The 137,445-nt window shown below is 24.3% G+C and overlaps 21 protein-coding genes and 1 non-coding gene across 25 annotated transcripts; 11 read left to right on the forward strand and 11 right to left on the reverse strand.

Annotated features, from left to right (window-relative positions):
• Positions 1 to 1,068: 1,068 nt before the first annotated feature.
• Bm18075 (Uncharacterized protein) lies at positions 1,069 to 6,133 on the forward strand (the record flags this gene model as incomplete). 2 transcript variants are annotated; one of them, XM_043075911.1, is made up of 7 exons in its annotated part: positions 1,069 to 1,080; positions 1,394 to 1,555; positions 3,640 to 3,756; positions 4,073 to 4,168; positions 4,979 to 5,116; positions 5,620 to 5,732; positions 6,007 to 6,133. In XM_043075911.1, 7 exons carry the CDS (start codon positions 1,069 to 1,071, stop codon positions 6,131 to 6,133), a joined length of 765 nt encoding a protein of 254 aa, XP_042931845.1. The 2 variants fall into 2 exon arrangements, with proteins under 2 accessions (XP_042931845.1, XP_042931846.1); XM_043075912.1 differs by having other exon boundaries at positions 1,394 to 1,474; positions 5,620 to 5,726; position 6,007.
• A 1,136-nt stretch (positions 6,134 to 7,269) lies between these two features.
• Bma-acox-3 (conserved hypothetical protein,hypothetical protein) lies at positions 7,270 to 12,769 on the reverse strand (the record flags this gene model as incomplete). Its single annotated transcript, XM_043075913.1, has 11 exons — positions 7,270 to 7,532; positions 7,886 to 8,158; positions 8,520 to 8,740; positions 9,106 to 9,215; positions 9,561 to 9,715; positions 10,401 to 10,554; positions 10,699 to 10,970; positions 11,460 to 11,601; positions 11,846 to 12,010; positions 12,168 to 12,305; positions 12,629 to 12,769. The coding sequence occupies 11 exons, from the start codon at positions 12,767 to 12,769 to the stop codon at positions 7,270 to 7,272; spliced, it is 2,034 nt and encodes a 677-aa protein (XP_042931847.1).
• A 1,370-nt stretch (positions 12,770 to 14,139) lies between these two features.
• Positions 14,140 to 16,513, forward strand: Bma-cdk-9 (cyclin-dependent kinase 9, putative; the record flags this gene model as incomplete). The annotated part of the gene is made up of 10 exons (XM_043075914.1): positions 14,140 to 14,268; positions 14,388 to 14,491; positions 14,558 to 14,639; positions 14,756 to 14,846; positions 14,936 to 15,123; positions 15,297 to 15,381; positions 15,548 to 15,702; positions 15,852 to 16,013; positions 16,109 to 16,255; positions 16,382 to 16,513. The coding sequence occupies 10 exons, from the start codon at positions 14,140 to 14,142 to the stop codon at positions 16,511 to 16,513; spliced, it is 1,275 nt and encodes a 424-aa protein (XP_042931848.1).
• Positions 16,514 to 17,861: 1,348 nt separating this feature from the next.
• Bm3305 (LP01162p, putative) lies at positions 17,862 to 20,318 on the reverse strand (the record flags this gene model as incomplete). Its single annotated transcript, XM_043075915.1, has 7 exons — positions 17,862 to 17,968; positions 18,192 to 18,312; positions 18,443 to 18,649; positions 18,887 to 19,004; positions 19,237 to 19,354; positions 19,641 to 19,811; positions 20,177 to 20,318. 7 exons carry the CDS (start codon positions 20,316 to 20,318, stop codon positions 17,862 to 17,864), a joined length of 984 nt encoding a protein of 327 aa, XP_042931849.1.
• Positions 20,319 to 21,552: 1,234 nt separating this feature from the next.
• On the reverse strand, positions 21,553 to 23,395 carry Bma-rpn-11 (26S proteasome regulatory subunit rpn11, putative; the record flags this gene model as incomplete). The annotated part of the gene is made up of 7 exons (XM_001895540.2): positions 21,553 to 21,714; positions 21,796 to 21,921; positions 22,049 to 22,231; positions 22,337 to 22,558; positions 22,698 to 22,781; positions 22,867 to 22,983; positions 23,345 to 23,395. 7 exons carry the CDS (start codon positions 23,393 to 23,395, stop codon positions 21,553 to 21,555), a joined length of 945 nt encoding a protein of 314 aa, XP_001895575.1.
• A 2,644-nt stretch (positions 23,396 to 26,039) lies between these two features.
• On the forward strand, positions 26,040 to 38,684 carry Bma-folt-1.2 (Uncharacterized protein; the record flags this gene model as incomplete). Its single annotated transcript, XM_043075916.1, has 14 exons — positions 26,040 to 26,228; positions 26,473 to 26,611; positions 27,892 to 28,073; positions 28,558 to 28,733; positions 30,259 to 30,409; positions 30,541 to 30,631; positions 30,896 to 31,088; positions 31,449 to 31,590; positions 36,180 to 36,338; positions 36,655 to 36,802; positions 37,146 to 37,260; positions 37,483 to 37,608; positions 37,876 to 38,085; positions 38,531 to 38,684. 14 exons carry the CDS (start codon positions 26,040 to 26,042, stop codon positions 38,682 to 38,684), a joined length of 2,175 nt encoding a protein of 724 aa, XP_042931850.1.
• Positions 38,685 to 39,986: 1,302 nt separating this feature from the next.
• Bm944 (Hsp20/alpha crystallin family protein) lies at positions 39,987 to 41,375 on the forward strand (the record flags this gene model as incomplete). The annotated part of the gene is made up of 3 exons (XM_001892203.2): positions 39,987 to 40,205; positions 40,479 to 40,692; positions 41,215 to 41,375. The coding sequence occupies 3 exons, from the start codon at positions 39,987 to 39,989 to the stop codon at positions 41,373 to 41,375; spliced, it is 594 nt and encodes a 197-aa protein (XP_001892238.1).
• A 1,437-nt stretch (positions 41,376 to 42,812) lies between these two features.
• Bma-nas-37 (Thrombospondin type 1 domain containing protein) lies at positions 42,813 to 53,163 on the reverse strand (the record flags this gene model as incomplete). Its single annotated transcript, XM_043075917.1, has 19 exons — positions 42,813 to 42,951; positions 43,329 to 43,425; positions 43,847 to 43,974; positions 44,364 to 44,475; positions 44,808 to 44,916; positions 45,233 to 45,279; positions 45,784 to 45,915; positions 46,184 to 46,289; positions 47,077 to 47,177; positions 48,463 to 48,582; positions 49,154 to 49,257; positions 49,941 to 50,059; positions 50,259 to 50,366; positions 50,658 to 50,771; positions 51,296 to 51,363; positions 51,538 to 51,618; positions 52,291 to 52,453; positions 52,656 to 52,766; positions 53,119 to 53,163. 19 exons carry the CDS (start codon positions 53,161 to 53,163, stop codon positions 42,813 to 42,815), a joined length of 2,004 nt encoding a protein of 667 aa, XP_042931851.1.
• Positions 53,164 to 55,729: 2,566 nt separating this feature from the next.
• Bm4602 (RAMP4-2, putative) lies at positions 55,730 to 56,919 on the reverse strand (the record flags this gene model as incomplete). The annotated part of the gene is made up of 3 exons (XM_001891580.2): positions 55,730 to 55,770; positions 56,396 to 56,468; positions 56,836 to 56,919. 3 exons carry the CDS (start codon positions 56,917 to 56,919, stop codon positions 55,730 to 55,732), a joined length of 198 nt encoding a protein of 65 aa, XP_001891615.2.
• Positions 56,920 to 60,333: 3,414 nt separating this feature from the next.
• On the forward strand, positions 60,334 to 63,799 carry Bma-fog-1 (cytoplasmic polyadenylation element binding protein CPEB2, putative; the record flags this gene model as incomplete). The annotated part of the gene is made up of 9 exons (XM_001902660.2): positions 60,334 to 60,385; positions 60,609 to 60,686; positions 61,023 to 61,172; positions 61,324 to 61,413; positions 61,944 to 62,062; positions 62,165 to 62,279; positions 62,639 to 62,820; positions 63,093 to 63,393; positions 63,708 to 63,799. 9 exons carry the CDS (start codon positions 60,334 to 60,336, stop codon positions 63,797 to 63,799), a joined length of 1,179 nt encoding a protein of 392 aa, XP_001902695.2.
• Positions 63,800 to 67,832: 4,033 nt separating this feature from the next.
• Bm4282 (DNL zinc finger family protein) lies at positions 67,833 to 68,520 on the forward strand (the record flags this gene model as incomplete). The annotated part of the gene is made up of 2 exons (XM_043075918.1): positions 67,833 to 67,964; positions 68,320 to 68,520. The coding sequence occupies 2 exons, from the start codon at positions 67,833 to 67,835 to the stop codon at positions 68,518 to 68,520; spliced, it is 333 nt and encodes a 110-aa protein (XP_042931852.1).
• A 351-nt stretch (positions 68,521 to 68,871) lies between these two features.
• Positions 68,872 to 70,478, forward strand: Bma-coq-4 (Ubiquinone biosynthesis protein COQ4 homolog, putative; the record flags this gene model as incomplete). Its single annotated transcript, XM_043075919.1, has 5 exons — positions 68,872 to 68,971; positions 69,112 to 69,211; positions 69,405 to 69,540; positions 69,872 to 69,973; positions 70,386 to 70,478. The coding sequence occupies 5 exons, from the start codon at positions 68,872 to 68,874 to the stop codon at positions 70,476 to 70,478; spliced, it is 531 nt and encodes a 176-aa protein (XP_042931853.1).
• A 1,359-nt stretch (positions 70,479 to 71,837) lies between these two features.
• On the forward strand, positions 71,838 to 72,083 carry Bm9081 (Uncharacterized protein; the record flags this gene model as incomplete). The annotated part of the gene is made up of 1 exon (XM_001902110.2): positions 71,838 to 72,083. One exon carries the CDS (start codon positions 71,838 to 71,840, stop codon positions 72,081 to 72,083), a length of 246 nt encoding a protein of 81 aa, XP_001902145.1.
• A 570-nt stretch (positions 72,084 to 72,653) lies between these two features.
• On the reverse strand, positions 72,654 to 72,734 carry Bma-mir-36a.1. Its single transcript, XR_006228192.1, has one exon. It is a non-coding gene; the product is annotated as a pre-microRNA Bma-mir-36a.1 (primary transcript).
• Positions 72,735 to 76,475: 3,741 nt separating this feature from the next.
• Positions 76,476 to 77,853, reverse strand: Bm1199 (Uncharacterized protein; the record flags this gene model as incomplete). The annotated part of the gene is made up of 3 exons (XM_043075920.1): positions 76,476 to 76,553; positions 77,567 to 77,716; positions 77,851 to 77,853. 3 exons carry the CDS (start codon positions 77,851 to 77,853, stop codon positions 76,476 to 76,478), a joined length of 231 nt encoding a protein of 76 aa, XP_042931854.1.
• A 5,930-nt stretch (positions 77,854 to 83,783) lies between these two features.
• Bm18077 (Uncharacterized protein) lies at positions 83,784 to 84,284 on the forward strand (the record flags this gene model as incomplete). Its single annotated transcript, XM_001893952.2, has 2 exons — positions 83,784 to 83,942; positions 84,099 to 84,284. The coding sequence occupies 2 exons, from the start codon at positions 83,784 to 83,786 to the stop codon at positions 84,282 to 84,284; spliced, it is 345 nt and encodes a 114-aa protein (XP_001893987.1).
• A 996-nt stretch (positions 84,285 to 85,280) lies between these two features.
• Positions 85,281 to 87,721, reverse strand: Bma-ebp-2 (microtubule binding protein, putative; the record flags this gene model as incomplete). Its single annotated transcript, XM_043075921.1, has 7 exons — positions 85,281 to 85,382; positions 85,620 to 85,772; positions 85,989 to 86,068; positions 86,180 to 86,273; positions 86,389 to 86,520; positions 87,154 to 87,333; positions 87,635 to 87,721. 7 exons carry the CDS (start codon positions 87,719 to 87,721, stop codon positions 85,281 to 85,283), a joined length of 828 nt encoding a protein of 275 aa, XP_042931855.1.
• A 1,840-nt stretch (positions 87,722 to 89,561) lies between these two features.
• Positions 89,562 to 90,061, reverse strand: Bm9080 (small heat shock protein 12.6, putative; the record flags this gene model as incomplete). The annotated part of the gene is made up of 2 exons (XM_043075922.1): positions 89,562 to 89,747; positions 89,903 to 90,061. 2 exons carry the CDS (start codon positions 90,059 to 90,061, stop codon positions 89,562 to 89,564), a joined length of 345 nt encoding a protein of 114 aa, XP_042931856.1.
• A 2,437-nt stretch (positions 90,062 to 92,498) lies between these two features.
• Positions 92,499 to 93,337, reverse strand: Bm9078 (Uncharacterized protein; the record flags this gene model as incomplete). The annotated part of the gene is made up of 2 exons (XM_001893953.2): positions 92,499 to 92,579; positions 93,224 to 93,337. The coding sequence occupies 2 exons, from the start codon at positions 93,335 to 93,337 to the stop codon at positions 92,499 to 92,501; spliced, it is 195 nt and encodes a 64-aa protein (XP_001893988.2).
• A 5,365-nt stretch (positions 93,338 to 98,702) lies between these two features.
• On the reverse strand, positions 98,703 to 101,233 carry Bma-sft-1.2 (SURF1 family protein; the record flags this gene model as incomplete). Its single annotated transcript, XM_043075923.1, has 9 exons — positions 98,703 to 98,745; positions 98,823 to 98,904; positions 99,032 to 99,146; positions 99,370 to 99,490; positions 99,748 to 99,838; positions 99,902 to 100,005; positions 100,194 to 100,318; positions 100,475 to 100,549; positions 101,120 to 101,233. 9 exons carry the CDS (start codon positions 101,231 to 101,233, stop codon positions 98,703 to 98,705), a joined length of 870 nt encoding a protein of 289 aa, XP_042931857.1.
• Positions 101,234 to 102,361: 1,128 nt separating this feature from the next.
• On the forward strand, positions 102,362 to 105,972 carry Bma-dpff-1 (Zinc finger, C2H2 type family protein; the record flags this gene model as incomplete). 3 transcript variants are annotated; one of them, XM_043075924.1, is made up of 8 exons in its annotated part: positions 102,362 to 102,544; positions 103,355 to 103,490; positions 103,647 to 103,726; positions 103,958 to 104,180; positions 104,365 to 104,466; positions 105,076 to 105,195; positions 105,536 to 105,648; positions 105,814 to 105,972. In XM_043075924.1, the coding sequence occupies 8 exons, from the start codon at positions 102,362 to 102,364 to the stop codon at positions 105,970 to 105,972; spliced, it is 1,116 nt and encodes a 371-aa protein (XP_042931858.1). The 3 variants fall into 3 exon arrangements, with proteins under 3 accessions (XP_042931858.1, XP_001902317.1, XP_001902318.2); XM_001902282.2 differs by lacking the exons at positions 105,076 to 105,195; positions 105,536 to 105,648; positions 105,814 to 105,972 and having other exon boundaries at positions 104,365 to 104,477; XM_001902283.2 differs by lacking the exons at positions 102,362 to 102,544; positions 103,355 to 103,490; positions 103,647 to 103,726; positions 103,958 to 104,180; positions 104,365 to 104,466 and having other exon boundaries at positions 105,150 to 105,195.
• Positions 105,973 to 123,753: 17,781 nt separating this feature from the next.
• Bma-sto-2 (Stomatin protein 2, putative) lies at positions 123,754 to 134,477 on the forward strand (the record flags this gene model as incomplete). The annotated part of the gene is made up of 9 exons (XM_043075925.1): positions 123,754 to 123,910; positions 129,499 to 129,605; positions 129,878 to 129,950; positions 130,112 to 130,194; positions 131,245 to 131,448; positions 132,408 to 132,463; positions 133,057 to 133,135; positions 133,693 to 133,811; positions 134,411 to 134,477. 9 exons carry the CDS (start codon positions 123,754 to 123,756, stop codon positions 134,475 to 134,477), a joined length of 945 nt encoding a protein of 314 aa, XP_042931859.1.
• Positions 134,478 to 137,445: the final 2,968 nt, after the last annotated feature.

Below are 137,445 nucleotides of genomic sequence, written 5' to 3' on the forward strand. Positions count from 1 at the left end.
TTTTAATTCTGTAACTTCATTAATAATTCAAATAATCATATTTTAATTAATTTCACTTGATTAAATAGCAAAAGCAATAACTTTTGATGCATAATCTTTGGATACTGAATGTCAAAAAAAAAAAAAAATTCAATAATAATTAAATATTTGTTATTAAAATTCAAATCGATTAATGGAGCAAAATATTCATTTACACTGTGCTATCAATTTTACATTGTGAATTTCTGAATTCAATGCGAGAAATTCACTGTTATCAGACTGAAAAATAGATCTGATAAGCGATTATGTTATCATAAAATTTGTTTCTGATAATATTCAAATTTTTATTAAATGAAAAAACATTAAAAAGCTTATTGATATCTCAGGAATTTACGTATGAATGTAATTTTAAATTTTATCTTTGCTAGAATAGAAATTAAAAATACTAAGTAACAGTAATAATTAAATCATAGATAAAGAATTTATAAGAATATGAATCAGATGTGCAAAATTATTAGTTATTCTATTTGTAATGATGAGAGTTTGAAAAGAAAATTAATTTGAATTTAAATATTAAGTACGAAATGCAAATATGACAAAAAAAAAAATAAGTAATGAATAAATTCATGAAAAATAATTTTATAATTTCAATATAAATAATTCAAAAATAAATATTATTTCGAATTTCGGAATTAAATTTCAAAAATATTATTGGAAATGAATTTATCAATGAAATGAGAAACATATTGATTCTGTGAAATAATTTAGCTAAGAAAATAAAAAAAAATGATATATTTACCAAATATAATAAAAATATATGTATATATACAATAAAAAAATAAATATAATAAAAAAAAATATAATAAAAAATAAATAAATACATACACAATTCTTATTAATATCTTTTGTTTATAAATTTCATTTTTGATATTTCATATTTAAAAAACAACAAAATTAAAAAAAAAAAAATGACAAAAAAATATTTATCAAATAGATATTTATCATTTTGTTAAATTAGCTTATCATTTATCATTTTACTAACTGAATGCATCATTGTTTGTTGTAAACAACAAGGAATCTGGTCGAAATATGGCTTTCATTGTAATTTTTATTTTTTTTTTTCTCGAGTTAACTGATATGAAATGTTATATAATTTACATTTCAACTATAAATTAGTGATAACACAGTGATAATTTATAATTTTTATCAGTTATATTTGATAATATTGCAATCTTATCATTTTAATCATTATATCTTATCATATCTTTTCTTTTTTAATATAATAAAATTTTAGCATAATTTTTAAATTTTTCTTTTCTTGAAAATTGTTACAAATCTTTTCAATTATTAAAAATAAACGAAATATTTTAGATGCATATTTGAATTTTATCATATTTTTTTTTTTTTTTTTTAGAAAACCAAATCAACATCATCTCGACGTAGTCGACAAGAACGCTTTTTACGCTATATTTTACGTCGTAAACAATGTTATATTGTACTTTTGTTCGAATTTCTTACTCTCATCAGTCTTATTTTAATATTACTTCTATTCTTTTGGCTTTCTCGAAATGAAATAGTTCGTTTATTTATTTATTTATTTGTTTATTTTTTTAATAAATCTGAAATTACAATTAGTAACTTTTTGTTTTTTAATAATGTGTGACTTATATATCATACAGATAAAGCAATATTGATGGAAAAATCAATCGAAAATCGATTAAAATCAATTAAAAACTAATTAAGAAGTTTTAATTAGTTTTGAATTTAATTTAGTTCAGTTTAATTAGTTTTGAATTTAATTTAGTTCAGTTAATTTAGTTCAGTTTAAGTAGTTTTGAATTTAATTTAGTTCACAAATTCTTATTTGTTGAATATATGGAAACTGCATTGAATTATCTAACAAACTGTTTTAAATTATGCTTATTTTGATCTTATTATAGCTTTTTTTTTTCAGCCACTAATTTATTTTGTACTTATTTTTTTCTTGTAATTAACTTAACAATAAGAAATTTGCGCCATATAAAACTTACGTGCAATGAGACATTTGCGCCATATAGAACTTAAACACAATAAGAAATTTGCACCATATAAAACTTATGCGCAATGAGAAATTTGCGCCATATAGAACTTAGGCTTTATTCATTTTATGTGTCCTTTCTTTTTTTATGAAATTTTTTTTATGAAATTTATTTTTATGAAAAAAATTAATTTATTAATTTGTTAATACACTGATGCAAATGATTTTTCCTGTTAAAAGTTGCATTAGTCCCATCTGATCTTTCATATATTGTAATTTAGTAAAAATTCATCGTTGATAAAATATCAAAAGAAATTCTTAAATAATAAATAATACTTGAAATATTAAAAGTATAATATATTAATTAAAAATATTATTGACAAAATTATAGTTACTAATAATGCAACGAAATATTTTAGTTTTTCTTTATCAAACTTTATTTCTTATTTAAATTATTTGAGTAATCATTTTAATTAATAATGTTTTTTCCGTAAAATATTCACGTATGTTGCGAAAAAAAAAAAAAAAAACTGAAACGTGAACTTTTATATATTATACCATAAGCATTTTCTCTTATTAAATAAACAATTAATATTATTTACAAATTATTTTTATGCTAAAATACTTTGCTGTTCAGTTTAAAGCATAGAATTTGAAGTAAATTAACTTTATGATGCTGTATGCATAATAAGTTTGATATTTATAGGTAAGTGATTAATTTATAGGTAAATTTATAGATTACAATTAGTTTACTTAGTCAAAATCAAGAAATTAGTAAGATCAGTTATTAGTTTTTATATTTATAGATTTCAAGAAAAAATAAACAAATAAATAAACTAATTTATGATAAATAAGTGAGAAAGATATTGGGAATAAGTTATAGAAGGAATGCATATACGTAAATATAGACGTATATACGTGAATAAAGACGCATATATACGTGAGCAGATTTATCAGATATAGGTGGAACAATAGATACTGGTAGATATTACGTCTCAATCCTCATTCATATATCACAATTCTTTAATTTAAAAAAAAAAGAAATCAAAAATTCGAATTTATAAAATTAAAATTCAAATTGACATTTAGTTTAACAATAAATAACTTTTTCAAATTTAATTAGCTTTGAAAAAAAAATCGTTTCTTCTTTTAATAATTATCTAATATCTAATTAATATTTGTAATTATTTTAATTATCAGTAATTTTTCATTAAAACAAAAAATAGTTAAAATATTTATTACATTACTATCATTCATATTTGATCAAATATATCAACAAAATTTAATAATTCTCAATTTATCTTCCAACTTTATATTTCAATAATCTGATAATCTAATAATCTTCTATGATCTAATTAAAATCTTTTAAATTATTTTTAATTAAAAATTATTTAATCTAATAATCTTCTATGATCTATCTAAAATCTTTTAAATTATTTCTCGATCTAATTAAAATCTTTTAAATTATTTCTATCTTCTGCGATCTAATTAAAATCTTTTAAATTATTTCTGATTGAAAATTATTTAATATGATAATTTTCTGTGATCTAATTAAAACTTTTTAAATTATTTCTAATTAAAAATTATTTACCTAAATTTTAATAATATAAATTTATTAAAGTTTTATTTTGAAATAATTGCAGAAAGAAATGGAAATAGCAAAAATTGAAAATAATTGGAAAAGAAGTGAGCAACACAAATTGAACTTTTACACATGCGATTATGAACCTATTTGGGAGAAACCAGAACAAATGAACTATGTAATTAGCATAAAAATTAATTAAATTAATTAAAAAGATCAAATTATGATTAAAAGAAAAAGTTAAAATTTAAAAAATTAGAAATTAAAAAATTGAAATTAAGATAGAATTTAATATTTAGTATTTTTATCTAGTATTATAATATAAATTTAAAATTGAGATGAAATTAATTAATAATTAATATTAAATTGCTTCAATTTCTGGCAATTAATACTTAATTAAATGTTAATTTTTGTATTTATAATAATTAATTATTATGCTAAAATGAATGTTAGAAAAAAAAAGTTTAAAATAATAATTTATTATTTTATTTTAGGATTTATGTAATAATCATTACGGTAAAGGTGCACAAATATGGACAATGCAAAAAACATTAACAAATTCAACAAGATGTGTTCATAAAATACATATGGTATAAAAGTATTTTAATAATTAAATTTGATATTTTTTTTTGATTAATTAATTATTGAATTTAATTCTAATTCTTTCATATTCTTTTAATTTCTTTTTTTTTTTTTTTGCACCACTTCATATTTTTATTAATTAAAAGTTTGATTGTGATAAAATGTTTAGTTTTAATTTAATAATAAATTAAATAAAAGCGTAAATTTGATTTTAATTAATAAATATGAATAAATATATTGATTTTTTGATTAATTAAATATGTCAATTTAATTTTTAATTCTTTCATATTTTTTTTATTTTTCTTTGCTCTACTTAACATTTTTTATTAATAAAAAATTTTATTGTGATAAAATGTTTGATTTTTGAAAGAATTAAAAATTAATCAAAAAAAAAATTTAATAATAAGCTAAATAAAAGCATAAATTTTGATTTTAATTAATAAAATAAATTTGATTTTACTTAATAAACTAAATATATATATATAATGATTTTTTGATTAATTAAATATGCCAATTTAATTTTAATTCTTTCATTTTCTTTTACTTTTTTTTTTCACTACTTTATATTTTTTATAATAAAAAATTTTGTTGTGACAAAATGTTTAATTATAATTTAATAACAAACTAAAATTTGATTTCAATTAATAAACTAAATATATATATATATATTGATAATTTAAATTTTTTTAACCTTTTCCTTTTTTTTTTTTTTTTTTTTTTGGGTTTTTGTATATTTTTTATATTATTATTTTAAAAATTTTACAATAAAGATTTGATAATTTTAAATTAACTTTAATTAATTCCAATTAATTATTTAGTTACCGTGTCATAAATCATTATTGGAAGGTGCACCATCAAAAATTTATGATAACGAGCGCATATCACCGGCAAGTTGTGGTGGCTTATTTGGTGCACCAATGCCTTATGAATATATTACATCTGAAACAACTATTCGTGTTAGTTTATCATTTCTGATTAAAATATTCTATTATTCATTTCTGATTAAATATTCTATTATTCATTTTCAAATAATATTTGTAAATGAAATTATTTGTTTTTTAGGTAAATATGAATTTAAGAAAGCAGTTAAGAAGTCATTTGTAGATTGATTTAAAATTATTTTTTTATCTCAAAAAAATTTTTTTTTTTAATTTATTACTTTTTATCTGAGATTACATTTAAAAAAGAAAGAAAAAATTAATAATAATAATAATAATAAATTTGTTTAAGTTACAGAAAAAGAAAAAATCAATTTATGAGTTTATATTTGATTACAATCATTTTTCTTCATTTCCTTTTAATTAAATTAAGTAATTAAGTTAAGCGTATATGGTTTAATTATTCTAATTCAATGCAAAATTAATTTCATCTAATTTTTTAAAAACTAGCAGTTTAGCCTTAAAAAAAAAAAAAAAAAGGAGAAAAAATTTGATTTAAATTTAAAAAATTAATTTTTAAGGCACCTCAAGTAACAAATGAAATGCTTGCAAGGTATTACATAAATCAAACTATCCTCTCAACTGCTTTACATGTCAAATGTCCACGATGTCTTGTTAAGAGCAGTTGGTATGCGTAAGTTTTACGTCATAAACGTAAGCGTAAACGTGAACATAAACATATATTTGTCGTGGATATACCATTAGCAAATGTGAAAAATAAAGAGATTTATAACTTTTTTTATAACGTTTTATCAAATATTTTAATTTATATTAAATTAATAAAGCATAATTAATTAATCTCAACAATTTTATCATTGAAATTAAAGTTGGAATTGAAATTAAAATAAATTAAGTATATAATTAATTGATTACACAATTTAGTGTAATTATACTATATTTTATTACAGATCAACGATACCATTGCACTGTCGTCGACAATTAACTACGATAGAATTAGGTTGGCCTTACATTGCTAAATATTGCGATTTGGAAGAAGAAAAAGAGATGAATCTTGAAAAAATGATTTACTGCTAAATTATTTATTTATTTATTCAAAAGAAATATTAATTAAATTACATAATTGAATTGTTATATAATATTTAAAAGAAGCAAAAGTGATGAATGAATCTTTGAAAAAATGATTTACTGCTAAATTATTTATTTAATATAATATTTTATGCAAAAGAAATATTAATTAAATTATATAATTGAATTGTAATATAATATTTAAAAGAAGCAAAAGTGATGAATGAATCTTTGAAAAAATGATTTACTGCTAAATTATTTATTTAATATAATATTTTATGTAATAGAAAATTAATTAAATTAGATAATTGAATTGTAATATAATATCTAATTTTATGCTTACATTCTTTGAATCAAATACTTTTCATGCAATAATATTTCCTTACAATTGCATTCATTAATAATTTCAAATTCCATCATCAATTAAAATTTAAGAAAATTTTGAGTTTAATAAAATTTAAAAATTACAATAAAAATTAGTTTTTGTCATTGAATTAATCATTTCATTATATTATGCTTAGCATAATTTATTCGCATATATTTTGTTAATTACTATTAATTATTATTATATTAGTTATTATTATTATTCGTATATATTTTGTTAATTACTATTAATTATTATTATATTAGTTATTATTATTATTCGTATATATTTTGTTAATTACTATTAATTATTATTATATTAGTTATTATTATTATTCGTATATATTTTGTTAATTACTATTAATTATTATATTATTATTATTATTATTCTATATATTTTGTTAATTACTATTAATTATTATTATTAGTTATTATTATTATTCTATATTTTGTTAATTACTATTAATTATTATTATTTTATTATTATTATTCGTATATATTTGTTAATTACTATTAATTATTATTATATTAGTTATTATTATTATTCGTATATATTTTGTTAATTACTATTAATTATTATTATATTAGTTATTATTATTATTCTATATATTTTGTTAATTACTATTAATTATTATTATATTAGTTATTATTATTATTCGTATATATTTTGTTAATTACTATTAATTATTATTATATTATTAATTATGTTAGTTATTATTATTAATTATTATTGTATCATTAATTATGTTAATTATTAATACTAATTATTATTATATTATTAGTTATTGATTATTAATATTGTTATTATTATCATTATTATCACTATTATTGCTATCAATTGATGATTCAATAGGAAATTGCATGAAATATTGGATAAGATTTTGGTAAATTTGCCCATCACTTAAACCTAATACGGAATGTAAAAAGAAATCCGGCAGAGACAAAGCATCACATATTGTAATAACATCAGGAAGAATCATTGCTTCTAATTTACGAAAACGTTTTTTTATCGTATTACCCCATTGTCCATTATTACAATAACCACCTGAAAATTTAATTTATTATCATTTGATTAATTTTCCTAAAAATTTCAAATTAATTAATATGGAATGTAAAAATATACTCGTTTACTTTCTACCTTGTTTACTTTTTATATAATTTATTTTCTTATCTTGTTTAATTTTTATATAATTTACTTTTTACTTGATTTAATTTTTATATAGTTTATTTTCTTATCTTGTTTACTTTTTATATAATTTACTTTTTACTTGATTTACTTTTTATATAGTTTATTTTCTTATCTTGTTTACTTTTTATATAATTTATTTTTTACCTTGTTTACTTTTTATATTGTTTACTATTTGCTAATCAATAATTATTAACTCTTTGATAACTAACCAATGTAAAACGTTGCGATATGCTTATCAATGGAGCTATAAGCGTACAGAAGAGCACAACGATGTAAAACTTCTCGGATAGATTCCGGAGCTTTTTGTAAAGAATTCCGGAAATCATTCAGTATGGTTAGTTCACAATAAGCATATGTGATCATTTTGTATTGTTCACTCTGTGCTTGTCGCTTATCAATGCCTTGGTTAATTTTATCACTGATATCATCTTTAACCTTTGATATGAGAAAGTGTAACAGCCAAACATACGCATTTGCAATATCTGTAAATTATAAAGAAAAGATAATATATTGATAACATTTTATCTTATCATTAAATGCCAAATATAGTATTAACAGTTATATCATAATGATAAGTTGCTGTTAAACTTTTTAATAAAGTAATTAAAACAAAGAATTAAAATAAATTGGAAAAAAAAAACTCTAAATAGAAATCGAAATATTTCAAATCATATCATTTATTTATAAAATTCAGAAGCTGATACTATTAATAATTCGTTAAGTATTTGTCACCAAATAATTTTGTCACCTTAAGAAATTTTGAAAGAACTTTATTTTTTCAAATTTTCCTTTTTTTTTTTTTTTTTCTTTTTTAAAGTGAAAAATAGTGTAAAAAGAAAAAACCTTCTAAGGCATCATCATTCCAGGTTGAGAATTTTTTCGGCTTCATTGCTAAAAAAGTCAAACTTCGAAGAGGCGAATCATTCCAATTATATGACTTTTCGTCATACAATGAAATTAATGCATAAGTTACTTGTTGCATTAAAATATTATTGTCACCTTCAAAAGTTCGTGCTGGATCAAAAGCATTGCGAAGATCGTTCAATCTTGAACTTTTCAAAAATCTTAAAAAAATTAAAAAATTAAACTTTCATTGGTTGATTAATAATTGAAGGTATTCTTCTAAAATTCAAAATAATGAAACAATACTTTGCTTTGTATTAAAATATGGAATATTTTTTGAAATTTTAAAATTACTTAATGACTAGAAATTAAAGTATAATATTAACTAAATCTTATTGTAACTCTTTGATTAAATTTTAAGATTAATTTTTTTTTAAGTCAAAAAAAAAAAAAAAAAATGCATCTAACTGATAAAAATTATCCAATCAAATTATAATATCTAATAATTTAACTAATTCGGTTTTTTTTTTTTTTTTTTTTTTTTTTTAAATTAAAATTTTAAAAATAAAATAAAATATTAGCAAACCCATATGCACCACAAGCAAGACGAGCATCATCTAAAGCATTAACACCTTCTTCTGTTGATAATACTTTTGCTGCACAACTAAGAATTTGTATTTCTCGTGATAACATCAACTATAAAATTTCAATTATTAAATTTTTCCTTTTTTAATTTCTCTATTTTAGAATATATTTTACAAAAACGCTAAATCATTTTTATATTTTCAATTTTCTTTTTTTTTAATAACTATATGAATAAATTATTATAAAATAAGCCTAACAATAATGATAGCAATAATAAATAAAATAATAAAGCAACATTTATTGCTATATTATCTTTGTTATAAATAAAATGATTAATGAAAGAAAATTTTTTATAAAAAAAATTTAAATTTGAAAAAATTTTTTATTTAATGGAAATTATAAAATAAACAGTAATTTAAAAAACAAACAAACAAACAAATAAACAAACAAACAAACATCATATGGAAGTTTTTCATTTTTTGTACAATAAATAAAATGCTTATAACAAATTGAAATAAATTTGCGATAAAAAATTGTCAAAGCTATTGATGTCGCAATATGTGGAAAAATTCGGCGCTGTTGCATCGGATATTCAATAATTGATTGCTCTTCTATAAGATCATAAAATATCAATCAGATAGTATGGCACTAGTAATAATGAAAAAATAAATAAATAAATAAATAATATACAAGAAGAGATAAATTATCTATTTTAAATTTTTAAATTTAAATAAGCAAATTAAGCAAAAAATTTAAAATTATTTAAAAATTAAAATCGATAAAATATCAATCAGATAGTACGATACTAGTAATAATGAAAAAAATGTATACAAGAAGAAATAAATTATCTATTAAATTTTGAATTTTTAAATTTAAATAAGCAAATTAAGCAAAAAATTTAAAATTATTTAAAAATTAAAATCGATAAAATATCAATCAAATAGTATGATACTAGTAATAATGGAAAAAAAGTGATATATAAGAAGAGACAAATTATCTATTAAATTTTGAATTTTTAAATTTAAATGGCAGATTAAGTAAAAAATTTAAAATTATATGAATCAAAATAGTTGAAATAGTATATGAATGATATGTAATTAGTTAAATTCTACAATCAAATGGTAAAAAATATACGTTAAAATTTATTAAAATATTCAATGAAAGAAATTTTTATGAAGCATTATTTAAATTAATTATTATCAAAAGTTTTTTTTTTTTTTTTATTTCAATTTTAATTTTTTAAATTTTCAAATGCTATAAAGGAGTAAATTTGTTGTTATTGTTGTTGCTAATAACCTGTTTGATTAGCCATACGAAATTGTTTTCGAATAGCTGAATAACGTGTTGCTATGATTACAGCAAGTCGATTTGCCATTATGCCTTTTCCGACGACAGTTGCGCGTCCAATAGATAGAATTGATAGATTTGCTAATTGTTGCTCTTTGATAGTCTGTTGACAAAAAAAAAAATGAGAAGAAGAAAGATGAAAAAAATTTTTTCCTTACAAAAAATTGATAATAAATAAATATTATATTTAAATATAAAAATGAAATTTTTTTTTTTTTGTAATTGAAAAATAAACAAATTTATTTACCTTAAAAATTGATTGATAAGTACCATTCGGATGAACGGTTGCAAATCGATTTAATAATGCATTCAAATGAAAGCGATGTTTGTTAAATTTAATCCAACCATTATCAATACTATTCCAATCACCAATCTTCTCACCCATATCACCTATTGTGATACCTTTCAAAGGTTTCATCGTTTTAAAATGACGAATTTGCATGCAAAATGCATGCAAACCATAGCATGCATGATTGATGTAAAGTTGTGCAAAAATAATTGCATGCGTTGCATTCATAGCTATAAAATTAAAAAATAAAAAATTTAATTAAAAAAATTTTTTAAATTTTTAAAATGAAAGATTTAATTAAAATGAAAGGTTTAATTAAAAGATTCAAAAATTAATGAAAAAAAAAAAAAAAAAAGAAAGATTAATTGAAAGATTTAATTTCGAACAAAAAAAAAAAAATAAATAAATAAAAATGAAAAATTAGAAAATTGAAAAAAGAAGAGGAGAAAAAAATTATCAAAAATAATGATTATTACTGATAATCTTATTATCACTAATGCAATGATTATTTATATTACCAGGAGATTATTGATTAGGAAATAAGCAATAAAAGTAAGTAATGAATATTATCTTATTGCTATAAAGTATGATAAGTGATAAATGATAACTGATAATAATATATAATTAATTGGTAGTGGAAATTTTCTTTTTTGTTATTCGTATTCTTTCACAAATAATAATAATAATAATAATAATAATAATAATGACAGAAGATGAACCTAAATTTCCGGCCCAGCATTTCATTGCTTCATCATCCGGTGTGTGCATTACGAATTGACCTTTGTCATAATGACATTCAGTACGGATTGAATTTACATCTGAGCCATGCGACAATTCCGTTAAACAAAAACAACCAACAATCTTTAATTTATTGCTTTCACAAATATCAATAATGTTAATTTCAGTTTTATTTCATTATAAATTGTTTTAATTCTTTATTTCAGTACAAATTCAAAATCAAAATAATAAATAGCATAGATAATTGTGTAAATATATTTGCCATTTACAATAATTTTATGAATGATAACGCATTTAAATGAATTTGAACCAAAAAAAAAATTTGTTTTGTAAACAAAATATGATGAATTGAAAGAGATGTAAAGACCTCATTATTCATGCATTTCTCGAGAATTTGTTGATGACGATTTGTTCCCATTGATAAAACTGTGATATAAAAGATTGCATTGATATAAAATTTTGTTGCTAAACTTTGATCATAGCTTTCTAGCACTTCCGTAAAATCCACAAATCTTTCAGGATTTGTTTTAAGCTAAAATATCATTTTAATACAATGAATAGAAGAAAATGAGAATTTAAAAATAAAATATTTTATATTATTAGGGAAAATAATTTAATATACATAAGAATGTTTCAAAATCTTTTAATAAATTAAAAGTAATGTGAGAAAAATAGATTAATCCACAAACCCCATCAAATTTGATAAAATTATAATTTAAAAGTTGTTTCCATCGTTGATTACATATTTGACGGCTTTCATTCATTGTTAATATACGCCAATCACGAACAAAAACATTATCATTACGAAGTATTTCAAACATTTTATTCTAAATTATGCCCAAAAATAAAATATTAGTGAATTTGAAATTGAATAATTTATAAAAGTTAAAATTTAATATCAAATCAGTATATACACAGAAATTTGCAAAGGAAACTTCAATTTAAATTTACTACAATTAAGTAATTTTAATTAAAATAATACGCATTTTCGATTATGTCTCTTTTTTTTTTTTTTCAAATTGCACAAAGAGTGAAATTTAGGAGAGAAATTAAATTCCTACTTGAATAGAATAATCATTGACAACTAAATAAAATCAACTGATAATGATCAAACTGATAAAGTTTTTGTAATTAGGAACCAATTAGTTACCTTAAATTGAATACTCTCCGAACCATACAGCCATTCCTGTAGATCACAGCAAGAGAATTTCGCCATTTGTTGATATTTCAATAAATTGCTATTTATTTCAAGAGAAGCAGTTAACTGATATGATGGCATCATGAAAATCATCGCCAATTTATTTAGAAATTTCTGAGCGATGAATTTGCTAAAATTCTAAAATTATTGTTCAACATTAGAATTAATCGTTTAAATCCAATTTCATTTGTTTTATCTTAATTAAATGCTTGAAAATACGGCTATCAATTCTGAGAGAAAATAAAATCCCTTGGAGAAATACACAAAATTGACCAATCATAAAATTACATCACAGGTTCTGGCCAAAGCTCAACAAATCACTGATATGTAATATCGCCACAAGCAATTGAGAGATAATTGTCTCTCTTCCTCCACCTTAAATTAGACTCAATTTGTAGCACATCTCCAATAAGATATTCTATTCAACAGAGTGAAATGTCACCTAAAAATGACATTACAATCAGTCCTCTAAAACATTTGTCCAATTCGGTCTTTTTCTTGCAATATATTTCCAATAATTTCAGATTGCTTTATTCTGATTAATTCAATTGTACAGGAAATATAATTAAGTAATGCAAACAAAAGAAGACAACAATTAATCGATTAAGAATTATAGGCAATATAATATGAAATAATGAAAGATAATTTCCATTTCTCAACACATCAAATTGTATTTAGAACAGCAAATGAAAACAGCACAAAGAATGAAGTATTTAATTACTTTGTAGCATCATAAATACAAGTCTAAACAATTCCAATTTAAGTAATTCAATCCGCTCGAAACATGTTACCATTTGGTCACAAATTACAAAAAAAAAAACACAGTGTCCATACATGCATACAATTACCGCTCTATTTAATTTCCATTTATTAAAAATGACCTGAATTTAAGTATTCTAATTTAGATATCGTGAAAAATGAGCTGAATTTAAGTATTCTAATTTAGAAATCGTAAAAAATGAGCTGAATTTAAGTATTCTAATTTAGAAATCGTATCTCGAAATTGTAAAAAAAAAAAAAAAAAAAAAGAAATTGAAATTGAGAAATGTACTGTTCCTTTGATGCTGTTTTGATGGATAAATGAGGAATATTGAGGATATTAAAATATTTTTGATAATTTTTTACATCAATCACTAAGCATTATAAATTAATTATTGAATTATTGAATTTGTATTATTATAAAATTGAATTATTATAAATTAATTATTGAATTAATCATTGATTAATTAAATATTGAGAGACGACAATTTTCAATGTGAGTTCTGTATTATTGGATTTTAAGGTTTGATAGCCATTGATCCGCTGATAGTCGATAAAGAAGGAAGGATTGATGATTGTTGGTTAAGCGTTGGTATGTTTCGTACTCAAGGTGATACGGACGTTGTCACGTCATACACGTGACTTTCAAAAATGACTTATCAAATAATAAGTCATCCATAGCATTTCAGTTTATTTAGGCTGAAATGCAAAACAATCATCTTCCTCAGCAGTCTCATTCATTTGGCGCAAATGCCAGTACATCATCGATTCCAGTCACGTCATCAATGTTACATCCATCAAAAGAAGATCTCGCATTAATGGATCGACAAAAGGTTATTTTTATTTATTCACATATAATAAAATTATATTGTTGCATTCAATGTAGAATAGGTTAAGTTGCACTATGGAACAGAGTTTATGAATAAATTAATTTGATGCTATTTGATTTTAGGTGACACCTGAATTGATGAGATATACGGAAAGATTTGAATTTCCATACATCACTGATGTTACTAACTATGAAAAGTTGGCAAAAATTGGTCAAGGGACATTCGGGTAACTTTTTTTCGAGCAAAACAGTCAAGTTCATGAAAATTTGACGATTGTACTTATTACTTGAAGGGAAGTATTCAAAGCGCGTTGTAAACGTACGGGTCGAATCGTTGCTCTGAAGAAGATTTTAATGGAGAATGAGAAGGAAGGAGTATGTTTTTTTTTTTTAGTTTATTTGCTTGCTAACCACTTTTGTATCGTTATAATGTAAGTTAGAACTTTGAATTTTTTTAGAGGAGATGTTAGTGATTTTTTGTACTGTTGCAGTTTCCAATAACAGCCTTACGAGAAGTGAAAATGTTGCAGAAACTAAAGCATAAACATATTACTGAATTGATAGAGATATGCAGTAGCAGAGGTATATTGTTCATAAATTTTCACTTGAAGGTTTTTATCATATTGTCACTTAAAATTTCAGCAATTTTATGTTTTATGTTTTCACTTCAGCATCAGTACATAATCGAGAGCGTAGTACCTTTTATTTGGTATTTTCCTTCTGTGAGCATGATCTTGCTGGTCTTTTGTCAAATACCAGTGTTCGTCTTTCTTTGGTACATATCAAAACATTGATGAAACATTTGTTAGAGGGTCTTTATCAGATACATTTTGCAAAAATATTGCATCGCGATATGAAGGTATGTTATATTTCTCTACACATCGTACGCAACTTTATCTATTCGACTGCTCAAGTTAAACATATCTGCGTCAACAACACTTCATATTTTTACGAGACAGAAGCTGGCAAGGACATTCTGTGAATTTAAATTAGTGAATATTGACTTCGGTTGAAATTTTATCCATGTTTTAGGCTGCAAATGTTTTAATTACAAAAGATGGCATATTGAAGTTAGCGGACTTTGGTCTGGCGCGACCTCTCTTTTCAAAATTACCTGGTATTTCATATTGTGTTGTTGCGGTTGATCATCGCTATCACAATGAGCAATTAGTTATACAACAGCACATTTTGATTGCTGTGTAACTTTTTGATAGTGTTAAAGCCTCTGCAATCATGGTTACTTGATAAGAGTTGTTGAATATAGCTTTCTATTTTGTTTTCAGGTCAACCAGAGCACTGTTATACGAATCGTGTTGTGACTTTGTGGTACCGTCCTCCTGAATTGCTTCTTGGTGAGCGTCATTATGGTCCACAAATCGATATGTGGGGTGCGGGTTGTATAATGGCTGAATTATGGACACGTACCCCTATTCTGCAAGTATGTTATCGGAATTACAGCGTTTTGGAGCAGTCACTTGAAGTCATATCGTAATTCCTAAAACCAAATGTTGAACTGTGTCTTTATTCATTAGTTTTTGGATCCAAATTTATCTTGAAGTAGTTCTGAAACTGGAGAATGAATTTCAGGGTGAAAGTGAACAAAAGCAGTTGTCGTTGATATCCAATCTTTGTGGAAGTATCAACCCGCAAACCTGGAGAGGTGTCGAAAACTTACCGCTTTATAGCAAAATGGAGCTTCAACAGAATCTAAATCGTCGTGTGGTTGAACGCTTGGAAGCCTATGTTAGAGTAGGTCTTGAATTTTTATATAAAATGCAGCATATCTCAGATTTGAACATTATAAATAATGGAACCCGTGAGTTAGCCATTTTTTTCTTTTCAAGGATCGAAATGCCTTGAATTTGATCGATAGTCTCCTGGTTCTGGATCCATCCCTGCGTCTTGACGCTGAACAGGCTCTCGATCATTTGTTTTTCTTCACACAGCCTCATCCGGCAGCTGATGTTAAAGACTTAATGAGCACAATCTCGGTTTGTTATTTTATTGGTTTATTTTATACCATTCTTCGATCAATAAAACTTCGAATTTTTGATTTCGAACTTATTCTTATACTGACTATTTCAATTCTTTTGAATTTTTTTTTTTTTTTTTTTCAGACAAGTTTGTTTGAATATACAGCTGGAAGAGGCGCTCATAGTGGAAGAGGTCGTGGTGTACATCATCAAAATCGTCAGAACATTCGTCCGTCAATGGCATCACAGGGACAGTACGTTGATATGGTGTTCTGAGTAAATTTAGGTATTTGGTATTTTTGAATTGTTATTAGTTTCTCAATTTGAATTTTTCGAGGTAGGATTTCTAGATTAGTGTACTCAAATTCAGATCAATTTTAATAAAGTTATTGTTTAAGTTGTAAATTCCCTGTGTATGTTTTGTTTACAATCTATACACCATTTTCTACCCTATCCATGGGTAATATTTATAATTAGATGCATTGTAAGAACCGAAAGCATGTTAACAGTGAGCTCATTTCACGGTGAAAGAATGAAATGGAACAATTTTTATATGTAATTGTCACTGTGATGGAAATTAAATAGAGCGGTAATTGTATGCATGTATGGACACTACAATATGTTGTTTTTTTGTAATTTGTGACCAAATGGTAACATGTTTCGAGCGGATTGAATTACTTAAATTGGAATTGTTTAGACTTGTATTTATGATGCTACAAAGTAATTAAATACTTCATTCTTTGTGCTGTTTTCATTTGCTGTTCTAAATACAATTTGATGTGTTGAGAAATGGAAATTATCTTTCATTATTTCATATTATATTGCCTATAATTCTTAATCGATTAATTGTTGTCTTCTTTTGTTTGCATTACTTAATTATATTTCCTGTACAATTGAATTAATCAGAATAAAGCAATCTGAAATTATTGGAAATATATTGCAAGAAAAAGACCAAATTGGACAAATGTTTTAGAGGACTGATTGTAATGTCATTTTTAGGTGACATTTCACTCTGTTGAATGGAATATTTTATTGGAGATGTGCTACAAATTGAGTCTAATTTAAGATGGAGGAAGAGAGACAATTATCTCTCAATTGCTTGTGGCGATATTACATATCAGTGATTTGTTGAGCTTTGGCCAGAACTTGTGATGTAATTTTATGATTGGTCAATTTTGTGTATTTCTCCAAGGGATTTTATTTTCTCTCAGAATTGATAGCCGTATTTTCAAGCATTTAATTAAGATAAAACAAATGAAATTGGATTTAAACGATTAATTCTAATGTTGAACAATAATTTTAGATTTTAAAATTTTAGCAAATTCATCGCTCAGAAATTTCCAAATAAATTGGCGATGATTTTCATGATGCCATCATATCAGTTAACTGCTTCTCTTGAAATAAATAGCAATTTATTGAAATATCAACAAATGGCGAAATTCTCTTGCTGTGATCTACAGGAATGGCTGTATGGTTCGGAGAGTATTCAATTTAAGGTAATTAATAGGGAATTCCCTAAGTGAAAAATTTTGGTACATATTCAGCCATTATTACAAGACCTAACAAAATAAAAAATTCATTAAAATATTTAGAAATCAAACATAATTTGAGTTCAAATATAAATTTAGTCATAACATTCAGTAATCCATTTTACAACTTCATTGGCGACCAATTCTCCGTGATTTAACACGAAAGCATGCTCGCATTTTTTGTCGTCAATTATAACTAGATCTAAAAATCATACAAAAATTTGAATGATTTATAAAATTTTGGATGATTTTGGTTATTTGAAATTTCGGCGATAATCAAGACTAATTTGAAGCATGAAATATTTATATCCTAATCAGTTTTTCAGGCTGTGAAAATTTTCAGCATTATGCGCACTAATACTATCATTTTTTTTTTTTTTTTTAATGTAAATAATGAAACTTCAAATAGTTAATTATAAAAATACCATTTCCAAGCCTTTTTTGCATTTCTAAAGCATAACGCAACGGACACCATTGATCCACAGTTCCATACAAGAAACGACAACGATTACTGTGGTACAGAAGGGATTCATCCAAGTTTGAAACCTAAATTGAATACATTTTTCATTTGAAATTAAAGTTAAAATTGAAGTTTAAAGTTGAAGCTAAAATTTAAGCTATAAACATGTGTTAATTTCAAATATGAATCAGAAAATAAATAAATAAATAAATGAACCGTAATTAATTCATCCACTGCCATAAAAATAATATTTCGAATAACGTTTACATCGATAATCTCAATGGCACTTTGTAGTATGCAAGGTGGAAAATACCTACAACCATTTCCCATAAGAAAAGTACAGATGCGCTCTTTTACAGAATTAGGCAAATATCGCAGACAGGAGAGCATCATCTGTACAGTACCATCCCAATTACGACATTTCTATAACATATTCGAATTGTTGCATTTTTTTTTTTTTTTTTTAAATATTTTGAGTGAAATCAATAAAAATTATCACTACGAATAATAAATTCATTTTCAACAAAGCAACGACTGAAAAAAACAAAATTTTTTTTAAAATCATAAAAAATAAAATTACTCAAAAAACCAAAATTAATAATGAAATTTCTTCCTATTCTTCGAATAATAAATTCAGGTATTAATTTTATACGAATTAACCTTTAGCCATGGTAAAAGACGTTTACCATTTGGTGATTCTGCCATATGTTCAATGGTAGGAAATAAAGCTATACAACGAATAACATTGAACTTATGCTTCAGCAAATCAGGTAATATCCTGAAATTTGTAATTTTTCCAGTTTCTAATGATGACAGTATTAAATTCTAGACCAATGTTAATAAAAATTTTTTTAATAGATTATCCTAATAACTGATAGAATCTACCAAAATTGCATAGTATTCCATAAATTATTTGAGTGTTTCACGAAGAACTACTATAAAGCTCATTAAATCATATCAAATATGTTTTGAATTTGATCAAAAATAAGTGCAAAAGATAAAATGCCAACCTTAACATTAGATAAGAACCAATAGAATGTCCAATGAGAATGAATTTTGCTGTTTTAGGTAAATATTGAATGCAAAAATTGAATTTATATTCAATTTGATCAACTAATGAGACACGATCTAAAGAAAGAATAAAGACAAAATGAATAAAAAAAAAAAGATGAATTACTATTTACAAACTTATCACTTTGTTAAATAAACGTTTCATAGTAAAATTTGATTTCTAAAAATTTTTCTAGCAATTATAAATCCTAACAATAATTATTACACTTAATGATCTTTAAACAGAGTAAATGCTTTATTATTACTCTAATACGTTGTTGTACTACTGGAAATATATCTAATGTTATTAAAAGTTCAAATTGTAATTAATTATCATAAAAAAAAAAATAATAGAAAACAGTACCAGCGTAGCTGTAAATGCTTAATTCCGAGTACTTTTCAGGTAAAGGAACATGATTCAGGTGAGATATTGTACAAAACAGAGAATTTTCCCTCGATATTTGCATAATTCTTGAGATTTTGCTCAAAATGGTTTGCCCAAAATGCGCATAGAATTGTTCATTTCCAGGATTACCTGCATAATGATTAGTTAAAGATATTTTTGCAATTAGAAATGTAACATAAGTTATTCTACACATAGAATATATTTAAATATAAAAAAAAATTATGATATGTAATATTACTAGGAAATATTAGAAAAGAATATCTCGCAATAAGGAAAAAAGAAATATAAATTCTCTGTTTAACTCTAATTATACTCAAATATTTTTACTTATGAATTATACAAATTGGTCAATTCAATTTGATCACATCACTTTGTCAATTCAAATTGAACCAGTATTACTTACTTACATGGAATTAAATAAAAAAAAAAGATTGCAAATTCTTCACAAGTAATATTATTAATTAATCCACTAACCAACGAAAAAATAAACAAACCTGGGATCATCAATATAATCAAACCAGTAAAACCGGATAATAACGTTGTCGGATCATCCGTTAATCCAGTACCCATAAATGAAACACGAGTAAATCTTCCTAAAACTGGTAGCCAAGTGACCATTCTTTTAATCTCCTCCATTTAGGCTTGCAAATTGAGTTGAAAACTAAATTTATGCTATTATAAATTTTTGTGCTTTAATTAACAGAGAAAAAAAAAAAAAGAAAGTTAGATCTTCTATCAAAATAATTAGAATCGAAATTTGAATCTTTTTAACATAATAAAAGAGTATTTCTTCTTCATACAACATAGAAATATATTTTTGATTACTTTCATCACTGCAAATGTTTGATTTTTTGACACAGTTTGATTCTCTTGAAAATATTTATAAAATATTTCTTTTAATACCCACAATTATCTTAACCAAATGTAGATGTAGTGTAAAAGTAATGATAAAAATTGACAAATGCTATAGAATAAGGGAAGAACAATTCGTAGGTCCAAAAGAAAGAAACTCTCAAAAATCGGAAAAATGCAAAAGGAATGAAAAACCGGACAATCTCAATGCACAATTAACGAATTTTACCAATATATGATTTCATGGAGATAGATTTAGCTTTTCCCGAAAACAACCGGAATGTTCGATCTGTTCAAGTAAATAATCTATCTCTGAAATCCCGAATAATTAAAGCTATTTACTCACGTAATTGTTCCGCTAGATTTCACTATAATTTTTAGATTTAATCATAATTGACGATAAGCGTATTCTTATGTCAAAGAACAGAGAAATAGAACAGTTTTATTGATTCAAAAGAAAAAAAAAAAAAGAAAAATTGGTAAAATGGAAACAGTTTTAAAATAAAACATTGCGCAAATAGAAAACAGAATTTAAAAAATGCCATACTGGATACATGGCTTTGTAACAAATGGGCATAAACTGTTTCCATATCTTATTAAACTTCATAGCTTTAACATGTACCTATGCAGAAAATCTTTAGACTTGTTCAATTTTTTAGGTTATTCAGCTATTCAAAGCTCTATCGTTACACTTTTGACATTTATCAAGTATTTGAGGTCAAAAATTTCAGCAACAACAACAACCAGTACAATGAAAATCAACAATAAGATTTCCTGATTTTCGGAAGGAAATCGGAAAATCTATTATTAGTACTACTTTAAATGTTAAGTGAGCATTGAGCCTCAATAACCTAATTATCTCGAAAAAAAGGTAAATGTTGAAAGAGTAATATTATTGGTTTTTTACTCCCAGTTTTTTGAGAATAGTAAGAAAAAGGTATCAAGCAAAACAAATATTAGTTTTTAATCTGCTCACAATGACCATTTTGGCACTTCTGCAAGGAATATAGCACCAGCATCATTGGAAAGACGATGTATCAAGCATGGAAGCAAGACTTTGCACAATATTGTCAGCAAGCATTTCGTTCACTGTTTCACCTAAATGCCTCTTCGGATCCTGTTTACCCACATTTTTAACAGCAAGCTGTTCTTCTGTCATTTTTTCCTGTTCTTCGAGATCCTGAAACGAGAAGATTCATGGTAGATTAAATAAGCAAAGAAAAATTGGAAAGTGAAAATATAAATAATGATAAAAACAAACTTTTCTGTAAAGCTTCGCCAATTTTAACATTTTTTGCATGGATGCTTGATTTTTTTCACAGTGATCAGAGAAATGTTCCAAGCCAAGTGAATCCATCCAAGTTTGTTTATTTAGATTCAATAACATCTAAAAGAAAAACAATTTACTGAGAGCTTATACTTGATGCAGCAACATACAATTTCATAAACATGCTGTGCAAAAAAGGCACTTATGCTTAACAACAGTGAACTCCATTAAATTATAAATAATATACTTTTTGCTCAAGTTCATGGGTTCGGTAATTGATTGGTATTGAATAGTAGTGCCGATTGAGACCATGAATTAATGCTTGAATAGAAGGTTTTTGTAAATGTCCAAGATTTGACGTGGTTTGACGCGGTTCTTGATTAAGTGCTATAGATTGTGGGTTAATCGTTCGAAATGCATCAATTACTACCTGAATATCACTGATATTAATACAATTGACAGTTCAAATGGTTATCAAAGAATGCGAATACAATTCTCAAAATGAATTAATCATATATGTGTAAACTGAACAAACCTTTCCTTTTACAGACTGAATTGGATCGACTACCACAGCAACTGCTCTGTCTGAAAGAGCTTCAAAGCTTTGTTGCGTATTAATATCAACACCTGATAACCAACAGCCGAATCCTGGATGTGAATGGTACCATCCAACGACCATTTCTGGTCGTCCTGTTTGTTTCAGCATGTCTAACATTTTAGCTTGAAAAACTGGATCCACTGCTTCTACTGACACTCCCTATAATTATTGACAACAGTCATATGCTAATACAAAGCAAAAAAAAAAAGAAAAAGAAGAAGGGAAAATTAAGCGCTCGATTGATTCTGACTCATGGGAAAACCTCCATTATTACGAAAATAAGACTTAAATAAGTTACCGTGCCAGACTGTGGCATTGCAAACACATCGATAACGTTTACTGTATATTCATCCACAAATTCTCCTAGCATTAAACCCATAACCTGAAAATTTTCATTATTAATAATAATGCTCCATATCCTTTCATATTGATTTACTCAAAAAAATGGAAAAATGTACAATGATTACCTCCATAGGTACACCTGCACGACCATGTTTCAACATTTTGAGTAAAGCCAATGATGATATATAGACTGTTTCAGATGTATCTACTTGATTACTGTCCACCGGACTGGCACTTCCAAACTAAAAACCATATTATTACATATAACAGCTTACTACTTGGGAAGAATACTAGCTTACTATTGCGAGAACGATTTAATCATCTTTTCTCAATATTACGAAAATGCCAGTTCCTCTTGCATTTTTCCTTCTTCTGCTACTTTTACCAAATACTTTTTTCTCCCTTTTTTCTTTAAAAATGTTTTCATCAAATTAATTAACAAGTCAATTTACGTACGAATATCTCAGTCTGATCTAATTGACAATTTACTCTCCACATATAGCATACATATAAAGAAACTGGAAATTTCAGTTAGATTAAACCTATCGATTGATATAATTGATTTCATTATTAAATCTATAAAATGCAACTAAAAGCAGCAACCTGTGAACCGCTGAGACCACCAAGACCACCGAGTCGTAAAAACCGTTCCATTACAGCTGCTGGTTTCTGTAATTAATAAATAATAAAGATATTTTACTACACATAATATACATAAATTATCACACACATACACACGTAACATGAAACCATCAAGGTAATAAAAATGAAAGGTAAATGAACATCAATTTCATGCTTGATGCGAAATCGTGATAATCAAAAAGCTATTATAATTATTTATATATGTCATCTTTTAAACATGTATTTTAATCTCAATAATAAAAATTACTATTAAATATTTAACTATAAAAGGTAAAAAAGATTGAAAAAGAAAGAGAATAAATGCAAAGACTAAAGAATAACATGGAAGAGGGTAGAAAGAGGAAAAAAAAGAGAAATAAAGAGAGAGAGAGAGGGACAGAGAGGGAGAGAGAGACTACCCCTTCCCTCTTAGACAATATTTGACTTTGCACATTCCTCTTTTTATGGAAGAAAGCGTATTTGGTTATTTCACTGTGATAAACTACAACGATCGAACCATTGTGAAAACCACGTGGATCAACCCTGTTCGTATTACGTGATTATACGTAGGGATTCTTTCAAAGTTACGTTATAATAAAGATTATAATATAATATTGATTTACAAATTATACTTTAACTTTTTCAAGAAATTTTTTTTTCTATAAATTAGTTTTATAGGATGAAATAAGAAGTAATAAATGTAATATGTAATTATTAATGTCTAACGTAAATACGTGAATTAAACGAAATACGTAAAGATAATCACATATTTTGTTATTAATTAATACTGGTAATGGATAATTAGTAAAAAAAAATGAGAGAATGCTTTTACTTACTTATTATTTATTGATTTTACTTACTTATTATTATTACCTACAGCAATATTGATTCATAAATTACACTTTAACTTTTCCAAAAAAGAAACTTTTTTTTATGTTTTATTCTTCTGTATGCATTTCAATCATTTATCTTATCATTTGATGATGAATTTAATTGTTGACTTTAAACAAAAAGAAGAGAAAACTTTCAAGAAATTGTAATGTGAGCAAACTTGTAGAAAATAGTTTAAAAAAAAATTTCTAATATTGCATTTCATATTACTGATAAGATAATAGTGATAAGAATTTCATAAGAATTATAAATTTAATCAAACTAATAAACTTAATTCCTATTTATATCGTAAATATTGTATGTTTACAAATTTTTTAACTAATTGTTGTATTTGTCAAATTTTTATGAAAAATTTTTCACCATTTTATAAATTAACATAAATTAATAATTATGCTTGATATTATTATCAATAATCATCTATGTACTTATATATTAGTTTTATTAAATAATATATAAATTATGAATTAATTATATTTATATATTAAAAAAAAAAAAACAAAATCTAAAAATAAATTGAAAACATCTTTTCTTTACATTTTACATTTCACTCTGTTTTTGTTTTTTTTTTTTCGCTTTTTTTTTTTTGTAAACAACATTTACTGAAAATTACACCTCAACAAAACTGTCTGTCATCATCAAATCATCAAAAAGTAAAATAGTCCATCCATTGTTAATAATAATCTTTTAAAATTCTTGTTTTGATATATTATAATAGTTCTCTCTCTCTCTCCCTCTCTCCCTCTCTCTCTCTCTTTTTCTTCATTCTCGCATTACATTTCCTCTTTCTAATTTTTCATCAATTCTTTGCTGTCTCTTCACTAATATATCATTATTTTTTAATTCTTTCTGATGTATACTTACTTACTAACTAACTAACTTCATTCTGTTTAGAGAATAACTTGTAAACAACATTTATTGTTATTATTACTTGTTGGAACATTTTTATCACTTGGCTTTTTTCTTTTTTTTTCATGAAAATTTAAATTAGGTATGGCTATTGGAAAATTTCTACTTGGCTTTTTTTTCATGAAATTAGATGTGGCTAAGCGCAGTTTGTTATATTAGATATGGCCAAGCGCAGTTTTTTTGTATTTGATATGGCCAAGTGCGGTATGTTATACTGAATATGGCCAAGCGTGGTATGTTATTTTGGTTATGGCCAAGCGTAGTATGTTGTATTTGATATAGCCAAGCTTAGTATGTTATATTAGATATAGCCAAGCGTCATATGTTATATTAGATATAGCCAAGCGTAGTATGTTATATTTGATATGGCCATGCGTAGTTTTTCGTATTAGATATGGCCAAGCGTGGTATGTTATTTTGGTTATGGCCAAGCGTAGTATGCTATATTGGATATAGCCAAAGTATGGTATAATTGTAATTTATTGTTAAAGAGAAAAATATCGGTTGTTGTTATATTATGTGATGTTATCAGAATTGAATTCGATCATATTCAGACTATCAAATTGTCTTCTCACTAAGTTAGCTTTATCTCTTCTAAATTTAGCCTTCTTTCTTACTCGAATATCTTACTTAAACTTCATTTTGTATTGTTTGACTAACTTGATTATTACATCGTTGTCAAAGAACCAATCAATCAATCAATCTTTGTTTTTTTTCCTTTTCTTATCTCTTTCTGTTTTTGTTTTTTAACTAATTTCTCAAAACTTTGTTTTTTTTCTTTTTTTTTTTTGAATTAAATAAAGATATGATAAATGATTTTATAAACATTTTGCTGTTTAATTATTTGATATTCTAATTTTTCAGATTTATTATCGGTTGAATGATAATGAATGAAATGCATTGGAAAGCTACAACAATTCTTATATGTGCATATGGAATAGTGAAAGAATTTCGGCCAGCAACACCTTTCCTTACACCGTACCTCGTTTCATCTTTCAAAAATTTCACTGATGTTGAATTGTACAGTGAAATTTATCCATTCTGGACATATTCATATTTATTTTTTTTAGTATGTTTTCTTTTTTTTTTTTTTTTCAACAATTTCTAAGTCTTTCAAATTTGAATTGATTGAATTATTATTATTATTATTATTATTATTATTATTTCATTCTAAATTTAAATTCTTTTCCTTTCAGTTATTATGATTAGCATCCAACATTAATAATTCAATGTGTATAATTCAACATTCAAAAAGAAAAAAAAAAGTGTAAAATGTAGAAGAAAGAAATGCTTTAATATTTGTTATTTTACAGGTGCCAATATTTTTTTTAACTGATATTTTACGATATAAACCGATTATTGTATTAGAAGCTCTTAGCTTGTTTGGTACTTGGGCGCTACTTTTATGGGGTAAAACGATATGGCATATGCAAATTATGCAAATCTTATTCGGTATATTATTTTTACAATTGTATTAAATATAATTGAATTAACAATTTGTTTCTTTCAATTAATTTATTGGAAAATTTCAAGACAGGATGACTCGATTAATGACATTTGTTTGTCTTCTTCTTAATATTCTCATCTTTCTTATTTGTTTGCTCTCATAACTTTACTAAATAATTTAGCTTCATTGATAACATTGCCACGAATGAAGTCGTTTAATAAATGAAAATTTTAGCAGTATTTACAAAAAAAACATAGAAATCTAGAAACATTGAAATAAAGAATCTAATTATTGCTATATCTAGTTGCTACTATATTCGTAAGTTTAATTGCTACTGTATTCGTAAGTCTAATTGCTACTGTATTCGTAAGTCCAATTGCTACAGTATTCGTAAGTCTAGTTACTACTGTATTCATATGTCTAATTACCATTGTATTCGTAAGTCTAATTGCTACTGTATTCGTAAGTCTAGTTGCTACTGTGTTCGTAAGTCTAGTTACCGCTGTATTGCTACTGTATTCGTAAGTCTAATTGCTACTGTATTCGTAAGTCTAGTTGCTACTGTGTTCGTAAGTCTAGTTACCGCTGTATTCATATGTCTAATTACCATTGTATTCGTAAGTCTAATTGCTACAGTATTCGTAAGTCTAGTTGCTACTGTATTCGTATGTCTAATTGCTACTGTATTCGTAAGTCTAGTTGCTATGTTTTCGTATGTCTAATTGCTACTGTATTCGTAAGTCTAATTACTACTGTATCCGTAGAGCGATTGGACTGCCATTGTGACCTTATTCAATTGGTCCACCACCTGCTGAGATATAATTCTTAATTTTATGGCTGACTGTATTCAATAAATCGCTGATTTATTTGTACCATTTGTTGATGGACATATAACAGTTCATAAATTAACCGTACTATAATAACTGATCCAAAAAAAAAAAGAAAATCTTTCTGAAATAATCATTTACTGCGTAAATAAATAAAAATAATATAAATTAATTAAATAGTAAAATATAAAAAAAAAAAAAACATTCAATTTACATCATCCGATAAATATTTCTAAGCTGAAAAATTCATCTGAAGCAAAATTTTATCTTTTATTTAATGATCATTCATTTATCCATAAATCAGATCATAAATACATTTATTTAAAAAACCTTAATTATTCTCTTATGCATTCTTATTTCTTTTATTACTTAAAATACCATTTCCATTATAAGCTTATTATATGCAGCAAATATTATTTCCAATTATCAAAAATTAGAATTCATTCTTTTATTTATAGGTTTATCATCAGCTGCTGAAATAGCTTATTATTCGTATATGTATGCTGTAGTTAATCAAAAATATTATAAACTTATCACATCATATATACGAGCTGCTGCTTTGGTTGGCAAATTTTTTGCTTTTGGTTTTGCTCAATTTCTTATATCATTTGAATATGGTTCATATCTTCTTTTAAATCAGGTGAATAATTAATTCCCTTTAATTTACTGTTTAATTCTTTCTCTTATACATTCTCATTTTTTTTTTTTTTTTTTTTTTTTTTTTCATTAAAAAATTTATCTTTTCCATTTTTTAAGGTGTAAAACTTCAGCATTTTGTGTATAAGTATTTCTAATTTAACATGATTTTAATTTTGCTTTAAACTTAATATTATTTTTTTTTTATTATTACTAAATCTTTTACTTAGAATCTTTTGCATTATTTCGAATACACAAAAAGAAAAAAAAAATGTAACAAATTAAAATACGAAGTAGTATTCAATTATGAAAATCATAATTTATGTTACTGAATTTAGATATATCTCCTACTGCATACGACACTTATGAGATATTAAATTTAGATGGAAAATTTGAATTATCTCATTTATTCTTGAAATATTTTAAGATAAGTTGTTGTTAGATAAAAGTATATGTATTTTTGATCAATTAAATAATTAATTTTACAGATATCATTTGGTGCAGTTTGTATAGTTCTTGGAATTGCTGCTATTCTACCATCAATACCATCTAAGATAGCTAATAATAAAGTTGTTGAAAGTGTTGACGATACACCTAAACTTTCTCATATTCCAACAAATTATGAAGAAGGATCACGAAATGATCAACGAAATTTTGAAGAGAGGTAATAGCATTGAGAAGATTTACCCATCATTTTACACATCATATTGAAGAAAGGTAATAACATTAAGAAGATTTACCCATCATTTTACATATCATATTGAAGAAAGGTAATAACATTAAGAAGATTTACCCATCATTTTACATATCATATTGAAGAAAGGTAATAGCATTGAGAAGATTTACCCATCATTTTACATATCATATTGAAGAAAGGTAATAACATTAAGAAGATTTACCCATCATTTTACATATCATATTGAAGAAAGGTAATAGCATTGAGAAGATTTACCCATCATTTTACACATCATATTGAAGAAAGGTAATAACATTAAGAAGATTTACCCATCATTTTACATATCATATTGAAGAAAGGTAATAGCATTGAGAAGATTTACCCATCATTTTACACATCATATTGAAGAAAGGTAATAACATTAAGAAGATTTACCCATCATTTTACATATCATATTGAAGAAAGGTAATAGCATTGAGAAGATTTACCCATCATTTTACACATCATATTGAAGAAAGGTAATAACATTAAGAAGATTTACCCATCATTTTACATATCATATTGAAGAAAGGTAATAGCATTGAGAAGATTTACCCATCATTTTACACATCATATTGAAGAAAGGTAATAACATTAAGAAGATTTACCCATCATTTTACATATCATATTGAAGAAAGGTAATAGCATTGAGAAGATTTACCCATCATTTTACACATCATATTGAAGAAAGGTAATAACATTAAGAAGATTTACCCATCATTTTACATATCATATTGAAGAAAGGTAATAGCATTGAGAAGATTTACCCATCATTTTACATATCATATTGAAGAAAGGTAATAACATTAAGAAGATTTACCCATCATTTTACATATCATATTGAAGAAAGGTAATAGCATTGAGAAGATTTACCCATCATTTTACACATCATATTGAAGAAAGGTAATAACATTAAGAAGATTTACCCATCATTTTACATATCATATTGAAGAAAGGTAATAGCATTGAGAAGATTTACCCATCATTTTACACATCATATTGAAGAAAGGTAATAGCATTGAGAAGATTTACCCATCATTTTACACATCATATTGAAGAAAGGTAATAACATTAAGAAGATTTACCCATCATTTTACATATCATATTGAAGAAAGGTAATAGCATTGAGAAGATTTACCCATCATTTTACACATCATATTGAAGAAAGGTAATAACATTAAGAAGATTTACCCATCATTTTACATATCATATTGAAGAAAGGTAATAGCATTGAGAAGATTTACCCATCATTTTACACATCATATTGAAGAAAGGTAATAACATTAAGAAGATTTACCCATCATTTTACATATCATAATTTATCTTACCTTTTTGCTACTTAACTTTTACTTATTTTTAGTCTAATATTTTTTCTTTTTATAGCTAATTTTAATAGTATTTCGAAAATTGTTTCTTCTTTTTTTTTTTTTTTTTAGGTATTCTTTTTTTATTCATTTTATTTGAATTCTTTCAGAACAGCTTTAAGTACTAATGCACCAAATGTTGATCATGGAATAGTTGCCTATTTTCGCTCCATTTGGTATCATTTTAAAATTTTCAAACGAGATAAGATTGTCCTAAAATGGAGCATTTGGTGGGCATTAACTAGCTGTGGTGTTTTTCAGGTTATTTTCTTTTTGTTGTTTTTGTTTATTTATTTGTTTGTTTGTTTGTTATTTTATTGTATTCATTGTTTTAGAAAGAGTCGAAATACTTTTTTTTTTTTTTTTGAATTTTGTTGAAATTTTAATTTAAGGTTATGAACTATGTACAAACATTATGGGCTACAATGCAAACATCTTCTGATATTTATAATGGTATTACTGAATGTGCTAATACTTTTATTGGTATATTTTAAAAAAAAAATTTTTTTTAATCTTTTATTCATACTTTCTCTATTGGTAATTCATTAGAGTAAATTAGACTGTTTAGCTATTGGATGATAATAATAAGCCAGAAGGAAAATTTAACTTTTTTATCAGGATAGATTAGTTTAACCGTTTTTTTTTTTTTTTTTTTTATATATTATTTGCAAAAAAAAAAAAAATTTTTTTTTCTAGATTTATTGAAAAATTTTAAATAATTTTCAATTTATTGAATTTTATTGATAGGAGCATTTATAAGTTTTTTGGTACAATATATGAACGTGAATTGGTCAAAACGAGGTGAACACGTACTGCTAATAACGTCAGCGTTTATTGCTATTCTACTTATTATTATGTCTCAAATAGAAATTGTCTACGTAACTTACGTGTTATATGTTATTGTGATAACCATTTATAATTTACTGATAACGGTTGCAAGGTTAATTTTTATTACTTTATCATTATGAAGAAATTGATAATATCAATTATTAAATTTAATCTTCTTTACCTCTAGATAAATCACAAAATATTTGCTTTAATTTGTTATTTATTAAATTATGCATCATAATTTATTTTCAGGTAGATTTATTTAAACTTTCGATCATATATGTATCAAACTTATATTACACTTATCATTTTCAGTTAACAATTTGATTAATTTGATAAAATAAAAAAATATTCGAAGCCAGATTATAGTTCAGAATTTTCCAAAATTGCTTTAATTTCAAAATTGCTTCAAATGTAATTTTATAAATATGTTTAAATCACACATTTATTTTTTTTTTTTTTTTGAATTTAGTGTGAATATAGCAATGCAATTAGATTCTGCAAGTTATGGTTTAGTATTTGGTTGGAATACATTTTTAGCATTATTATTACAAACTATTCTTACATTTGCAGTAGCGGATAAACATGGTTTCTCGTTATCAATTCGAACTCAGGTTTATTTTTTATTTTAATTAAATTTTTAATTTCATTATTGATTAATAGCATGACAATCAACAATTCTAATATTAATTAATCCAGTCAAAAAGTTTTCTAATATGTTAATTAATCAAAAAAAAAAACAAAAAAGTAAATTAATTTAATCAAAAATAGTTAGAATATTCTTTAGTTGTGAATAAGAGAACAAAGATATTATTTAAGGAATGAAAACTTTTGAATTCTTTTTCTTTTTGAAATGAATACAAAATAGATAAGTAATAAAGTGGAATAAATTAATTTATTTGTTATAAAAATAAGCTTTTTTTTTTAATATTTAATTAATTTAATTATTAAATTATAACAAATATATGAAATTTATTGCAGTTTTTTGTTTATGGTTATTATTTTGCTCTGGTTTCTATTATGTTTGCTGTGATACTTGGCTACAAATTTATGAATTATTTATTTTGTCATCATCGTTCAATGTCTGAACCAATATCCACCACTACTGCTCATCATCATCATCATACAACTACTCTCTAATATTTATTTTATTCATTTTAAAAAGTATGTAAAATTTTTCTCTTAAATAGATTATAAGTTGAAAAATGAGAAGAAGAAGAAGAGGAAGAGAAAGAGAAAAAGAAAAAATTGTAAATTATTAATAGATGAAGAAATTATACTCTCTAATATTTATTTTATTCATTTTAAAAAGTATGTAAAATTTTTCTCTTAAATAGATTATAAGTTGAAAAATGAGAAGAAGAAGAAGAGGAAGAGGAAGAGAAAAGAAAAATTGTAAATTATTAATAGATGAAGAAATTATACTCTCTAATATTTATTTTATTCATTTTAAAAAGTATGTAAAATTTTTCTCTTAAATAGATTATAAGTTGAAAAATGAGAAGAAGAAGAAGAGGAAGAGAAAGAGAAAAAGAAAAAATTGTAAATTATTAATAGATGAAGAAATTATACTCTCTAATATTTATTTTATTCATTTTAAAAAGTATGTAAAATTTTTCTCTTAAATAGATTATAAGTTGAAAAATGAGAAGAAGAAGAAGAGGAAGAGAAAGAGAAAAAGAAAAAATTATAAATTATTAATAGATGAAGAAATTATACTCTCTAATATTTATTTTATTCATTTTAAAAAGTATGTAAAATTTTTCTCTTAAATAGATTATAAGTTGAAAAATGAGAAGAAGAAGAAGAGGAAGAGGAAGAGAAAAAGAAAAAATTGTAAATTATTGATAGATGAAGAAATTATATTTGTAAATATTAATATGATTCTAGTTAATTACTAATCAAACATTTGTTTGTTGTAAAATTGTGATATGTTGATTAGAAGAATTGATTTAAATGATAATTTTAGTCATATGAATAAGGTGTACAGGGATTATTTGATGTATAATTTTGATTAAATAAAATGGAAAATTATATGTTAGATTAAACTTCAACAAAAAAAAAAAAAAAAAAAACATTAGCAAGATTGCTTCTATTTTTAGTAATGTTTAATTATTAGATTTAAAATTTATATTGATAAGAAACGAAAGTGATGAATGAATATTTCTGATTGTTTTTGCTAATTTTAATATTCTTGCATGATTAATATTTTAAAGTATTTTGAAGTAAAAATATTTTAAAGTATATCTCGAGTAAATCCTGAATACCTCATTTCTGTTGTGGTTATTTAATAATGTTTAAAATTGCAATAATACTTTTTTTGTTAAATGTAGAATTTTGTATTTATCATTTATTTGCTATTCTTTAGTAAGTTTGATAATGTAAAATTGTTTACAAATGTTGCCAGTATTGTTAATAGCAATAAAAATAATATTTGATCAAATCAATTTCACATTCGCATATATATTATTCTAAATTAAGGACTTAATTTTTGATTAACCAAGATTTTTGATAATGATAATATAATAGTGATAATAATGATAATAATAATGTATTTTTGTTTTTTGTTTTTTTTTTTTTTTTAAAAAAAATTTTTTTTACAGTATTTATTTATTTTATTGTAGAAGTAAATCATTTCTTATATTCATTTTAAACTTACTTGTGCATCTTATTATCGTAATAAATTAATATTTTAAAGGATTTAATGTCTAGAGGGAAGTTATTTCAAGTTTTTTAACTATTTTCTATTTTACAAAAATTACAAGACAAGAAAAACTATTTTGCAAAAAAGAAATATCCTTTATAGTAATCATCAGAAGAGAGAATTGCATAATTCTCAAGGAAATGATAAATTAAATCAATAAAATGATAAATTAAATCAAGAAAATGATAAATTAAATCAAGAAAATGATAAATTAAATCAAGAAAATGATAAATTAAATCAATAAAATGATAAAATAAATCAGGAAATGATAAATTAAATCAAGAAAGTGGTAAATTAAATTGAATTATCTTTTACACACATAGTACAAATTGCTTTGAAATTACTGATAGATTGAACTAAAGTTAGTTTATTTTTTTTTTTATAAATATTACCAAATCCCAATATCATTATCATCCATTGCTTTCTTCCCGGCATTTATCATTTTTATTTCTCTTCAAATGATAAATTGATGATAAGAAATGATAACTTTTCAAAGTCTGAAATTCTCGCCAAGTTTGGAGGAACAAAAAAAGCATTTTTGAAATAATTCTTTTTTTTTTTTGTTGAAATTTCAATATTTCAATTTCACTAATATCAATGAATAAGTAATTAATAATTTTTAATCCAATCAAAATTTCAATTTCACCATAAAATGATAATAACAAATAAATTTACAGCGTTACTTTTAATTACTGATAACAGTTACTGATAACATCAACTCAAATTTTATTGTTTATAATATGACCTTAATGCCAAGTATATAGCATATCAGTTCGAGCATATATATCATTGCTTTTAATTACTGATAACATCAACACAAATTTTATTGTTTATAATTTGACCTTAATTCTGAGTATATGGTTAAATTAATGACCTTGATAAATTCCTATCTAATCATTCGTTGAAACTATCAATGAAATTTACACTTCCTTTTCGAGTGATAAAGTGTAAATTTAATAGGATAAAAGATATGAAATATTTTCCTCGAAATTGAATGAATATTTTTTCAATTTTTTCTAATTTTACAATTTTATATAAAATATAAACGAATGAGAATTAATCAATCAATTATAAACAATTACAATTATTTTTAAATTTGAAAATTTTCAAATTTAAAAAGAAAAACAAAAATATTTTATCCAATCATAAATATTTTTATTATTTCTTTATAAATATTATAATATTAGATGCAATCGTCTTATTTCATTTTTTTTTTTTTTGAATTCTTTTTTGTTTCTAAATTGAAATTTGAAAATTTTTTTCTTCTGAAATTTCTATACAATTTTTGAATAATATTCAATTGTTAAAAAAAAAAAAAAAGTTAATATAATAATGAATTCAAAATGAATTATTTTATTTATTGCACAATTTTTGATAAAATTTATTCAATAATTACAGATAAAAATGATTGCAATAATGAAATTGTTAAAATTTAAATGGTATTATATTCTTTATTACTTTATTTTATGTCTTTTACATGATAAATATTTATTAAGTTATAATGGATTATTTGGCATAAATAAATATAAGGGAGCATTTGATACAAATACTTTTCGTTATAATTACATTTTAAAACGCGTAAGTTTCATTTTTTTTTCTCTCTCTCTCTTTTTTTTTACTTTTTACTTTTAATTAATCGATTAAAAATTAATAATTAATACTTAATGTTTTACTTTTTACTTTTAATTAGTCAATCAAAAATTAATAATTAACATCTAATGTTTTCTTTCTTACTGTTAATTAATCGATTGAAAATTAATAATTAACATTTAATGTTTTATTTCTTACTCTTAATTAATCGTTTGAAAATTAGTAATTAACATTTAATGTTTTATTTCTTACTCTTAATTATTCGATTGAAAATTGATGATTAACACCTAATGATAGTTAGAATAAGAAATGATTAGGCTGAATAAAGTTGAATAAATGAATTAAATTAATTAACAATTAGATGATAAGAGGACAAACATATTGATTTTGCTAGAAATTATCAAAAACTTTTTCATTAGTCAACGAGAAGGTTAGATAAATTTGATTGAAATTTCAAATGATGTCACAGATATATTTTCTAGTAATAATACATGTGACATGCGACATGTTTGAATTAAACATAAAAGTGTTTGCAATTAAAAATAAAAATATGAAATATAGATAGCACTTATAAACTATAAAATTATTGATAAGATTGATAAGTTAAGCAAATTGTTAAATAATTTTTAAAAAATTTGCTTAATATCAGAGAATTTCTTTTAATTGATTTTATTTCAGTTTTTATCAGAAATTGATGATATTCCTGCAATTTTAATGTTTAATATCGTAAGTATCATTTATTGTATAATAAATTAGGAGTAATATTTTATAATATATTTTATAATTTAGTAATAATATTTTATAATAAATTTGCTTGTATATAATAATTATAATTAGTAATAATAATAATAATACTAATGATAATCGTAATAATAATAATGATGATTGATTATTAATTAATTCGTTTAGCATTCATTAAATTTAACTTTAAATTGGTTATGCAATGTGGCCAATTTTCCAAATGTTCATCGAAGGCTTCTAATATTTGCATTTGATCGTTTAACTTATAGCACAATTCGGACAATATGGCCAGAAATTAAAGTTATCTTTTGGCCATTACCACAAATGGTAAAGTATATTTGGCAAACATTTATTATTCATTGGTTTATATTTTTAATTTACCATAATTTTTTATTACTTTTTTTTTAAAAAAATTTCAAAAAAAAAAAAAAAAAAAAAAAAAAAAAAAATTTTTTAAAAAAAAAAAAAAAAAAAAAATTTGATTGTACAGAAAAATTGAAAATTAAATGATTAATTAAGAAGAAAAAAAAAAGGTAAAATTGAGGAATTTTGAAATAAAAAATAAAAAAAAGATTGTGAAAATTTATTTTACATTATCCGGTGCTATCCGGTGTTATCCGGTTTTTCTTTTTTTCGTTTTTAGCATTTACCATTTCAAAAAGGCAATGATCGTTATCAAATGTTACAATATTTTCGTGCAAAATTATGCACATATTTGGCTAGCATTAATCGTGATTTCTGGATGATTCAAGCAGATACTTATTGGCGTAAAAATTTATTCGAAATTATAAGTATGTTAAAGTTAATCTATTATTATAGATAATAATAAAAAGTAATTTCTATATATGATAATTAATAATAATAGATGTGACATAATTTTCTATTAATTTTATTAATCTAAATTTTAAATCAAAAATAATTTTCTATTGTTTTGATTAATTCTTAATTTTAATGAGTGAAAATAAAAAAATTAAACTTTGAAATAAGATTGAATTGGTATTTATGATAGGTTTTTTTTTTAATTTTACAATAATAATTAGCATAAGTAATTAATAAATGATTTTATCAAATAGTTAGAAAAATTAAATTGATAAAATTTTTATTCATTTTTATTTCTTCTTCATTTCAAAACAGATACACGTCAGATGTTAGATTTAAATGGAAATTTACTTTTTGATCAGGAAGGTGACAGAGGATTATTGGCTAAAATGATTGCTGGTGGTTATTTTTTTGTTAAAGCAGGCATCAAGTTAGCTTTTATTTATTTATTTATTTGTTTATTTCTTTTTTTTTTAAATACAAAAATAGATTTATGTATTACTATTCAATTCATTGCTATTACTAATATATGAGTGTTTGAAATTGAATTTAAATGAAATATTTGAAATGTTAAAAGAAATAAGTTTAAATTTGAGAAATTTCTAACCAAAATAAAAACAAAAATAAAACGAATAATTCATTATCATTTAAGATCAGAATGCTTTTTTAAAGAACTTTCAAGACAATTGGAAAATTATTATGCTACAGATAATAATATTATGGGAGCATTGTGTTTTACAAAATATTGTAGTAATCAATGTGCATTCATACCTTACAGGTAAATAAATTTTTTAAATGAATAAGATTAACAATCATCTCTTAGTTGAAATTTGATTTACAAAATTATTAATTTTTAGAAATACATCTCAAAGATATATTATTTGATCGCAATTTCTAGCATAATTTAACTTTTCTAAACTTATTTTTTTTACTAATTTTTTATTTTTTATAAATTTTTATAAAACTTATAACTTTTCTTTTTAAATTTATGATTAGAAAAAAACTTTTTTATGATAATATTCCAATTTTTTTTCTTTTTTTTCAGTTTAATTAGTAACTGGCGATGGCATTGGAGTAACAAAACATATATTCCAGCATTACTCCAATTTGATGGTGGTTCAAGTTCAAAACAAAAACTTGATAATATGAAAAATCTTGGAGCAGAATTTGTTAATATTACCAAAATTAGGCAATATTATCAAGCAAAATGCTTTATGCATAAGATAATAACACCAGAAAATGCCATACCGGAATGGTCAATCTTTTTTGTTTTTTACTTTTGGTTTTCTTTTTTCCATAATTTAAATTTTAATATTACTCTTCAAAAAAAAAAATTTTTTTTCATGAATTAAATTTTGTGCCAATAGCAAGAGAAGACAACCAGCCAGAATGATGTGTTATATTTAATATACTATAATGATGTAGTTGAAAAAAGCTAGAAAGAAATATTAAACAATAATTGTAAATGAGTACTGTAAAAGTACTGTAGAATTTTTATATTGCTGTAGAAAAGGGTACTGTATTTTTTACTAGTACTGTAAAATTTTTAATTCCATTTTCATGCCATTAAGTTTCATTCTACAAAATGGCTATTCCTTTTATAAAATTTGACATGCATATATAAATCGTTGAAAAAAAAAAATGATATGAATTAAATTATATTAAATTATTTATTTATTTTTTTTATTAAAAATTTGCAGGCGTTTGAAAGCAGAAGAAACTGATATCACGAAAAAACAACAATTAATCGTTTTTATTCATCAAATTTGTGAATGGTTAAATGAAAAAATACCAAAATTTGATTATATTTTACATGTGTACATATTTCCTTACTATTCTTACTATATTTTATAAAAGATTTTTTTTTTTAATAAATAAAAAATTAAGCTCTTAAAGATTTAAATGATATATAATGTTTACCATTAAATCATTTATTGCATTAATTAACAATTCCGGAGAAAGAGAAGATATTTTTAAAGATTAAAGTTTTTTCTCTAATTCAATTTGATCTTAAACCTCTGATCTTTACCGTATTTTTCTTTTGTGTACTGATGAATTAGCCGAAAGATATGAATGAAATGCTTTTTATTTTATAAATAAATTTTTTTTTTCTTTAATTGAAAATATTGAAATTAATTTTCAGTATTATAATTTAAAAAGATTATCTAATTAACAACTGGAATAAATGCAAGAGGATCGTATCACATTCAAATCTTCATTCATAATTTTGAAATTTTATTTTTATTATGCTAAAAAAGAAAAATGACATGCAATTTATAAATTATAAATGATAAAAAAATATTTTCTCTTCCTAAATAAACCGTTAAATTAACATTTTCTCTCTTTAACAATTTGTTAATAAAATGAAGTGATTTAATTTATGAAATGATTCATATTATTAAATGAAATGATCCGTTTTCGAGATCGTCACTAATTTATCAAATCATCCATATTCGAGATCGTAGCCAACTTGTGCTTTATGCTCTTTGGTTTCCTATAATAAAATTATACTTAGTTTGTGCTTAACAATTGCTTTTTTTATAAATAAAGAAACTGGACATTTACAATAATTTCATTGAGTTTGTTTTAAAAATTCAGGATGAAATACATTAATGTAACTAATTGCATCTTTCAGCTTTTCACAGAGTTTAAACTTTATAAAAAAAAAAAAAGAAAAAAATATGCATAATTTAGTTATCAGATATGAATATAAATGAAATTTACTGTTATAGCATTCATTTGTTAATATTATTTCAAGTTGAGTGGTTACCTTAAGTAATAATTAAGTAATAATTAACTAAAAGGTAAATTATTAAAATGGAATGGTAAAAATCGTAATCCAAGAAGAGTTGTCATCAAATTCATTCCATTGCAATTTATAATTTGTGAAAATTGTTTTCAAAATAAAAAATCATATGAGCAAATTAGATGATAATTGACAAGAAAGAAGCATGTTTCCAGAAATAAATGATGAATATTTATTTTTTTTTAAAAAAAAAAAAGGTGAATTGATTGTTAATGGAAGGATCTTAAAATTGATAAAATTAGTTCTTAGAATTTATTATTGCATAACAATTTTTTTTTTCTGGAATTAATTTATAAAATTATTTAGCTTACTGTAGGTTAATTGGAAACCTGAATAACTATTAACAACTGATGAATCCACCGGAACAGCACCGCGATATTCAGCCTTCCGGTCATCGGTCATGTTTCTATGATGGCGATTTCATGTCATTTAATGAAACTGTCAGACGAATGTTTGAAAGCTTATTTCATGGCTTAGAGCAACATTACCGCCAACTTGGAATAGGCTGGAGCGGTTCACCGACAAATGCGACATCATATCAATGCAATCTTGACGGTTCACTTAGACAGGTTTGCATTCTTAGAATTTAAATCAGATTAATAAGAAATTGTTTACTTTTTTAATTTTAGAATTGTTTCAATTCTTTTTGCAATTTTCAAGTTTCCATTTAGCGCTCGAAATTAAAAGACAAAGTTTTTCAATGAAGAAATTTCAGCATTGTGTATTTTTTTGTTTTTATTAATAACTTTTACATTAAATTATTTCAAGTAAGATTAAAATTTGATGAATAAATAGAAATGAATTTATATTTACAAAAATTTCAAATATTCCTTTCATCTTAGATTGCAAACGATGCGGAAAATTATGTTATGGAAATGGATGTGTCACAATTTCATCCGAGCGAATTAAAAGTTAATCTACATCAAGGTGAACTATCAATTGAAGGACATCAAAAGCAGCAACGTGATCAGCATGGTTTCATTGAACGACACTTCGTTCGTCGATTCACGCTGCCTGGTGATATCGATAAAACCACTTTAACTTCTCACTTGAAAGGTTATTTTTGAAATTTGATAGAAATTTAAATCTATTGAATTTCAATTCAAAATCACTAAAACTTATTAAAGAGCGAAATAGTTATTTAGTTGAAATGTTTCTTTATAAAAGTAAAGCAAAAAGGAAAAACGACTACTTTTGATATGGTAAACAGATATATTAATCAGACTTACGGTAAGCAGATATACGGTAATCAAGCATATAAATGGTAATCAGATACATCAATCATACATACTGTAAGCTAGTATATGACACGGTAACCAAATATATTAATCAAAATACGGTAGTCGGGTATGTAATACGGTATCCAGACACATTGATCAAGAATACGGTAATCGGATATTTAGTACGGTAGTCAGATAATTAATCAAGCATACGGTACATAATATGGTATTGAGATATACTGGTTTCTTGTTTTTGTTTGATAAGAATTGCATACACTTACTGTGACATAACTAAAGACTGTCACATTCAATCAAAAATAATTAGCTGCAAAAATCATTGAAGATTATAAATTTTCAGAAAATGGTATTCTAGAAATAAAAGCTCGGAAGAAGAATGTTCCACCAGTAACTCCGACACGAAATATTCCAATTCAAATGAATACTGTCGATCAACAACACTCCAAAAATGCAAAAGGTAGCAATGCAAGCTCAAGTCGAACAGGAACTACTGATCATTGATTGAACACAATACATTCTTAACATAATATTTTATCACTGCTAGTCTAAAATATTAAACAAACAGATCAATAACATTTTATCACTGCTATTTTGATATCAATGCTATTCTGGAAATATTAAATAAACTGATCAGTCACATTTTACCATTGTTATTGCAAAATATCGAATAAATAGATCAATAACATTCTATCAATGCTATTCTGGAAATATTAAACAAACAAATCAATAACATTTTATCACTGCTATTTTGATATTAATACTATTCTGGAAATATTAAATAAACTGATCAGTCACATTTTATCATTGTTATTGCAAAATATCGAATAAATAGATCAATGACATTCTATCAATGCTAATCTGAAAATATTAAACAAACAGATCAATAACATCTTATCACTGCTATTTTGATATCAATGCTATTCTGGAAATATTAAATAAACTGATCAGTCACATTTTATCATTGTTATTGCAAAATATCGAATAAATAGATCAATGACATTCTATCAATGCTAATCTGAAAATATTAAACAAACAGATCAATAACATTTTATCACTGCTATTTTGATATCAATGCTATTCTGGAAATATTAAATAAACTGATCAGTCACATTTTATCATTGTTATTGCAAAATATCGAATAAATAGATCAATAACATTCTATCAATGCTATTCTGGAAATATTAAATAAACTGATCAATAACATTTTATCACTGCTATTTTGGAAATATTAAATAAACCGGTCAATAACATTTTATCATTGTTATTCCAAAATATCGAATAAATAGATCAATGACATTCTATCAATGCTAATCTGAAAATATTAAACAAACAAATCAATAACATTTTATCACTGCTATTTTGATATTAATACTATTCTGGAAATATTAAATAAACTGATCAGTCACATTTTATCATTGTTATTGCAAAATATCGAATAAATAGATCAATGACATTTTATCACTGCTAGTCTAAAATATTAAACAAACAGATCAATAACATCTTATCACTGCTATTTTGATATCAATGCTATTCTGGAAATATCAAATAAACTGATCAACATTAACAATTTTCTTCCTAGGAGAAAAATCTTTCCTGCAAAGTTCATACTTTTGAAACAAAAATTGGCTAATATAACAGAAATCAACTTGCTTATTCATAAAAAATGTTTTATATTCTCAAATAGATTTTTTTATCAATCCTAAAACATTGATTTTTTTACATAAACGATGATAACAATGTTATAATGGAAACAAAAAAAAAATTTTTTTTATAACAGATTCTAACTAATTTGGATTAAAATTCATCTTTTTAATTAATTTAAAGTCAATTTACAGTTTTATACGTCAAAATTGTTGCTATAGCATATTAAAAAGTTAACAATAATTTCAAAAAATGATATAGTGATAAGAAGTTTAGTGATAAGAAGGCAATAAATAATCAATCTGGAATGCAAACAGTTCCATTATAATGATATCCGCTACAACATCCTCGTCTATCCAATTTCAACCAATCATTTCCACTTTTCCAGCCCAAATAAACAGTAAACGTTGACATTGAACATAAATGATAAAAATATCTTAAAAAAAATAAAATTCATTCATTTCAACCTTAAAAAATAAAATTTGTATTACATTAATTTATTTCAGGAAAAAAAAAAACGAAACTAAAGTTAAAAACAAAAATTAAAGGTAAACTAAAGTAAATTCAACATCAAATAGCATGTAAACATTTGATAAAAATTTTTAATTTCAAACATAACAATAAGTGGTAAAAATATAATTATTGTTTTTTTTTACCTTAGTTTAATTCTTTTTCCCAAATGAATTAATATTTTCATTGTTAAAATTTTAAATTTTTAAAAAATTTTAAATTTAAAAATAATTAATTTTGCTCTGATCATTTATTCGTCTCATCCTTTTCTTTGACAAATAATATAAAACAATACAAATGTACTTTTCGCAAAGTCGTTCACCAGAAAATGCTGATCTAACATATTGTTTATATTTGTATTGATCCACGTTTAACTTGTCATCAGGTGGCATATAAACATCTGTTAATTTTAAAATTTTAAATTTAAAACATATTTATGCAAAGAAAGGAAATAAAAATTTATTTAATCTGTAGTTTTTTGTTTTTACAAATTTTTTGTCGCACTGAAAAGATTGCTATTGTATGCAAAATTTCAAATAATTTACCTGCAAACTTTTATTTAGATTTTTTGTATTATATCAATTTAAGAATTCAAAAAATTATAAATTGAAAAATAAGACAAAATCTGTGTCAAAGATAAATAAACAAACCTTAATTTTTGAGTTTTTATGTATTTTTTTTAAAAACAAATGTCTATGATATATTCAATTTTTTTTTTTTTTTTCATCTTAAATGAACTAACTAATTTCAAATATAGTATTTTATTTGAAAGTATTAATATTTAAATTTTTATGCATTTTATTTTATTTTTAATTTTTCACCTTTATCTGTAGCAAATTGTAAATTCTTGTACAGACTACATGGTACAACTAATCGTCCAACACAATTAAAATTTTGCCAAATTGGACATCGCTTTTCGCCACATTTTTTCATATCTTCTTTTGGTCCACTAAAACTCATATCTTATTGATTGATCGATTGATTGATTGATTGATTGGACTGATTGATATTAACCATTTTAAATGTTTAACCATTCAATTCTCAATTATTACATAAAAATGTTTCTATTACTTCAAAAATAATCCATTATTAATATTATGCAAAAAAAATTTTTTTTTTTTAAATTAGTTAATATTTTCAAACTTAGAGTAATCTAGTAATCGTTAAAAAATTTCTTAATTTTTTTTTTTTTTTTTTTTTTTAAATAAAACTTATAAAATCATTTAAGTACTGATATAATTAATGATAATTGCTGAACTTTTAGATGGAAATAAAATTCAAAATAATTTTCGAATTCTAAATTTTGTAAAAAAAAGTGAAAAAAAAAGGAAACCTTACGGACAATACTGATTTTTGCCATAACATGCACGAATACGACGTTGTTTACCACAACCGCCACATGTTACCGAACATGCGCTCCATTTGCCCCAATTGCTCCAAGCTGATGTTGCTAAATAATTTAATTCATTTTATTATAATTTATTAATTTTTTGAAAATTAAATTTTCCTTACTCTTTTATATTTTACAAAAAAAGAGAAAAATTTCTTTTAACAATTTTTTTAATAGTTCAATAATAATAATAATAATAATAATATAATAATAATAATAATAATAATAATAATAATAATAATAATAATAATAATAATATAACAAAACAATTCATAATTTACCTATAATTATGCATTATTTTAGAAAACACTTCAGAAATTTCATTTTTTGCCCAAAAAATAGTGAAAAAATTAGTTTTTATAAAATTTAAAATTTTTTAAAATGAAATATACCTGTTGTTATAGATGTAGTAGTAGTAGGAGTAGTAGTAGTAGCAGTAGTAGATCTTGTTCTTGTTGTTATTGTTGTTGCTGTTGTTGTTGTTGTTGTTGTTGTCATAATCTATTTATTTTTGTTTTTATTTATTTTTAATTTACAGAAATTATGATTCTATGCAATTTGTATGAAATAAATTAAAAAGCTAAAAATTATAAAAAAAGTTTCTACAAATTATGACAATGCTATTTGTAGAAACTTTCTTTGAAAACAGTAATGTCCTTTCTGCAAATTGACATCAAAAAATTGAATCCAATCACAAAAGGTAGTATTTTTTCTAATTTCTCTGCATCAATTAAAATTTAATTCTTCAAATTTTTTCAAAAAAAAAAAAAAAATCAAATATTCTAGAAATAATATATGGTCAAAGTTGCAGACTTACTAATTTCTTATGTGGCAGAAATTTTGATGCTGAACCGTCCAAATCATCTGAATTATTCATCATTTCTGATTTAATTAATTATTATTTAATTAATTATTTATTTTACAACAAGATAATTTTCTTTTTTCTTTAGCAAAAAGATAATCATATCATTTCTTTTTTCTTTAGCTTTCTTTTCTTCACTTTTCTTCTTATAAGTAATATGCGTGACTCATTACGTGATCTACGTTATATGCAGATGTAGACAGCATCGACGTGATGGCATATCATTTCACGTGTATGTGAACCGGGCGTTTCTCATTTCCTATATTTATTTATTTGTTTTTTCTTGAAAACTTAGTATTAATTAGTGATTACGTCTATTTGATTTTTTAATAAGTGCTTTCTTGGATTTCTACGTACAAATCATATTTATGTTGAACGATGGTATACGCTTTACTTCTATTTACTTACTTTTTTACGTCATTCACGTATTAGTATTAGAGCTAATTTTTTTTTTTTTTTGTGACTTTTATTTTTTATTTCTCTTCCATTAAAAATTTAAAACTTACATAGCTTGTAACGCAATTTGAATCCCCATGTACCGAAACCATCGGTGAGAACATTTGCTGTATAAATAATAACGAAAGTATTACTTTCACTTGCTATCCATGCATTTGGTGGTTCACAACAATGCCTTGAACCTTAATTAATTGCTTACTGTTTTGTTTATACCCTTAATTGTTTACAATGTATCTTTGAAAAGATTTTTTCTTTAAAATAAGAATGAAAACTTTAAAAATTATAATTCTAAGTCAATTTTTGAAAAAAAAAAGTTTCAAAACTCTTTTCTTTGTAATGATTAAACGAAATTCTAAGTGTAATTGTGAAATGAATTGAGATGAGATAAGAATAATCAGAAATTTTCTCCTCAATATATAATATTTACAATACTAGCTGAATAAAACTAACCAGTTGAAATCATATCTGTTTTAAATTTCAGTTCTAAATAACTAGTACATGTTGCTTTGCAAGGTAATTGTAATTCATCAACGTATACGAGCACTTGCGCATTGGACTGCAATTTATGATGAAGTGTTGTGGGGGTAAATGTTCAAAAAGAATTAAAAATGAACTGACAAAAAGCATTTAATAAAAAGGAATAGTTAATGTGATGATGATAAAAGATGGGTTGAAATGATTTAATGAGTTATGGTACTATAGAAATCAGACAAAAATGATATAATGGTATATTTGAAATTGCTTACAAAATCTTTCAAAAATTGTTCTCTGAATAAGGTTACAGAAAAGAAAGTAACTGGAAAAGATTTCGATTAAAATGTTGTTATTAAATCAGAATAAAAAAAGACTTAAATTTAAGGAATATAATTAATTTTTGAAATGTTTCACTAGCATTTATTTCATTGCTTAGAGAATAATGATAATACTGATAACGATTAAAATTGAATGATATTGCGTAAAACAAATTAAAATGAAATAAGAATAAAGCTTAATAATGATTGCAAAGTGTAACTGAATGCCTAACAATTTTTTGCTTACGGTAGCAGTGCTACAGTAATTACGCTATTACCGTAGCAGACTAATGTTACAGTAATCATTATTATTAAACTACAGTATGCATTTTTTGACATTTTTTTTTCATTCAGACTATTGAAAAAAACATTAAACCATATTATAAGAGTATATAATGAATAATAGTGAGTTTTTTTCTTTTTTTCACCAAATATTTTTGTGATAGCTTATTAACTCATTAAGTGCATATATTTGTAAAATAATTTATTTTGATAAAAAAAAAAAAAAAATTTATTATTTAAATCCATCTTGCAGTTTTCTTCAAAACTTACCCTAATCCTCCAGACGCAATGAACATTACCATTTTGGGCAGTAATTGTAATGTTTTGATAATCATAACCAGCCAACAAATCACCACCACATTTAGGTGTTTCTAAAAATTATAATTAACTTTTTTAAAGTTACAATACAATAAACCTCTTTGTTTTTAATTTTATCTTTTAGTAAGATAAAAAAATGAGAGAAAAAAGAACCACAATTAAAAATTAAAATTCTACAAGCGTTAATTTCTTTTTTCACCTGGCAATTTTTGAAACTTGTTGGAAAAAATTAAAATATATTATGTTGAAATAATTTTCTATTAAATGCATAAGATAGTTTTATCCCTAAAACTATTTTAGTTTTATATCTCAAATGAGTGAAATTATTTATTCAACAAATATTTTCCAATTATAGCTATGCCTATGTAAAATATTTTGTTATAATATGTTGTAAATTGCTTTCAATCTTACTGTTAACATCTTTTAGAGTAATAAACAACTTTAAATTCAATGGTAAGAATTTGTTGTAAGCTCGTTGTTCAATTAGCTTTCATAAAAGTTAATTGTAATTAAAATATCGAAATATTATTTAGATCATCCATTTTGATAGTTATTACCACAGGAAATTGACTTAATACAATTTTCTGCGTCAATCAAAAGTGAAATTAATTCTTTTTTAATTTTTTTTTTCAAATCACTATAATTATGCACTTTGTTTGTAGACCAACGCCTATTATGTAAAAAATTAAAGTTATTGTTTGCGGTTAGTTTTTTTCGATATAGCAAAATTCGATTTTCGGATTGTCGCAGCATTCAGTCAGTCACTCAATTCATTTTCAGCAAACGATGACATAGCAGCAGCAATGACAATAATGGAAGAATAGAATGACAATTAGAAAGCAAAAAGTGCGACAATTGCGCTTAGTGAACAATTTAATATTTACTTTGTTCATTTCTTTCATATAATTGCATAAGCGTTATACTGGATGGTATTGCTGGTACAGTAATAACATATAATAAAAGAAATCTTCTGATATGCCTAATTTTAGGTAATTTAGCCAGTCAGATAGAAATTTATCAGAAATGAAAATTCTAAAAATAAATTATGTATATATACTCGATGCTAAGTTTCTTTCTATGAGCATACAAATTGCCCATTTAAGTGATTTCTAAAAATTTTAATACATCACTATGATCTACTAGCCATTTTTGCTTGCTATAAACAATCGATCAATTTCTAATTGAATTTATCAACTGATCATATCGATCGAACAATCTCGACACTTTCATTTGAAATATATTTTGGTATTGCTAATGATTTAAATTAAAATGATATAAATCAAAAATGTCTTTTCTTTTATAAAAATTGAAAATTTTGTTAAAAATTAAAAAACTTACTACTTTTTTCCACTGATAAACAATTTCGTCCACCTAATCCAGTCGGACATTTGCACTCATAACAATTATTTGGATTTGTATATCCACCATTATAACAGTTCATTCGATATCTACAAGTATCTGAAATAAACCATAGAAAAATTTTTTTTGATTTTAAATTCGATTTCTCATTTCAGTAAAATATTCTTAATTTTTTTTTTTTTTAAAAATAATTCTCGTAAAACCTAAATTATTTCGTTCTATTTTTTTTTTTTTTTTTGTTTTGAAATATTTCAAAAATTTATGCACCGATTAGCTAATTTTTTTGCTTAGCATTATTATGAACTTGTTGATTTAATTAAAACTTGAAATGTTAATTCTTAATTTGATTCGAAATTTTCAGAAATTTTATCACTTTTGGATTAAATAGGAAAACGGAAACTAAAACGCATAAATTATAAATATTAGTGCAATAAATTTTAATTGATAATTAATAAACATAAATATAATTGATAATTAATAAACATAAATATTAGTGCAATAAATTTTAATTGATAATTAATAAACATAAATATTAGTGCAATAAATTTTAATTGATAATTAATAAACATAAATATAATTGATAATTAATAAACATAAATATAATTGATAATTAATAAACATAAATAATACTGCAGTAAATTTTAATTGAATTTATTCTGTGAAAATTTACCATTGCAATAGCGTAAATTAATCATTTTTGCATCCTTGAATGAAAGTGCTTGTCGTTGTCCGATCGTTTGCTGATACCGACGATCGCGTGTCTCAATCGTATACCTTTAAATAATTTACTAATAATGTTTACTTAACAATTCATTAAAAATCTTACCTTATGTAAAATTTAATTCAATTAAAAATCTTATATTACGTTATATAATATTTAATTAATACAAATATTATCTTCTGCATAATTTAATTCAATAAAAATCTCATATTATGTTATATAAAATTTAATTCAATTAAAAATCTTATATTACCTTGTATAATATTTAATTCAGTACAAATATTACCTTATGTATAATTTAATTCAATAAAAATCTCATATTATCTTATATAAAATTTAATTCAATTAAAAATCTTATATTACCTTGTATAATATTTAATTCAGTACAAATATTACCTTCTGTAAAATTTAATTCAAATCAAATTTTATATTATCTTATGTAGTATAATTTTATGTTCCATAAATTTTTTTTACCAACAAAATAAAAAAGTATATATTTATAAAGAAAATCGATTAATTAATTTTAAACGATATTATCTTTTAGAAAAAAAATTATATACAGAAATCATCGTTGTATAAGCAATTTATAATCACTATATCATAATGTATCAACATTTTAATAACATTATCACAAGTATATAATATTTTAATAACATTATTATATACTTATGATAATGTTATTTTATTTTAATAATACAATAATTATATTAAAATTTTATAATGCAATAATTTAAACCTATCAAAACTAATTGTAAATGCTTTAGAACCATAATGCATCAGTGAACCATAATCATATGATAATCCCATATTATCAGTATTTAGTGTTGTTCGTTTTTCAAAATTTCCTTGAGTACCCTAAAATTAATCATAATTAAATGGATGAATGAGTGAATTAAAAAAAAAAATAAGTAATCATTAAATAAATTTCACAAAATTTATAAAAGATATAATTTTTTTTTTTTTTTTTTTGGAACAAAAGATTTAAAAATAATGAATTTATTAAATATATCAAAGTTCGGATTAAATTTTAATTTAATTATCAATAATTTATTACTGGATAAATATTCATATGATTAATCCAAATATTACTATCACGATCGCTACGTGATTGCTCATGCCATAAGCCAAGTGCATGTAATACTTCATGTGCAACTATACCCATCTAAATTAATTTAAATTAATTAAATTAAATTAATTAAACTAAATTTAATTTAAATTAAGCAAATACTTTTCATTGTTACAATAGCAATTTTTTTTTTTTTTTTTGCATATATACAATATTTATAAATGTTAAAATGTCAAAAAAAAAAAAAAAAATAAAATTTATCATTATTTAAATATATGTCAAATTTAATTAAAAGTAATAATTAAAATTGAAAAAAGGCATAATTTTTATTTAAATTATAATTAATTATAGAAATGGAAAAATTTTTTAATTTCAAAAAAACATTACTGATTCACATCCAAGTCCAATGGATATTATTTGTCGACCACCAATTTTACCAACATTACTCCAACAACCTCGTCCTCGTGTGAAATATATATAATTCTTATTGCTACCATTCTCCTATAAAATACTTTTTAAAATATTAAATTAATTTTGTATGAGTATGAATTACTATTCAAAATATTAAATTAATTTTGTATGTGTATGGATTACTATTTAAAATATTAAATTAATTAATATTGTAGTTTTCAAATCTAAAATTGATCAAATTATTCCGTTGAATTTTTTGTTTAAGTATAAAATATATAATAATTCTTATTACTAACATTCACCTCAAAATTTCTTTCATTTCTTTTTTTCCATTTAATTCTAGAAAAATTTTAAAAAAAAATTTTAGAAAAAAAAGTTTTTTAATTTCATAAAATATTCTAATTAAATTTCAATTCTTTGGAATAATTGTAACAAACATAAGAATTTATTATATAAATTAAGTATGAATTACTATTTCAAATATTAAATTAATTAATATTGTAATTTTCAAAACTAATTTTAATCAAATAATTTCGTTGAATTGTTTATTTAAATTTGTTTACATTAGTTTTTTTCTCTTTTTTTATTTATTTTTATTTTTGTTTGTTACTGACCTTGAAGCGAATGCATGTTTCTGCTTCGATATGATGTAATGCGGTACGAATTAAATTTTGCCATTTAACTGTAAATTAATCATTTCTGTTTTGTTAACATTTCATTTTATTATTTAATTTCTAATTTAAATTAAAATTTTTTTTGAACTTTTAATTTATGTTTTTTTTTTTTTTTTTTTATGCAAATAACATTGAAATGAATTAATTTTACAAAATTAAATTTTTTTTTTTTTTAAGTTCACCATCCAAATTGCTAAAATAATATGATATTGGCATATTCATCCAATTGTATTGCTCTCCTCGAATTGCTTGTCGACTATTTCCTTAAATTAATAATAATAATAATTAAATATAAGTACAATAATAATAATTAATAATAATAATTAAAAATAATAATTAATAATAATAATTAATAATAATAATTAAAAAATACAAATTTAAAATTTGTCTATTTTTTTTTGATAAACAATAGTATTTAATTAGAAACACTAAATTCATAATGATTGAAGTTTTATTCTAAATTGTTTTTTTTAAAGGAATTATATTTTTTAATTTCGAAGATACAAATTTTTTTTTTTTTTTTGCATAATATTTAATTTTAGCAAAAAAATGGAATAAAATTTATTTGCTAGTCGAATGGTGATTAGCTAACTAAATATTGAAATTTTTACGATTTATCAAATGCATTTGTAATTTTTCCATTAAATTATAAAAACTAATTTGGAACAAATTTTTAGTTTTTATTTATTTATTAAAACAATTTTTCTAATTATTTTATATGTTGTAAAAAATCACAAAAAAAATAATATAACAGTTTTGCAAAGTAACAAAATAATTTAGCTTTTATAATGTTTCGAATAAATTTTATCAAAATTTTGATCCTACCAAAATAAAATTTTAATCATTTACTAAAAAATTTGAATAAATTAAAAAAGATAAAATTTTACTTTTAAAGTAATAACTTACTAAATTTTACTTCTAAAGTAATAACTTACTATTTTTGATATCTTCATTGAGTAAAGCTTTAATTTGTGGTAATGTTAATAAGATATCATTCTCGAATAAATCACCCACAACACCTTCCTTACGATTAATACTTGCTTCGGTACCATCATCAGCCGGAATATCTCTTAAGTCTTTGCTAACTTTTTTAGAATCCTTCAAAAATTTAAACTTAAAATTTTTTAATTAAAATTGAAATATGCAAAATACAAAAATTTATTTTAGAATAAAAATTACAAATAAAATTAATTAATAATTTATATTACTTCGTTCTTTTTTTCTTTTTCCACCTTATTGGACACAAGTGCTACTTTTTTTCCGTGAGTTCATTTACGGATAATAACGTCAAAACACTTACGTAATCATGATATGTACCATACTTCCGTGCTGTAATTTTATAATATTGATCTAATAGCACGCGAACTTCTGCATAATCATTTGAAATTATATTATTATTTTGTGCGTTTACCTAAAATTAAACTTTTATATTACTGTAATTTTATGATTAAACTATCTAAAAAAGAAATATGGAAAAGTAATTATTTACTAAATTTAATTTATTTGCGAGCAAAATTAATAAATGATAATTAATTAACAAACTATATTATCACATAATACTATTATTATGATAACAAAAAAAAGTTTTTTACTAAAATACATTAATTGATATATAATTGATAATTTTTTTTCCTATCAATTTATCATTTTTAAATAATTCTAAACAATCATTTTGAATTAAAACCTTGTAAACATATTTATTTACTTATTTACTTGTTTATTTATTTATTCATTTATTTTTGCTTTCTTCAATCAAACCTTACAATTACATAACATAAATATGCAATCACTCGTAATAATACCATCATTTTGTCCTTCCAAAATGTGCTGCAAATTTTAACTGTAAAAAAAAAAAATTTTTAAATTTAAAATGATAGCAAATAAATACAAAAATAATTTATCAATTATAATCATTTCAATAATTTCCTGCGATAGTGTAAACATTGAAAATAATTGATCATTATTTTATCAATATATTTCAATTAATCTATCATAATATTTCATATTTTTAAATTTTTAAAATATGAAAAAATTTCTTTTTCATCAATTATTTAGCTTAAAAAAAAAAAAAAAAATTTATAAAAGCGATTTTTTTTTTGCAATTAAAATATGTTAGTATCATTAAGCATAATCAATTACTACTATCCTAAATAAAGTAATGAATTAATTACTAATTACTACTATCCTAAATAGAGTAATGAATTAATTACTAATTACTACTATCCTAAATAAAGTAATGAATTAATTACAGATTACTACTATCCTAAATTGAGTAATGAATTAATTATAGTGTCACTACTATCCTAAATAAAGTAATGAATTAATTACTATTATCTTAAATAAAGTAATGAATTAATTACAGATTACTACTATCGTAAATAAAGTAATGAATTAATTACAGATATTAATTAATTAATTAATTAATTAGCAATGAATAGTTACTTACGACAGTCACGGTAGTCACACTTATGCGCAATAAAAAAAAAAGTTTTTTTTTTTGAAAATGCTTGTCAATTCTAATGTTTCGATTGATGATGATTTTAAATCCATTTTGTTGACCTTGACATTTGTTGGATGTCATTTCAGCTCGTCACATTATTATTCATTTTCAAAAGTACGATTAATTTCAAATTTCAACTACAATCTAATCTTAGATCAATCAATTCATATTTAGAAAAAATTCGTTTTTAAATTGAATTAAATCGTTAATGCAAATATGATTAGTTGATTGAATTAATTTTCACATCCATTTGTAATGGAGTAAAATTAAATTCTTTTGTCAAAAAAAAAAAAAAATTACTCATGCATATCAGATAATAAGATTTATCAAATTTATGAAAAATTTTTTAGATTAGTTACTTAACAAAAATATTTGTCTAATTTGGGTACACAAAAATTTTAAAAGCAAAACAGAGAGAAAGAGAGAGAGAGAGAGAGGGAAGAAAAATTATCTTTAATCAGTATAAATCCAATAGCATATTTTGATAAAAATTAAATAAAAAATAAAAAAAAAAAAACAAAGAGAGTCGAGACATTTAATATAATTTTAATACTATTTTTTTTATTTTGGCAATATTGTTAATTAGAACAGAAAATATAGTACTGTTTGTCAATGTAAATAGGTCAATTAAATAAGAAAATTCGATTAGTTTATTTAATGTATTTAAATTAAGCATCGCAATTTGCTATTTATTATTTCATTTTCAAATTTTCAATTTGAAATTTTTTTTTTTTTTTTTTGGTATTTCACTATTGATGAAAATTGCTTTTGACATTTTTTTGTACGATTGCAATTGCGTGTACGTGTATCTTATGTTTCTTCATTTTAAGTAAATGATAATTCTTTGTTAAAAAGTGAAGATAATTTTTAAACCAGTTAATGGAAATAACTAAAATAATTACTTGCTGTTAACACATTTTTTTTCCTTTTTTCCTTTTTTTTTTTAAATTTCAGGTGAGCTATTTCAGTCCATTATCATAAGAGCAATAATTTAGGTCGTGGTACAAAATCGTACAATGACTTTGGTTTTTTGCTAAATTTACAGTTTAAAATACCATCTCCTGTTTTAAAACATTACTGAAATGAAATAAAAAAAGAGTAAATTTTCCTTTTTTTTTTTTGGAAAAAAGAGAATAACTTCACAGGAAATCTTCTTTGAGAAAAAGTAAACTTTTGTAAACACTAATTTTTGTCCTCGATTTAGAATTTATTTTAGAAATTGATAAGATATCCGTAATCTAGGATTGCCTTTTAAGCTAACCGCTTTCGTATTATTTTAAAAATTTCAAGAATAAAAATTTACAAGTTTAGTAGAAAGATTATCAGATTTATTTCAACTTTACTAAAACTTTTTTATAAACTTTCAAATAAATAAATTAATAATCTTAGTGCAAATATTTCCTGATTTCTAACTTAAAACTGATCAATTTGCATATGGAACTGACCATGAGCTTTTGTTTTTTAGTTCTAAGCATAGAAACATTTAGAGAGACAGTTTATTGTGATAATGATAGTTACAATAAATAAGGCAACATAACATTCAAATCCACCATTAAATACCAATAAACAATCATAAAATTGCCCGATGACACAATCCCTTGAAATATTACGCAAGAAACATTCAAGAAATGATAAATTAAAATCTATGACAAAGAAAAACGCATACGTTTATCCAAGCTATGGAAAAAAAAAAACGAACCTTTCAGAAAGGACAAAATGAAATTAAAATGTTGGTGGTACATTACCTGTTGGAATAAGCAAAATTAAGCGACAAAGGAATGAATAAGAAGTACGGACCTTCACATCAAAAAATACGCAAAAAAAATTTTTTAATTGATGTATATGATGAAAGAGTTACATTTCTTGTAATCACATTACCATCCCATCTTCACAGATCGGATAATCTCGAATATAGCTGAAATTATTAATTGTTAATTGCAGAAGATAAAAAAGCCTCCTTCTTCATAATCCATTAAAATTCAAAAACATCCAATTTCAATTACTATTAAAGATATCACAATTTCCCAATATTAAATAGCGAATGTAACTAATGCTAGGCATAACGTTTCTTTTCTTTTTTTTTTAACCAGCTTAAATGCAGAACATTTATTCTCACATTTTTATCTTATTTACTAGATCATTAATCGATTCCACAAATATTCTATAAATAAAAGGAAATCACTTAGGTAAGATCGATTTTCTTGTTTTGTACTGATAAAGGTATGTTATTTCATAAAGTCGATCGATTGCGGGAAAAGAAATTACGTTAGAACGGTTTCAGAACACAGCTTCCGGTATACTACAAACTAAAGTCTTAAAGGATACACACATACACACACACTGTCCAATAAGGTTTACATCTCGCGACTTCCTCTCTCTACCTTATGAAATTATTCTAATATGAGACTGACAAGCAACTAAAATATGCATTAACTTAATAAATCAATATAAATATTAATTGATCGTTAACAAATACCACCCAGAAAAAGTAAGAAATAAATAAAAAATGAACACTATTTAATAAATAGACAAAATCTTACCAGAACCACAAACAACAAAGACGAAAAGACCAATTAACCATGGAGTCGTTGAATATTTATCTTCTTGCGGCTTCTAAAAATATTTTCTTTAATTCATACAACATACAATTGCAATTTTAAAAAAATCCATTAAATAATATGTCTTACTAATTTCACCTCACCACAATATAATAACTAGATTATCAGTCATTACTAGCAAATCCCAATGTGAGAAGATTCTCAAACTGCTACCTGTACAAGTAAATATGAAGTAACAAAAGAAAAAAAAAAATTGTGATAAGTTCGACAGATACACAATTGTATGCAAAAATATTTTTTGGTGAAAAAATAAAAAACAAAAACAGACAAAATTTTTTCTAAACTATGAAATAGTGAAAACAATCCAAGCCAATCAATCAAAAATCAGACAATATTATAATGATACAACATAAATACCTTACCAAAGTTTTCTGTACATTGCCTCGTGATAACACATTCCTGCTGAAAACTGAATTCGCCACACTCATTCGTTGTTTGGCAGGCATTTGTACTGACTAAAAATAATACAAAATAAAGTCAATCAATAATTAAACAGTATTTTAAAACGATACACTAACATAACGTTAAAAATTTACTAAAAGATTTAAAATCCAAAAAATAATCTTTAATCTTACCCAAATAAACTTCGATGAATAGCAAAACAGTTAAAATCAATACCCAAAGATAAACAGAACAGAATTTAAATTACAAATGAAATTATCAACAAAATACTACTAGCAGCAATAGTTAAGTAATAATTATGCTATTAACATGCTAAACAATTCTAGATTTATCATTAGCTTAACTTTCCTACTCATTAATAAATCCGCTAAATTATTTGAAAGAGCTAAATGAATTAAATCTAATGATTTCAGTCTAATAATGCATGACCTTAAAAACATAACATAAAATAAAATAAAATAATTTAATTCATATCATATATCAGCATTTATCTATTTCATTATCAATAACAACTTTGATAACACTCATGACACTGATAACTATATATCACATCTCCTCCACGTCATATCTTTTAATCTTTTCGCATTATATCTGTACTACTACTACTACTGATAAAATGAGAGAAACTAATAAAACGAAAAAAAATGAACAGTAGTAAGATGAAATATCGATTAGATATTATTTTAGATAAATTAAACAAACAATAAAATTACCGATTCCTGATTAACATACCGTTCCGGAAAATGTCTATCAAAAAGTAGCAAAATGACATCTAAACCACTTTATATGACAACATGTGCAAACTACATTTTTTTTTTTTTCAAATGACGGCATGAAATTTCAATCCCAGAACATAATTAAAAAGGAAAAAAAAAAAACGTTACAAAAATAATTTAAATAAAATTTCAATAAAAATTTAATAAAGTTTGATTGAAATTAATTACTTTCTCAATAATTAATTATATTCTAAAAAGTAATAACTTTCTTTTTTTTTTTACCTGCTAAGATATAACACGTAACGTTAATACGTAACTAACACATAGCGTTAATACGTAACTAACACGTAGCGTTAATACGTAATTAATAATTAATTCTTTTTTCATTTCATACCTTAAATTATAACACGTTTCAATCGATATATTTGATTATATTAGTTTAATTATTAATTAAATGAATTAATTGGCTCAATCGGTAAGACTTAATTTATCTCGAATAAGTCTCGAATAAATATTTTTCATTGTTAGAAATGAAAAGAGAGGAAAAGAAAAAAAAAAAAAAACAAAGATTAGAACTAAAAATGTTTATGAAAATGAATGTGAAATTGAACGAATGATAGAATTGAAGAAAACAAAAAATGTAAATATTAAGTATTAGGGAAAAAATAAATAAATAAATAGTTATTAAAGCATTAGAAATTTTTTTTTTTTTTTTACAAATGTATTGGATGAAAAAATTTTCATAATAATAAGATATTATTAAAGATGAGAAATATGCATTTGTAATTTGAATGTAATCGAGAATTTATCATAACTTATAGATGGAATAAAATTTTTAAAAATTTATTAATTGTATCAATTTCAATCAATTTATTTGTTGGAAAAAAAAAAAAAAACAAAAACAAATGATATTAAAAAAAGTCCTTGAAAGAAACTCTCTTCATTTTCTCCTTTTCTCCTTTTTTTCTTAAATAATTTAGCACCAAACTGTTTAAAAATTTAAAAAGTTTTAATCATGAAAAAATTTTAAAAAGAAAAAAAAAATCTTAAAAAATGAAATTGAATAAGTTTGCAATTTTTGCTGTTTATAAAAGAAAAAAAACAATGGTCTTTTAATATAATAAATATATTCGCTTTAGACGTAGCTAATTTTTTATTGAAAGAATTTAAAATATAATTTTTTAATTATTAAATTTAATTTTTTTTTTTTCTAAATTTCTTTTATTTTCTTTAAAAAATAGGATGAAAAAAGTATGCAAGATATAAATATATATATTTTTTTTAAGATTTATATTTTAGTATAAAAAAGAAAAAAATTATTTTTAAAATTAAAAATTTTTAATTCTTTAATCAAAAGATTTATTCTTTAAATATTTTCGTTATTTTTTTTTTTTTTTTTAAATTCTTCCGTTTTCCTTTTTTTTTTCTTCATTTACGTAAATGTGCGTGTTTTTTTCACTATTCTCCTTACGTGAAAGATAATTTTAATGAAAAAATATAATGTGTCATTTGCTAAAAGAGAAAAAAACAGGAAGAAAGGAATGTAAGACTTACGTGTATGACAACGTACGTATATGTGACGTGTATGACAACGTACGTGTAAATATTGTATGGTTGATTATGTGAAATGTTAATAGTTATGAAATAAGAGAAATTAAGTTAGTTTCGAGAATATTCCAAGAAGAAAGTAACCATAGACTTGCGCCATTTTTTGGCGGGAAATATTGTAAAGTAAGAAATTAGTAGCAAAAACTTTAAAGTTCATTCTTTAATGGGTTTTTGTTTGTTAGAGAGGTGATCGTATGTGTGTAGTAAGTTAACACGTAACGTAAACGCATGATATTTCACGTGTTACGTGCAATATATGTAATATGCATATATGCATATTACATTACTAATTTATGAATTAATTATCTATGATTCGTGTTTTGTGGGCGTGTCCATCCCTAATATTAGATTTTGCACGTAGGCACTTATTAGCAAGCTAAATTACGTGCATTTTGCTGGAATATTTCAAATGGAATCAATGATTTGCTTAATGAGTAGCGGCGCATTTTGGCGGTTATTTATTTATTTACTTATTTATTTTTTCTTGTTATTGTAATTTTCAAACGTAATATGACGTGACGTAACGTAATGTGACGTATTACTGTGGTATAAGTTACTTATACGGTATGTGTTCTTACTTACATACTACTACAGTATATTTTACTATTATGGTATTTTTTTTTTGTTTTACTATTATAGTATTATTTGAAATATTATGGTATTATTGAAATTTTTATTTATTTGATTTATTTATTTATTTTCATATTATGGTATTATTGAAAGAAAAAGTAAAGTTAACATTCATTTTTTTTTTTTTTTAAATGGAATTTGAAAAATTTTTTTTTTATTATGATGTCAATTCGCCAAAATGCATTGCTACTCATATATCAATTGAAATGCCTCAATTAAATTGCACGTAATTTAATCCATTAATGATTACATGAAAATTTTCATATCAAGTTTTCTAGCAGACTATCAACTTCTTTCTCTATCAGTTATTAATTAAATTTCTTTTTTTTTTTTTGAGAATTTTTTTTTTTTTTTTATGCATGCAAAATTAAAAAATTTTAAAGAAATCCTGTCCTTCTATACACATTTGTTTTTATTATCGAGAGAATGTCCTTAATTAATTATCTAATATCTAATTACATTTATTTTTTAAAGTACTGACACGAAACTAACATTTGTTATTCAATGAACAAAGCAAAAAATACAACGACTGATGTTGATTTAGGTGTAATACCAGGTATTTAATTTTTTTTTTTTTTTTGATATTTCACCTTGCTTTCACTAAATTTTTCTTCAACGAACATATTGTAGGATATTTTTGAAGAAGCAAAATGAAAAAAACGGTTAAATTGTTTTCATTATGATGTTATCATAAAAATTGAATTTGGCAAAAAGTATGTGTCGAATGTGGAATTATAATTCAAAATAGATTCATTCGGCATTTTAACTTGTTACTTAAGGCAATTTTGGAAAAATAAGTGGATCAGCGTCAACAGAAAACTACAACATTTTTGGAAACCATAGTTTCGATGGTTACGGTAAATATATCTTTTGAGGGGAACACTGAGTCCAGTAACTTCCAATGTATTCTTTCAGTTAATGGCAGTATAGCTGTATACAGAAAGAAAGGATATTGTGAAAGAAATACCTTTTCCAAAAGTTCTATTGATTCATAACTGAGTTATATGCAGTATGATCATTCTTTTCCGTATTCGCTTTAAACATACAAAAGTTTCATTTACCTACCAAGCTGTTATCATTTCAACTCAATATTAGACTATTTAGGTTGAATTCGGAGGAGATATTAGGAGGCTTAGTGCAAAAATATTGTTTCAAATCTTCTAGAAATAGCTAAAGAACAAATTAATTTCTAGGAACAATAGCGCAACTGAAGAACATCTGGAGTAATGACAGCAGTGATAATCAGGTTTCAGTTCCAGACTTAGTACTGCAGAGTTTTCCGGGAAATGGGATTTTCTCTCGCAAAGTGTTTGTCGGTGGGCTTCCACCTGATGTGACTGCTAGTAAGCCTTCGGTTATTTCACATTGCATAGTTCTTTAATGGCTGTATAAATCGTCATCATACTGTAAACAGTCATCATTTTTTCATACCAGTAAGCAATCGCCATGATTTTTGAGCTTTTTTTCCTGATCCTGATCCGCTGTAATATTTAGACTCACTTTCTTTGTTCTTCGAACAGTTTGGAGCAAATACAGTCGATTGGCCGCATCGCAAATGTACTGGAAGTGATATTCCGCCAAATGGTCAGTTCTTCACCCATCATGTCCCTTTAGTACTTGTACTGTGTTATTTTTTAAATTACTTGAAATATTCTGATAATTTAACGCTTACATATTTTGCCTATCGACTAGACAGATATGATAATAAAAGAGATATGATAAAAATGAAATTGAGAAGAATTCAAAGTAATAAAGCGAATAAACTATAATGTTTTTCTGAGTATTATCCTTTTTTCTTTGATGTCAAATAATCGAATGAGTGAATCATATACAAATTTGATACAAGGAGGGTAAGGAAAGGACAAGAAGGAAGATTACATTGTGGAAATGCTGCTAAAGCTGATAAAAAAAGTAACAAAGAGAGCAGAACGGAAAGTGACAACTCGTCTAACTGGAAGTCCTTTTGCTTTTATTGTGACATGACGTGTCATCCTATCTTATATTACACGAGCGAGTAGGCTATTCTTTATGTTCCGCCTTGGAAGGAAGTCATTGTTAAGTGGAATGATTGCCTATCAAATATGGTTTTGGAATTTGAAGCAACCCGATTTTAGGATATGCTTTTGTGGTTTTCATGAGCGACCGTTCTGTCGAATATCTTGTTAGTCGGTGCATTTGCAAGCAAGGAAAACTGAATATTCTTCTGAAAAATGGCAAAAAAGAAGTTAAAGTGGTTAGTTCATGACTAAGGAGTTCAAAAAAGCGAGCTTTATTGGTATAGAGAGTAAAGATTGAGCTGGAGATTGCAAACTATTGAAAAATACCAAAATTGCAGGTGCAAGTGAGACCTTGGGCTCTTAGTGATCAAGTATACCGTGTGACAGACGCAAAGCCGCTATCTGATCGATTTTCCGTTTTCATCGGTGGTGTACCTCGTACGACAACTGCCTGTTAGTTTGCCTTTAATTTTTTAAGGCATTTCCGGTTTCGCAATTTACACTTATAAACGCATTTTTTTTTTTGTTTCCGGGTTTTTTCTTTCATTCAACACTTTGAATAATGACTTCACTATCAGCTGGAGGAAATTTCAATAAAAAAAAAAGAAAGCTGCATTGTATTTTGATATATTATCTTGTTGAAATTATGCATCATTTTTATCATCGTTTGAATAAATTCAAAATTAAGATTCTGTGAAACTTCAGCCTTCGAGAGTGGTGGAAGTGTATATGTTGTCTTGTGTTTGTATTCAAAAATTATTCATTACAGATGGGCAAATGATGTTTGAAATATTATTTTTCTGATATTTCAGCCGAACTGGCAATGTTGCTTCAGCAGACTATTGGTGATGTTGTATATGTTTCTTTGGAAGTCGACGCTGAGACGAAGTATCCTAAAGGAGCCGCGCAAGTGGTTTTCAATAATCGCGAGTCCTACCTTACAGCAATTGCAATGCGTTTGATAACATTAACAACAATTGATCAGGTGAAAGAAGTGAGTCGATTTTTCTTAATTTTTATTTATTATAACTTGTAAAAATGGCAACTGAAGGATGTCGATTGATGGAACAAGTTAAGACTATCTTAGCTAATCGACTGTAACCTACAAGATAATATTTTTAATGTATAATCAATTATATATAGCCAAAATTGGAGCATCATAAGCATTGAAGATATTCCAACTTTTTGCTGAACCAAACGTTTAAATTTATTAGAATGCCGGAAAATATTATTATTTATTAACGACGAAACAGCATCAAATTTTAGATAGAAATCAAGCCATATCTGATGGACTTTGCTCAGTGCGAAATGTGCAACTTGGCTGATGCTCGATATTTATGTCCGGAACTTTGCTGCCTTATGTATATGTGCGAACCGTGCTGGACTGAAGTGCATAAACAACGCGGCTTGCTACATCACAGACCGATGACCAAAGCAAAGCCAGGAAGTCCAATGCGAAACATTTCGAACTATGTTACTGCATTTCCTTTCTTTAATCCATCCTTGGATCATCATAATCATAGCGGTCTTCGTTCAACCAATCAGCAGCAACAGTTATGCCATTGCAGTAAGTTCTGAAATTCTGAACAGATTGAATTTGAGATATTCAGGCAGTGTGATGCAGTGTGATGGCCATTTATGCATTTTTATGTTATCATAACATGAAAAATACAAAATACTGCGACGATTATCTATAATAGCTAAAAATGCTAAAAATTTTTTTCATAGCTAAAAATTCACTTTAACAAAATTTTTATTCATTTAATTTTTTTTTTTAAATTTATTTTTTACAAGTTAATGTGTGCAATTCACATATATCTAATACTATTTCCTGGAAAAAAATTCATTATTTTCATTACTCATATCTGACGTATGTTTTAGGAGTACGTGAAACGCTTCCACTTCAACGTTTGCTACAGCAATACATTATGCAAGCGAACCGTCCACCATGCCATCATTCTTCATTCATTTAAATTATTTCACTGAATTACCGGATTGCATTTGTGAATAGAAATTGTGAAAAGTACCCTATTCCCTTCTAAATTCCCTCTTCCCCAGTTCTTTTTGCACATTTCTACTGACTTTTAATGTGCTTTTTTTGTGAATTATTTGGATCTTCTGTTTATTAGTTGATTTCAACGTTTAATTTGTACTACGTTTAAATGTTTTAATTCGTATTGTGTATAACTTATTTATCTGTTTTACTAAAACTTCCCCTGTTTAATATTGTCTGCTGCTCCCTAAACCCTGATTCTAATTCTTATAGCCAAATTATTGGCTTCTTTGTGAATATGTTTGAAGAATTTGGAGTGTTTTATTTTTTATTTTAAATAAGCAGACCTTGTTTTCTTCATTGTGTATAGTTGTTAAAAGTTTTGTTTTTGTTTTCATTACTACCATTATACACAATCATTTTTTCAGGCATTTATTTTAGCGTAGACTTCGGAAATATCTAAATTAGTAGTTCTTCATTGCCTTCAAAATTAGCAATGTTATTTCGTCAAATATTGGATATGAAAATCAATTGACTTTGGGTTATAGATATTCCATGTGCTATTAGGAAGCAAAGAAAAGACCTGTAGAGGTAAAGAATTAAGATTTATCAAACATTTATATTTCTGAAAAAAAAAAAAGACCTATGAATTTAAGACTTACTCTGAAATATGTATATAGGGTACATCCTATATTAGGATATAGGACTGATACACTGATATACTGCACAAAAATACCTGGATGGAATCCAGTTGTTTTGTTGAGAAATGAATTTAATTTCACATTCTAACTACTATTTAGCTGAGAGAATATTTGACAGAAGGTGGTTTGAAAAAAAAAAAAAAAAAACTCGTTAGAGGTTGCAAATAATCAAATTTCAATAAAGAAATTTGAAAAGTTGCAAAATATTGAAAACATAAATTTTAAAAGCATTGAAATAATTCTGAAAATTCCAAGGATTTTTTTTTTTTTTTTAGAGTTTTATTTATTTAACATATAGCACACTATCAGAATTTGTGCAATTCAAATTTATTTTCACATAAGTATTGTTGAAAAAATTTTTTAAAACACTTCCTCTTTTCTGCCGTGATTTCTTGATTTATTGATTCTTTACTGCAATATTGAAATCCATAAATTTATTTTAGAAGCGTTCAGCCAATATCGCGTTTCTTCCATCTCCTCCTTGCAAACACTTTCCAAACTTTTCTGCCGTGATTTCCGGATAAGAAGAAAAATAAGATTTTTGATAAATGTATGACCAATAATTAACGAATAACAAAAATGATTAGTGATAATTTGCTACTAGTATAAATTAATTTCAGGATTAGAATTTTCCTAAATATCTATAACAAAGTATAATGAGGGACTTTTGTAACATCTCAAATAATATGAAATTTAATAATTAGTTGACATCAATAATTAATTATGTCAAATATAATCCTTGAAAAAAGAATTAGGTAACGAACTATTTAAAACATTTAATACGTCATTTTTGACAGTGAATCAGTTGATTGAACATAACAAATAATTAGGTTTCAATAAAATTCTTTTAATCTCAAATATATCAAATGTTTTTGTTTATTTTTGTTTAAATTGTTTATTGAAAATCATAACAAAGTGCAAATCTATACCAAATTTTATCAACTTTTAATTAAAGATGTGAATTTTGATTTGTTTTTAGAATTTGATTCAATTCAAAAAAAAAAAAAAAAACAAACCTTTAATATATTAAAATTTTAGCATATTTGAAACTCATGTCAATAGTTCCTTTTTCATTCTTCCTTTTGTTTTTTTCTTTTTTTTTTTTTGCAATACTTAAATATTTTTTTAATTTCTCAATTCTAACATTTTGGTGTTTTTATTGCTTTAAATAAATCAGCAATTTACTTATTAAAGTAATTTAATTAATCTTTTTTCAATTTATATATTAAGAAAAAAGAAATAGTTTTATTATTGTTAAAATTTATCAAATAACTTCCCTTTTTGTTTTCATCATTGTTTTTTTTTTTTTTGCTTTTAACAAAAAATAGAATAAATTTATTGATTTCTGCTTTATAATATTATGAGCTTAAGAAATTGTTATTAACATAACGAATCACCTTGATAAGCTGATAAGCCTGATGAACTACCTTGATAAGCTGATAAGCTGATGAACTACCTTGATAAGCTGATAAGCCTGATGAACTACCTTGATAAGCTGACAAACCTAACGAATTACCTTTATAAGCTAGTAAGCCTAATGAATTACCTTGATAAGCTGATAAGCCTGATGAACTACCTTGATAAGCTGATAAACCTAACGAATTACCTTTATAAGCTGGTGAGCCTAATGGATTACCTCGATAAGCTGATAAGCCTAACTAATTACCTTGATAAGCTGATAAGCCTAACTAATTACCTTGACAAGCTGATAAGCCTGATGAACTACCTTGATCAGCTGACAAACCTAACGAATTACCTTTATAAGCTAGTAAGCCTAATGAATTACCTTGATAAGCTGATAAGCCCAACGAATTATCTTACTTATATGACTAGGAAATTTTAACTACTCAGTAAAATTATCACATTATGCTAATTAATCATTTAAAATCAAATATCAATAATTGCTGTGTTAATTAGCTTTGGCATATTAAAAATTTTATATTTTTTTTTAATAAATAAACATATTTGTCTTAATGAATGGAAAAAGTAATAATTCATAAAGAATGATTGAATAGTTTCTTAATTTTATTAAATTAATTATTCCTTTTTTGTTTTTATTTTAATTATTCCAATTCAGTTATATTTGATTTTTGAGTTTCTAATTTTTTAGATTTTTAAACTGTAAAACTCTTTCATTTATATGAAATTGAGATAATTTAAATGAAATGGCAAATGTAAATTGATTTGACTCAATGAGAGATATTATTTGGTAGAGAATGATGAAATTGATAAAAGATTGGTGTAATAGCACTTGAAAATATGTACGCAGACGTAAAAAGTAAAGTTTGAACGAGGTTTATGCACAAATTGCGAAGTTCTTGCAAAATTAAATTGTTAGGGTGGAAGGAAGGAAAAGGTCGGGAAAGGGTTTTAGGTTAAGCTTAATGGGTATATCTATGTACCTGGATTACTTTACAGGTTAGTGGGTATATTTATGTACCTGGATTACTTTACAGGTTAGTGGGTATATTTATGTACCTGGATTACTTTACAGGTTAGTGGGTATATCTATGTACCTGGATTACTTTACAGGTTAGTGGGTATATCTATGTACCTGGATTACTTTACAGGTTAGTGGGTATATCTATGTACCTGGATTACTTTTTACAGGTTAGTGGGTATATCTATGTACCTGGATTACTTTACAGGTTAGTGGGTATATCTATGTACCTGAATTACTTTACAGGTTAGTGGGTATATCTATGTACCTGAATTACTTTACAGGTTAGTGGGTATATCTATGTACCTGAATTACTTTACAGGTTAGTGGGTATATCTATGTACCTATGTACCTGGATTACTTTACAGGTTAGTGGGTATATCTGTGTACCTGGATTACTTTACAGGTTAGTGGGTATATCTATGTACCTTAATTACTTTACAGGTTAGTGGGTATGTCTATGTACCTGAATTACTTTACAGGTTAGTGGTTACTACTAGTAATGTTACCATTACTTAGTAATAAAATAATAGTGTTGTTGTAAGAGTAATAAATAGTAATATGGTGGTAAAGTATAGTTATAAATAGTAGTATAGTAGTAAAATATAGTAATAAATAGTAGTATAGTAGTAAAATATAGTTATACATAGTAATATAGTGGTAAAATATAGGATTAAACAGTAATATAGTATAAAAAAAGTGATAGTAATAATGTTGCGATCAATTAAATTATTATTAGTAATATATATTTCCTAGTAGATCATTATTATTCATAGTAATAATTTATTTTTTTTTTTGTTCAATTTTAGAAAAAAGAAAAGTTAATTTTGCCCAATTTGCAGGTGTGACTGATTTGCTACGAAAAAGATTTAATGTTACTGGTGTCTCCGGTGATTCGGTGTCTTCGTCTAAGTCGTATTATTCATCGTACACTCTTGGGAAGTGTTTCTTCGCAAGGAAGATTATCGTTAACTTATACCTGTAGGGTTTGTGGTACTCGACAGGTAAATATTTTCAAAGATTTTTGTTTTTTGTTTTGTCCACTTATTCATTTAGTACTTTATTAGAGAGAAGTAGAATAGCTAATTATTCTTGGTAGGTTTATAGTTTGTTGTAGCAATAATTATGATACTGTGTAAGTTGATATCTATGTAAGTTAGTTTGTTAATTAGTTAATGATATGCATAATTGGTGTTTTTGATTTATACATAGTGTAAGATTTGTCAATTTTTGTGTGACATAATGATAGAATTTAAACAGGAAGCATATGATAGGTGGTATGAATTGTAGCTTTAATTTGAAATTCTCAGTAATATCTGTCCAAAGGAAAGTTCGAAAGAAAAAGAAACGAATTTTAAGGGTCCAAAATTTCTTTCCGAGAAGGCATACAAAGAAGGTGTTGTTATTGTAACTTGCGACAGTTGCAAAAATTATCATTTAATTGCTGATAATTTGGGTTGGTTCCCGCAATCCAAAGGTTCAAGAAATATTGAAGAGATTCTCAAAGAGAAAGGTGAAGAAGTGAAAAAAGGCATCGATCTTGTCGATATAGCCAAATGAGGTAACTTTTTAGAAATTCAGTTATTGTTAAATCAAATAATTTGGAAGTATTAACTATAGAAGCATTTACTATTTAAGAAGCTAAACTATAATTAATCGAATAAATAATAATAGTCAGAAAGTTTTTATAAAACGTCTTGCGTGTTTTTTTCTTTTTTGTGAAGAAAATTTTGACATAATCTATACTTTGATTTCATCATGAATGAAAAAGGAAGAGCATTTCAATATCTAATCTTTCATCTAGAATATGTGAAATTAAAATGCTTAGATAATTTTTAAATGTCATGCTTATCATCATGCTCGAAAATTATGTAACAATTTCTTTTCTTTTCCAGTTAAAAATAAAAAAATATGTCACTGTACACATCACATATTTCAACTTCTTCATTACAAAAAGGATTACTTGCATTCGGCTCGGCAGTAACAGCACTTTTAAATCCGATGAGAGCAGGTTATTTTTTTTTTAATTAACTAGAACTTGTATTTTCTATATATCTGTCTAATTTATCTATTTACCGATTTATTATCTCTCTATCGATTGAAATTATTTTGCTTACTGAAGTTAATTCTATGATAGATGATTATTTTCAGATATGGTAGCAACAATGGGTGAAACAACAGCTTTTCGACCGATACTGGAAAAAATTCGTCAACGAATGGAAGGCGATATATGTGGTAGAAAAATTTTGAGGTTTAAATTCTTATATGTCTGAAGGACGGAAGGAATGTGATTTTGTTGCTGTTTTTAAGTCACGAATATCTGATCGTTAGCAATGTTTGCGATCTCATAAATAATTAATTCATTATAATGCCTAGTAAAGAAAAGATAACACTACGTATTTTCAACTTGAAGAAACATTTTCTGGAAAATGAGTTATTTGTAGAGATCGTCCAAGAATAACCAGTGCGACTATTGATTTGAGTTATCTTCGAACACTTCCTCATGGAACACTTGGCAAAGAATATTCCATATTTCTCGAAAAGTTGAATACTACTCCAGACGACCGTCCCACTGTTAAGGTTTCTTTTGTAAATTTTGCAACTAGTTTTTTTTTTTTTTTTTGATAAAATATTTTTTTGTTATTTGAATACTCTGTTAACAATTAAAATCACTCTGAATGAATAATTGAACATTAATGTTGTGAACTTTCTTCAAGTAATTTTGATGAGAAAGGGGATAAATTAAACTAAAGAGTAATTCTGGAAGTCGTAGTATTTGATTTATTTTAAACAATTTTAAATTTAAAAAAAAAAATATTACAGACATATTACATATCATATTACAGACAGAACTTGTATGTTACTTTATCAATTTCTTAAATTCCCAAATTTTAAGCCTTTTTTGTTTTAGTTTATTGATGATGACGATTTAGTTTACGTTATGCAGAGGTATCGCGAGACGCATGATTTCAATCATTTAATTTTGCAAATGAAAACGACTTTGCTTGATGAGGTAATTATCGTGTTACTCAAAGAATGATAATCAGTGATGTCTAAATTGGTAATTTTGACATTAAAAGTGTACTGATTAAATCTATGGTTTCTATAATTTCTGATGTTCTGAGATTGAGAATTTAAAAAAGCAAAATTAACGCATAATTATGACACTTCAAATATCTTTTTTTTTTTTTTCTTGCGAGACATTGTGAAGAAATTTTCAAAGGTTTTAGAAATCAGAAAGTATGGTTGCATTGCGTACTGGACACAAAGACTTATTGTGATCCAAATGTATATTATTCTTTATCAAATGACAGTAACTATATATGTTTTATTAGTTGGTGTAATTGAAGTATTGATAATTACATCTCTTGTAATGTATAACTATCTGAAATTATTATTTTCTAAAAAATAACTATTATTTTCAGATCGCTGTTAAATGTTTCGAAGGCATACAGCTTGGTTTACCGATGTGTATTCTTGGTGGTGTATTTGGTGGTTTGAAATTAGAGCCAAAGTAAGTTAATTGTCGCGATTGCTTGAAAAGAAATCTAACTTATGGAATTATTTTTGAAAAAAAAAAAAAAAAAAGATTTGCTTATGGAATATTTTTGAGAAAAAAGGAAATACATATGTTAATTTCAAAATGATTTAAAATGCTTTCAGGCGTCAACGTGCTTTTATCCAGCAATATTTACCATGGTGTGTGGAACAGGCGGTGAATTCACGATTACTAATTGCTGTTGACTGGGAGAATCATTTCGAGAAACCAATTTCTGAATTGCAGAAAACTTACTCAATCACTCCTTTTATTTGCTAATTTTCCACTAATCATTTCGAGAATGCCTGCTAAAGTAATTCTTATCCAACAAATTATTGTTCATCATAGCTTTCTTTATTTCAATATGAATTATCTAAATTATCTACATGCTTATGTCATGCTTTCTTGAATACGATGAAAAGCATTTTTTTTTTTTTTTTTGCATACATCTTAATTTGTCGCATTTGCTATTTATGTGACATTTTCTTTGGAAATAAGATTATAAATGTTACACATACTATCCTAAAATTCTTTGGATTATACTCAGTGATAGTTAATCGCTAAAACTGCATTAATTCTTTACAAGCTTTTTCTTTTTTTAATTTTTTTAAAAAAAAAAGTTCCTTGTAAACAGTATGTGTTTGGATTTATGCTGCTTTTGCTTTCATTTTATTCACTGTTCATCAGTTGTGCTTTCAACCGAAATCTAACTGTTACAGTTTATACAAATGGATTGTTTTTTTTTTTTTTTTTTTTTTCCTCATTTTAAAGATATATGAGAAGCTAGCTATTAAATGTTCATAGGAATATTCTTCTTTTGTAAACACAATTAATTCAAGAATTGTATACATTCTTTATTCTATCTAAAATGTAAGTAGATTTGAATTTCCTAACCGAAGCTTCTCGAAATGCAAAATTATGTGCCTGATTTTTCATTTAAATTGCTAAAAATTATCATTATTCTTTTCTGGCATTTATAGTGTGCATAAAATTAATAATAAAATTAATTGAATTCTTTTTATAAAATTCATTGGCTTATTTTTTGCAAAACCGATGTATTTGGTACGTGGAAGTATAAAAATTTTTACTCCAAACCATGGTTTCATTTTCATTTCACTTTTTTATTTGTAGCTGAGGAGATGTTAGGAGATTTATCTGAATTATTTCGAAGCATTGATTTACATACAGACTTGTATGTGACGTACGCTTATTGACTTACATACGGATTTGCATATGACGTACGCTTATAAGCTATTCAATGGTTATTAGATTTTTAACTTTTCAGTTTTATTTTTCCTTTTCAGGTGTGTTAAAGTTTGAAAACGTGAATATATAAAGAATGGTACAACATAATCTAAAGAAGAAAGTATCATTACCAGGTGGTGTAAAGCAGAAGAGAAAAATGAAAACTGCAAAACAAGGTCCCAAGAAAGGTCATCAATTGATAATCGCTCCAAAGAAGCCTGCTGCAATACAGCAAGCTAAAATTGATACAGAGATAACGCGAACAATAAACGACAAAAATGAACAGTTGCTAAAAGGTCGCGCGAATAAAGATGTTGGTCGAACTACTACTTCTACCTAATGTTTCCATTATAACTATTTCAATTCATTAATTGTAGTGTTAATTAATTCTAAACTGAATATATAACATTTAATTTTGATAAAAGTTAAATGAAATGTAATTTAACATTTAATGCATTTTGAAATGAATGGAAATAAATTGCAATGTAATATATTTCACATTTAGATAAGAGAAATTTTATTTTAAAACATTCCGCATAATACAGAATGAAAATTACTATCTTCAAAACTTGAAATGATAGCAAATTTTAGAATGGGAATGTTTTTTTTTTTTTTTTTTTTTTTCATATATTATCAATTTAGTATTGGTATCTGGAATGTTCTTCAGAGAGAGAGAGAGAGAGAGGGAGAGAGAGACAAGTTGATATTATATTTCTTTCAGTCCACTTCATTTGTCGCATTTATTGCGCTGTGTGATTATTTGGGATTTACTTTAGAAAGTAACCAGTCTTTGAGATAAATGTCTTTTTATGTTTTGTATTAAATGTTTTCAGCGATTCTTTTTCAATGTAATTAGAAATGTTTGCTAGGAATCACTAGGATATCCCGGGAATGGGTAATTCGAATATAGCATGATGGTATGACCGAATGTGCACCCGGTGATGAGAGAATTTTAACTACATCAACCACGATGCACATCCTGAAGCACCATCAATCGATTTACCTTGCTCAGGTAAGGTAAGGTAAGGTAAAGTAAGGTAGAGTCAATCGGATGAGAAAGCTATCATTTTAATTAAACAATTTGTTATTGGGAAGAAATATTTGCGATGAGATTTTATTTTGGCTGAGCGGAATAAGTGACCAACATGTCGAGAGGAAGACGAAATGTCGAATGAAATGCTTAGTGCACAAATGTTGATCGAGAGAAGAGCGGGGAGGGTTGACCTCGAGGTCACGCGATGACCAATGGTCAAAAGCAACGCGGTTCTGCCCTTTTCATTCCAACTATTAGAGAGAGAAAGAGAGAGAGAGAGAGAGAGAGAGAGATGACATATAGAAGATTGTACTCTAACATTCTGTGATCTCTGTAGTAAACAGTAGTGTATGGAAGGAAGGGTAAACAGAAATTGGACAAATATAATTTTAATGTCTGGAAAAGAGTGAAGTAATATTAGTAATAGCAGTTTTTGTTATGAAGGTCACATCAAAAACTAATGAAAGGTCAAATCTTATTTTCGTTTCCTTCCTTTCCTTGACCTTTGGCCTAATTTCCAAATCTTCTCTCCTTCCATCTCAAAACCTTTCACCACTAAATAATACAAATTGCAGAAGTATACATTCATATATTGATAAAATTACTTTTACAAAATAGTATTGAAAATAAAAACTTGAAAATATTTTTTCCAATCTTTACAATATATTTGTCAATGTTAGCATAGTAAGCTAAAAGTGTATATATAACTATGAATATCACAGATACAACTCTCTCTCTCTCTCTCTCTCCCCCTCACACATTTATATTAGCCTGAAATATTAGGCCTAGTGAAGGATATTTTTATAAGGCCAAATAAAAGTTAAAATTGACACTGAATAATTGATTAGACAGAAATACAGGATGATAACATATCTAACGTAAAGTTAATATTTAATTCAACGTTTTGAATATGAAAAAGAATAATGATAATATATTGTTAGACAGGTAAATTGAATTTGCTTTATTTATTTAAAAATAGAAATTTCATATTTTTTTTTTGATTATTAAAAATTTTCCACACATATTTAAATTTAAACTTTTTTTTTTTTCTTAACAATTTCTGCTGAATTCATTTTTGCAAACAATATCCTTAGCATAATTAACTGAATAAAGTTTATTCTGATTATAATTTATAAATTTTCATTTCATAAAAGATATTCATAAGATAACTTAAAAAAAAAAAAAAAAAAAAAAAAAACTAAAGAGAATTTGTTAAAATTAAAAATGATTTCAACTAATAAGTATGCAAATACATAAGTTAAATATATGGATGAAATTTCTATTTTCAAAATAAATCAAACTAATCATTATTTAGGGGAATTGTGCTTTAAAAAAAGAAAACTACAAAAAAAAAAAAAGAAAGAAAATTGGATTTAAATTAAAATTGGAAATGATTTAAAATTAAATTTAAAAATGATTTCAACTAATTAAATATAGACGAAATCTCCAAGTATATAGAAAAAAAAAAAAGTATTAAATACATGAATGAAAATTTCTATTTTCAAAATAATCAAATTAATCTAAAAAATCATTGTCTGAAAGAGATACTGATAAACTACAAGTACTTTTGAAAATTTCTGTTAAATTTCAATTTCACTTAAAAAACTTCAGAAATGAATCTCCAAAAACAAAAAAAAAATCTCCAGTAATTACTACTTCACAATTTTAATGCTATAGCAATTCTTTTGTTATCAATAGCAATTCCAATTTAAACTAATACTTCCAATAAAAATTAAAATTTTTTCTAAAATTACAATCTTTGAAAAATTTAAATGAAATAATCAATGTTAGAAATGATAGCTTTCACTTTTAAATAATTAATCTTTATCGATTCATTGTATAAATTTTTAAATTATTTTCAGTGAAATTTTTTTTTTTTTTTTTTGCAATGATAAAAAAATTATTAATTTTGGTGACACATTGTTAACTTTTCAATTGTTTTATTTAATTTGATACATTTATTATTGTGATATTCAAGCATTTGATAATGATAAAAGTGATAAGTGTTTTTATGTTTATTAAATATTTTCAGCGATTCTTTTTCAATGTAATTAGAAATGTTTGCTAGGAATCACTAGGATATCCCGGGAATGGGTAATTTGAATATAGCATGATGGTATGACCGAATGTGCACCCGGTGATGAGAGAATTTTAACTACATCAACCACGATGCACATCCTGAAGCACCATCAATCGATTTACCTTGCTCAGGTAAGGTAAGGTAAGGTAAAGTAAGGTAGAGTCAATCGGATGAGAAAGCTATCATTTTAATTAAACAATTTGTTATTGGGAAGAAATATTTGCGATGAGATTTTATTTTGGCTGAGCGGAATAAGTGACCAACATGTCGAGAGGAAGACGAAATGTCGAATGAAATGCTTAGTGCACAAATGTTGATCGAGAGAAGAGCGGGGAGGGTTGACCTCGAGGTCACGCGATGACCAATGGTCAAAAGCAACGCGGTTCTGCCCTTTTCATTCCAACTATTAGAGAGAGAAAGAGAGAGAGAGAGAGATGACATATAGAAGATTGTACTCTAACATTCTGTGATCTCTGTAGTAAACAGTAGTGTATGGAAGGAAGGGTAAACAGAAATTGGACAAATATAATTTTAATGTCTGGAAAAGAGTGAAGTAATATTAGTAGTAGCAGTTTTTGTTATGAAGGTCACATCAAAAACTAATGAAAGGTCAAATCTTATCTTCTTTTCCTTCCTTTCCTTGTTGACCTCTGACCATTCACATTTTTTTTTATCTTCTCTCCTACTTTCTATCTCAAATCACAAAAAAATTGATCCATTTTGACCATTTGATACTAATAACAAAAGTATACATTTATTTTACATTCAAATTTAAAAAAAAAAAAAAATTCAAGTGCTAATGAAATGATTTATAAAAAAATTGGAAATAAAATTTTGAAAACAATTTTGATATTTTATTTTAAATCCAATTTTGAATTTGAATTTATTGTGGAAAATTCAAATTTTCATTTTAGTAAACATAACTCTTTACAAGCAAGCAATTACTTGATTTTGCAATAAAATTTCATAAATTTTAATAACAATTTATATTTAAAAATATTTAATAAATCAATCAAATTTCTTATAGTTTCTTAAATTCATTTATTATACCTTTATTTCTACCTGTACAACTTTTTTTTTTTTTTTCTATCCCTCTCCTGCAGTACGATACAATAAAAATATTTTTAAAATATTTGAAATTTTAAAAGTGTTAACAGCTGATCTTTTAGTAATATTAATCAAAAGTAAAAAATGAAAAAGTAGAAAATTTCGGAAAAAAGAAAAAAGTTCAAAAATAAATTCATATTTCATTTGGTACAATAAAAGTAGTAAATATTGGTTTCTTGAAAACTTCAATTAAAAAAGTTTCTAAATCGTTTGATAAAATCATTGTATTTTCCATTTCTAAATATTACCAAAAAAAAAAAAAAAAAACAATTAATTTCAAAAGAAATAAAAAATAAAAAAGAAATTCAATTAATTTCAAAAGAAAAAAAAAAAAAACAAAAGAAATTCAAAAGAATTAAATATTTTTTTGATAAGCGTAATATAATGCATTGAATGGAAATTAAATTTAATTAAATTTAATGGAATAATTATAATAAAATATATTTTTTTTTTAATGATTTTATAAATAAATGAATTAAAATAACAAAATTATTGATAACACAATTTTAATTTCATCCTTCTTTTGATTTTGATTCTTCCACTTTCAAGAATTTATCATTGAGTCCTTTTGGAACTAACGATTGAAACACCTTAAAAACTATCTTTTTTTTTTTTTCACATTTTGAAGATAAAATAATAATTTTTTTTTTTTTGCATCCTTAAAATTTCTAAAATTTGAAATTTCAATTACGCATATTTATTTAAAAAGTTAAATTTGCTAAAAAAAAAAAAAAAATTTGATACAAAGTTTAAGATTACATATGAACTGAACTAATATTATATATAATTTAACATTTCAGAATAGATTAACTTTATGAAATAGTCTTTACTAGTAAAAAATAAAAAGTTTATTGTTGATTAAAAATTTAAATTTAGAAAAAAAAAAAGAAATATCAATTTAAAGTTGACGAGAGATTACCACTGTATATTGCTTTTCTTATAAAATGATAATTTTGCTTTTATAGAAATTCATATTAATAAATAAATCTGTCTTTCTCATAAATTTTATTCAAATAAAATTTGTATTTTTTGATTTGTAACAAATTTAATTTCTTATTAAAAATTATATGCCTTTTTCTTTTTTCTATAACTTAAATTTTAAAAAGTATTTTGAAAAACCTGATTTGAACTTTAAAAAGTGTTTTGAGAAACCTGGTTTAAATTTTAAAAAGTGTCTTGAAAAACCTGATTTAAATTTTAAAAAGTATTTTGAAAAACCTGATTTAAATTTTAAAAAGTGTCTTGAAAAACCTGAATTAAATTTTAAAAAGTGTCTTGAAAAACCTGAATTAAATTTTAAGAAGTGTTTTGAAAAAACCTGAATTAAATTTTAAAAAGTATTTTGAAAAACCTGATTTAAATTTTAAAAAGTATTTTGAAAAACCTGATTTGAATTTTAAAAAGTGTTTTGAAAAACCTGATTTAAACTTTAAAAAGTGTTTTGAAAAACCTGAATTAAATTTTAAGAAGTGTTTTGAAAAAACCTGAATTAAATTTTAAAAAGTATTTTGAAAAACCTGATTTGAATTTTAAAAAGTGTTTTGAAAAACCTGATTTAAACTTTAAAAAGTGTTTTGAAAAAAAAAAAAAAAAAAAAAAAAACCTGATCATAAAGTTTAAATGCAGCACATTGAGCTTTTTTCATCAATGGTCGTTCTCTGGTCCAAATTCGATGAACAAGTAAAATAGTTGTTCCAAATGCAAATAAACTGAATAATCCTGGTAGAAGTAGCACCAATATGAATAGTCCACACTTAATTCAAAATTGTTTTTCTATTAAATTTAAAAAAAAAAAATTTAAAAAAAAATAAAATTTGAAATCAAATGAAATGAAATGAAATTTTTTTATGCCCAACAAATAATTTAATATTTTATAGTAAAACTAACCATTTTAATTGCTAACAAAATTTTTTTTATTTTTTTGAAAAGAAAATAACAACAACAACCGTTTTTGAAAATAAATTTTTATTAATAGCAAAAATTTTTCTTTAATTTTATTTTTTTATCTTAAAAATTACAACAACAACAACAACAAAAAAAAAAAAGTTTAGTAATGTAAAAATTTACATATATCAGATAAAAAAAAAAAAAAAATCTTTTTTACATATATAATATTTGATACATTTAACATTTCTTTTTTTTTTTTTTTCTAGTAATTTTTAAAAGTTTTTAACTATTTAAATAATTTAAATAGCGAATATATTGTTTTCATTTGTAATAGTTTTAATAATTTACATTGTTTTTTTTTTTGTTTGTTTATCGGATAGATTTTAAATAATTAAACTTTTGTAAATTTTTTCTAAAAAAAAAAAATCGAATAGATTTTAAATAATTAATTCACAAATAATTCTCACTAATTTATTCATTAATCCAATTATAGAGACAGTTGGATAAATTTTTTTTAAAAAGTATTAAACTAAAATTACAAACAAATTTTACATTTTATAGGCAAAAAAAAAAAACTTAGAAATTTTATTAAACACATACGATAACATTAATTATGCCAAATTTTTTGTTTTTGTTTTGTTGTTGTTGTTGTCTTTTTTTTATTTGTTTTTATTTGTTGTTTATTTTAACAAATTTTTATTTTTTTTTTTAAAATTTCTATTGCTTATATTTTAATTTTTACAGTTTTGCTTACTTGAAAATTGAAAATTCTCTCTGTCACACTCTTAAATAGATATTTAAAGCTACTGTCAAATTAGGCAACCATCAAATGCTATAGAAGAAGCCGGAACCGGAATTGAACCGGTATACAAAAGGACAACCAGGCTCCTCCGTATAAACCATTCCTGCTACCTAGCCGCTTTTTTTTTTTTTTTTTTTTTTGTTATCCATTATATATATTTGTTAATTCTTCTTTTTAAAAAAAAAAAAATATTAATTAAATTCTTAATTAAATAATTTTATTAATCAAATTTTTTAAATATTAATTAAATATTGATTTTTCATTTTTTTTTTTTGATTAAAATATTAATTTGCACTTTCAACTAATTTGCTACAATCAATGAAAAAGAATTAAGTAAAAAGCAAGTTTTATAATATTTTGATTAAAGTACTGTTCAAAGTTTATTTGCCATAAAATTTTCAATATTTTGATCAAACAAATGTCACAAAATATTTTGCACTAATATTCTATCATCAAAGTTTGTAACATTTTTATAAAGTTTTTTTTTTGTTTACTCATAAAATGATCAATAATAGGTGCTGTGACAATAAAAAGTTGGGAAAAATTAGTGTTAAATGAAACTTTTCTTGAATATCAATAATTTTTCTAAAATTAAAATTTATAGCATTTGGCAAAATTCTTATTCAAAAATTAATAAACAATGTGAATATCGATGAATTGCTAGATAATCCTATTTGAATTGATAATTAAACTTAAAATTAAACATTTTTTTTTTTCAAATTATTATAACAATTAAACATTAAGATATTTTCAAATTATTATAACAATTAAACTTAAAATTGAACTGTTTTTTTTTTTTTTTTTAAATTGTTATAACAATTAAACATTAAGCTATTTTCAAATTGTTATAACAATTAAACTTAAAATTGAATTGTTTTTTTTTTTTTAATTGTTATAACAATTAAACTTGAAATTAAACTTTTTTTTCAAATTTATTATAAAATTATCGATTTGAAAAGTATAATCACACGTAATAGTGTAAAATCATGTATTTTTGATTCATTTAAAGTTTAAAAATGAATAAATGCAATGTATTTTTTATTTTTAAATAATTGCATGAGTAAAGGGTTAATAGAGAATTGATAAATAAGATAGTTAAAAAAGTTATCATAAATTATGAGTAGTTATTTAATTCAATTAGAAAAAAAAAAGTTATGTAAAAATTTAATTATTGTAAAAGTATGTCACAGAGATATATGATTAGCCATTAAATGCTTTGACAGTAATTCATGAACAAAATCTTTTGAAGAAATTAAATAAATAAATAAGTAAATAAGTAAATAAACAATTAAGCGATGAGAAATTATTCAAACTGATCTTCATTTTAAATTATTTTTTCAAATTATTGTTAGTAGAGGTAGGTATATTATTAACTACTTACAATTACAATTATCAGTGGAATAATATATCAGTTCATTTATCACAATAATAATAATTATAATTAATAATAAATATGTAAATAAATAAATAAATAAACAAACAGCGTTGTAAAAAATAAAAATTCCGATGTGCTATAGATATTAAAAATATAAAATCAACACATAGATATTAGACTAAGATATATTATTACTACTATTTCATTGTTTATTACTATCATTATTATTATCATTATCATTATTACTATACTATTATTATAGTTATTATCACTATTATTATTATTATTATTATTATCATCATTATTATTACTACACTATTATTATTATACTATTATTATTATACTATACTATCATTATAATTATACTATTATTATTATCATTATTATTATTACTATACTATTATTATAGTTTTTATCACTATTATTATTATCACTATTATTATTATTATCATTATTATTACTACACTATTATTAATATACTATTATTATTATTATACTATACTATCATTCTTATTTACTATTATTATTATTATTATTATTATTATTATTATTATTATTATTATTATTTGTTTTATTTCATCTTCATCCACACATCATAATTTAAAAAAAAATTATTTAAATTTTCATATAACTTTTAAAAGTCATTTTTCTCATTTCATTCTTTTCCAAATTATTGAAGAATCATTTTTCTTCTCGATCGATGATATAGCAAAAAGTTTAAAGTTAAATTATATAATCCTAACTTATTTAAAAAATCTTTTCAAAATACCAAATCTAACTGATTTCTCATCAAAATATATAAAAATTATTGAAAAAAAAAAATATATAAAAAAAATTTTAGCTAATTGTAAATAAAAGAATGGGTGAAAAAGTAAGGAATGGGTAAATATTGGGAAGCGTAGGAGAAGGAATAGCTAAGAGTGAAGGAAAAGGATGCTTGTCTGCTCTAACCTGAAATGAAAGTTACTCAAAAATAGCATGTTTTTACTCTAACCTGAAATGAAACTTGCTTAAAAAATAGCTTGTTTTTATTCTAACCTGAAATAAAAGTTACTTAAAAAATAGCATGTTTTTACTCTAACCTGAAATGAAAGTTACTTAAAAATAGCATGTTTTTACTCTAACCTGAAATAAAAGTTACTTAAAAATAGCTTGTTTACTCTAACCTGAAATGAAAGTTACTCAAAAATAGCATGTTTTTACTCTAACCTGAAATGAAAGTTACTTAAAAATAGCATGTTTTTACTCTAACCTGAAATAAAAGTTACTTAAAAATAGCTTGTTTACTCTAACCTGAAATAAAAGTTACTTAAAAAATGGCATGTTTTTACTCTAACCTGAAATGAAAGTTACTTAAAAATAGCTTGTTTACTCTAACTGAAATGAAAGTTACTTAAAAATAAATGAGCTAATAATAGAAGAATAGTAGATTAAAAGTATGACGAAAATTTTTCATATTGTTTTGGAAATTTCCTTAAATGAATCAATTTCAGGTAGCAGAAATGTTAACTGATAGTGAAATTTATTTAGTCAAATTGATAATTATTAGTGTGAATTGTTCAAAAAAAAAGATGGATTAGGTTTTTTTTGAAGGATTTTGCTAAATTGAAAAATTTGATTATCAAATTTTTTTTTAAATTTTTATTCAATACATTGATATTCATTGTTGTCATCAATCAACTCAATATTGCAATGAAATTAAGAAAGAAAAGTGAATGATATATTATAATTGAGAGATAGTAAATAATGAAAAACATTAAAAATAATATTTTGTATTTAATAATCAAATAAGAATTGAAAATATTTAAAATTAATGAATAAAATTACAGTATCCTATCTTTTTTTTCTTAAATTAAATTTAAAATATGAAAGTTAAATGGGTAAATTTTAAATGATTGCACTCGTTTTTTAATTTTTCGTTCAATATTTTTTTTTTTTTTCCATTTTCATTTCATTTTTTTATAAATGAGAAAGAAACAATAATCGAAGCAAATTGCTTTTGATTGATTTCTGTTTCATCTCAAAATAGTGTCAGCCATTCAAAAAAAAATTAAAACTATTAGTAAATGAATGAAATTTATTTCAATGAAATCTATTTCATGATATAATAATTGACAGATAAATAACGAAATATATAATGAAAACATGAAAAATAATAATTTGTATTTAATAATCAAATAGGAATTGAAAAATAAGAATTAAAAATGATTGTTAATGATACAAATATACTTAATTGTGTTTTTCAAATTTATCTAATAAGCCAATAAGACACAAACAAAGAATGAAATATGCATTTGTTGTTTAGTGTATTAATGACACAACCACCTAATTTCAATTTAGATTCATTTATAATTCAAAATCAATATTTTCACTTCCACCAAACAATCATTTAAAATTTACCCATCTAACTTTCATATTTTACATTTAATTTAAGAAAAAAAAGGAATACTGTAATTTCATTAATTAATTTTAAATACTTTCAATTCTTGTTTGATTGTTAAATACGAAATATACTTTTGCTCCATTCTTCTTCTTCCATTCTCGAAAAGTAATACGGAATCATTGTCAAATAAAGATTAAAAGTTCGACAGGTAGAGAAGAGGAATCTCTTTAGCAGTCCACATGTTCATAAGATTTCAAATTGTAAGGATTTATGTGTTAGTTTCAAATAAAAGTGAAATGATTATTTGATAGTTCAAACACTTTGAAACTTTAAAATTAACTAATAAAATTTAACAATTCCAATAAAAAAAATTAGTAAGAAAATTATATTTTTTATAACTTTCATATAATAAGGAGAAAAGTGTGAAAGAAAGAAAATTATCAAAGAAAAAGTAATAAAATTGATGAAAAATGAAAAACAAAGAAGCAATTATTAAGCAATTGTAAATGATATTTTTGCCTATTGAAATACTAAATTAAAATGAAAAGTGGAAAGAACGAATTATTTCAGTGAGCGCCGCACATCGTCGATTATTACTTTCATTTATAATTTGAGAATTACAAATTGGTACTAAAAAATTAGAACAGATTAATTAAGATGACAAAATGGCAGCTGTGCCATTTTAACTGCAAAAAATAGCTGTGAAATGTCCGAAGGTTATTTTTTAGTAAATTGTCTGAAGTCCATATGTTTCATCTTTGTTCGCTTTCTTGTTTCCATTCTAAATTATTTCGCATTTTCTTTTTCCTTCTTTCTTTCTTTCTTTCTTAACAAATGCAAATAGCATTAGAAAGAAATGAAAATTAGCAAAGCGACGTTTAACTTTTCATTTTCCTTTGTCAAATTTAATTTTACAAATTCAAATTTCTCCAATATGCTCCACCCTAAATGATTACAATGCTATTTGCAACGGATAAATAACTGACTACACAGATGTTAGTAATACTTTTCTTACAGCTATTAATATTTTGTTTAATTCTCGTATCATTTCACTTCCAAGCAACTTTTCCTGATTACTGCTTCCCGATAACCGGATGACATTCTCTAATCCGTCGTCTTTTCTCGAATTTTTCAAATATTTATCCGTTCAGCATTTCATATTTACCACCTTCCATTTAAGATCCATACTCTTTTTTTGAAATTATTGAAAATTTCAACGAAACAACTATTTGCCCCTATGTCACATTTGTCCGGTAGTGTCGTTGTTTCAGTCATTTTCGACACATATAAATCGAAATTAATGAAATTAAAAAATTCTTTCGGTATTTTCAACAAATTAAAAGCAATTGTTCCATTTTTAAGCATTGATACCAATGACGACGATAAATGTTGAAATTTCGGATAATTTAAAAAGGATTGACCAATGGGATTGGCCACTCAATAAGAATGACGGCAAAGTAAAAGTCGTTAACACAGCTGAAAAATTTGAAGTCGTTCTCGAAGCCGTGTATTTTCAACCGAACGATATCGAAGTATGTCGTCGTTCATTTGCACTTTTGATCGTTGCCTAAAATTTGTTACATTTGAAAGATCAAATAATTTTATTAAATAATTTAAATCAATTTAGGGAATTCCACTCAAAAAATACTCCAACTATTGCTGAAAATAACCAATCATTCTGTGTTTAGGTTAAAGTAATCGGTGATCAGTTAGTTGTCCGATGCTTCAGAGAACCAAAAGAAGGAGAAATCGGTGAAATTAGACGAGAAATTAGTCGAAGCTACAATCTGCCCTCAGACATAGAAATTCAAACATTAAAATCGAGACTTACAACCAAAGGTCATCTTGTTATTACAGCCGACAAGAAAAAATAAAGATTCCACTCGATCTTAACATTTGCATATTTTCTAGACAGCAACTTAATTTGTCTTAATTGAGAGAGTTAAAATAATACTATTTAATTTGAATTTGTCAGGTATGTAAGAAATGTCATTGTAACCTATCACAGATTAAGTAACTGAGGAAAGTAATATGTGACACACAAATGTCTGTCACATTAATTGTTACAGTTGTCACCTCAACTGGTGATAGTAGCGAACTTCTGATATGTAATAGATACACAGAAAAGTTTCTTGTTAAATGCTACTCATTTCTAATTTATCTACAAACTTTCTTCTTCCTTTATGTCTTTCATACTTTCATATGCAAATATCTTTCAAATAAAACAGTCAAAACAGTAATTAGTATTTGCAATCGTATGGAAAAACCTATGAATTCAAGCATAAAGTTTGTCAATTTTGATGAAAAAGTTAGAAAATTAGACGCAAAGTTTAATTGTTCACGTCGAAATGAATTTTCAATAAATATGCGAAAGGCAGCAATCGATACACAATGAAGTAATTAGTGATAAATAATTCAATAGTTTTCAGTGCTATAATTTTAAAAGATGCCAAATTTTTATTAAAATCACAGAATAACCTTGAGAAGTAGTACAAATTAATTAAGTAGCATTAATTAGTGAAATGTAAGTGAAGAAAGGATGGAGATCTAGAAAAGATCAAAATACAAATAGATAAATTGAATGCATAAATAAAACAAATACGAGGAAGAAAAGAGAATTCTTCCTTTATAAACTTTTATAAACAAAAGTAATGGAAAAGTAAACACCTGATAAATCTCAATAAGTGATAATTAGTTAGGCATGATAAGTGATAATAATAATAATCCTAGTAGAAATCACAAGTCAGTAACCAAACAAACGAAAGCAGTAATACAGCAAAGAAAGACAAATATGAATGATATTTAGTAAGTCAGTTAGTTAGTTTAACAAGGATTAAAGATCAGTTATAAATAAGTGAAATAATGATTGATCAAAACGAATTGATCTGTTCGTTCCTTTTTGCGCCATTTTGCTCGCCTATGTAATAGCTATCTTCTTGATTGCATTCCTGATCCGGGGCGACAAAATTTTCCTGAATGTAATGTAGCACAAACAGTAAAACATTATTTTATATAAAGCGTGACACAGTGAATTACAACATTTTTCTCACGTTAATGACTTAAACTTGCAATCTACGTGAAAACTCCGTCAAAAAAAGAAACAAAAGAAATCAAATAATACAATGATAATGTATCATTTCTTCCTCAGTAATTCGAATTTCATAAGAAGTTTCATTAAGTCATATTTGAAAGATCAAAAAGATGACTACCTGTGTCTCGTATAAAATTGCCATGATTTCTTCGCGCGGAATAACAGAGCTACCCTGAGCATTCTGACAAAGCAATTTAATTTTTCGCACCTTGTCGTGATAAAAATGTCTTTGATTACGAAGTATTCTTACATTCTCCTTTAATTCCTGAATCTGAAAAGATCTGCCGTAAAGACAACTAAAACTTTAGCCAAATTAGGAACGTTTACAAATAAATTATGCAACGAAGAAGAGAAGAGTGATTATTGCCTCACATCGGAGATCTGTTTTAGCACAAGTAAATATAACACTAAATATAGGTCACGTTTAATTATAGTTACGCTGGTAATTCTTTTCTTAATCATCAATTGAAAAATCAGCAGAACTTACCATCAGTTCATATTCACGTTGCAGAGTGATGGTATTTGGAATTTCAGCTGCAATGTTTCGACCAGAACTACATGGCTCTCCTGAAAATTATCAATGAATTTAAAAAAGATTAAGAAATATATAAAACTCTACATCATAGCACAAGAAAAGTTAATATTGCTAAATTTAAAATGTAATAAATTAAAATTTACTTCTCGTTGATGTGGCAAAAGAATTATTTCTGGCAATCTTATGAGCTTTTGATGGAACTGGTCGGGATGATGCTGTCCAACTTGCCGGAAGTGGCTAAAAACATAAAAAATTCATAAATCTAAGAATAGCAACAATCACGCGTATAGGAACAATGTTCATAATAACACTGCCAGTTTTGGTAAACTAATGAGAAAATCAGATAACAAACTTCGTTATTTCTAGCTCGCAATGCGTCATACTGACGACCGTCATAATTCGCATCAAAAAATTTCTTAAACCATTGCAAAAATTCAAAATTGTCCTGGAATTTACATCGCAGCAAACGTTCCACTGGTACTCCCTGAAGTCATTTTTGATATCTGAATATGTAAAAATGAACTGAAAATTTAGAAGATTAAAAAACATAATGCCATGGCTTTTTCTTAATTGAATATTACTACAAAGATAAAAAAAAAGATTTGTTAATTGAATATAATTATAGAAATGGAAAAAAAAAGTTGAAACGTAAAGAATGATCAAAAATAAATGACATAACAAATGAATTAAGGGAATGCCTCATCGTTTCATTCAAACCTTTCAATATCAAAAAAAAAAAAAGAACATGAATTAATGACTTTTATGCCATATTTTGTATTTAGGATCAAGATTTAGAATCCTTTTTCAATACACCTTATCGATCATTCAAGAAATGAAGTGAGATACTGATAGTAAATCAATCCTTCTATTTTTGTTTCATCATCTTTATTATTCAATTCCTTCTACCATTTTTCTATATGAGAAATATTACAATAAAAACTACAGCCTAGTTTTTCTGAACCCCGTCCAACCATTCAACCATTAGTAGCAAAAACAATAAACATAGAGAAAAAAAAATTAATGAAATATTAAATCAACTGGAAACCATCCATAAATAATACACTAGTGTTATCATTGTGAAAAAGAACGAGAAACATGATATTAAATTTACATTTACCTTTTTAACTCCTAATTCCTTCCAAACTGTTTGCAGCATACGCCAATTATTGATCCAATCAACTTCATTTCGCGAATTCCACTTCACTTTTTTCAAAGAAATTTTTCCTGGGAAAAGCAATTCTGTTAGCTGACAATAAGCAGCACCCGAAGACAACTCCTCAATGCGTGTGAAATTAGCCTATAAAGAAAGTAAGAAATTGTGAACATGGAACCATATAAACAAAAAAAAAAAAAGTGAAATTCTATAAATACATCTATCAAAATGTTCTTTATCAAAAAATATTTCCGGATAGTTCATCTCCTAACAGCTATAACATTTCATGCCGAAGACTGCCGGACAAAAGTTACAATTTTCTCAGTTAATTCGATTGCTGCAATTTGTTGAGCATTTAGCATATAAATCATTTAATCGAATAAAAAATCAATAAATTTTCATCTCCGTTTAAATCAAAAAAAATTTCGGTAAATATTGTCATTACCCGTAAAAAATTATTGACAAACGCTAAAAGCTCATTTCTTGAACATTGTTCGAGTGTTGCTGATGTTGCATACACATTTACAACCATTGCAATGGTCAAATTGCTAAAATTGCATCAAAAATAATTAATGACAAATAAAATAAATAAAATAATATAACTTGAAAAAATTTTTTCAATTTTAAGATTAAATAAAATTAAGCAAAATGAAATTCTGACGAAAAGAATGATACTTGATGCATAGAAAAGCTTAACATTAAACTATTAATTATCAGATTTAATTTCTCAAAATTAAATATAAAACAAAGATTAAACTCATTTATAAATTTTCATTATCAAATTCAAAGGTTAAACTTATACCCACCGCTAATTCTACCCGAAATAAACCGAACAATGACAAAAGCAACGAATGAATACAAAAGTATGAACCAATCGCATTAATAAATTAAACGGATCAATTCACGGCCGAATTATTGGTCGTACACTTCCATAGCGCTACCCGCAACATTTTCAATTTTTCTCTCTCTCTCCCTTTCTTTCCCTCTCTCTCTCTCTTTCCCTTCTCGATTTCAAATTAATTTTCATATGCTAATTTTGTAACAAAACAAACTTTCCTGTCTATGCCATTTATAAATAATTATTTAAAAAAAGAAAAATGATACATTATCGATGTATCATTTGATTCCTTTTCTTTTGTTTCTTTTTTTGACGGAGTTTTCACGTAGATTGCAAGTTTAAGTCATTAACGTGAGAAAAATGTTGTAATTCACTGTGTTACGCTTTATATAATATAATGTTTTACTGTTTACGACATTACATTCAGGAAAATTTTGTCGCCCCGGATCAGGAATGCAATCAAGAAGATAGCTATTACATAGGCGAGCAAAATGGCGCAAAAAGGAACGAACAGATCAATTCGTTTTGATCAATCATTATTTCACTTATTTATAACTGATCTTTAATCCTTGTTAAACTAACTAACTGACTTACTAAATATCATTCATATTTGTCTTTCTTTGCTGTATTACTGCTTTCGTTTGTTTGGTTACTGACTTGTGATTTCTACTAGGATTATTATTATTATTATTATTATCACTTATCATGCCTAACTAATTATCACTTATTAAGATTTATCAGGTGTTTACTTTTCCATTACTTTTGTTTATAAAAGTTTATAAAGGAAGAATTCTCTTTTCTTCCTCGTATTTGTTTTATTTATGCATTCAATTTATCTATTTGTATTTTGATCTTTTCTAGATCTCCATCCTTTCTTCACTTACATTTCACTAATTAATGCTACTTAATTAATTTGTACTACTTCTCAAGGTTATTCTGTGATTTTAATAAAAATTTGGCATCTTTTAAAATTATAGCACTGAAAACTATTGAATTATTTATCACTAATTACTTCATTGTGTATCGATTGCTGCCTTTCGCATATTTATTGAAAATTCATTTCGACATGAACAATTAAACTTTGCGTCTAATTTTCTAACTTTTTAATCAAAATTGACAAACTTTATGCTTGAATTCATAGGTTTTTCCATACGATTGCAAATACTAATTACTGTTTTGACTGTTTTATTTGAAAGATATTTGCATATGAAAGTATGAAAGACATAAAGGAAGAAGAAAGTTTGTAGATAAATTAGAAATGAGTGGCATTTAACAAGAAAATTTTCTGTATATCTGTTACATATCAGAAGTTCGCTACTATCACCAGCTGAGGTGACAACTGTAACAATTAATGTGACAGACATTTGTGTGTCACATATTACTTTCCTCAGTTACTTAATCTGTGATAGGTTACAATGACATTTCTTACATAGCTGACAAATTCAAATTAAATAGTATTATTTTAACTCTCTCAATTAAGACAAATTAAGTTGCTGTCTAGAAAATATGCAAATGTTAAGATCGAGTGGAATCTTTATTTTTTCTTATCGGCTGTAATAACAAGATGACCTTTGGTTGTAAGTCTCGATTTTAATGTTTGAATTTCTATGTCTGAGGGCAGATTGTAGCTTCGACTAATTTCTCGTCTAATTTCACCGATTTCTCCTTCTTTTGGTTCTCTGAAGCATCGGACAACTAACTGATCACCGATTACTTTAACCTAAACACAGAATGATTGGTTATTTTCAGCAATAGTTGGAGTATTTTTTGAGTGGAATTCCCTAAATTGATTTAAATTATTTAATAAAATTTTTGATCTTTCAAATGTAACAAATTTTAGGCAACGATCAAAAGTGCAAATGAACGACGACATACTTCGATATCGTTCGGTTGAAAATACACGGCTTCGAGAACGACTTCAAATTTTTCAGCTGTGTTAACGACTTTTACTTTGCCGTCATTCTTATTGAGTGGCCAATCCCATTGGTCAATCCTTTTTAAATTATCCGAAATTTCAACATTTATCGTCGTCATTGGTATCAATGCTTAAAAATGGAACAATTGCTTTTAATTTGTTGAAAATACCGAAAGAATTTTTCAATTTCATTAATTTCGATTTATATGTGTCGAAAATGACTGAAACAACGACACTACCGGACAAATGTGACATAGGGGCAAATAGTTGTTTCGTTGAAATTTTCAATAATTTCAAAAAAAGAGTATGGATCTTAAATGGAAGGTGGCAAATATGAAATGCTGAACGGATAAATATTTGAAAAATTCGAGAAAAGATGACGGATTAGAGAATGTCATCCGGTTATCGGGAAGCAGTAATCAGGAAAAGTTGCTTGGAAGTGAAATGATACGAGAATTAAACAAAATATTAATAGCTGTAAGAAAAGTATTACTAACATCTGTGTAGTCAGTTATTTATCCGTTGCAAATAGCATTGTAATCATTTAGGGTGGAGCATATTGGAGAAATTTGAATTTGTAAAATTAAATTTGACAAAGGAAAATGAAAAGTTAAACGTCGCTTTGCTAATTTTCATTTCTTTCTAATGCTATTTGCATTTGTTAAGAAAGAAAGAAAGAAAGAAAGAAGGAAAAAGAAAATGCGAAATAATTTAGAATGGAAACAAGAAAGCGAACAAAGATGAAACATATGGACTTCAGACAATTTACTAAAAAATAACCTTCGGACATTTCACAGCTATTTTTTGCAGTTAAAATGGCACAGCTGCCATTTTGTCATCTTAATTAATCTGTTCCAATTTTTTAGTACCAATTTGTAATTCTCAAATTATAAATGAAAGTAATAATCGACGATGTGCGGCGCTCACTGAAATAATTCGTTCTTTCCACTTTTTATTTTAATTTAGTATTTCAATAGGCAAAAATATCATTTACAATTGCTTAATAATTGCTTCTTTGTTTTTCATTTTTCATCAATTTTATTACTTTTTCTTTGATAATTTTCTTTCTTTCACACTTTTCTCCTTATTATATGAAAGTTATAAAAAATATAATTTTCTTACTAATTTTTTTTATTGGAATTGTTAAATTTTATTAGTTAATTTTAAAGTTTCAAAGTGTTTGAACTATCAAATAATCATCTCACTTTTATTTGAAACTAACACATAAATCCTTACAATTTGAAATCTTATGAACATGTGGACTGCTAAAGAGATTCCTCTTCTCTACCTGTCGAACTTTTAATCTTTATTTGACAATGGCTCAAAAGTGGAAGAAGAAAGATGGAGCAAAAGTATGTCCAAAAAGTACGTTGAAATTACAGAGTTTACAACTGATAGCATTTTATTAGATATTTTCACTGTTTTATTGTTAAGAAGAAAAATAAATAAGTTAGATTGCTTCGTAAATTATCAGTTCATCAGTTATCAATTTATCAGTGTAAATTTGAGATTTTAAAACTCATATCTGATAAATAATAAATAGTTAATATCAGGATTGATGTTTTATAATGGCATCCTGTACTTATCACATGTGTATTTGTCATTTTATCAGTTACAAAATTCATTGATAACACAAGAAAGGAAGGAATGGAATTTTGACAAAATATAATTTTTTCACTCCGAAAAAGATTAGTCAAAAAAGCTAATCTTTAATTATTCAAAATTTGTTGAATGGTATTGAGGGAATTAATTTTTTTAGTGTCCTGATAATACGATGATCTACATAAAGTGTTAAATTTGTTTTTTTTTTTTTTGCAATGGATGCATAAATTGAAAGCTGTTTTTTTTTTCTTTTTTTTGCAGATTAATAAAGTTGCAAAAGTTCAATGATATCATAGTAAGTTGAAAATTCAAGGTTTAAATATATTTCAATTTGTCATTGATTTATTCTAGCATTTTTAAAAAATTATCGTTAAATTTATTGAAGCAATAATTCTATTACTTTTTTTTCTCCTAAATCTTTAACACAAACTGAAATGTTTTTGTTTTTAACAAAGGCAAAATAACCTTTTTGCAAAATGATTATTCAAAACAATTTGTATAACAAGCAACCTTGTTGATTTGTTCCTTTTCGAAAAGTTACTATTTGATTTGATTACGAGTTATCCGTAAGTTTGTATGAAAGAAGTATAAAACAGAAATATCTTTTATCATCACAACAAATGACATTTTGTCTTTGTTTATTTCGAAATAGTTCTTACTTTTATATGAATGTAAACAAGTCTGACTGACATGAAATGCATTTTCATACTATTAAAATATTCGTTCACTTAAAACTTATTCCGCCTAAGTGTAAACTGAGCTAGCATTAATTAAATTTTCAGAATAATAAGCAACTTAGTAACGACCTCCTATTAATATACTTAGTTTAGGATGAACACGCCGCACCTTAAGGTTCAAAATAAAAAATACAAGTTACTATCGAATGAAAGATATCTATTGTTGATTAATTCAAACGATGAATTCAAAAGTTTGTAAAATGATGTTTTAACAGTTTTAACATGGTGAATCAGCAATCATATTTGCAGCTTCATTAAGAGATTCTAAAGCTTTCTTCTCACCTTCCGCTGCTATCACCTTCAAAAACAGTAATCAAACTAAGTAAGTTATATGATTATTTTTGATAATTTGCATTACTGAATATTGAATTCCATTATCGAATTATTAGTATTATAGTCTAATTAATCAGGTTCAATGAATAGAAATGCACTAAAATGAATTACGACAAACTCATGTTAAGGTGGGATGAAGTAATACAACATTTCGCATTACTAAATATTGAATTCGATTATCAATTCAAACATATCCTTTTAGTATATTCTTTTAAATTTTAGAAGAGAGGTAAAGACCGAGACCGGGGCAATCTTATTTTTTTAGAAGCTTTAACATGTCCTTGCAAAATACTTGCTTGATGATAAACCATTAACAAAGCAACAATAAACATGTTCTTGCTTTAGTTATCACAGAAAATACTACTTATTATGTTAATCATACGTATAAAAAAATTCATAAATGATAAAATGATAAAGTAGAGAAAAATTCGATCAAAATTTTAAGTTTTTCAAAAATTATTTTTTATCTCTCATTACTTTTCTTTTTCGCTATCTCTCTTTTTACCTTCTACTTTTAATCTTATTCTCATCTATTTTAAAATTTTCTTTAAAAATCATCAAAAAAAATTTTTTAATTGTAAGAAATCAGTAACCAATTAAATTTGAAACCTTAACACAAACACAAGCTGAAAATGGTAGCGCTAATAAGACGGCAACATATGCCACAATTGTAAGTATCCAACCACAAATGCCAAACTCATGTTTAATACCAGCTGGAATCATCTACCATCTACTAATGTTTTGAATTGAAATTGTTTATGCTTGAAAAAACAAAGAAAAAAAATAGTAAACAATAAAATTACTTTTACCAGAATATGCCTTATCTAGCCATTTTCATTTTAATATTTTTAATTACTTTCTCCTTAACACTGAATCTTTCTGCCTTGAATCATATTACAAGTTTTTTCTTTTTTTGTTTAAATTAAAATTAATAAATTCTCAGCATAAAATGAGATGAAACTCTTTGGCACAGCATGTAACTCGTATTTGTTCAACAAATTTTAATCGACTGAATTAAACAATTATCGGATTAGAAAGTGAATAATTTCAAAAATAATCTCGCTTAACTTGCTAGATAAAGCAACAAAATCAAAATCAATGAACACAACATATAATTTTTGATTGTAAATGGAAAAACCGAAGTCAATTAAAACCTATCCTTTTAGTATATTATTTTAAATCTTAGAAAAGAGGTAAAGAGTGCGCTTGATGACAAACCATTATAACAAAGCAACAATAAACTTCTTCTTGCTTTAGTTACCAATTACAAACCACTTACAAACCAATTACAAACCACTCACAAACCACTTACAAATCAATTACAAACCCCTCACAGACCAATTACAAACCACTTACAAACCAATTACAAACCAATTACAAACCACTCACAAACCAATTACAAACCACCTACAAACCAATTACAAACCACTCACAAACCAATTACAAACCACTCACAAACCACCCACAAACCAATTACAAACCACTCACAAACCAATTACAAACCAATTACAAACCACTCACAAACCACTTACAAACCAATTACAAACCACTCACAAACCAATTACAAACCACTCACAAACCAATTACAAACCAATTACAAACCATTTACAAACCACTTACAAACCACTTACAAACCAATTGCAAACCATTTACAAACCATTTACAAACCAATTACAAACCACTCACAAACCAATTACAAACCACTTACAAACCAATTACAAACCACTCACAAACCAATTACAAACCACTTACAAACCAATTACAAACCACTTACAAACCAATTACAAACCACTTACAAACCAATTACAAACCACTTACGAACCAATTACAAACCAATTACAAACCGCTTACAAACCAATTACAAACCACTCACAAACCAATTACAAACCACTTACAAACCAATTACAAACCACTCACAAACCAATTACAAACCACTCACAAACCAATTACAAACCACTTACAAACCAATTACAAACCACTCACAACCAATTACAAACCATTTACAAACCAATTACAAACCACCTACAAACCACTTACAAACCAATTACAAACCACTACAAACCGATTACAACCACTTACAAACCGATTACAAGCCACTCACAAACCACTTACAAACCACTTACAAACCAATTACAAACCACTTACAAACCACTTACAAACCAATTACAAACCACTTACAAACCAATTCCAAACCACTCACAAACCAATTAAAATCCACTTAAAACCAATTATAAACCACCTATAAACAATTACAAACCACTTATAAACCAATTCCAAACCAATTACAAACCAATTACAAACCAACTACAAACCACCTACAAACCAATTACAAACCACTTACAAACCACCCACAAACCAATTAACAAACCACCTACAAACCAATTACAAACCACCTACAAACCAATTACAAACCACTTACAAACCACCCACAAACCAATTACAAACCACCTACAAACCAACTTACAAACCACCTACAAACCAATTACAAACCACTTACAAACCAATTACAAACCAACTACAAACCACTTACAAACCACTTACGAACCAATTACAAACCAATTACAAACCGCTTACAAACCAATTACAAACCACTTACAAACCAATTACAAACCACTCACAAACCAATTACAAACCACCCACAAACCAATTACAAACCACTTACAAACCAATCACAAACCACTTACAAACCATTTACAAACCAATTACAAACCACTCACAAACCAATTACAAACCATTTACAAACCAATTACAAACCACCTACAAACCACTTACAAACCAATTACAAACCACCTACAAACCGATTACAAACCACTTACAAACCGATTACAAACCACTCACAAACCACTTACAAACCACTTACAAACCAATTACAAACCACTTACAAACCAATTACAAACCACTTACAAACCAATTACAAACCACTCACAAACCAATTAAAAACCACTTACAAACCAATTACAAACCACCTACAAACCAATTACAAACCACTTACAAACCAATTACAAACCAATTACAAACCAATTACAAACCAACTGCAAACCACCTACAAACCAATTACAAACCACTTACAAACCACCCACAAACCAATTACAAACCACCTACAAACCAATTACAAACCACCTACAAACCAATTACAAACCACTTACAAACCACCCACAAACCAATTACAAACCACCTACAAACCAACTACAAACCACCTACAAACCAATTACAAACCACCTACAAACCAATTACAAACCACTCACAAACCAATTACAAACCACCTACAAACCAATTACAAACTACTCACAAACCAATTACAAACCACTTATAAACCAATTCCAAACCAGTTACAAACCAATTACAAACCACCTACAAACCAATTACAAACCACTCACAAACCAATCACAAACCACCTACAAACCAATTACAAACCACCTACAAACCAATTACAAACCACCTACAAACCAATTACAAACCACTTACAAACCACCCACAAACCAATTACAAACCACCTACAAACCAACTACAAACAACTACAAACCAATTACAAACCACCTACAAACCAATTACAAACCACTCACAAACCAATTACAAACCACCCACAAACCAATTACAAACCACTCACAAACCAATTACAAACCACTTATAAACCAATACAAACCAGTTACAAACCAATTACAAACCACCTACAAACCAATTACAAACCACTCACAAACCAATCACAAACCACCTACAAACCAATTACAAACCACTCACAAACCAATTACAAACCAATTACAAACCACTTACAAACCAATTACAAACCAATTACAAACCACTCACAAACCAATTACAAACCACTTACAAACCAATTACAAACCAATTACAAACCACCTACAAACCATTACAAACCACTCACAAACCACTTACAAACCAATTAGAAACCAATTACAAACCACTCACAAACCAATTACAAACCACCTACAAACCAATTACAAACCACTCACAAACCAATCACAAACCACTTACAAACCAATTACAAACCACTCACAAACCAATTAAAAACCACTTAAAACCAATTATAAACCACCTATAAACTATTTACAAACCACTTATAAACCGCCTAAAACTGTCTTATTTCATGTAATTAAAAATAAAAACAAAAGTTTTCTGTGCCGATAAAAAAAAAAAAACGAGCTTTCTGTGCTATTTGCATTTCAGGATATTAGCAAATCATTCGAACTAGACAAGATGGACAAATGCGTTAAAAGGAAAGTTGAAAAATTAGAAAAAAAACTGCAATCCAAAACAATTTTCGTTATTTGGATAAAGTTTTGGCTAGAAATTTCTGGAAAATATTTGCATTGCACTGAGAATGGCTCAGTGAATAATGCTTTCGCTTTTTCTATTGTGATAAATTCACTGCAATCAGATTGATGGATAGATCATTTACTATATTATGTTTGCAGCAGAAAAAAGTTGATTAGAACAAAGTTAAATAATACATAAAGTTTGCTAAATTGATGGGTTAAATAAACGATATTCACAACAGATTGTTTTAAATTGCAATTAAAGGCAAGCGAAGAGAACACATAGTTGGATATTTATATAAAACATATTTTGTCATTTTCTTTGCTATTTATTGCTCTTAATTATTGAAGACTAAGAATTGTGCAGATTTATAGCGCGGATCGAGTAGTTGAAGTAATGACATGGTCATAGATCGCAAAACGATAACTTCTGGTTCGGCATTTCATAGTAATATTGATTGTTCTCGTTTTTTTTTTTTTTTTTTGAACAGTTTTATTAATATTTGAAATTCATTTTTCTTTATACATTTTATAAAAGATTTTTTAGATTTTAAGATTTCATTTTTTTTTTTTTATACATTAAAGATTTTTTTTAGATGCTTCATTTATAAAAGATTTTTTTAGATTTTAGATGAGAAACACTAATTTAAGATGCCAATGAACTGATTAAATAATAGGACAATTACATTATTTTACCAATTTCACTAGAGCAAAAAAAATGAGCAAGAATGCTACCAATTTCACTAGAGCAAAAAAATGAGCAAGAATGCTATAATTCAAAAACAAACCTGAAGATCTGCATGATCTACAAGAACACATTTTTTAATGTTAAATTTTAGACATGATCCAAAAATTACGGATACAAAATCACTGAAGTAGTTGCATTTATTTCTGGAAACCAGAAGGCTGTTCAATAATGCATCTAAGTGCTCTTAATGAGAGACATATAATGTTGTTTTATTATCTACAAGATAACAAAACTTTCTGTTCTAAAAGATAATTAGGAATTAAGTGAAGTACAAAAAAAATTTTTATTTTTTGTATGGTATTACTATAGCAGAGCTCTCATTATATCTGCTTATCATTACATTTATCACTACATATGAATGCAATGACAAAGAATATTATCAGTTGCCGGTAATGTTTGAAATTGGATGAAAGTGCGATTGCACTCGTTTATCAATGATAGATAATGTAGATTAGACATCACTCAAGGATTATATGGATTAACACAAATAGAAATATCGCCGTTCGTTCTGTTGGTATTGCCAGTCTTCGTTAAAGCATTTATCAGTGATAAGATGTGATAAGGATTTGACATATTCGTGACACTGAAAAGTAGGCGACCGGATCAATTCTTTCGGTCTTTCAGTAATTAATTCCATTACTATGAGATGATTTGTAGATAGTTAGGGATGCATTTAAGTATGGTATGCATGTATGTGTATGTGTGAATTTTTATGCATGTCCTTGTATATGTGCATGTAAACCGTTTGAGAGGTTGTGCAAATCATGGAACAGCAATATTGATAAAATTCTGTCAACTTTATTAAACATTTCTAAACAAAATAACAAAAGAAGAAAACTATTAGAACTCGTTAACTGAAATTCATAATACATAACGTGGCAGAAAAAAAAAAAAAAAGAAAAAATGACCGAACATTAAAGCGATTCACAAATTCCATTTGACAAAGTAATGAAAAAAGAAGAAAGTCTATAGAAAATTTCATAGCTTTCACAATCGATCAAATTTCACTTTTCAAGCACAGAGTTTTGAAATGTATAAATTATATTTCAAGATTCTAATCAAACTGCTTTTAAAGAAACCATCCAAACAAAGTTGCCGCTCCAATTGAAAACCTGAAAGAAAATTTGCATCAGCTTAAACCGGCATAAAACATCAGTTGAGTGCAAAGTAAGCTATAATATGAACTAACCAGAAACAAGCATACATCATATGATCATTTCTGTGGCTTACTCGTGTCTGACCTCCGATTGGACCACCTCGAATACTAGATTCTAAAATGATAACTTAAAGACTTTTCAAAAAATAAAGTAATCTCATTTCATAAATAAATTCATGCTTCTACAGGAGATTTAGGTTACAAATTTCATATTTCAATATCAAAAATTCAAATCTTCATACCATAACATGCATCAACAAGAACGGGTAATGTGCCGTGTTTTTCTGCCATTTGTTCAACATCTGTATAAAACCAAAGGTCATTGTCAGGATCATTTCGCCGAATAAAGGACGGCCTCTAAAATAAACAATTTGGAAATTAAAAAACAATGGTTTTTAAAATAAACAAACAAGACCACTACTATCTCTATATATACTAGCTAAATTAATCTTCAAGATTACTGCTGCAACTTCTTGAAACTTTCCCATATTTTGTTCTCGGTCCTCTAAAATTGGATTAACTAAACATAGGTTTCTGAATTAGGTGAAAAAAAAAAGTCACAGTCAATAAAGTAAGTTACCTTTTCGGTATGACGAACTACTGCATCAAAGGTAACTTGTCCTTGCACTTGTCCTTCAGTTCGACTTGAAGGAATGATTTTTTGCGGAGAAACCCATCCGCGATTAACCAGAATGATCTGGCTGAATAAATAATTATATCAAATAATTTCAACAAATGCAAAAAAGACGAAACAAAGTTGATGAAGCAAGGAAAAAGGTCTTACATGGATTCTTTAAATCTAATCAGTTTAGAAATTGAATCCTAATAATAATAAATATGCAAAAGCATCAAAATTTGCGTGCATATGGCAGTTAAATTTAAATCTGTATAATCACGAACTAAACAAATAGCATCCTCTCTGTGCCTAAAACGAATTATTTTATCCTTGAAAATTTACCCCGATGGATGAAGTTTAAACGGAGTGATAACTTGTGCACCAGGGCTACCAAAATTATTTACTGCAGGTCGAATTTTCGATTTCTTTTCCTCTGAAAGTCTCATTGATATCTCACTTTTTTATATGACACAAAGGTTGCACAAATGAGTTTCACCTTTATCAAATCGTTGCCTTGGTTGCACATAAAATTCATGGTCATGAAGAAATTCACCCGTTACTTTCACTTTTGCATATTCAAGATCGTCCAATGACGACAAACTAAATTCAAAGAATTTAAATTTCCGTTGACAGAATTTTTGTATAGATCATGCGAAGTTTCTTTTTCTTTCTTTTTTTTTTAAAAACCGATTAGTTTAATAACTTATTTAATTATATAAATATGTACACGTCATTTAGAATATGCTATTACTGGAATGAAAATCTTCTGAAATAATTTAAAGTATTACTTATCATCTGGAAATGGTACAGCTTCCTGTTTCATTCTATCTTCTATTTTTTTCAATAAATTTGTTTTCCACTGCAATCTCTGTAACTGCCATACACCAAGAGCAAATGCCACTAATGGTGCAGCCTGCAACCGTCTTTATTTATACTTTTAATGTATATTCACAAGAATTAAGTCTCAAGAACGCATAGATTCAAATGCCACATTTTTCTTAGCAAAATTCATTACTCAATTAACGATGGAAAATTTTTTGGAAAAAATGCAAAGTCTAAAATTCAATACCAATCCAATAGGAGAACGCTTGCTCCAGCGTATTTTTGAGCCTTCTTTCTGAGATTCTTCTGAAAGCTTGTTGACCTAAAATTGATAACGTTTCTTTCTTTAGTAGCTTTTATCCTTTCAAAACTTTTTGAACAAATGAATATGCTATGATAATGCAAGTATGCACTTTTCAACGAGGGTATCCTTATGATGGATCGAATTTTTCATAAAATATACATTTCAATTTTACTATACAACTGTTTCTTTTTATAATATTGAATAAGTATAATTTTTATAATATTGAATAAGTACAAGCATGCAGTTCTGAGTCACAAGTAGCCTATAAAAGAGCGCTAACAAAATATTCATTTTGATCTTTTCATTTAAATATTAACCAATTTATCTTCTCAGTACCTCTTATTAATTTCGCGATAGTATAAAATTATTTCCAACATACATAATCCAATTCCCACCTATGTAATCCATTCATTTCCTGATGATACATGCAATTATTATAGCTCAGCGATTTTAGCTAAAATTTGATCGGTGATTATTAGACTGAATTCAACATTTCAAGTTTCTTTTTTCCTTTTCTGGAAGTAGGAACATGCAACAAAATTATTACAGTCAGTTAGATTGTCAATAAGATAAGAAAAATAAACTTGCATCATAAATTGATGGATTTTGTGTAGAACGACGAAGCAGGCAATGAATATTCTTATCAGAGATCAAATGTTGCAGGAGTTGTTTATTGGTTAAACGGCCGGGAATATTCATCATTCTGAGTTTTCGCAACAGCAATTAGTATACAAGAAATCTCTCTGCTACGGCTAGCACAAATATCATTTCCCTTTAAAAAGAACGCGTGGAGATCAAATATAAAATGTGTAAGGTTTATATAAAACAAATGAAAACCCGTTTTGTGATGAATAAAATTGAAATATTTTTCACTTCATAAAGCCAACTTGTAATAGTCCAAAAAAACAGAAAATCATTTCGTATCAAAACTTTTATTAAACAAAAGTTTCCGTGAATTCATCACATAGCGTAAAGTAATTGCAAGTACAATATAGCAATCAATATAATACAATTTCATATTAATATAAATCAATTTAATTAGATTTAATTCAAGGAGAGAAAACAACAAGAAAATATTCACAAATTAAAATCATTTAACAGTATGCTTTTATTAAAATGTCCATTAATTGGTCATTAAAAGCCTGTCAAAAGTGCGAAGTGTTTCTGTTAATTTAAAACCAATATATCACAACTTATTGGGAATCAAAAAAAAATTGCAATTTACTGTTTTTTTCGAATTCCAACAGCAGTGAATAACTCTATTAGATCGTATTGTTAAAAAATGAACATAAAAAAATAAGAATCAATTAAAATTAATCTTTAGTGAATCTCATAAATAAATTTGATTTTATTATAACAAATGTAATCGAGCATTATAAAATATTTTAAAAATGAAAAAAAAAAAGCTTACATTGCACATCAATGATGCCAATTTATTGGGCATAAAAAAAACTTTGAAATATTCAGTTTTTAGTTAGAATTCTTGAAGTTATTAAGTAATAATTAGGAACAATTCGTGCTTCAGTTATTCGATTCTAAAATACTAAATAATTAATTTGTCGCACCATAAATACAAGAATTAATTATTAGGCCGAACCATCTACAATGGAATTCTATGGTTCGTCCAGAGAAATTTGTTAAATAAAAATCAATGAATGTGAAGTGTGGAGGTGATTGATAGTAATTAGTGATTGGTTAGGTTATCAGTGGTTGATTACGTTATCAGAAACATTAATATAAAGTATAGATTAGATTAGTGTGTTAGAATTAAGATATTATTGATTTCGAGTAAATGAGAATATAGGCTTAGCAATTATTTTACAGGTTAAGATGATATCAGAATCGTTGTATATAGAAATGATGAAGAATTGCTCGAAATGGAACAGTCGGGTAGAAACAGAACGAAAAGGTCGATATACGGTATTAGATCCTCAAACTGGTATAGCACAGCACCCATCACATCATGCCATTTATGAACTATCTAATCGATATCCACCATCAAATCCTTCTCAGGTTTATCAACATAATTTTTCATTCATTAAAATGAAATTCCCTTCATATATTAGATTATCATATATTAGAATCGTATATTTGACTATCACATACTATAATAACGAAGTATTTAGTTCTTTTTTTTTCTAGCAAGCAAGTAAAATTTGGGCAAATAAATTACAAAAAGGAAGAAGAGGCCAAAAAAAAAAAAAAAAAAAATTTTTTCTTCTACGAGTGTTGCATTGCCCACTTAATGTTTCGAAACTCGCAAGTTTAAAATTAATGTAGGTTGTGAAAATTGATACACAATTCATCATTGCACCATTTTGTATTACTGCGAAGATTGCATTGCACTGATACATTAAATTAAATGACCACTAACTTTTGTACATTATAAAACTATCATTATTATCTGCAAAATTACTGATAATATTACACTGTCACTAGCGGAATTATTAGTAAATTTTTCTGCTTTCTTAACATTGGTGCAGTTCTAGATACTTATTGTTATTATAACTATAGTTATACTGTTGAAATTGCTCGTGTTGTTATCCTTTGTGTGATGAATTCGTTATAGTTTCAGTCGCAGTTTCAATGTACTCATGTTATTGTTGTTTTTGTCGCTATTTCTGTTTCATTGTCTTGAGAGTGTGTGTAGGTTTTATATTAAGTTATAATTGTAGGTGTTTTCGATTAAATTACCATGTATTTTTTGTATCATATGTGGTTCCTTACCTTCGTACACTTCCAATATTTCACATTTTAATTTTACTTTTCAATTTTTCATAGATTTCTGTTATCCCAATAACAATTTTTTTTTTTTTTTTTCAGTATTGCACATATGGTAGCAGGCGTTGGAAGAAAAGGAAGTCAGCGCCAACATCAGATGCAACTGAAATGAAATATATATTAGAATGTAATCCAACAATTAGCGATGTGATAAATCAAGCTAGTTCAGCCGGCCAGGGTAACTATCAGGATCTTATTATTTATTTATTTTGTTTTTGGTTTTTTTTTTTTTGCTTTGAAATGGTTCTATAAAATTTAATTCTTAATGAAGAGATTTGCGAATCATTGTTCGTGTACTATCGAAATTTTATTTTCACTATCATTTCTTTTTTAGATCCGACTGATTTTCAATCACTGACAGCGATGGCGAATTCATCATTAGAAAATCATTTCACTGAAAAAAGAAAAGTCTATGTAAGTCTTAACTTGATTAATTTATGTATGAAATTTTACGATAAAAGAAGGGTAATGGTTGATTTTCAAGGTTATTTTTAATTTATATGCAAGCTTTTTGAAGAAGCTTATATCGATCCAAGCATTAAGTTTGTTTGCTTCTTTATCGTGCAATGATTAAACAATTAATTTTGATTCATTGTTGGTTAATCTGTTGATGATGATGGCAATTTAATTATCCTATATTTATAGGTTATAAAAGAACCAGGAGTAGACATGGAAGTGGAGGAAGCAAGCGAAGAAGATCCTGGTGAGGCATCAGATGAAGAAGAATGGTCAGATGGAAGAAAAAAACGTAAAAGGAGAGGTGCTGCAGGAGGGAGTCGGGGTGGACGCAAAAATGCGACAACCTTATCTGTGAATATACCGCCAACGCAGGGATTTACACCAGATCCCAAACCTTTTTCATGTAATTGTAAGTGTTTCGTAATTTCTGGACCTTTTTTTTTTTTTTTTTTTTTTACTATGCGTGAAGTATTAATAATATCCTATCCGGTCACCTTTCTTCTTTCATCGACTAACTGTGGAAATATTTTTTGGTGTTAATTTCTCAAACTCGATAACATTAATTTCCATTTAATTGGTACGCATCCTTTCAGTATGCGGTGCCAAATATAAAAGTCGTCCGGGTTTAAACTATCATCGAGCTCATGTGCATGCAGATAATGTCAGTCCATCAACAACGCCCCAACCAGCACATCGTATTGATTGATTCTTTTGCTTTATTGGTTACCAGTTTATTTATTGCAGAGGGATACAAACATCTGGGTTTAGTTGTCATCTCCGGGTAGCATCCAGAACTTTTTCAGCTTACAACGATTCAAACGGGTTTACTTTATCAAACTATAACTGTATCAAAAAATGCTTGTTTTCGGTGATACACACATTTGTTGTTATCCATTTGCTTTCGGAAATGTCCAATTAGTATTTCTTTATATATATTAATAAGTATAAAAACTTTCTCCAATGAGGTTTTTTTTGGCAGTAACACAACAGAGCGTAGTATTTTGAAGAAGTCGAAAAAACTGAAGACATTTCAAATTTGGAAACTGCCAGAAGGTCAGAGATTGTTTTTAATTTTTAAGATTGGCTTATCGAATTGCAATATGCTTACGAAATGCATGGTTGGGTATAGGCACATATATCCCATTCCAGGACTATCACCATGTATAAAAAAATTGATCCCTAAATAGTGGAACAGAATTCCGTGGATATTACAGCTGTTTGGAAAATATGCTGCATTCATTACAGCATGCTTAAATTGGATTGTCTGTGTTGCTTGCGGGTTGCTCATGATGAGTGCTTTTCAGTGCTATCGCCGAGTATCGATGTGTCCACGGTTTGCGACTTATGTTTGGGTGATTGCAACCAGAACAAAAAAACAATGAAGCCGGAACAGCTTATTAGCTGTCATGATTGTGGAAGATCAGGTAATAGTGTTGCAGCATACATAAATATCATGTTATTATGTTGTAAATGTGTCATATTAATATATTTCTCGGGATTGTCACTTCATATCTAACCATTCAGGTCATTTATGCAATGCATATTTTGCTCACTGCTTTTATATAATTTGTGATTATTTCACATTGACTGCAGTAGAAGGATGATCATGCTTAGTAGAAGGAGTAATTTGTGTATTTTTGCTACACAAATTACTTTCAAGCTGTGCAGCTAGAGTATCTTCAAATTTCATGATAGATATTTTGATTGTCTAATGTATTCTAATTATGATAAGTTCATGGCATTGTTTTTATGGAATACTTGCAGGCCATCCGAGTTGTCTTAAGTTTACGGATAATATGCTTACATCTACCGGCAAATATGGTTGGCAATGTATTGAATGTAAAAGTTGCGCGATTTGTGGATTCTCAGATAATGACGTTTGTTTACTCTTCTCTAAATTCTTGTTCCGATTTTTCACTATAATATAAGTTTTTTTTTTTTTTTCTGCTTAACTTTTATAAAATTCCTTGTCAGTAACATTTGATGTATTTTTTGCTATGTTTGAGAAAAAGTTATAAATTCTAAAAATGAATATGTTTTAGGATCAGTTGTTATTCTGTGATGATTGTGATCGCGGCTTTCATCTTTACTGTTTGCGGCCTCCACTTCCGCAGGCTCCGGAAGGTGAATGGAGTTGTCATTTGTGTCAGAAGCAGTTTGGTGCACAAGCTTCGCTTCCAGTAGTAAATACAAAGAAATGAATATGTGTCTATCCTAATTGGGCCTGACTACTTAGATCTTCCGTCATATCCTTAATTAACATTTGCATTTCCGAATGATCTGTTATGCTTCATTTTCAAGTTTTTATTGTTTACTTGCAAATTTGCCGGTGAAATAACTAGCGTTTTTGGCCAATTCTAAGTTTTTCTGTTTTTTCAAGCCAAAAGAAACGTGTCGGTTGTGCTTGTTTGTCAAATGTCAAAAGAAAAAAGAAACAGATGTTTATGTGTGATCCAATCCATTTGATAGTTTAAAATTATAATGAACGTGAAGGGAACATTAGAATTTAGTGAACAGAGAAGAGAGAACAACCAATTAATATTTTTATATGATTACTAGCATTGATGTATTTTTATTGAGAAGCATACCTCGAAATAACATATCTGTACGGGTTATCCAAAGCACTATAGTTATATTCACTGATTCATCCGTAATTGTTATAATTGTCATTTGAAAAAATGAATTTTTCTAGTTGGAAGAATTAAAAAATTAACAAAAAATTTTATCTGATCTTTTATAATAAGTGCTTTACATAATACATCCGACAGAGTATTATTTCAAATTTATTGTTTTTTGCCGATATGTTTGATTTTGATTTTTTTTTTTTTTCTTCTTTGACTTGGTTGCATTGTCTCATTACAATAAATTTATCATTTACAATTAATTGTTTGTTTACATTTCAAAAAAAAAAAAAAAAAAGGAAGAAAGAAGAAGGAAAATTGTAAACATAAATACACAATTATTAAATGTTCGCAAATTTCTGCATAAAAAATTGATTTTATTATACTAATATAAAGTTCATGCTAATTTATCACATTAATTTACCAATTATTAATCATGTAAGCATACTATTTATTATTCATGTAAGCAATTTCAACATTTAAATTTTGCTTTAAAATAGTGAAACCGGATATTTGCATATAGATAGAAGTGAACATGTAATTTATATCTATCTATCCTCATCTAATTCAATTTACTTTACTTACACTAAGTCGCAAATAAATTTGGTCAACAAAATCCAATGAAATTTGCTATGGTATCGAATGTTCGAAACAATTCTTATTTCTATTTTCCTTTTTTTTTTTTTTCATACTTCTTCATTTCATTACAGCATTTGCTACTTATTTTTTTTCCACTATTTTCTCTTTTTTTTTTTCTTCACTAATATTTAATTACTATCACTAATATTTGAAGAAAATTTGCAATATATCATTTAAAAAGATTTATTTAAGATGTTTCTAAAAAAAAGAAAAAAAAAATCATTCATTGAAGTTAATCCACTCTATTTTGACATTCTATTTATTTACAATTGCTAATCAATTTCTATGTTAAATTTTAATTGTATAAAACTATTAATCGCTTTCGAAATTTATCTATTAAAGTTTATTTATCTATTAAAGTTTATTTCATTGTTTTATGAAAATTTTAATTTTTAGTAATGTTAAACTGAGTTAGCAAAATAACTAAGAAAAATGATCTGACTTTATCGATTTGCTCAAAAATTTCTAATCGTAGCTTAAATAATATAATTTGTAAGAGTAGTTTATTTGTTCTTTTCTTCTGCTAAATTTAAAGTTTTAGGATGAAGCGCAAATGGTATCGTTTTAGTTTTAGCATTTATAAAGAAAGCCATTTATTATTTGCATATCAATAAAGTAAAGTAAAAAGTAAAAAGAAAGAAATTCAAAAACGGAACGCTTAATTTATAACTAAATTTATTGATACCTTTGATTTGCTTACTATATTTCATCTAAATGAAAGGCTTTATCTCATCCACTCTTTTATTACAATCATTTTTTTGATCATAAATTCGCACACAATTTGCGCCATTATTATTCATCGATAATTGTATAATTTTCAATTCAAATTATTATTTATAAAATATTTATAAAAATAAATTATCATTTATAAAACATTTTTAAAATATATAACATCAAGAAAAGCTATATGAAAATTCATTTTTTATGTTATGAAAAATCATTTAAACATACCTATATGGCTGCTTATTGTCAAATTCGACCAAATAATTTAGGAAAAAAATTTCCATGAAGATAAATGAACTATTTTTAATTTAGCTTAATTAAATTTCAATATTCTAAATGATCCATTTATCTTGTATAATATGTGCGAACTTACTAATTTTGCTAAATTCTTTTGATTCAACATTTTTTCACTCGTATTTAAATCATAATTAACCATAAAAAATCCACTATCTGTATTATTATAGCTATTTCACTTTAATAGTAATAATAGTAATTAGAAATATGGAAGGCGATAACTATGTTACAAGAACTTCAAAATAGATACTTCAAAATCAATCATTTCTCATCAGAAATATCAAATTGCACCAAAAATAAAAAATAAAAATAAAATAAACAACTTGAAAAAGCAGTAAATATTTTTTTTTATTTTTTGTTGTGCAAAACAGAGTTTTTATAGAAAAAAATCTATAATTTTATAATAAGGTGCTGCAATCAGAATTACGAGATATTTTGTTATTTGATAACATCGTAATGATTCATACTTTTTTTTATTATTGTATGGGAAAAATTATTTGATATTATCAGTCTGTTAGATGAATCAGATTATTCATTAACTGTTGATAATATTTGAAAATGAATTCGATATGAACTGATAATTTTATGGAAAAATTGTTGATAAATTAGTCCAACAAGATGAATCTTTTTTTGAGATTTGTATCTTATCAATTCAGTATGATAAAATAAATGATAAATGAACAAAATATATTTAACAATAAACAGCATCATCAATATAATAGTTGCTTAATAGATAATTATGATCATTATGCAAATGCTATATAATGTTACTAATTATTAAACCAATTTTTATTTAACGATAACAAATGGATCGAAAGAATCATAAATACAACTTACGATTATCATTCACAGCAATTAATTACAAACTTGCAACTCTTCATAATTTATAGTTATATCTATCATTCATATCACAATTATCAGTTACAACTATGTATCATATCATAGTTATGATATGATTATAACTTATAATTATCTTTTAGATCATAACCATCAGTTACAACTAACAATCATGTCATGACTAATAAGCTACTATCATATTGTGATTATGAGTTAGAGTTACAACTATCTATCATATCATAGTATCTATTTATTATATCTGTCTCGGGTTACAGTTACAACTGTTACGGGCTACAGTAACGGCTTTGTGAGTTACAGTAACAACTATTACTAATCACAGTAATAACTATTATGAGTTATATTACATTGACAACTATTATGTAGTTAATGCAACTATTATACCATAATAATGAGTTACAGTAACTACTATTATGAGCTACAGTAACGGCTTTATGAGTTACAGTAACAACCATTACTAATTATAGTAACAACTATTATGAAATACATTACATTGACAGCTATTATGCAGTTATTATGAGTTATAGTTACAACTATCTATTATACTATAATAATGAGTTACATTTACTACTATTGTGAGTTATAGTCACAACTATTATGAGCTACAGTAACAGCTCTGTGAGTTACAGTAACAACTGCTATGAGTTACAGTTACAAGTACAGTTGTAACTATTTTTCATATCAAAATCATCAATTACAAATCGTTACTATCATATCGAGTAAAAGACCAACTGTAAAAATAAATTAACTAATTGAAAAAAATTTTACGATTTCATAATGATATGATAATATCACTGAGGTGATAACACATACAGTTAGATATGTGTGTGCATTTATTCTTTTTATCACTAAACAACAATTATTTTAAACTGGATAGAAGTTGCATTATATAAATAAATCAGAACTTAAATAAATAATTAAAAACTTATAAATAAAAAAAGAATTTAAATCATCGTATTGATTGAAAATTCAAAATAAATTCTTTGAATCGATAGTCAACGTCCAAATTAATGTCTAAAAATTTTGATTAAATTTTATGAATAATATAAGAATAAGCATTACTAGCAAAATCTTTCATTTCTTATTTCATCAAAAGTTTAGTTTGAAAATTTTTATTGACACTGTCAGAAGAGAAGAGCATCAAAAATTGAAGGATATCTTTTTGAGGGACGATAAATGACTAGAAATTACGAATCATCTACAATGTCACATCTGATAGCTTGTCATTGTCATCGAAATGAGAGATTGAAATGATTCATAGTTTGCACGGAACATAAAATTTGAGAGGAAAAAATGTAAATAAAAGCTTTTTAAAGTTGAACGAACGACATGATTGGATTGTTCGGTAAATAATTGTGTTAGAAGCAATGAAGAAAAAAAAAAAAAAAAAAAAAAAAACATAAAAAAGTAAAGGTTGAAGAGTAAGGTGACCTTGAAAACGAAAATTTACAATCAGCTAAGTGAAAGGGACAAAAAGAAAATGAAAAAATTTTAAAAATAGCCAATCAATAAATTTGTATATTTACCATACTATGACAATTTTACAGGTAGATAAAATGATTATAATACCCAGGAAAATCCTTTGATCGCAGCATTATTATTTTTAATAAATAATGACACATTACATAAAATGATGATGTGATATAATTTTAAAAAGTACATTTCTTACTTTTGCATTACTAAATTTTTCTGCTTGAAAAAAAAATAATCAAATTGCTCTGACAGATTTAAAAGAAAAAAAGAAGAAATGATTGAAATGTTTAAAATAAATTTGAAAAAATAAATTTTAGTGCAAATAAATTGAGTAATAATTTATTGCTTAGCAAAGTAAAAAAAAAAAATAAATAAATATAGATATATATGCATATATGTTTTTAGTGAATTTGAAATTTTTAACATTTTTGATAGGAATTTCAAATATGAAATAAATAATCATAAATATTATTTATGAATTTTAACACTGCCAAAGATTCTTCTTAATATTTTCTTTTTCTTTTTTTTTTTTTATTTATTCCAATGCATATTTTAGCAAACATATTTGTTTGTTTTTCATTGTTTTTCATTGTTTTTTTATTTTTTTAGTTTTATTTTTGCAATATTATCACTAATAGGAAAAAAAAAAAGAAATTATTCAACAAAGTATAAAAAATTTTACAATTGTGTGTGTGTGTGTGTGTATTAAATATTTATAAATTTAAATAGTTTAGAAAAAAAAATTTTTTTTTTTTTTTTTGTTTCTAAATAATACATTTTATGTCCTTTTGCTAAGCATTAAAATCTGAGCATTAAAATCATTTCAAAATTAAAAGAGCCTCAAAAAAAAAAAAGCAAAAAGAGCCAGCTTACGAGCTAAGTGGCCAATCAGTCCTCATAAGTGGTTAATTGCTCAAGGAGTTGTTTTCGTGATGTTTTAAGACATTTGAAATATTTCCGTTTAATGATAGATGTAAAAATTATTCAAAAGATTAATTTAAAAAAAAAAAAAAAAAAGGAAATCTTCTTTTTTAGTTTTTTAATTTTTTTTTTTTGCTTCTCTTAATTTGATCATATTTCATCCAAAGTTCAATTAATTTTTTACTGTTATATAAAAAAAAGAAAAAAAAAAGGGAAACGATACTTAAAATATTAGAAATAAAAAGAAAGACATATCTTTTTTTGCGAATCAATAAAATCAATATTTATTTTTTGTTATTTCTTTTATAAAATTTTTAAAATTTATTTGTTAAAATCATACATTCAAAAAAGAAAAAAGGATTTAATGAGCTTTAGGTTTAAAAGTATTATTAAAACTTGGACTTTTATATTTCATCTTTGAGCATTTCATAATTTGTTTTTTTTTTCTTTTATCCATATTTGTTAGCAAATTATTAAAGTTTCATTTATAACAATTTTGAAATTTGTTTATTCATTATTTTGCATGGTTCGTGAATACAAAAATATTTTATCAGGATTTGAATTTTTTACTTTTATTTGTTGACAAATTTTGTTGCAGGATAGCAAACACTGTTATTTTACAATTTAATCTTTTTTATCAATTATTTAAGCATATATTGGGTTTTGATTAATAACTATGACAACAACAAATAATCGACAAACAACATCAAGCAACAAACAACATCAAACAACAAACAACATCAAACAACAAACGACATCAAACAGCAAATAACATCAAACATCAAACAACAAACAACATCGAACAACAAACGACATCAAACAGCAAATAACATCAAACATCAAACAACAAACAACATAAAACAACAAACGGCATCAAACGACAAATAACATTAAGCAACAAACAACGACAAACAACAAACAACATTAGGCAACAAATAACATCAAACAATAAACAACAAACAACATCAAACATCAAACAACAGACAGCATCAAACAACAAACAACATCAAACAACAAACGACAAATAACATTAAGCAACAAACAACGACAAACAACAAACAACATTAGGCAACAAATAACATCAAACAACAAACAACAAAAACATCAAACATCAAGCAACAAATAAGACCAAACAACAGACAGCATCAAACAACAAAGAACATCAATCAACAATCAACAAACAAAAATAAACAAAAGCAGTAAACAACTAAAAAACAACAAATCGTTACCTAAGTGGTTTGAACACACACAAAGTTATTCAACATCGTATTATCTGTTTCAAATTTAAAAATATCATCTATTCAGTTCACAAAATCGAATTCTACCGTATTAAGGAAGAATAATTTAAAATATAAAATTTAATTCGAATCTATTATTTAACATTCATTATGCGTTGTTTTTTTTTTTCTCAAATATTAATAATAACTATAAAAGCTTCATTGTTTGAAATGTCCAACTTAGGCTGAATTCAAAATGAACTTATGGGAATATTTCAGATTTAAGTGCTAATATAAAATGCTTTTATTGAATTGATCTATTGTTTTCCTAGGAATTCATTCATAGATTTATAAAATTTTAAGCTAATTAATCATTCTGATTTTATTAGTTCTTGATCAAGTAGAGAATCTATGCATTTATTTTGTATTTCATTTTCTTTTTTTCATACATTTTCTATTTTAATTTTAAAATTAACAAAATTTTGTTTTGCGAAAGTGTTACAATTTGAATTTTAATTTGTGATACAATTTGAATTTTAATTTGTAATACATTTTGAATTTTAATTTTTTTTAACATTTTTTGAAATTAACAAAAAAAAAAAAATTTAAAAAAGAGTTACAATTTGAATATTAATTTGTGATCTAATTTAAAGCAATAAAACTTATATAATGTTTATAAATAAGAAATTTGATTGTCGAATATAATTCTATCGATGATTTAGATAAAGTATTAAGTAAAGATTAATGTTAGAAAGATTGAATTTATATGCATTTCAATTTCATATAAAAACATTTCAAAAAAAGATAATTAATAAAAAATCATTGGAAGAATTCAGAGAAATTAGTAGGAAATTGCAATATATTTTAATTTTTCACATTTCCCTTTGATATATTTTATAAAATTATCATTAATTAAATTAATGCTATGCTCTCTAAGTAAACATTTATTTATTCTTTCATCAATAATTAATTATTCATTTGATAAGTTAATTAATTCATGTTATCATGAAAATAATGAAAATTTCACCTTTCAATTTATTTATTTATTTTTTTCATTTATTACATCATTTGTTTATCATACAATTCTGATTGATTTACACCGTAATTATTTAAATATTTTTTTTTTTTTCAGTAATTAATTACTATCTTCTTTTTTGTTCTTCGTTTCATTTAAGATTGATAATTATTGCTTTTGAAATTGTGTTGAAAAGTTGACAACTTTTAACCTTCAATTTAATTTTCCTCAATTTGATAAAAAAATTTCAAAATTTTCCTTACTAATTGTTTATAATAAAAGTTAAATTAATGATAACAATCAATGATATAGCAAATATAAATAAATGATTTTTACTAAATACCTTTTCATTCTTTCTTAGATTTTTCAATTTTATTTTTTTACTTTTAATTTTTTCGTTTTTCAAAATTTTTATTTTATTTAATTTGTTTTTTTTTTTTTTGTTTAACTTTTATTTATACATATAAAATTGCAAAATCGATTACTTTTTAATATTCCACTAAAATCATTGTCCAACTTTAAGTAATAGATTTAAAGTAAAAGTAGACATTAAGTAACTTTTTGCATAGGTTAACCAGTATTTAAAGTTCATTTCAAATACTTTAATTATTTCAAAATTATGCTTTTTACCATTTCTCTTCTTTTTTTTTTATTATTATTAAATATTTTTGATTTTTATAATATTTTAATCTTTGATTTTTGATATAATTAAGTGTTAATTTACGCTTAGATTAATACATAAATTAGCAAAATCTTTCATTTTATAGATTATTTTGAGAATTATTTTAATTTAGTAAGAATTTATTTCAAATAAATTTAATTTTAGTCCTTTTGGGAATAATGGGATTTTAGCATCTCATTACTGTGAAGTTAGAAAAAATTTTTCACGCATCAATAAACCAACTTCTTTTTTTTTTTTTTTTTTTTTACTGAATTAACCTAAATTTGCTATAATTTAAAAATAAAAAAAATGTAAAAAAAATATATTTATCAAAAAAAAAAAAAAAAATTCGTATAAATTATTAATGATTAATTAAAAGATAATTTGATGAAATTTAAAATAAAAAGAGTGAAAGATGGAGTACTATTTTAAATCTATTTGTAATTATTTTATTCTTTTTTTTTTTTTAACAAATTTTTAGCAACAAAATAAAATGTATAAATTCAAAAAGAAAAGTGGTTTAAGTATTGTTAGACTTTCTGAGCTTAGAAAAGAGCTTTTATTGCGCTTCATTTATTTCAATTGCCAAATTGGAATGAGAATGAAATAGGACGATAAACTTTAAAAAAAAAATCCATTCAACGAATTAATCAAAAAAAAAAAAAAAAAAAAAAAAGAATGAAAAAAGTGCATACTTCAACAATTTACTTTTATAAACTAAAAAAATTTATTCAATCAATTTTTTTTTTTTTTAGCTATAATTTAATTAATTCATATAATTTGATTATTTTATTTTTTATTTCTAAATTTTATTTATTATAAATATGCGACAATTATTAAAATTAGAAAGGAAAAGAAAAGACAATTGTAAATTAACATTTTAATTAGCAAAATTTAAAATGATAAACATTAATTAATCGATAAATCATTAAATGAAATGAGAGAGAAAAAAAAAAAAGGGAATTATACTTTTGCTAATGTGAAATAACTTTTAGTGAAACAGAAAGAAAGAAAGAAAGAAAGCAAAGATAAATTGTTTATTTTATTTCTCAAAAAAAAAAAAAAATTTTTTTTCCTCTTTCAAAGAAAAGATTGAAATAATAATACCAAGGATCAAATATAATTTAAAAGAATGCCATTCTTAGTTTATAAATTATTTATTATTCATTTCAAATTTTCTAACTTTTCTTTTTTAATTATTTGAATAATAAATTCGATAAATAAATGAAAACTTTTTCAAGTTTAACTTTTATAACATTATAAATTGAAGCTAAAATTGAAAATTTACCATTCATATGCTATTAACCAATCATTTTAAATTTTCATTCAATGAATACTTCAAAATTATGAAATGTTACTCTAAAATAGCTTGCATATAAATGTTAAGTTGTTAAAAGTCGATAATCGATAAATCCATTTTAATGCTATCTTTGCTTTTCAAATAATACTATTACTAATAGCTAACGACTTCCCATCATATTTAGACTGTTTTAGTTTCATAGATATTTTGCAAAAAATTTTTCAAATTTTTGATGAAAAAAATTTCAACATTTATAATCATTTTAAGTAATAATTATTTAAATAATAATTTTTTTTTTTAAATTTACTAAATAGTGAAGTTGTGATTTTTTAAACGTTATTTTATGTGATAATGCAACACAGTGAACTTTGCACTTTCTTATCACTTTCTTTATCACTTAAAACATTCTAAGTAGTAATTAAGAAAAAATAATTATTTAAACAATAAATTTTTTTTAAAATTTACTAAATAGTGAAGTTGTGATTTTTTAAACGTTATTTTATGTGATAATGCAACACAATGAACTTTGCACTTTCTTATCACTTTCTTTATCACTTAAAACATTCTAAGTAGTAATTAAGCAGAAAATAATTATTTAAAACAATAAATTTTTTTTAAAATTTACTAAATAGTGAAGTTGTGATTTTTTAAACGTTATTTTATGTGATAATGCAACACAATGAACTTTGCACTTTCTTATCACTTTCTTTATCACTTAACCTCTGATTATTTTCTCGTATATTTACAATAAAAGAATATCTGTTTTAGTTAAATTAAATTCCACTGCAATGAATTTCAACAAATTTTCAATTTTTATGGAATGGTTACTATTGTTTTCATTTTATTCATTATTATCATTGCCATCACTGTTATTCTTAATATTATTACTGTTAACACTAATTGTTACTATGTTAATGTTAATTATTACTAATTATTAATTAATGTTAATATTAATTATTATCATTATTATTATCAACTACTGCTTTTTTATATATTGTAGAATTTAATTTTAATTAATCATTGTTTTTACACCTTTTTTCTGTATTTTTTAAAGTTTTTTCTTTCATGTTGGAAATTTTATGAGATAATTTATTTGGTTTTTTTTTTTTTTTTTTAACTAATTACTTTAATAATTAATTGCAAATGATTTATGAGTAGAAAATAATATTCAGTTGAAATTATTAATATTTACGACGAAAATTTTGTTAATGAGATGACATTGATATAATTAGTATCATTTGAGAGGTTTGTTCAGAAAGTGTTATCAAATATTGGCTCAGTTTTTTTCACTTTTCAATCTTTCAAAATTAATAAAATTAATTTTCACAATTTACTTTTTTGATTAAAATTTTCCAAAAAAAAAAAATCAGAGAACCGTATTTCAAATTCATATTATAGTGTAAAGTGAATTAATCTCTTCTAATAATTCATTTTATCTTAGAACATTTTAAATTTAAATATTATCCTTTTATAATGAATAAAACATTTCTAAAACAAAAAAATAATGCGACTAATACACATTTATAAAAATTTAAACAAATTATTTTTCCTCTCAAAAAAAAAAAAAAAAAAAAAAAAAAAAACAGCAATCTAAATCCAAAATTTTTAAATTAATAAGAAAAGAGTTTTTTGTTTTTTCTAGCATTATACTTTTGAATTAAATAATTTTAATCATATATTAAAATTAATATAAAATACTTTAGTTACATATTAAATGTCCGTTTTAACTTTTTAAGTAAGAAAATTTAATTACATATTGAATACTTAACTTAATAAAAAATATTTTGCTCTATTTCTTTCCTCACATGTATATAATTCCCATTGGTAAATTTGTTGTTATTTAAATTTTTTTTTTTTTTTTATTGTCTGTGATATCATTACTGATAACGGTTTAATTTAATTTTTTTTTTTTTTTGAAAATATATATAAAAAAAAAATTAATAGAAGCTGCAAATACTAAACAATAAGAAATTAATCTTCTTTTCTCAATCTTTCAAAACAAAAAAAAAAGTGAAAAACAATTCTATTTCATAGAAAAGTAATTAATTTCATTTAATATCCAAACATTTCAATCAACAATAAAAACACATATTAAAAAACTGCAAAAAGAAAGATTAGATTGTATTAAGAAAATTTGAGTAATTTTAATTAAAATAGAAAAGTAGTAGTATCAGTGAATATATTATCAAAATATTGTTGGTGAATTTTTATCATTTTAATCATGAATAAATGTATTATCAACAAATTTTTAACTTATCACTTCAATCATGAATAAATAATAATTATAATATTAATTGAAAAAAAATAATAAATAAGCCAAATTGCTTCATATCCAAAAAAAAAAAAAAAAAAAAAAAAAAAAAACGAACAATAAAATTTATTAATTAATATCTTGATAATCTTTAATATGACATAAAAAATGAGCATGTGATAAAACAAAGTATTACAATAATAATGAATAAATTATAACAAATTTTTTAAGTTATCATCTTAATCATAAACAAATGATAATAATAATATTAACAATAATAATTATAGCATTAATAAAAAAAAATAATAATAAATAAGCCAAATTGTAAGTCCAAATTCATATCCAAAAAAAAAAAAAACGAACAATAAAATTTATTAATTACCATTTTGATAATCTTTAATTTAATATAAAATATAATGCGCATGTGATAAAGCAAAGTATTATGAATATATTATCAACAAATTTTTTAACTTATCATTTTGATCACTCATTCATTCATTCTAAAACGATTGTCTCATTAACTCAAAATAAGTTAGCATTGAGATTGAAAAAATCAACTTGAAAGCATATTATTATCAAATAAAAAAAATGATTGAGTGAGTATTCATTTTTATATTGATATGACATTTGAAAATTACAACTTGAATATTTGGCATGCAAATGCATGAAAAAGTATAATTCTCAAAAATTCAATAGTTGTAGGATTTTTTATCATCAAATTCAATTAAAATTTTAATAGCAAATATGCATGTCATTTTTATTGACTCTATTAAAATATATACTTGAAAAAAAAAAGCAGTCATTTCTCTCTTTTTTTTTTTTTTTCATTATACTACAAAGATATTTATTTATTTGTAGTAATCTCATATATTATCAATTCATATGTATACTTAATTTATCAAGATAGTAGATATCGTGATAAATATACTTTAGAAGTTATCAATTCAGATAGTATTAACACGTTTAGTATCTGTGATAAATAAATAGGTAATAATTTTAATGAAATTAAAATACTTCATTTCTTTTTTTTTTTGTTTAGTACTTCTATTAATTTATTTTTTTTTTTCCTTTATAATTTTTCAAGTGTCATAATATTGCAAATGCAAATTTTACACTATTTTTTGTTGCTTTTTCTTTTATTTGCTTGTTAAATTTAATTCCATTTTAATATTTAATCATTAAAAATCTATTTAAAATTATTTTTCTATTTTGAAAATTGTGCAGTTTAGCAATCTTTTTGTTCAACAATATACTATTTCAATAGTGTAATTAATAGTTTAAATAATTAGCAAAAGTTTAACAATATACTATTTCATTTCTGTTTTTTTTTTTTTTTTTTTTTTAAAATATCTAATGTTTATGAAATAGTAAGAATTACTTTCATTACTGATAGTTAGCAATTAATCGTAACATGGATTTTTTTTCTTCATTGTAAAATTTTTTTACGATTTTTAAATGTCCACAATTCTTTTTCTTTTTTTTCTTTCTTTTTTCTTAGCATTTGATAAAAAGCACCGACTTTTGTTATTTTCAAATAATTCAGTAAATTTGCAATAATTTAGAGTGTAATGAACGATCAGTGCACCGTATTCTAAGCAGCATAGGATAATCAGATCATTTAATTATTTAAAAAATTTTGTTTTCGTATGTGTTTATTTTATTTACGTGAAATTTGAAGCATTTAGTATCTTAGAGTGTTTCACTCAAAAATATTATGCATTAATTATTATAAACACAGTAATTTCTATATTTTTCTAACTTCATTAAGTTGAAAAAAATTCTTAACCTTAAAAAAATTTCATTTAAAAGTCAATGAAGTAATGAAAAAAATTACGTATATTATAGAAAATTAAAGTGAAAAATTCATGTTCACTTTAATTTTTCATTTAAAGATTGTTGGACAGAGCAAATATTAGTGTGTCGCGTGTTGTTGTTGTTAAATGTTGCGTGACATAACTAATAAGCAATTTATCCGATTAAATTTATTATGTCAATTGACTTTTATCTTATTTATTATGTAGGCATAAATCAAAAAACAATTTACACTTATACTAATATTAAATTTAGTAATGATATAAGATATCGGACTACTGTATTCAAAACATTTGCAACAAATTTACTGTATGATAGATATTACAGTAAAAGGAACAGTACGGTATTCCTACAGTAAACTAATACAGTATTAACTTTTACAGTATGATCTCAATGCATACAATAATATAAGCATGAATTAAAAAGCAATTTACACTAATATTAATATTAAATTTAGTAGTGAGATGATATCTCAGACTACCGTATGTAGATAATACGGTGTAATAAACAGTACAGTATTTTTACAGTAAACTATTACAGCACTAACTTTTACAGTATGATTCCAGTGAATGTAATAATATAAGCACATATCAAAAACAATTTACACTAATACTAATATTAAATTTAGTGAGGATTGTGATACCTCAGACTACTGTATTACAGTGCAAAGAACAGTACGATATTTCTACGGTAAACTATTACAGCACTAACTTTTATAGCATGACCTCAATGCATTTAATAATATAAGCATAAATCAAAAACAATTTACATTAATACTAATATTAAATTTAGTAATTATATGATGCTTCAGACTGCTGTATGATAGATATTACATGTAAGGAACATTACGGTATTCTTACAGTAAACTATTACAGTATGACCTCAATGCGTATTAAAAAATAAGAACTAAAAAACTTTGACAATTTTGAAAATTCGTGCTAGAATGAATTAAAATGACACGAGATTATTTATTTACTTTTTTTTTAAATGAAATTTAAATGTGTAAAAAAAAAAATTAGGGATGGATAGCATATTTCATAATATTTTTCTTGTTGATATTAACATCATCATATTATACTGATGTATGTTAAAGTATTGCCAAGCTAGCCTAGGATATTTATCTAACAAGCTTGTTCAGTTATGCCAAATGTAATCTATCGTTAGATTTTCTTGGCTCACATGCTACTCCATCTTTTAGATAACATTTAGATAATTTTATTTTAGCATAAATTATCATTTTGGTTGAATTTTACTTGAAAACTTCAGCATTCTTTTAAAACTTTAAAATTGAATTAATTCTTCGTTTTTTTTTTTTTTTTTTTTTTTGTTTTGCATGATGTGTATGTTAATTTTTTTTTCTTTTATAATTAACAGACAATAATTGTGCTTCTTTTTTGATTTGTTACTTATTATTCAACGTAAAATTTTCATTTTGAAAAACCATAATTATAAAAATCTTTATTATTGGAGAGGGAGAGAGGAAGAGAGAGATAAAGTTGAAGTTTCATAATAAGACTAATTGGAGAATCTTTTGATTGTGCAATGATTTTTATTAGACTTTGTCACTTTCACTATAGTGCATACTTTTTAAGTTTGTTCTATGATAATTTAAATTATCAATATTACAATCACTGATACAATTTATATAAATTATGTTTACTGTTCACAACTCGAATAATTTCAATCAATCCATACGTACATATGTGTAATAATTCAGTATTAATTCTTTATCAGAATTCATTATTACTTTTCATTGCATTAGGTATTTTTTTTTTTTAACTATTTTGCAAATTATTTCATCTTTTCCTTCCCTTTTTAACTACTACCGTATTGCTATAATAAAAGATAATAATAATCTATCGCTGATAATAATTATAATTATAAGAAATGATTAGGAGAATATTGAAAAGATAATTTGAATGGTTAGAGATGAAGAAAAAATAATAGTAATTCTAGCTAGAGAAATTTAAAAAAAAAAAAAGTTTATGACTTTTTAAATTTTGATATGAAATGAGGGAAAGAGAGATAGTGAGAAAGGTTAGGAGGGTAAAAGGGGAGGGGGCATACATCAAAATAAATATTTATAAAAATACTTCGTTAGCAAATACTGAACACATCGAGAAGGCGTGGTGGTGCTGGTGCTAGCGGTGCTGGCGGTGAAGATGTGATGGTTACCATGGTTAATAATTTAAAGTTTGTTTGGATAGCAATCAGTAAATATGCCACACCTCTTAAGTATTTACTAAATGCTAACTAATGTGCAATATTTGTTATTGTTGACTTTATTACTTTTGCTAATTTCTTTTTCAATAAAAAAAAAAAAAATTTTTTTTACTTATTTTAAAAAAAAATAATAATAAAAAAGAGAAAAGGAAAACGAACAAATTACTAATTAAATTTAAGCTTTAAATTTTAAATGTAAAATATAATTGTAACAAATTGCTCTAATTAATTTATTCCATCTTAGATTTATGCAAAAATTAAATTTGTTCCTAAAATTAAATTTTTTTTTTCGATTATATTTAAATTGCAACTATAATATTTAATTTTGAAATAAATTAATTGGAAAATGGCACGAAAAGTACATAAATCAAATAATTTTATATCAAAATGATTCATTCAAATTTATTTTATCAATTATTATTTAATTCACAGCAATCGTGCAGCTATCATTTCCTAATGATAATATGAAAATTATTTAATTTCAATTTATAATTTTATTAATCAATTAACAAAATCATTTAGTTTTAAAATCTGATCCAAACAGCTAAAGTTTAGAAATTTTTTTAAGAAAAAAAAGGAGAGATATCAAATGAGTTTGCAAGTTTTTTAAACTGAATTTTATATATTTCATTTGCAAACATTATATAAATATGAAATCAATAATTGAAATTGATATAAGTATTTGAATTGTTTTCATTATTTCATTGCTATTGAAAAAAGTAATTTTTAAATGCAAAATATCCTTTAATACCTTAATTTTTTAGCAATATTATTTAAAAAAAAAAAAAAAAAGAACAAAAATTTTTTTTTACTTTTTTAAAAAAAGAAAAGGATAGAATAAAAGTAATACATCAAAAATACTTCTTGCTTTATTAATATTTGAAAAAATGAATAAATATTAAAAAGAAAAATAAGTGCAAAAATTTTTTTCTTTTTCTTAATATATATCATCAGAACAAATTATTTTCGTTGTAGAATTTACTGCATTTTTATCATTTAACTTGAAAAATTTATGAATTTTCATTTTTTTTTTCCAACTAATAGCAGAAAGAAATATTTTTCATAAATATAAATCTATTAATTTAAAATTATTTTCAACATTTATCTCTATCTTTTATATTTATTAAAATTTTGTTGTTTAATTTTCCCTCTTTTTTTTTTTTTTTTGCTCCTTTAATCAGTTAGTTATTATTTTTATTTTAATAATTTCTTATTGCTACTAATGATATTATTTCAAAACAAAAAAAAAAAAAAAAATATTTACTAAAAAATTAAATATATTATAATTAAAAAAATTAATGTTTTTTTTTTTTAAAATAGAAAAAGAAAGAGCAAATTTTTTTTGTTGTGTTTGAAAATATTCTAATAAATTTCTTTGTTTTCGTTTTTTTTTTTTTTTTTTTTTAAAAAAATACAAATGAATACCAATTAATAAATTTTGATTATTTTTAATATACTGAACAAAAGAATTAGCATAAAAGTAATATTTAATGATATATGTGAATAATTATAAATTTTCAATTTATTTATTATTAATTCAATTTTTGCTTCTTATCATTTCTTATCAACGCTGTTCAATCCATCTGATATAAAAATGATTTGAAAATATAAACTTAGCATCAATTTTTTCAGATTACTCAAATTTTTGCTTCTTATCATTTCTTATCAACGCTAATCAATCCATCTGATATAAAAATGATTTGAAAATATAAACTTAGCATCAATTTTTTCAGATTACTCCAATTTTTGCTTCTTATCATTTCTTATCAACGCTAATCAATCCATCTGATATAAAAATGATTTGAAAATATAAACTTAGCATCAATTTTTTCAGATTACTCTAATTTTTGCTTCTTATCATTTCTTATCAACGCTAATCAATCCATCTGATATAAAAATGATTTGAAAATATAAACTTAGCATCAATTTTTTCAGTTTGTGCTTAATTAACAGATGATAAAAATTTGAAATTTCAATATGAATAATGATTCTGATAGACGAAAATTATCAGCTGGTGGACGAATGGGTCGACGATTTACACTTAATCCATTAATTTTTGCTAAAGAGGAACGTGAATTAAGGCGGCAATCTTTGGCGCAATTGAAATTATCATACTATCCAAAGAATGCACATCGTAAGTTTAAATTTTTATTTGACATTTTTTTTTTTTTTTTAAAAAATTTTTTTTGAACTTTTTTTTTTAAAAAAAAACTTTTAAACGAATTAATTATGCATAAATGTTATCATATAAATAATGTAAAAAAAAATATAAAATTATTTTATTGAAAAATAAAAAAAAAATTACCTAAGCAATTATTGATTAACAATGTAACATAAATATAAAATATAATTAAAATTATTTTATTGAAAAATAATTATCAAAGCAATTATTTGATTAACAATATAAATTAAGTAAATTATTTTGTTAAATTTAGCAAAAGTAATGTTGTAAATTATAATAAATTTCGTTATGTTGTAAATTAAATTTATTTAATTTAACAAATTACGTCATAAGCAGAGGAATATATTTCAACGATTGGATGAAATGTCTCAATGCTATTTGATAATTTAAATTCAAATTAAGTAGAAATTTCAATTTTAGTTTGATATTTGTGCTGATTATATGATCATTGAATTTTTAATTGTTACAAAAATTTATCATAAATTTTCTTTTTTATATTTTTTACATATCTAATAAATTTTTTAAATTTTAATTTTTGTTTAATTTGATAACTTAATACAATAATTTACTTTTGCATGAATTAATTTCATCAGATCAAGTTAAATCTCGAGTATTGAAATAAGACAATTAAATGAAATTAGGTATTTTGAACTGCATAAATAAATTAATTATTCGTAATCTGTTAATATATTCTAAGAATTATACTTAATTAATTAGCTTAATTAATTCTGAAAGTTTTAACTATTGCAAAAATTTCTCATTTAAATATCTGTTAAATATTAATTTAAAATTTTGATGTACACATGAACTTAAAATATATTGAAATTTAAATTATACTAATTTAAATTATGATTATATGATTGAAATTGCGAACTAATCGTTAAATATATAATCAAAAAATAATGAAATTTAATGTTATGCTTAAAAAAGGAAAAAAGAAAAAATTAATTAATTATAATTAAATTAATTGAGCAACACTTTTGTAAAAATATTTTTTGTTAGAATTTATTACTAATATAATAATTCAAAACTGTAGAAATGAAAATGTGAAATTAAATCTAAAATTTCAAATTTTATATCATAAATAGAAAAATTTATTTCAAAAAAAAAAAAAAAGTTATGTTAACTTTATTTTTATTTTATGAAAAATGTTCAAATTTACTTCGCATCAAATATTAATTAGTAAAGAATTTTGAAAAGTATTTTATTAAGTATTTTATTCTTTAATTTTTTTTAAATATAAATGTTAAAAAAAATGGAAAGCAAAAGTTTTTTTTTTTAATGAAATTATTCATATTACATAGTAATTTTGATGCGTTTTTTCTTTTTTTTACAGTCTAACTTACTATTTATGCAAATTTAGCATCCATAAAATTTTTTTATAAAAATAAAAATTTTATTTGAATTTTGAACAAATATTTTGCAAATGAAATGAGAAAAAATAACTTGTTTGCTATGAATAAATTCATTGATATTTTCCGGATTTTCTTTTTTTCTTCCGGTTTTTAACTCAAAACAATTCCAAAAATTAAAACAATTCAAATAATATAGTAATATAAATAAAACAATAAATATAAAATTAAATAATATAAATAAAAAAATGAATTAAAATTTATTATGCTATTAAATCATTCCTCTTACACTTACCTTTTCTCATTTATTTATTCAAAAATTTTTTTTTTTAATTACTTTTCTTATTACTTTACTTTGTTTTTTTTAGAGTTAAATTTTGAAAAATTGTATATATGCATGCTGAATAGCATAATTTAAGTGAAAATTTGAGCATTTTAAATTATTACTTTATGAAATATTCAATGCAAAATCTTAGGTTTTATCAATTCAATGCGACATTTACGCATGAATAACAATTGGTTGATGAACAAATGCAACAAAAGATTGTTAAATTAAATTATGAATGAAAATTATTCTAAACAATTCAATAAAATTACTAACATTCAAACTAAAAATAAACTAAAATTTATGATAGTATTGATAAAACTTTTTTGTGCAAATTTTCATTTTTCAATTTAATTTAATTAATATTTAAATTAATAAATTTTAGAGTGAAAATTATTTTGTATTTATCAAATTTAAATGAGCAATTTAAAATAAACTCTTTATCAATTTATATTTTAAAATTTACTATAGTATAGTTGTACAAATAAAGTATAGCGCATTTGCTATTTTATCATATTTCAGTTTAAATTAAATTTTAGTAAAATTGAAAAAAAAAAAAAAAAAAAACATTTTTGCAGTTAGAAATACTAAATTTTCCTATTAGCTAAAAAATGGTATTAATTTTAATCGTTTTTTCTTTTTTTTTTTCTTCGATTAATCATAAATTTTAATCTATTCATATAGCACAATTAATTTTTGATCATTTTGAATAAAATTGATAACAAAAAAAAAAAATTTTAAAAATAAAAAAAATTATTTTTATTCTCAAAAAAAAAAAAAAAAAAAAAAAAAAAATAAATAAATAAAAAGATAAAAGCTAAGCTAAAGAATTGAATGCAAATAAAAGTTAAACTAAGAGCTAAGCATACAATTGAATTACGAAAAGAGAATTTATTGATGAAGTACTAAAATTTTGGATGATATTAGACATTATTGAAGAAAATTGAAATGATGATGCCACTAGTATATTTCTTTTAAATTTGATTACATAGCATGCGACATGCAACATGCGACATGCGACATGCGACACGCAGTGGTTGTTTGCGTGAGATAAAGTTAGAATAAATGAATGATAGCTGTTTGGTATATTTTATAAAAGTAATATAACAATTTGAATGGAGAATATTTATATCTTTTAAATTTGATGACATAGCATGCGACATGCAACATGCGACATGCGACATGCGACACGCAGTGGTTGTTTGCGTGAGATAAAGTTAGAATAAATGAATGATAGCTGTTTGGTATATTTTATAAAAGTAATATAACAATTTGAATGGAGAATATTTAAAGATTAAATTGTTATTAATATTTGTAATACTTAAAAGAGAGTTTGAAAAAATAATATTTAAATATAATTTAATATTTCATATTTGCATTTAATGAATTTAAGATTAAATTGTTACCTATATTTATAACATTTAAGAGATAATTTGAAAAAAATAATAGTTAAAGATAATTTAATATTTTATATTTGCATTTAATATATTTAAAGATTAAATTGTTATTTATATTTATAATATTTAAAAGAGAAATTGAAAAATTAATATTTAAATATATTTTAATATTTATATTTGTAGTATTTAATGATAGTTTGAAAAATAATTTAATATATATATATATTTATAATATTTAAAGATAATTATTTATCGTTTTTTTTCTTCCAAATTTATCGAATTATTTATCTTTAAGAAAAAATGTTTTACAATATTGCCAAAAATATTTTTCAAATGAAAATAAATTGCTAATTTTGAGTGTGAATAAGTTTTATTTGCGCTGCTTATAACTTATTTTCACAATAAATTTTAATGATATCTCTTATTTGTTAGTGTTTTACAAATTTTTAATTTATCTTATTTTCACAATAAATTTTAGTGATAACTCTTATTTGTTATTGTTTCATTAATTTATAATTCATCTTATTTTCACAATAAATTTTAATCAAACTCTTATTTATTAGTGTTTTACAAATTTTCAATTTATCTTATTTTCACAATAAATTTTAGTGATAACTCTTATTTGTTATTGTTTCATTAATTTATAATTCATCTTATTTTCACAATAAATTTTAATCAAACTCTTATTTATTAGTGTTTTACAAATTTTCAATTTATCTTATTTTCACAATAAATTTTAGTGATAACTCTTATTTGTTATTGTTTCATTAATTTATAATTCATCTTATTTTCACAATAAATTTTAATCAAACTCTTATTTATTAGTGTTTTACAAATTTTCAATTTATCTTATTTTCACAATAAATTTTAGTGATAACTCTTATTTGTTATTGTTTCATTAATTTATAATTCATCTTATTTTCACAATAAATTTTAGTGATAACTCTTATTTGTTATTGTTTCATTAATTTATAATTCATCTTATTTTCACAATAAATTTTAGTGATAACTCTTATTTGTTATTGTTTCATTAATTTATAATTCATCTTATTTTCACAATAAATTTTAGTGATAACTCTTATTTGTTATCGTTTCATTAATTTATAATTCATCTTATTTTCACAATAAATTTTAGTGATAACTCTTATTTGTTATTGTTTCATTAATTTATAATTCATCTTATTTTCACAATAAATTTTAGTGATAACTCTTATTTGTTATTGTTTCATAAATTTTTAATTCATCTTATTTTCACAATAAATTTTAGTGATAACTCTTATTTGTTAATAATATTCTGATACATTTTATTTGTGTAACAATTTTAAATTTCAATAAATTGCTGTTAAATTAATTTTTTTTTTCATTTTCTTTTCTTTTATCAAATAATAACTGCAACAGATTAAAATTGAATATGAAAAATTATTTAGAAATAAACAAAATAATTGAAATATAAATGTAAATAAATGAATAATTTTAATAAAATTTTTTGTTGCAAAATTTTTAACAATTTTTCTTTTCTTTTCTTTTTGATTAAAAAGCCAATTTATTTTCTATTTTCGTCTTCATTGTTTGCAAAAAAAAAAAAAAAAAAAAAAAAAAAAGAAAAGAAAAGGAAAGTTTTGATGAAATTACAAACAATTTTATTGGAGACAATTTAATCAAAGACAATCTTATAGACTTAAATTTTCTTTCTTTTTTTTTTTAATTTTTATTTCGAGCACTTTCATTAAATTTAACTTCGTTTTCTTTTTCTTTTTTTTTTCAATGGATTATTTGCACAATAACTTATGTTTACTTTTTTTCTCTTTCCATTTGCAAGAAACGAAGAAATAAATAAGTAAGTAAATAAATAAACAATTAAATAAATAAATGATTAATTGAAAACATAATACATATTTTTGATATATTTCTATTTCTTTTATTTCGAGCACTTTCATTAAATTTAACTTCGCTTTTTTTTTTTTTCAACAAATTATTTGCACTTTGCTTTTTTTCATTTGCAAGAAATAAATAAATAAGTAAATAAAAAAAGCAAACGATAAATTCAAAGTAATAGTACACATTTTTGATATATATATATTTTTTTTTATTTCGAGCACTTTCATTAAATTTAACTTCGTTTTTCCTTTTTTTTTTTTTCTTTTTTTTTCAATGAATTATTTGCACAATAACTTATGTTTACTTTTTTTTCCATTTGCAAGAAACGAAGGAATAAATAAGTAAATAAACAAGTAAACAAATAAACAATTAGTTGAAAGGATAGTACATATTTTTGATATATATCTAATTTCTTCCATAAATAATTTATGATAATACTATTTTTTTTTTCATGAAAATTTTGCAATAATAATTTTTTTTTTCTCATTAAAAAGCAAAAAAGAAAAAATAAAAATTTTTAATTGTTTACTATTTGTTTTGTTTTACTTGCTATTATGCTAATTGCCTGAAATTTTAATCACATTTTAGCTGATACCTATGATAGCGGTGTTGGCTTTTGTGGTTGGTTTGTTATTATGCTTGCTTGGATTATACTTTTTTCAACATTTCCCATATCTGTTTGTTTCTGTCTTAAGGTAATATTTATTTTAAAACACTGATTAAATTATTATCTAAATTATAAAAAAAAAAAAGAAAACATTGAAATGTAAATAATATTTGTTTTGTTTGCAAAAAAAAAAAGTAATCAGTAAAAATAATAATAATTGAGTAAGAATTACAAATTTGTACTCTCAAATTTGATAACTTTTTTTTTTTTTAAAAAAAAAGGGCAATAAAAAAAATTTTTTAAAAAATAAAAAGTAGTAAAAAGAAAAATGAAATTGAAAAATTAATTTATGCTTATAAGGTGGTACGAGAATATGAAAGAGCTGTAATATTTCGATTGGGTAGGTTAATTGGAGGTGGCGCAAAAGGTCCAGGTATAATAATTTGAAATCTTTTTTTTTTTTTTGCTTTTATATTAAATAAATTTAAAAAATTTTGTTTTTAAATTTATATGTTTTAATTCAAAAATCAATAATTATAATTGTTATATTATTAATAATAAATATTAATTATTATTTTTTCATTAATATTTCAGGAATATTTTTTGTATTACCATGTATAGAGTCATATGCTAAGGTAGATTTACGTACGGTATCATTTAATGTACCACCACAAGAAGTTTGTTTTGCTTTTAATTAATTTTTTTATCAATTATTAATTTCATTAATTTATTAAAGTATTTTCGTTTTTTCGTTTTTTTTTTTAAATTTCTGAAATTATTTGTTAAAAGTTGTTTGCATTAATTAGCTAATAGTTTAAATTTAACTGATGAAAAGCTCATTAGTGATAAAATAATCATTGAAATAAATCACAAGTGATAGAATAGCATCGTTCGTAAAGCTTAAAATTTAACAGTTGCTACTAATGAAATAATGATGGATTAGTATTGTATGGTGAAAAAAGTGCTTGATAAGAGATGTATAATGATACTGATAAGTGATATCTAATAGCGTTGATAAGAAATGTATAATAATACTGATAAGTGATGTCTAATAGCGTTGATAAGAAACGTATAATAGTACTGATAAGTGATCTAATAGTGTTGATAAGAGATATATGATAATACTAATAAGTGAATAAGTGATAATAGTGCTAATAAAAGTTGTATAGTAACGCTGATAAATGATATCTAATAATACTGATGAGTTATACCTAATAAGGGTGATAAGAGATATATACTCATGCTGATAAGTGATATCTAACAATGCTGATAAGAAATGTATGTTGATGCTGATGCTAATGTGTCATATCTAACAATCTCTAATAAGAGATTTGTACTAAAGCTGACAAATGATATCTAATATTGCTGATAAGTGATATCTAGTAATGACGATAAATGATTCAAATAATGCTGACTGATACCTGATAATGCTGATAATTGACATCTAATAGTGGCGATAAACGATTCTAATAATGCTGATAAGTGATACCTAATAATGGCGATAAATAATATCTGATAATGCTGATAAGTGTTACCTAGCAACACTGATAAGTGATTATCTAATAACGGCGATAAACGATTCTAATAATGCTGATAAGAGATGTATAATAAATTATCATTTCAATATTATTGATAAATTAATAAATATTTTACAAAAAAAAAAGATAAATAAAACAATTACTCTTCTAATAACCTTATTATTTCATTATCATTTTATTATCATTTAGATTTTAACAAAAGATTCTGTAACAGTAAGTGTTGATGCAGTGATATACTATCGAATATGTAATGCTACAATATCAGTAGCAAATGTTGAAAATGTTCATCATTCTACCAGATTATTGGCACAAACAACGTTACGTAATATGCTTGGTACTAAAAGCTTATCAGAAATCTTATCAGATCGTGATGCTATTGCATTATCAATGCAGGTTAAATGTTTATTATTATTATTATTATAAAATGATAATAAAAAATTATAAATAAAAAAAAACAAAAATAGTTCATAAATAATTATTGTAATTATTGATTATCATTTGTTATGGTCAAAAAAAGAAAAAACATCAATGATAACAAAATGACAAATAATATTTCGAGAAAAAATTTGTGAGGGAAAAAATTTCTTCCGTACTCTCTCTCTCTCTCTCTCTCTTTCTATTCTTTTCTCCCTTTTTCCTTCGATTTGTTAGATTTTATTAAAAGTGTATGAAAAAAATATTTTAGAATTTGATATATGTCTATTTTTAATTTTGTTATCATATAACATTTTAATTGTTAAATGTTTTAAATTTTGAAAAGATATCTTTCTCTCTCTCTCTCTCTCTCTCTCATTATCTCGCCCTCACTTTCTCCCTCTTTTCCTCTCTTTGATAGATTTTATTAAAAGTATATGAAAATTATTTTATAATTTGATATATGTCTATTTTTACCTTTGTTATCATTTAACATTTTAATTGTTAAATGTTTTTAATTTTAAAACGATATCTTTCTCTCTCTCTCTCTTTCCCTTTCTTTCTGTCTCTCTCATTTTATCCCTCTTTTCCTCTTTTTGTTAGATTTTAATAAAAATTAATGAAAAATATTTGTTATCATATTACATTTTAATTGTTAAATGTTTTTTAATTTTGAAAACATATTTCTCTCCCTCTCTCTCTCTCCTCTTCACCTTCTCTTCCTCTCTTTGTTAGCTCATTTTTTAATAATTATCATTTAACATTTTAATTGTTAAATATTTTTTAATTTTGAAATGATATTTTTCAACGATATATTATAATTTTTCTCTAATCAAACATTCTTATCAAAATGATAATTGATAAAGTAAATTGATAATTAATAAGTAATTACTGATTCGAATTATTAAATTTCATTATCTTTTCTTTTTTTTTTTCAGGTACTTTTAGATGATGTGACAGAGAGATGGGGTATTAAAGTTGAACGAGTTGAAATGTATGTTAGTTTATCTTATCATTTAACTTTTATTGATTAACACAAATGTCACTTTTAACAGATGCAAAATTATTTATCAAAAATTATTTATCGATTTTATTATTTATCGATTTTTTGATTTAAAAATTTAAGTCACTTTTAACAGTTGCAAAATTATTTATCAAAAATTATTTATCAAAAATTATTTATTGATTTTTTGATATAAAAATTTTAGTCACTTTTAACAGATGCAAAATTATTTATCAAAAATTATTTATCGATTTTATTATTTATCGATTTTTTGATTTAAAAATTTAAGTTACTTTTAACAGATGCAAAATTATTTATCAAAAATTATTTATCAAAAATTATTTATTGATTTTTTGATACAAAAATTTAAGTCAATTTAACTAAGTTATTTATCATTTCCTTAAATTAAATTAAATGATTTAAAAAAGAAAAAGAAAGAAAGAAAAGAAGGGATCAAACATTATGGAGTGTTTTCATATTATAATTTATCAAATTATTTAAATTTATTTGCACTTCTATTTGTAATCCGGATCAGAGAATTTTCAGGAATTATTCATTCCTGAAAATAATTGCAGCTATTTCAGAAAAGATGTTCGTCTTCCGGTACAATTACAACGTGCAATGGCTGCTGAAGCAGAAGCAGCACGTGAAGCTAGAGCAAAGGCAATTAATAATTTAGAAAAATTTTAATTAATAATAATTTATAATAAATGAAAAGTATAATTAATAATTTAGAAAAATTTAATAATTAATTTGTTTTTATTATTAATAATTTAGAAAAATTTAATAATTAATTTGTTTTTACTATTAGTAATTTAGAAAAATTTAATAATTAATTTGCTTTTATTATTAATAATTTAGAAAAATGAATGAAAAGCAAAAATAGCAATAAAAAATTAATTTTTTTAATCTTACTTAATTATTTAATTAAAAAGTAAACAAAAACAAAAAGTTCAAATTTTTTGTTATTTCAAATATTTCAACTAATTTTTTGGTTAAATAATACTAAAAGAATTAAACTATCTGCTTGTTCTCATTAACTAAAAATTTAATTAATCGCTAATTTAATTAATATTGAAAAAAAATTATAATTGCAAAATTTTTTTTTTTTGGAATAAAATTTATATATTTTTTAGCTAATAAAATTTTTTTTTAAAAAAATTTGTTAATATCATATTTACTTCTTAAATTTCAAATAAAATACTGCATGCAGTTTGCAGGTGATTGCAGCGGAAGGTGAGCAAAAAGCATCACATTCGTTGCAAGAAGCGGCATTGACTATATCAAAATCGCCTGCAGCGTTGCAGTTACGTTATCTGCAAACACTTAGTAGTGTAGCGTAAGTTTTGAAACAAAAAAAAAAATTCAAATTCAAATTCAAAAAAAATTTTTTTTTAAATAGAAAGCTCACTTGTTTATCAGATGTACTAAAGAAATTGCAACGTTCATAGCATTTTAATTTCAAAATTTCAGTTTTTAGTTATTAAATCAAATTTTTTAATTTCAAATTTAATTTCAAATATCAATTCTTTTTTATTTTTAATTTAGCGTAAACTTAAAAAATCGTTTATTTGTCAGATCAATTAAATAAATTGCATCATTAATATCATTTAATTTCAAAATTTTAGTTATTAGTTAGTAAATCAAGTAATAATTATTATTAAATAATAGCTATTAAAGTTATGAATAGTAGTTATAATAGTTATTAAATCAAGTTTTTAATTTCAAATATCAATTCTTTTATTTTTTTTTAATTTAGCGAAAAATCACTTGAATAGAAAATTCATTTATTGATCAGATGAATTAAATAAATTGCGTCATTTACGTCTTTTTTTTAATTTCAAAATTTTAGTTTTTAGTTATTAAATCATGTTTTTAATTTCAAATATCAAATTTGAAATATTTCTTTTTTTTCATTTATTTATTCTTTTAATTTAGTGCTGAAAAGAATTCAACAATAATTTTTCCGCTACCAATGGAACTTATTCGACATTTTATCGAATGATTCAAATGCAAAAAAAAAAAAATGTCACAAATGTAATTTATAATTTTTGAAAATTTTTTAATTAATAATTTTAAATTAATAATTACATGTAATTGTTTTAATGCATATTTTAATTCAATTTGTAAACTATCACTTTTGTTGTACGTATCAATTTTTTCTTTTATTATAATAAATAAATTTAAAAAATAAATTTTCACGCAGCATAACACGTAATTCTTGAATTGCATTCCTGAAATTCGTGTGAAACTATTTATTATTTTTTTTTTTTTTTAGTAGTATTTATATATTATTTAGATCATAAAATTTTGAAAAACAATCAAATCGAAATTATAATTTCGGATCAATTATAATTTATGCGTCAAATTTCGAACATAAAAATTAAAAATTCACACTGATTCATATAAAATTTATATTTTCGTCGATGTTAAGCCTTAATGATCTAATTTGAATTACTCAATAGTTAAATTACAAATAAAAATTTTGAAATGAAATTGAAATATTTTTAAAAAAAAAAAAAAAAAAAAAAAACATTATCTCTTTTAATAATAATAATAACTCACATTGTATATTAAATTAAAAATAAATAAAATTAAAAAAAAAAAAAACTGAATTTTTTGACAAAAAAAAAATCTTTTTTCGTTAAATGTCAATGTTTAAAAATATGTCAATAAAATAATATTTATCACTTCAGTCATACGTATCATACACGTAACGTACATTCATTTCAGTCATACGTATCATACACGTAACGTACATTCGTTTCAGTTATACGTATCACACACGTAAACTATTACACACGTACATTCGTTTCAGTCATACGTATCATACACGTAACGTACATTCGTTTCAGTCATACGTATCATGCACGTAACGTACATTCGTTTCAGTCATACGTATCATGCACGTAACGTACATTCATTTCAGTCATACGTATCATGCACGTACATTCATTTTTCAGTCATACGTATCATGCACGTACATTCATTTCAGTCATACGTATCATGCACGTACATTCATTTCAGTCATACGTATCATGCACGTACATTCATTTCAGTCATACGTATCATGCACGTACATTCGTTTCCTTCATTTCAGTCATGCGTATAATCCACGTTTTTTTATTTCACTATATTTCACAAGTACACAATAATTTATGAATAATCCTTTAATATCCCACGATAATAACATTTCATATTGGATATAAGTAATTATTAACGTACGTGTATGATACGTTTATGTACATATTTCACATTGAAACTTTACAAACAATTATTAATTATGAAAGTAAAACTGAAAACAATTATGAATTAAAAGTAATTAAAAGTAAAAGTAAAACTCTGTAAAGCAATTACTAATTGAAAGAAAAAAGTTATATACAACTATTAGTAACAGTAAAGTAAAGCAAAGTAAATACTTAGGTAATTGTAAGTATTTATTTAATATTGAAACAGCAAACAATTATTAATTATGAAAGTAAAACTGAAAACAATTATGAATTAAAAGTAATTAAAAGTAAAAGTAAAACAGTAAAGTAAAGCAAAGTAAATACTTAGGTAATTGTAAGTACTTATTAATAAACTATAAGATTCAATGATCATTTATTGATCTTTTCTGTTTCTTTCTAAGTAATGAATTTTTCTTTTTTTTTTCTAAACAGTAAAATATGATTTAAAAAATAATTTTGAAAAAAAAAAGAGAAAAAAAAGAAACTAATAACATTAAATGGAAAAATTTCTTCGTTTTTTTTTTTTTTTTTTTAAAAAAAAACATTTAAATGATTTTTCTTTTTTTTTGTCATCAAATTATGACAAAAAATACTTTTAGCAAATTTAAAAAAAAAAAAAAAAAAAATGAGGAAAATGTAATATGTTTTTAATCAAAAATTATTCAACAAATCATTTTTAATCAAAAATCAAAAAACAATTAATTAATAATTTCATTTGAACAAATTAATTAATATTTTCATTTGAACAAATTAATTGATAATTTTATTTCAGTGAATTAATTAAGTGAATTAATTAATAATTTCATTTCAACAAATTAATTAATAATTTCATTTCAACGAATTAATTAATAATTTTATTTGAGTGAACTAATTAATAATTTCATTTCAGCAAATTAATTAATAATTTGATTTCAACAAATTAATTAATAATTTCATTTCAACAAATTAATTAATAATTTTATTTGAGTGAACTAATTAATAATTTCATTTCAGCAAATTAATTAATAATTTCATTTCAACAAATTAATTAATAATTTCATTTCAACAAATTAATTGATAATTTTATTTGAGTGAATTAATTAATAATTTCCTTTCAATGAATTAATCAATTTGAAAAAATTCTAGATAGCATCAATATTTCATTCAATCAACCGATCAATCAATCAATATTCCAATCAATCATTTCAAATTCTCTCTTTCTCTCTCTGATTCATCAAATATTGTTAAACAAAATGGGGCGCAAATGACATTCCTTTTTGCAATTGTCTCCTATCATCACCTTATTTTCTCTCATTCATACTTTCTTCTTATGTTTACTTTTCAAAAAAATTTTTTATTGTCACACTAAATTTGACATTTCTATAAAACGATCAAATTAATAAACAAAACAAATGGAAAAAATCAATAACAAAATTATTTGTTCAACTTTTTTTTTTTTTGAGAGAAGGAAAAAAGTTTTTTCTTCTTTTTTCAAAATATTTTTCATTCTTCTAATTTCTGATGTTTATATTAACAATAATAGGAGTCATAGGGCGGTAATAATTAATGGTAAACAAAATTTTCTTTTTTTTTTTCCCTGAAAAGCAAGTAGTTAGGTAAAAAATAAAAGGTTACCCAAATTATTTACCTCGCTTTTTTTAATTAGCAAACTTTTGATCCTACCATTTTTTCTTTTTTGTTTGTTTATTTATTTGTTTATGTTTTTAATTTTTTTTTGCCCTGAAAAGCAGATAATTAGGTAAA

The sequence above is a fragment of the Brugia malayi genome (assembly GCF_000002995.4).
Source record: "Brugia malayi strain FR3 genome assembly, contig: Bm_v4_ChrX_scaffold_001, whole genome shotgun sequence".
In the NCBI taxonomy this organism is placed as follows: Eukaryota; Metazoa; Nematoda; class Chromadorea; order Rhabditida; family Onchocercidae; genus Brugia; species Brugia malayi.